Source organism: Lontra canadensis, unplaced genomic scaffold (genome assembly GCF_010015895.1).
Source record: "Lontra canadensis isolate GAN:19392208 unplaced genomic scaffold, GSC_riverotter_1.0 scaffold111, whole genome shotgun sequence".
NCBI lineage: Eukaryota > Metazoa > Chordata > Mammalia > Carnivora > Mustelidae > Lontra > Lontra canadensis.
Genome location: NW_022631105.1, coordinates 5,530,535 through 5,667,060, shown reverse-complemented (window position 1 = coordinate 5,667,060; position 136,526 = coordinate 5,530,535). Strand labels below are relative to the sequence as shown.

General features: G+C 54.6%; 8 protein-coding genes across 16 annotated transcripts in view; 2 read left to right on the top strand and 6 right to left on the bottom strand.

Moving 5' to 3' along the window:
- AGAP3 (ArfGAP with GTPase domain, ankyrin repeat and PH domain 3) overlaps positions 1-6,713 on the top strand; it is a 51,263-nt gene extending 44,550 nt beyond the window's left edge. For 2 of the 4 annotated variants that reach the window (XM_032840140.1, XM_032840143.1), the window contains exons 13-19: positions 1,105-1,218; positions 2,800-2,937; positions 4,600-4,754; positions 4,837-4,927; positions 5,083-5,305; positions 5,962-6,217; positions 6,388-6,713. In XM_032840140.1, the coding sequence (XP_032696031.1) occupies positions 1,105-1,218; positions 2,800-2,937; positions 4,600-4,754; positions 4,837-4,927; positions 5,083-5,305; positions 5,962-6,217; positions 6,388-6,594 (1,184 nt within the window). In that variant the 3' untranslated portion in view covers positions 6,595-6,713. The remainder of the gene's footprint in view (positions 1-1,104; positions 1,219-2,799; positions 2,938-4,599; positions 4,755-4,836; positions 4,928-5,082; positions 5,306-5,961; positions 6,218-6,387) is intronic. The other 2 variants (XM_032840141.1, XM_032840144.1) reach the window with 2 other exon arrangements.
- Positions 6,714-9,984: 3,271 nt separating this feature from the next.
- GBX1 (gastrulation brain homeobox 1) lies at positions 9,985-27,731 on the bottom strand. The gene is made up of 2 exons (XM_032840256.1): positions 27,203-27,731; positions 9,985-10,764 (listed from the first exon to the last, which is right to left on the bottom strand). The coding sequence occupies exons 1-2, from the start codon at positions 27,729-27,731 to the stop codon at positions 10,211-10,213; spliced, it is 1,083 nt and encodes a 360-aa protein (XP_032696147.1). The 3' UTR covers positions 9,985-10,210.
- Positions 27,732-34,844: 7,113 nt separating this feature from the next.
- On the bottom strand, positions 34,845-43,462 carry ASB10 (ankyrin repeat and SOCS box containing 10). Of its 2 annotated transcripts, XM_032840257.1 has the most exons (7): positions 43,144-43,462; positions 42,497-42,586; positions 42,049-42,316; positions 38,178-38,697; positions 35,523-35,636; positions 35,043-35,228; positions 34,845-34,900 (listed from the first exon to the last, which is right to left on the bottom strand). In XM_032840257.1, the coding sequence occupies exons 1-6, from the start codon at positions 43,412-43,414 to the stop codon at positions 35,043-35,045; spliced, it is 1,449 nt and encodes a 482-aa protein (XP_032696148.1). In that variant the 5' UTR covers positions 43,415-43,462; the 3' UTR covers positions 34,845-34,900. The 2 variants fall into 2 exon arrangements, with proteins under 2 accessions (XP_032696148.1, XP_032696150.1); XM_032840259.1 differs by lacking the exon at positions 42,497-42,586.
- A 1,532-nt stretch (positions 43,463-44,994) lies between these two features.
- IQCA1L (IQ motif containing with AAA domain 1 like) lies at positions 44,995-58,338 on the bottom strand. The gene is made up of 19 exons (XM_032840243.1): positions 58,259-58,338; positions 57,313-57,640; positions 56,212-56,331; positions 55,705-55,890; positions 53,455-53,526; positions 52,089-52,297; positions 51,373-51,457; positions 50,827-50,955; positions 50,645-50,720; positions 50,088-50,194; positions 49,251-49,334; positions 49,098-49,156; positions 48,272-48,354; positions 48,009-48,116; positions 47,198-47,397; positions 46,674-46,760; positions 46,230-46,407; positions 45,630-45,868; positions 44,995-45,099 (listed from the first exon to the last, which is right to left on the bottom strand). Exons 1-19 carry the CDS (start codon positions 58,267-58,269, stop codon positions 44,995-44,997), a joined length of 2,466 nt encoding a protein of 821 aa, XP_032696134.1. The 5' UTR covers positions 58,270-58,338.
- A 1,736-nt stretch (positions 58,339-60,074) lies between these two features.
- LOC116856707 (late histone H2B.L4) lies at positions 60,075-63,670 on the bottom strand. The gene is made up of 3 exons (XM_032840242.1): positions 63,642-63,670; positions 62,342-62,553; positions 60,075-60,353 (listed from the first exon to the last, which is right to left on the bottom strand). The coding sequence occupies exons 2-3, from the start codon at positions 62,507-62,509 to the stop codon at positions 60,117-60,119; spliced, it is 405 nt and encodes a 134-aa protein (XP_032696133.1). The 5' UTR covers positions 62,510-62,553; positions 63,642-63,670; the 3' UTR covers positions 60,075-60,116.
- A 2,213-nt stretch (positions 63,671-65,883) lies between these two features.
- On the bottom strand, positions 65,884-79,742 carry LOC116856670 (ATP-binding cassette sub-family F member 2). Its single transcript, XM_032840179.1, has 15 exons — positions 79,641-79,742; positions 78,782-78,980; positions 74,248-74,460; positions 73,569-73,751; positions 73,315-73,486; positions 72,084-72,179; positions 71,154-71,256; positions 69,883-69,978; positions 69,601-69,720; positions 69,424-69,513; positions 68,951-69,061; positions 68,238-68,300; positions 67,907-68,035; positions 67,020-67,223; positions 65,884-66,100 (listed from the first exon to the last, which is right to left on the bottom strand). The coding sequence occupies exons 2-15, from the start codon at positions 78,936-78,938 to the stop codon at positions 65,963-65,965; spliced, it is 1,875 nt and encodes a 624-aa protein (XP_032696070.1). The 5' UTR covers positions 78,939-78,980; positions 79,641-79,742; the 3' UTR covers positions 65,884-65,962.
- Positions 79,743-86,502: 6,760 nt separating this feature from the next.
- Positions 86,503-92,175, top strand: CHPF2 (chondroitin polymerizing factor 2). Of its 3 annotated transcripts, none has more exons than XM_032840277.1 (5): positions 86,503-86,607; positions 87,118-88,308; positions 88,728-89,292; positions 89,879-90,061; positions 90,725-92,175. In XM_032840277.1, the coding sequence occupies exons 2-5, from the start codon at positions 88,028-88,030 to the stop codon at positions 92,030-92,032; spliced, it is 2,337 nt and encodes a 778-aa protein (XP_032696168.1). In that variant the 5' UTR covers positions 86,503-86,607; positions 87,118-88,027; the 3' UTR covers positions 92,033-92,175. The 3 variants fall into 3 exon arrangements, with proteins under 3 accessions (XP_032696168.1, XP_032696170.1, XP_032696169.1); XM_032840278.1 differs by having other exon boundaries at positions 86,576-86,671; XM_032840279.1 differs by lacking the exon at positions 89,879-90,061.
- Positions 92,176-92,306: 131 nt separating this feature from the next.
- SMARCD3 (SWI/SNF related, matrix associated, actin dependent regulator of chromatin, subfamily d, member 3) lies at positions 92,307-121,764 on the bottom strand. Of its 3 annotated transcripts, none has more exons than XM_032840281.1 (14): positions 121,675-121,764; positions 119,689-119,829; positions 98,353-98,564; positions 96,610-96,652; positions 95,671-95,793; positions 95,426-95,548; positions 95,079-95,174; positions 94,824-94,925; positions 94,439-94,600; positions 93,586-93,683; positions 93,334-93,469; positions 92,945-93,067; positions 92,715-92,816; positions 92,307-92,477 (listed from the first exon to the last, which is right to left on the bottom strand). In XM_032840281.1, the coding sequence occupies exons 2-14, from the start codon at positions 119,725-119,727 to the stop codon at positions 92,424-92,426; spliced, it is 1,413 nt and encodes a 470-aa protein (XP_032696172.1). In that variant the 5' UTR covers positions 119,728-119,829; positions 121,675-121,764; the 3' UTR covers positions 92,307-92,423. The 3 variants fall into 3 exon arrangements, with proteins under 3 accessions (XP_032696172.1, XP_032696173.1, XP_032696171.1); XM_032840282.1 differs by having other exon boundaries at positions 119,689-119,798; positions 121,675-121,690; XM_032840280.1 differs by lacking the exons at positions 119,689-119,829; positions 121,675-121,764 and adding an exon at positions 101,479-101,668.
- Positions 121,765-136,526: the final 14,762 nt, after the last annotated feature.

The following is a 136,526-nucleotide window of genomic DNA, read 5'->3' as shown; positions in this document are numbered from 1 at the left end:
ACTGTGGGTCTGGTCCTGGCTGGGGTGCTAGGATGAACACAACAGAAATCCAAAACTTGCCTTCCACCTTTCCGCATCACACGGTCCCCAGAGCATTAGGGATGTCCGGCCTGTTTCTTTACTTTCTAGTGGCTTGAGCCCAGGGCTTCCATTCTTAGACTTCCAGAAACTATACCCGTGTCCTTCTGGCACTGGTTTGAGGCTGAGTTTGCCACCTGCTCTCTCCCACTTTGTCCAGCTCCAGGCCCTGTCTCTGCCTCCTTACTAACCTCCGGCCCCTGGCCTGCTCTCCCGCCTTGCATTCCGAGGTGTGACACCTCGCTTATGGCCCCCCTGTCCTCAGACTCCCCACCACCGCCGCCTTCGGGCCTCGGTCCCCGTCCGTGGTCCTTAGGTGGACTGAGGTGAGAGGGCAGTGGAGGTCCTCGAATTGTCGTGGGCTCCGAGGCCCTGTGGCTCTCCCGTGGTCTCCCTGCAAGGGACTGGGTGCTGAGGGAGGGAGGCGGGACAGCTCGGAGGGCACAGGGGACCCTGCCGGCCCGGGCCTCGGTGCTCCTGGAGACTTTTTTCCCCTTGGCTCTGCCATTCTTCCCTGATGGGAAACGAAAGATTAATTTTCTCCAGCCCAACAGGATAATTACTAATACTAATTAGACATAATTACTTGAATCTGATACACTTATTTCTCGTCAGAATGGCATCAAAGCTGAGGCAGAGCAAATGGCATATGCGGACTAGAACGTGGGGTGCAGGGGCCTGGTCCGGAGGCAGGGGGTGCTGGGGATGATGGCCAGACAAGGAGCACCACAGTGAGAGGGGGTCAGCACCACGTGCCCCCCTCTCCCGGCTCCCAGGAAGGGGACGGAGGTGGCGAGGGGTGTGAGATGCGAGACCAGCTGCCTCCTGAGGTGTCAGGGACCCCAGGCGAGGCCTCTTGTTCTCCAGTAAGCCTGGCCCAGTACCTGGTAAAGCCCCCATTTGGGGTCAGTATTCTGCCAGAACTTCTCAAGTTCTGCCTGTAGCATTACTTTCAGGAAGGTCTGTGTACCCCTCCGCAGCCTCCCTTCCCAGTCTGACCCTTCCCCCTCCCCACCCTGCCCCCAGGTGCCCCCTACTCGGCCAGCAACCCGGCCTGGGCTGGCCCTCGCCCTGAGGGGCTGCACCAGCGCTCCTGCTCCGTGTCCAGCGCCGACCAGTGGAGTGATGCCCTGCCCCCAGGTACGCAGGCCCCGGCCCACAACACACGAGGGCAGGCCAAGGGGAGGGGCCCCTGCCAGAGCTTGTCGCAGGGGGCCACAGGCCCAAGGCGCAGTTCTGAGACACGGACTCCAGCCTCCATCCCTTCTCCATCGGCCCAGGCCAGCTTCCTGCCCCTTTACCCCTTCGCTGGCCCTAGGCCCTGCCAGCGGCTGGCCGGTGCCAGAGACCTTCCCTTCCCTTCCCTCCGCAGCTTTTCTGCCCACCCGCTGCCGTCCCTAGGCAGCGCTGGTGGCGGCTGGTGGCGGCTGGCGGCTCCCGCTTCCCCATCAGCCCCCTGCGCACCAGCTCATCAGCCTCACCGCGGGGGGGACAGGGAAGCGGCTGAGCAGGGAGGTCGGAGGCTGGGGGCTTGAAACACGTTTTGATGGCGGCAACCTGCCCGCCACGGAGAGGGGGCTTCCTGGATGATAGGATCCGGGATCCAGAAAGGTGGTTTTCCTACCCATGCTGCCTCCAGTAGGCTGAGGCCCCATCCCCTCTAGCTGGTCAAAAATTCTCCCTTGTCTCCCAGCCATCCCACCTTCCTCTTAACTTTCCGTGGCTCATCTTACATTTCCTTCCCGTTACGTCCATTTTTGTTCCTTGCTCTCACATCTCCACTCTTCCCATCCCCTTATTTTTAATCCCCCTTTAGCGCACGTGGACACACACGCACACACGCACTGCCCCCACCCCTGCTTCCCCCATCTTACTCCATCCGTCTCCCTTGGCCCCTGTCCCCTCCCGGGCAGGTCTGCTCTGCCCCCTTTGCCTCCACCTGGGCAGTAGTGCCCGGCCAGGCCCGAGGCCCATAGACTCTTCTGCTGGACCTTCCTGGGCCGCGTCCCCCTGGAAGAACGAATCCCAGTCTGAGCCCCGAGTGCAGGAAGGAAGGGGTGCTCTCAGCACAGGGCGGCTCCCCACCTCCTGATCCAAGTCTGAGCCTCCTTGTGGGGAGTGACTGGGGAGCGCTTGAGAAGGGGAGCTGGGGGGCTTCCCAGAGTCACTGTCCTGACTGTGTGGCCTCGATAGGGCCCCTCTGTTGAGTCTGGAAGGAGGAAGGCAGGGAGGGAGGGAGCGTGTCTGCCTCTAATGAAGTTTGACATTTAGTGGTGAGCGCCGGGCGGGGTGTGGGAGACGGGAGCTTGATTAGCGCGCTCTAATTGACAGTAATTAGGCAGCTCCCTGATTGTTTCTAATTCTGCTATTAATTGTGAGGAGCGGGGAGTGTGATTGAGGATAAATTTGGTGCGGAGCTGCTGGGGCTTCAGCTCCCTGTGAGTTCCCTGGGCCGCCTGCCACCCCTCCGGGCTGCCGGAGCCCTAGCCAGCCATTCCGCCTCGCCTCTGTCCTGCTCTGCCTGAGTTCCCCACACTCTCCTCTCTGCCCTTCTCCTCCTCCTCTGGGCTGGGGCTACTCGGGGTTGGTTGGGACTGGCCTGGCCTGGCAGACCCCTCCCTCGGCAGCTCAGGGGGGAGCTCCCAGTGGCACTAGGCAGCTCGCATGCTCTGCCCCCCACCCTCCCCTCTTCCCACACTTCTCCAACTCTCCCCTCACCAGCCAGTGGCCCAGCTGAGGTGCTCAGTTCCAGCCCCAAGCTGGAGCCTCCCCCATCTCCCCACTCCATCCGGAAGAAGCACCGGCGGAAAAAGAGCACCGGGACCCCCCGACCAGATGGCCCCAGCAGTGCTGCTGAAGGTTAGGGGGACCTACAGGGAGCCCGGGGCACAGGAGGCGGGCTGTGGGATTCGGGGACCGTACTCTCAAAGCAACCCCATTTTCTCCGTTTTAAGAGCGAGTGCTTTGTGTAAGTAGCTATAACTGTAGTGCCACTTCTTTTGGTCGTCCGGACTTGGGATCTTAGAAAAGCTCCTCCTTCTGCCTTATTAAAACCCTTTCTACTAAAATGTGAACCTTTTAATCCTTGGAGAAGGTGAAAGACAGCAGGTGGCTACTCCAGTAACTCTTCCAGACTTGCGGGCAGGACCCGTGTTTCCCGTGTTTCCCGTGGCTCTTGTATCACCCACTGAGCTTGATGAGTGCTGGGCATACAATAGGTGCTTAATACGTGTGTAGGAGCTGGCCAGGTCTCTCCTGACTAGTCTTCAGGTTAAGGAATTCCAGCTCCTCAGGGCCTTTCTCATAATCTGGTGTTAATCATAGCACTCCTCTGATTTTCTCCAAAGTCTCTTCAAACGTTCCTCTTCTCCATGGTTGGAGTCTTTCTGCTCCCACCTAAGTCTAAGCTAGACCGATAAGCAGCGTCTCACTTCTCCGATTGCCAGGGCAGGGATGTGGGCAGGAGGGCGGAGATGGCCTCCGTGGGGAAGAGCTACCTCTCCGGCCTACCTGTGGGAGAGTGATGCTTAGTGGTCCTGGCCGGAGCCCAGCTGCACCAGGGAACCGGGCCCCCCACACAGGGCGGCGATTCTGTGGTTCAGAGGCCGTGTGGAGAGCAGGGTGAGGTGGGCTGGTGGAGCCCGGGGAAGGAAGGGGCACCAGCGTCCTTCTAGGAGGCAGTTCCCGTCGAGGGTGCCCTGAGAGCAGGAGCCCAGCAGGAAGACTCCCAGGGACGCTGTGTCCCTGGGTAGAACCTGGGACCCAGGCCTTTGCCTCTGGCTCTGTGTGCCTCCCCGCAGGCCCGAGTTCCCTCCGAAGCCCCCGCGACACGTTCACATCGCTGGTTAGGAGGTGTTCAGCCACAGGGTGGTGGCCGTTGGCATGGGGGTTCACGTGGCTCTCTTTTGCTCTAAGCGGAACGGAGCTTGGGGTCCCAGTGCAGCCCACCGTGCATGTCACTGGCGCTGTCGTCGGGGTCCTGTCTGCTCAGACATCCCAGTTCGTGGGGAAAACGTCTCCTCTCCCCATCCGCTTGTCCTTCCTGTCTGTGCCCGGGGAGTGGGGGAGGGGCCGCTCCCAGGAGCCCCACGCTGACGCCGTCAGGAATATTGGGTTTAATGAGCTGCAAAATGAGGCGCTGCAGCTGACGCGTACGGATGGTGCCCACGCCTGCCTCCCCCACCCGCTCCCAGCATCGCCTCCTAGCGCCCCGCCGCACCCTTCCCCAGACGCTCCCCGCTGCTTTCTCCAGGGAGCGCCCCGCTCCGAATTCCACACCCTCTCCCGCCGGGCAGGGGGGCGGAAGCCCCGCACCCCGCCTCGCCTCCCTGCAGTCGGGCTCCGCAGGTGGTCGGGCGCGGAGGGGGTGAGGACCCCTGCGCAGGGCTGCGAGTGGCCCCAGAGCGCGGCCTCGAGGCCGGGATGCGGGGAGAGGAGACCCCGGCGGGGTGGAGCCGTGGTGGCGGCTGTGGCAGTGGGGCGCCCCGCCCTGACGGCGGCGATCACCCCCGTCTCCCACAGAGGCCGAGGAGTCGTTTGAGTTCGTGGTGGTGTCCCTCACCGGGCAGACGTGGCACTTCGAGGCCTCGACGGCAGAGGAGCGGGAGCTGTGGGTGCAGAGCGTGCAGGCCCAGATCCTCGCCAGCTTGCAGGGCTGCCGCAGCGCCAAGGACAAGGTTGGCACGGGGGCTGCACCGGGGCGGGACCCCAGCCGGCCTCCTGACTGACCGGCCACCCTTTGTCTCTCCCCTGGCGCAGACCCGACTGGGGAACCAGAACGCGGCCCTGGCTGTGCAGGCCGTGCGCACCGTGCGCGGCAACAGCTTCTGCATTGACTGCGACGCCCCCAGTGAGTGCAGAGGCCGGCAGGGCCGGGGTCGGGTGGGGTTCAAGAACCATGGCAGAGAGGCTTGTGGTCCGCCCTGAGAGAAGGCAGGGAGGGGCCTTTCCTGGGGTCTCCATCTGGCTGCCTGTGACCTCACGATGCTTCCTGTCCTCCCCTAGATCCAGACTGGGCCAGCTTGAACCTGGGCGCCCTGATGTGCATTGAGTGCTCGGGGACCCACCGACACCTGGGGGCTCACCTCTCCCGGGTCCGCTCCCTGGACCTTGACGACTGGCCGCCCGAGCTGCTGGCCGTCATGACCGCGATGGGCAACGCCCTGGCCAACAGCGTCTGGGAGGGGGCCCTGGATGGCTATGCCAAGCCCGGGCCTGACGCCTGCAGGTGAGTGGATGGGGGAACAGGGAGCTGGCAGAAAGGGCAGGGGTGTTAGCGCCCCAGATTGGGGCAACGGGGGGTGGCGCGGAGTGGTGACAGTCGTGCTCTAAGGGTTAAAAGTGGCCGTTGCTCTGCTTGGCAGTTGGCCCCTTGGGGTGCCCCTCCCCCTCCCCGCCTGTCACTCAGGCTCCTCACAACAAGAGGCCCTTTCTGAGCCTTATCAGCAGGTCAGGGGCCAGCGGGAGGCGCATGCGCAGGGCCCTATCGCTGGTGGCGTGAAGGCCGGAGCCCGAGCCCGGAGATGGGGAGAATGGGTGGGAGATAGGCTGGTGCGTGGGCCCCGTGGAGGCCCCCCACCCGCTTTGTTCCAGCAGGGCCAGATAAGCCACCAGGGGAGCCCTGCCCGGAATCCTGCTGCCCTCTCAGCCCCCGAGGGGCCTCCCTTCAGTGTTCCTTCCTTTCAGCCGTTTCCACCCGCTCTGCACTGCCCCTGCGCGCCGGCCCCGTCTCGGGCCTGTCTCTTCACTGCTCTGTCCTACGCTTCCTCTGTTCCTTCCGATTCCCCTCCGGGGTGTCGTGTCAGTCCCCGAGCACCCTCCCCAGCCCCCACCCGTTGGCTCGGGCCCTTGCTTGGCTCATGCCCTGGTGGACCTGTGTTGCAGAGAGGAGAAGGAACGCTGGATTCGGGCCAAGTATGAACAGAAGCTCTTCCTGGCCCCACTGCCGAGCTCGGACGTGCCGCTGGGTCAGCAGCTGCTCCGGGCCGTGGTGGAGGACGACCTGCGGCTGCTGGTGATGCTTCTGGCTCATGGGTCCAAGGAGGAGGTGAACGAGACCTACGGGGACGGGGATGGGCGGACGGCTCTCCATCTCTCCAGCGCCATGGCCAACGTTGTCTTCACGCAGCTGCTCATCTGGGTGAGTTGGGGGCTCCCTGTGGGCCTTTCCAGTCCCGCCCTCGAGGGCTCCTCGGACCTGTCTGATCTTTTCGCCCCGGCCCTTTGAAAGCCACCTCTCCTTTTTTCCCCAAGAACCCCCACTGTTCTTGCCACGTCATGCCAACTGTGACATTGTGCTTTCTTCTGCAGTACGGGGTGGATGTGCGGAGCCGGGACGCCCGAGGCCTGACTCCGCTGGCCTACGCGCGTCGGGCCGGCAGCCAGGAGTGCGCAGATATCCTGATCCAGCATGGCTGTCCTGGGGAGGGCTGTGGCTTAGCACCTGCCTCCAACAGAGAGCCTGCCAACGGTACCAGCGCTTCTGCCGAGCTGCACCGAAGTCCTAGCCTTCTGTAAAGCCCGCAGGACTCCGTGGCCTGGGGCCCCTCCTCCCTCCAGGCACTGAGGGGAGCCAAGGCACAGAGACTGAGAAGCGGGGACGTGCGGAAAGGAAGGAGAGGAAATGAAGAGTCGAAGAAGAGCTCGGCGGGAGAGACAAAGGGACCAGAGGCGACATCTGGGATTTGAGCTGCCGCAGAGAGGGAGTGGAGCTACTCTAGCCCTCTACCCTACGGTGCCACTGAAAAGGGACAGGACCCTTTGGAGGTACCTGTGAGGAGAGGGGAGCAGGACCTCTCCCTCCTCCAGATTCCTACCTTCTACTGCCAGCCCCCTACAAGCCTTCATCCTAAAATGGAGCCTGGATGGACAGGGCACAAGTTGGGGGGTGCTGGAGGAAAGAGACGAGGTGGTGATCTGAGAGTCCCGTGTAAATTTGTACATTGGAATATTTATGTTTGTGTACATATCTGGTGTGTGTGTATGATGAGCCAGTAAACCAGACCGTGTGTGGCCTTGTTTTCCCCTCTTCTATCCCCACCCTTCCGCTCTGCCTGTTTCTTTGCTCCTGTCTTCTCCTGCCTGTACTCTGGGATTGCCTTGAGTAGGTCAGTAGCACCGCCACCCCCTGGAGGGCTGCTTTCCCCTCCTCCCACACCCCGCCCCTGCCCTCCGTTACTGCCCCACCACCAGCTGGTGTCCAGTAACCTTGTGCCACACCTGGTGCCAGCCAGAGCTCACCCAGAGAGGGGACAGAAGTGTCATCCCCTTTCCTAAGAGTCTGGGAACTAGCTATACAGCCAGACAGACGTCCAGGCCACAGGACCAGAATTCTGAGGATGCCATAAGGGTAAGTGGCTAGATGTTATCAGGCCAGCCCTTCTCTAGGGACCCACGCCTAGGCTTTGCTTTAGAGGAAAGGGGAGGAGGTAGGTCACTGATGGCAGAATAGCCACTTGGATTCCCAGCAGCACCTTGCCAAGCTGGGGGCAGAACCCTGAGCTCCCGGTTTTCCCTTTGACTAGCCCTGATCCTAGAAAGACCTGAGGGAAACACCTTTATGCCTTTCTTGAAGGATGAGAACTTGCCAGGTTAAGGTCCCTGCTCTCTAAGGAGCTTACCTTCCATTCCTATAACCACTTTGCTGGTGGCCCTTGTTTTCTGCTGCCCTTACTGAGCTGGGTGTGGCGGGGCTGGCGCACTCTGGGGGCACCTGCCTGCCTATAGGGAGATAACCAGGCAAATGCTACACAGAGGAAACCAGACTGTATTTTCTTGATTCACAGCCCCTCTGCAAGGCCAATAAGAGCCTTAAGCAAAAAGAGCAGAATTAAACAGGGCCTTGGGTATATATACGAATGAGTTCCTGGGCTCAGAAATTATTAGCAATAATCACTTCCTTTATTTTACCTAAGGAAAACCAGCCGCTCCAGTGGCTGTATTGTGCCTGGTACAGTTTAGGAGGCTTCATAGGTAAATCCAGAGGAAAACAGTCATCAGGATCTTGGTGTCCCCCTAGCCCCGACCTGCCCTGGGGCAAAGAGCCAGAGAGTATCTGCTGTGGCCCTAGACCTGTAGACATGAATTCCCAACTGCCAAAGTGACAACAGCTCCTGGGATCATCAACCACTGCCTGGCTTTACTCCTAAAAAGAATTGAACCCTGTAGGTTCCTTATCTGGGCAGAGACCACCTTAATCTAGGTCAGGAATGGGGCTGGCCTGGACGGCGTATTTTAGCCTAACGGTCAAGGCTTGCTGAAATTTAGCCAAATAGAGAAGACCTGCCCTGGATCTGTGTGTCCCAGCTAGGGAGCTGTGGCGCGGCGGTGAATAAGCAGTCACAGCCCCAGGCCGCGTTCTGTTGGGTCGCCCAAACCAGGCAGGAGGAAGGGACGGCCACGGAAGGCCTGTCTGCTCCTCCGAGGTGGGCGGCAGATGGCTTGAGTAAGCAGTGGCTGGCAGGCCACTCCTGGAAGCGGGAGCAGCGGCCGTTTTCCGGGGACGGTGAGGAGGCTGGCCAGGTATCTGACCCAGCTTGTGTTTCCCTCCCTGACCTTGACCTGAGTCTCCTTGCCCTGCCCAGAGGATTGCCGGTTTCTCCTCTCGGTGGCTCTGTTCTCTGCCCTAGCTCTCCTCCCAACTCAGCGCAGGCCACGTTTCTCCCCGGGAAGCCCTGCTTACCACACTCCCAGCTGCGGCTGGTTCCTGTATCACTCCTCTTTCCCCCGTGTCTGCAGCCCCGCTCCACGGCTGGCCCAGGAGAGGAGCCCTTCTGCGAAAGTGGGGGAAATGGCAAATGACTTTAGTTACTGTCTTGTTTCCCCTCACAGTATACCCAAGTGCCCCTGAAGACTCCTGACCTCACACTGACTTTGTCCGCTGAGGCGGTCCTTCGTTTGCTCTTAGAATCCCAGCCCCGAAGCCCCCAGGCCCTATCTCTGCGGCTGTCCCCACGGTACACAACCGTCCGGAACATCACACATTCGCGCCTGCCTCATCCCTTCTGCAGTGGGCCCTCTCGACCCATCTCGTTTTATAACCGAGGAGGATTTGGTATCCCAAGCTACATGACCCACGCGATGGGCCCAAGGAGACCCACGATTAATGCAGTAAGAACAGAACTGGAAAGGAGTCTGACTCCAGGCCCTCCCATCTGGAAATTCCACAAGGTTGCTGAGACGGACTCGGCTGCTGTGTCCTCTGCACGGAAGAAGGGGATTGAGCTCACTGGTGGTCAGGGTGAGCCCCCAAGCTGCCCCAGTCACGGACAGGACTGGTCACCTCTACCGAGTTAGAGCCTGGACATCCCTCCGCCAACCCAGGGTCAACCACTTCGTTTCCCCTCGTGATACGAAAGGGAGCAAATCTCTCCTGACGTCTGCCAGCTCTCTCCAAGAGAAGAAAGCAGAGATGAAGAAGCTTGCCTTGTTTAATGGGGAGAGGGAAGCGCTGTGGCGGGACATGGGTCGAGAGGTGTGGACAGTGTGGGCAGCACCCAGACGGGAAGTGGAGGTAGTTGACAAGGGGAGACAGTTATGCTGAGGGGTTCTAAGGAGGTTAGTGACAGTTTCTATTTCTTCGTGTGCCCTGTCCGACAGACAGACAAGATAGGCCCCAGCACGAGGCAGGTAGGTGGACCTGAACCCTGGCTGAAGATGGAGGGGACACAGTCCTTTCCCAGCCTCGGGTTCAGACAGACAGACGGAGACGGGTAGCTCCATATATACAAACTTTACAGAAAATAAATAAGGAGCTGCGATCAGCTTGGCTAGGCTTCATCCTGAATTCTCCCCACCCCTGTGAGAAGTCATTCCTGGGAACCTTCCAGGCCCTCGGCGTGTTAGAACCCACCCCCTCCCCAGGAGTCCTCGATCCCCACAGCAGCTCAGCATCGAGCACCCAAGCCCCTTGCACCCTGAAGCCCCCAGCCTGAGGGGCTCTGGAATAGGCTCAGGGCCCAGTGCCCGAGTCCCCGGTTGCCAGGAGAGCACAGCTAACACTAGAGTCAGTGGCCGCCCGAGCCCCCTCCCAGGGCAGGATCACAGCGGGAGCCCCTTGGGTGCACAGAACCTAACCCGGTCTCCGGGCAGGCCCGGGAACAGATGCTTTGCTTCGGAAATCTTTGGGAGCCCTTCAGGGCCGGGCCCCCTGTTCCATTTGTTGGTGCTGGCTCCGCACGGCAAACCTGTTGACGTGCACAGGAATGGGGACGACAATCTTGGGGTTTCTCACGGGCTCCCCGGAGCGGCTGCTCACGTTGCCGGCTTTGATGCGCTTCCACTTGGCGCGCCGGTTCTGAAACCAGATCTTGACCTGCACCTCGCTGAGCTTGAGCGCGTGCGCGATCTGGGACCGCTCCGTGAGGCTCAGGTATTTCTTGCAATGAAACTCCTTCTCCAGCTCCAAAAGCTGCTCGCTGGTGAAGGCTGTGCGGCGCCTGCGGCTTTTGCCCCCCGGAGCTGTGACTCCTGCGGCCACCGGTGCCCCCTCCTCTGCTCCAGTCCCCAGGCTTCCCTTTAGCTTCGGTTTAGGTCCCAGGAGAGCCGCGGGGCCCCCTGCAGAACTGTCCAGGAAACCGTCGTCTTCGCTGTCACCGCCCGAGCCCTCTTCCTCCTGCTCGCTGCCTGCTGGGTCTCCTGCTCGGGCCTCCGGCTTCTCCTCATCAGAGCTGTACACCTTCCCCTCTGCTGCGGGGAGCGCAAACCAACGGATGGGCAAGGAGCAGGCGAGGAAAAGGCAGCAGGTTGGAGGAGGCACGTGGAACCACGGCCAGGCACGGACAGAACGGCAGCAGGAAGAGACAAGGAAGGGATGCGATGGGGAGGAGGGGAGACGAGGACAGCACATCCAGGATGTGGGGTGGGGAAGAGGTTCAGGGAAGACAAAGAAATGGAAAGAAAGGTATTAACCAGCACAGATTTCACCGTAACAGGCGTGGGGAGGGGGCGGTCAGTGTACATCAAAGGGATGCTACTCCCGGCTTCAACTTCACTGTCACCCACCTCATTTTCCCGACCCACTAGCCTTCCCAGCTTTCTCCAGACCCTGGGCCAAGGGCTTTTCACTCACTTGCCACCCCTCCAAATCCAGACAGCATGGGTGCCAGCGTCAAGCAGTGTGGGCCTGGCTCTCCAGCCTTCCTGCTGCTCTAGGCAGGACGCAGTGCTAACGTGGGGTAGACGGGGAGATCACACTGCCGGCCTGTTACTCTCCTGGGGACCCTCACCTGCCCCGGGCTTGAGCTCTGCTCTGGCTTCTGGCTTCCCACTTCCCCTCTTCCCCTAGATCCAGGATCTCAGAATCTCATTTCCAGATGGAAACTTAAGGGTCCTCTGATTCCCCATTCTCACCGGCCCCGCCACCGCAAGTCTGGGCCCAAGAAATGTTACCAAGGGATTTGGGTGGGTCCTTACCCCTACTTCCCGTTCTCCGTGACCAACCCAGCCAGCGCAGAAGGGCGCGCCCTCCCAGCGCAGAGCTTCTCCCCGGGCCTCAGCTCTCCTAGGCCCCTTGCAGTCTCCCCTCCTCAACCGTCAAATGACATCTGTCTCCCAACCAGGACGCGGGAGCAGCACACACAGCTGCTTTCTGCTCAAGTTCCCAATCCAGAGGCCCCTGAGCTTGATGTCAGCAGGACGAACTGGAGGGAAGGTGGCAGACGATGAAGAACGAGAAGGGCAACAAGGGAAAACGGTAGAAGAAATCTGACTCACTTGGTAGATGACTGATTACAATCATAGCCATAGCCGATGTTTTACATCTATATGTAACTCTAATACTTAATTCAGTCATCAGTTTTAATCTCATCCGCGGACAGTTTTGTCAGAACGGCAAGTGACGGATCGCAAATGTTTTCAGCAGCAGAGTTGTACAGCTGCCTTGTTTTCTGCCCAAAGAGCCAATAAGCAACGAAGAAAAGTCAGAAGGAAACTGGCCAGTAGGGAAGCGAGCAAGAGGAACTAGGCAAGCGGGACACCGACGAGTCCGCTCGCTGCCCCGGAGCTCACGGTGTGAAGGGGCTGGGGTTTCCCCAGGGCGGAGCGCCTCTGTCTGTAACCACCGCGCCTTGCCCGGACCGGGGGCGAGAAACAACCCGAGGTAAAAGAACTTCAGGGAACAGTGAGATGCCCTATAAGAGGAGCAGGCCGTGTGCTCTGAACACCTTCCAGCCCCCTCTCCAAGTGCCTGTGCTCCAGAAGGAGCATCTCGGGGTCTCCAGGACCAGCCCAGGAGCCCTCCCCAACCCAAAGTCCCTTCCCCTTCCCGGACGCCAGCAAGTCATACCTCGTCCTGGTCCTAGAGCCTTGTTCACACCTCCCGAGGGGCCAGACTTCTCAGCCCACGTCCAGGTCGCCCACGTCCCTCTCTCAGCGTCCTTCACACCTCAAGGGTATTTTTATCCCCAGCCCCTGCCTTTTGTTCCTGTAGGGCTTCCTTTATTTAATTTCAAAATCCGTGTGGCGCGCCCTGCGCCCTCCTTTAGGCTCATGCAGCCTACCCATCCCTGCCCTGCCTCCGTGAGTGCTCTCCGCTCCCTCTAGCAGCTTCCTGGGCTTCTCAAGCACCCGCGAGACATATGTCCGTCCGTCCCTTGGTCTATCTGCAGAGGTTGCTTCTTGCCATCCATCCCGCGCTTCCTCCCAGACCTCATTCTACCCAAACCCGTGTTGTTTTCTGCAGGAGTCACATCCTTGGTTCTTTCCCTCATTAACAACTCCTCCCCACGCTATCTTCCATTTTCACAGAACTCAGACTTGACATGTCCCAAACAGAACTCCGGACGTCCTTCCCAGCTTGGTTAGTGGGAATTCCATCCTCCTTGTTCCAAGCAGGCTTCACTCCTCTCTCTCACAGCCCGAGCCCGTCCCCACTCACGGAGTCCCCTGCATCCGACAGTCCCGGTCACCATCATGTCCCGCCTGGTTCATCAGCCTGTTCTCCCAACTGGCTTCCCTGCTCTTGTCCTCCCCTGCCCTCCCCTGCCCCTGCTCCCCTCTCCCCTGCTCTTGTCCTCCCCTGCCCTCCCCTGCCCCTGCTCCCCTCTCCCCTGCTCTTGTCCTCCCCTGCCCTCCCCTGCCCCTGCTCTCCTCTCCCCTGCTCTTTCCCCAGATGATTCTTCTGTTCAGAATACTACACTGCCCACCTAGATTTCTGCATTCGCTCATTCCTTGTCTCCCTCAGGTCTGTACTTCACCAAGAAGATGTTCCCCGATCATCCTCTTAGAATGAAAACCCCCAGTACCTCTATCTTCCTTTTCTGCTTTGTAATGATAGTACACATCACCCACATTATTCATTTATTTAACTGGCTGTCTTTTCCTATTAGAATATGAGCTTCATGAAGGTAGGGAGTTTTAATATATTTCTTCACTGCTGTGTCTTCATCTAGAAAATCATCTGCCCAGAGTAGGCACTCAATATATTGCTGACTTGTTGACTAAATAAAAAACTATTCCCAAACACTCTCTCTCTCCCTTCCTCCTTTTCTCTCCGTCTTCTGTCCCCACCTCTGTTCTTCCTTTCCCAAGCCTCTCCTAAAATAGTCCGCACAGCCTCCGCCCTCCAGCGCCCAGAAGACATTGTCTCCATGAGTATCACTCTACCCACTTTCCAGTATGACCTCTGATCTCACGTTAGCCTGGCAGAAGCCCACATGCAGTGGGGATCTCTAGGATCTTATGCTAAAAGAAAGAAAGGGAAATCCTTCACATCACTGCTAAATCCTCTTTCAATTTTTAAAACCCAGTGCATAACAAAAAAGAAGAAAATCTTGTAAAAACTCAGTCCAGTATTGCATATTCTAAACAGCTGCTAAAAAGGCAGAAACTAGATTTCAGGGCTTGAAGGATGAAACCATTTAGCACAGCTCCGAGCACCCAGGGGGTGTCCAATAAATCTCACCGATGATGACTGAGATGGGGCTCCCAGGCTCCTGGATCCGGCAGGGCCCTCCCGGGATTATACCATTCATCCCTCTGTCTTCAGACAGATTCCATAAAATCAAGCCCACAGAAGCATACCTCCCTCAGCGCTGCTTTCAAAGCCATACAAGGGACACAGGTCCGCAACCTCTCCTGGGTACTTGATCCCAGTGGGAGGCCGAATGGCAGGGGCAAGAGTTTCTCTCTGAGCCTTTATGATCATGACACTGAGGGCTCTGATAAGTAACTCGTGGAAGGAGGTGGGAGTGGGGCGATGCGGGAAAACAACCAGGAGGGAGAAATACAGCTACGCCCTCCAAGGAGAGGGTCTGGGGCAGTGAGGGACACTGAGATGTGGGAAAGAAAGGGCCAAAGCAGGCAGGAAGAGGACTGGGGCAGGAGACAAGTGGTAGGAGAATGAAATGATGAGTCAGAGAAACCGAAGGGGCTGGAAAGTTTAGAGAAGGGCTAGAAAATAGGGGGAAAAGAATCAGAGAAAAAGAGAGCAAAAAGCTTAAAAACAAAACAAGAAAAATCACACCCCCTACCTTCCTTCCACCGAGATGGAGCACTTTAAGCCACAATCGACACCTGAAGAGGACACATGCTCAGCGGAATCAGACGGGCCCTGCAGTAGCCCAGTCCGTAACAATATAGCGATCCTGAAATGGCTTACTGTTTTCTTATGGACTAGCTACAAAATAAATGCAAGCTACTTTCTTTTATCTGAATTGTAATGAATATTAATAGTAAATATAATCAAACAAAATAAAACAAAAATTGCACACAGAAAACTGTTGACTAAAAACTGATGGAAGCAAATCTTTCTGATAAAATTTCTAATTGCAAAATTTGATTTAGAATAATTGGACTTGGTAGATATAATGTCCATAAAAGCAAATTACTAATTGCAGATGCTATAATTGGTTGATATGAGGGGGAAAAAAAAACAAACCTTGATCTGCAAAATGAGGCTTCATTGAAAATTCTACATGGGAAAGGATTCTGATGAGAATAATTTTTAGCAAAAGGAACATTTTAAAATTGGAAACAATTTGACTATGTATATAGGTAGGCCAAACAGATAGGAAGGTTCTGTTCTCTGTGTGTGAAGATGAGGTTATTGGTAATATAAGAAAATGTTGAGTTTTCAGCTTGTTCCTTAGGTGTCTAGAGTCTCAGAGAAGTGTGGTATCTATCCACGGGGAATGAGCGTGGGGGAGACTGTTACCAGGAAACATCTAGTGTTCTTGTGACTTCTCGCAGGGGACGCTATTACCCCGAGAACCAAAAACCACCAGGTCTGCCCCATGGTTGTCAGGTCCTGCCTGGGGCACCTTCCCACGTCCAGAGAGCGGTACTTGGGCTCCAGGGATACACAAGGTGTGGGGCCTTGTTTCCAAGAGGACGGGAAGCAGCACCAGAGAGCTAGAAAAGCCCATCTTGCGAATGGATCTGGTCAGGCTGGGGAAGAAATCAAGGGCCACAGAATCCGTGGTAGGTATTCTCCAGGAGAAACAATAAATAGCACCATATTTGCACCATCTAGAGGGGGAGTCCACAGCTGTGGTCACCAAGAACGGCGGGCCCGGGTTGTGGTGCAGAAAACCACTTTAGACTCCCAGCTTTGGGAACCCACCGAGCCCCTGCACTGCCCCTCATTCATCCTCCCCTGTTTTAGCTTCTATAAAATCAACAGCCTTCACTATCCATGGAAGAGAAGTCTCCCCCTACCCCTGTTACACTTGGTTTTGACTTCTCTTCCCTCTACTTCCAATACGACTTCCCCCTCACCCTCCCCGAACTACTGTTAGGACCATAAGTCTCCCCCTGATCGTCCTGGGCCACCTACTCAGCTTCCTGAATCCAGAACAATTTGGGGGACGTCAAAAGGTAGAAAGAAACCTAAGTCATCCCTCAAAAAAGACGCATGTTTACCACATTCTCATTTCTAAATCTTCATCATAATGCCCAGGACAGAATTATTTCTCTGTTCTTTCTGAGACAGTACTTTCTCCCATCATTTATAACAATTAGTTTACTTCCAATTTGTGTTTCACTCGTTCCCGCTAATTTCATGCTACTCCTCCTCCCTATAACTTCAGATGCAGTAAGGGACATTCATTTTCAACGCACATGGGTGGCTCAGTGGGTCAAGCCTCTGCCTTTGGCTCAGGTCATGATCTCAGGGTCCTGGGATTGAGCCCCGCATCGGGCTCTCTGCTCAGCAGGGAGCCTGTCCCCCCGCCACCGCCTTTCTGCCTACTTGTGATCTCTCTGTCTCTGTCGAATAAATAAATAAAATCTTTAAAAAAAAACAAAACATTCACGTTCACTTTCTCTCTCTCCACTCTTCTGATGACCCTTCCACATTCCTTACTCCAAACTGACATGAAGATTTTCTCTACACCATCGCAATCCAGAACCCCTCCGACCTGGAAGACAGGTTCGGGGCAATTTCCCCACTGCTCAGAGCTCCCTTCATGACGGAGCAGCCCTACCATTGCCAAGGGCACCCTTGTTATCTTTGACATTCCACAACATTTTCACACGTATTATTTACCTTGAAGCAACTCATTGAAACAGAGTAGACCTATTAGTAGCACTAATAGAAGGTTGACAAACTTATTTCAGGTGGAAAACTGAGTTTCCGAAAGATGAAATGATTCTCCTACGTCACACAGCTACAGACAGATTAATGTCTGGAAACTTGGTCCCTGAAATCTCCAACCAATGCTCCTACGACCCCTTCCCCTCCCATTCCAAGTAAATGCCCAGATGCCTCATCAGATATATACCCTCGCTACCAAATCCGGTTTCGGTACAGACCTCCTCCCTTTCACTTTCCACTCCAGAGCCCTAGCCTGATCATTAATGTCTCCCCTTACCACGCTCAGAGGAGGCTCTCACAGTCGACAGAGGAGTGGCCCCACTTACCAAATTCCACCTTTGTCCTTGAATAGGCTATTAGTCCTGTCATTTCCCCAAGACAAAATTCCTACCAGATCTGTTTTTTTCTGCCATTACTGCTTTGTATGATGTAACCCAACCAGTCAGCATTCCTTTTATTTAGAAATTATTTTCTCGTTTAAATATACTATTGCTTGGGACGCCGGGGTGGCTCAGTCAGTTGAGCGTCTGCCTTCGGCTCGGGTAGTGATCCCAGGGTCCTGGAGTCGAGTCCCACATCGGGTTCCCTGCTCAGTGGGGGGCCTGTTTCCCCCTCTGCCTGCCACTTCTCCTACTTGTGCTCTCTGCCAAATAAATTAATTAAAAAAATAAAAATAAAAATACTACTGCCAAGCTACAGAAACGGTTTTGGTTTAATGTCCATCTTTTTTCTAGCTTCTAGTTTACAAATGCATCCCCCCTCCCTCAAGTGCAGCTCTGTCTAACCAGGAATCGGCCTCACTGAGGAACACTTTCCTACCACCCTCATGTCTCCCCACCTTCCTCATTACAGAGCTCCCCTCTCGCTGTCTCTTCCATCACTCCTAGAGCTACTTCTCTAGCTAGGGAGAAGGTTTTTCTCCCTGAGACTGAAAAGGAGTTAAGATACATCCCTGCCTTTCTTTCTGGGGGAGGAGGACATCTGCTTGGGGTCTGTTTTTGTCTGCTCAGCGTCCCTTCGTCCCTTTGTTCACTAATAACACCCCCTTCCTTTGGGCACTGCTTTTCATCAGCTACTTAGTACAGTGGGACCGTCAATCACATCTCCCCACCTTTGTGACAACGTAGGCACATGACTTGGATCTGACCAATCCCAACATCCCATCTCTCCCATCTCCCTGGAGACTGGACTCAAGCTAGTTTATCAGTTACCCCAGAATTTTGTATAAGCCAGAATCCACTGGGATCTCAACCTGGGATTATAAAAATTAGATCTGCTGATGCTTGTGCCTCCTTCCTTCTCTTAAGGAGAGAATGAGGCAAAGAAAGAGAGGGGCCAGGCTGAAAGGGAAGAAAGATCTAATAACACCGTTTGCATTTCTGGATCCACTCAACCCCTGAACTTAGAGTCCTGTGAATCAATCAATGACCATTTCAGCTTAAATTGGAGTTGAGCTACTTTCACTCACAAACCAGAGTTCTCCATGCACTGCTGTAACTGGAAGCGACAAAGTTCACGTGACCCCAGGGAAAGTAACCCTCTCCTCCTCACTCCCACAGCTCTCCCATCCCAAGTAATGTTTCCATGTTACCGGAAATTATTCCTAATAACACCACCTAACATTCCACCAGTTTGAAATTCACTTGGACTTAAAAAAAAAATCTCCCTGGGGCGCTTGGGTGGCTCAGTTGGTTAAGCATCTGACTCTTGATTTTGGCTGAGTTTGTGATCTCGGGGTCGGAAGATCCAGCCCTGCATCAGGGGCCACGCTCAGTGGGGAGTCTGCTTCTCTCCTCCCTCTCCCTCTGCCCCACATCCCACTCTCTCTCTCTAATAAAATCTTTTTAAAAATGTCCTTAGTCCATCTGAGTATGAATTATTTTAATCCAGTAGCTTTGCTCCAGATATCAACCTGAGATCAGTTATATGACAGAATAGGAACTCTGGTGAAGAAAGGAGAGGTAGTTTGTTTTTTGTTTTGTTTTGTTTTAATATATACAATGTAAAGAAAAGAAGAAGAAGGCCCCAGTGGGCAAAAAAGGGTTTTGGGTGGTCTTGGGATCCACAGAGAATGTCCCAAATTGGAGACAGAGAAACCAAAGGAGGGAGAAAGAGCCAAAGGAAAAAGGATGAAATCTACCCTTCTGAGATGCATACATTGGTTCTGTTCTGGCGTTTCCCGCAGAAACAGCTCTCAGAACACAGTGCGGTTTCTGTCATTACTCCCAGCTGTATTTCTCCTTATCAATAGAGAGTGTCGCGTTTCCTAGCCAGTTCTTGGTAAAGAATTCTTCCCCGGGGGCCCCTGGGTGGCTCAGTGGGTTAAGCCTCTGCCTTCGGCTAAGGTCATGATCTCGGGGTCCTGAGCCCCAAGGTCGAGCCCCGCATCAGGCTCTCTGCTCAGCGGGGAGCCTGCTTCTCCCTCTCTCTCTGCCTGCTGCTCTGCCTACTTTGTGATCTCTGTCAAATGAATAAATAAAATCTTAAAAAAAAAAAAAAAGATGGTCGCATCAAGGGCTGTATCCAAAGCCCATGCTTGGTCGCCTGCGCCTCCCCCATCTCTTTCGCAAACACTGAAGTCTCATGTCGCCCATCACAAATATCGTACCAGATGAAGAGATAATAGAGAAGTCCGGGAACTGATTCCACAACTTTTCTTTTCCTCACTCCCCTCCTTCCTCACCAGGTAAAGCCGGGCACAAGAGATCCCCAATCTTTTTGGCCTCAACAAGATTGCTCACCTTCATGAAATGTTTCTCTCTCTCATTTAATAGGACAAACATACACAGCCATAGCTCCAGACACCCTTCCCCAATCCAAAATGACAAAGCCTTTTCCATCCTAAAGCCCAGCCCTGATTCCACCTCAAGATACCCACATCCCAGCCTGCCTTCCTCTTGGGCTACCATAACTCAGCACTGGCAAGGAGAGAATTTTCCTCAACCCCTTTGCTCAGGGTGGTTTTTTTTTTTTTTTTTTAAGGAAACAATGCATTAATAAAGGTATCCTTAAAGAGAAAACAGAATTATAGAGCCGGAAGTGACCTTGGAGGTCATCTGAGTCAAAGCCCTAATTGTACTGATGAGGAAGTGAAGCGACAGAGACACGTGCGGCCAGGGTCCCTGAGTCCCGAGCTCCCAGGAGCTGCGCATCACGTGCAGAAAGTGGTCACCCATTCCAGCACAAAGCGCTTCTTACCTTCGCTCTCGGGATGATTTTGTCTTCCTCCCATCGCTCCCAACGCAGACTTCCACTGTAATACCATTGCCTCCACATTTCAGGCAAGAAATCCGTCTCCCATTACCCCCAGCTCGGAGGGATCTTTCTGTTTCTTCCTTCCTCCATTTTCACACCCTAGTCTCTGTGAGGCCCTGCAGCCCCCTTGCTTTTAACACAGATTTCTAGTTCATCACTCAAAGGTCATTCCTTTCCCTCCCATGGTGGGAAGGGAATGGAGATGTTGCTTCCCAAGGACGTGTGTAACTGCGTTGTCTCTTCCCACTACAACTTAATTCAACTTGTGGGAATCGCTGTTCTATCACACCAGATTCAAGCATCTCTTCTCCCCGAATTCTTTCTCCCAATTAGCACATCAGTATTTCTTCCACATGACTTTAAGCCACCAATTTTCTCCCATATTTCCAGTGAAATGCCCCAACCTCTTCTCCATCGCTCCCAACACAGACCTCTTTGTTTGCCGTCATGGACAGTGTGGCCGTGGGCGCCATCACCTGCATCGAGGGCTCTGTCCTTTCCATTGGTTCGGAACCAGGGCTTCCTCTCTCCTACCCCACCATGGGGCATATTTTTTTTTTGTTCCCTCTAGATAAAAACTCTTTCCCTGTCACCATTCCTATTTCAGTTTCCCTTTTTGTACATTGGCTCCATTATGCTGTCATTTCTATTCCCTAATTCCCACGTCAAGGCAAAGATCCTCCTTTCCCGGTTACTTCTGAGGAAAAATTTCTGCCTGCAGCTTCCCGCCATTACATTAGTTTCACTGCAAAGCACTTGGTTCGCCATACCATGTTCCTCCTTTCAATTAAAGTATTTCCCCCTTTGGGGCACCTGAGTGGCTCAGTGGGTTAAAGCCTCTGCCCTCGGCTCAGGTCATAATCTCAGGGTCCTGGGATCGAGCCCCGCATCCGGCTCTCTGCTCGGCGGGGAGTCTGCTTCCCCCACCCACTGCCTGCCTCTCTGCCTACGTGTGATCTCTCGCTCTGTCAAATAAATAAATAAAATCTTTAAAAAAAAGCATTTCCCCCTCATTATTCCAATTACTGCCTTGCTCCCATTACTCCCAACATAGACCATCTATGCCCATCACTCTGAGTATAGGAATTATCCTCCTAATCATCAACACACACACCCCCACATTTCCATACATCATTGCAGAGATCCCCCTTTTCTACTCGAGCCTCCCAACTCTCACCTTCACTGTGGTATAAGGCACCTCAGTATTCCAAACCTCCAGATAAAATTTTCGCCTTGTCGTTCTGGGATCTCTCAACCAGGGCTTCTTAACCCTATTTGTGCCATGAACTCCTTGGCAGTCTGATACAACCTATGAACCCCTTCTTAGATAATGCTTTTAGGTATATAACATAAAACACATAGGATTACATCAGAAGCTAACTATAGAAAAAGGCAGTTTTCGGATACTTAAAAATGAATTTGTGTTATAATCATATATGTTTCTTTATTAATTCATTAAACAAGACGCCTCCAAAGTCTATACATTTATAAGAAAATACCTGTAAATTCTCCTGGTGACACAAATATCTGTAATTTCTTTCTTTTTTTTTAAGATTTTATTTACTTGACAGAGTGAAACACAGTGAGAGAGGGAAGAGAGCAGGGGGAGTGGGGAGAGGGAAAAGCAGTCTTCCCATCGAGCAGGGAGCCCAATGCGGGGCTCGATCCCAGGACCCTGGGATCATGACCTGAGCAGAAGGCAGACGCTTAATGACTAAGCCACTGTGACCTATAATTTCTGTTGCTGAAACTACTATGGTTTCTGCTCTACACTCGTAGCTAAAGAAAATGCCAAATTTTAGTTAGAAGTTAGTAAAAATAAAGACGTAATTTTTCCTTACCCATAATGAATAGATCTGTTTATAAGACCATGAAATCCATGTTAGAACCCTACTTTAAATATCAAAGCTAGAAAAACAAACTTTTATTTTATGGAATGGACAGAAACATTAAAAATAATCTGAATCAACCTCTATGTTACAGATGAGGAGACTAAAGCCTAGAGATGCTGTATGACTTCGAATCTCCCGCAGTGTCTGGAGTACAGTAAGTCCATCACAGACACACAATAAACGTTCCCTGAATTGAAGGAAGCAATTGGCCACGGTTGTGCAGCTAAGGGACAGAGCTGACACCTGAGCGCAAGTGTCACACCTCCTTGATAAATGTTCTTTCAACCTTATCATTAAGTTAATGCAGTAAGTTAATGCCACATGTGCCTTCCTAGAAATACCAGTGGAACCAACACTCTCACTGTGTGCCTTCCTCAGCATTTCTAGGAAATCATGGGTCTCCATCCATCACTTCCAAGAAAAATTTCCCTCCTGTTTCTAACAACAGAAGTCTCTGATTTCATGTCACATTATTATTTCCCTTTCTCATCAGTAAATATATCTGGACAGTCAAAATGGGCACCTGATCAAAAATTAATCAGTGGGGCATCTAAAATAGTCTCCTGCTATAATCAGGTGCTTTGCTTACAGTAATCAGCCCTCAAATATTGTGCTCCTAGGAAGTTTCCCTAGTCTCCTTGCATGATTTCCATCATTATTGCCAATCACTGCTCAGAAATTAGCCAGTTTTGGGGTGCCTGTGTGACTCAGTTAAGTGTCTGACTCTTGGTTTCAGCTCAGATCATGATCTCAGGGTCCTGGGACTGGGCCCCATGTCAAGCTCTGTGCTCAGCGGGGAGTCTGCTTGAAATTCTCTCCCTTTCCCTCTGCCCCCCTCCCCGGCTCACTTGCTAAGACAAAATAATTAAAAGTTAGCTAATTTTTTTTAGTTTTTAAAATAATGTTCACTACACTGCCATCTCCTGATTTTGTTTGATCATATTCTCTCCTATATCATCTCTATGTTTTATTTCCAAATGTTTTCTTCACCATGCTCAACACGGGCATTATCTTTCATGTCAATCTCACTATATTTTTACCATCCATCTAACAATTATATATGGATTATCTACCATTCTTCACTTTTTAAAAAAAAGATTTTATTTATTTATTTGACAGAGATCACAAGTAGGCAGAGAGGCAGGCAGAGAGAATGAGGAAGGGAGGCTCCCTGCTGAGCAGAGAGCCCAATGCAGGGCTCGATCCCAGGACCGTGGGATCATGACCCAAGTTGAAGGCAGAGGCTTTAACCCACTGAGCCACCCAGGTGCCCCCATTCTTCACTTCTTAAGTCTTTTTCAGGCAATCCAACTCCTGGGATGCCTGGGTGGCTCAGTGGGTTAAGCCTCTCTGCCTTTGCTCAAGTCATGATCTCAGGATCCTGGGATCAAGCCCCGCATCAGGCTCTCTGCTCGGCAGGGAGCCTACTTCCCCTTTCTCTCTCTCTGCCTGCCTCTCTGCCTACTTGTGATCTCTCTGTCAAATAAATAAATAAAATCTTTAAAAAAAGAAAAAAAATTGTTCAAGCAATCCAACTCCTTTCTCCCTGAGTCATGGCTCTAAGCCCCCCAGTTTAAAGTTTCCTCCTGCATTTCTCCAGATGGACAGACCTTCCGTCGTCCCCAGCACAGGATCATCTGCACACAATGCTGCTGAGAGGAGCAAGTGCACATCTGCAAGTCAGTTTTGATGCCTCTCAGCGGAGCTCACATGCACCTTCACATGCAACGGAATCATCACCGCCCGACTCTTTCAAGGCAGAATTCTCTTTTCCTTCTGTCATTTAGAGTTTACTGCTATCTTTTCTCCTTTATTCCTAATACAGCAAAGAGTCTGTTACCACATAACTCAAAGCTCCTTTTCCCTATCACTTTCACATGACTCCGTCCTCACGACTCTCTAGATCTCTTATGTCAGTGAATACACGTCGCAACTGCCCCCGTGAGGCTACCGACCACCGAAACGTGGCTAATCTGAGCTGAGATGCGCTAAAGGTAGAATACACAGGGATTTCAAAGATAACATGGAGGGAGAGTATAAAATATCTCCTTACATTTTTTTATATTGAGTAATGCTAAAATAGTATTGGATATATTGGGCTAAATAAAATGTATTATTAAAATTAATTTCACCTGTTTATTTCTACCTTTCTAAGATGGCTCTTAATGTTTTAATTACATAAACAGCTTGTTAGACAGCACTACTCTGGGCTCTTCTGTTGATTCACACTTTTAAATCTTTTCTATGAATTCAAAATTCTCTCCTCTTTAATCACTTCTGCTAAGACACCTTCCCCAATTATCCTCACTGTCCCCACATTCTAAACCTAGAATTATTTTCAATCTACCATTCTCAATGCCTTTTCTACCCGTTATTTCCATACATGGCATTTCTTTTTGCCTGTTAATATAGTTTCTGCCCCCGCAACCGAATCATAATAAAGTTATTTTCTTCATCAGTTGTAGTAAGGTGGTGTCTCTCTCAACTCGAAGCAAAAAAATTTTTAAAAATAGTATTTCCCAACAGAAGAGCTTCATTCATCATTCTCCAGATTGGCCTATCTTCACTATAATTTCATTTAACAGGGCTAGTAACTGTAAAACACTAAACATATGTCAATTAATAATCTCAGACCCATGTCAGCCATTCACACTAGAACAGCAATTCCTCGTCTGTCATTTTAAAGATAGCATTCTTTCTCCAAACTCTTCTAATGTTGAGGTTTCAGTCTCATTATTCAAGCGAAAACTCTCATTTCACAATAAATAGTTTAATACAATTCCCAAAATAGAGTATTCATTTTCCCACCATTTTCAGCACAGGCCATGTGTCATCACTCCCCAAACTGAATTCATGTCTAACATTTCTGGAATTTCCTCCTCTTTTCTGAACTACTTCATGGGGGAAAATAAATGATGACTGGGCAGGTGGACGTGAGTGGCGTGGTAAGGCAGCGTCAGGAGAGTCTATACTGAGAATGATAAGAAGTGGGGTCACAGATAGATCTCCCAGTCACTATCCTCTTCGAGTGCTTCTTCTGAAATCTCTCCTTCCTGCCCTGTCTCACAAGCCCCACTATAAACCCTTTATGTGTATCTCCTTCCAATATGAGTGATTACCTTCATGCCACCAGCTCTCAGAATTCTTCCCCTGTAAGATCTCCTTCCCATCATTCTAGTCTTTACTCCAAGAACAGGTGTCTTCTGATGACTTCCAATATTTCCCTTAGATTATGATCTCTCCTTCAATCATTCTCTGTATATAAATTCCAGTTCACGATCACTCCCAGTACGGAAAAACATTTTTCAAATAATTACTCCTAGTGTGGACACTTCCCTGTTTCCTACCCGGACATTGAGTTAGCTCCCTCCCAAGCCTCTCAGAACAGAATTCTTTCACACACACATTTCTGGCCCAGACATGCTGTTCCCTCTTCAACTAGCCCAGGCTAGAAATCCCTTATACTTCTCTCTTCCAACAGACAGACGTCTCCTCTCTCATATTCTCTCTCTGAACAATCAGGGGACAGAGTGCATTTGCTGGTCCTTCCTTTCCTCTATTCTTCCTTCCTCAACATTTCTCTTCTGTTCTTTCCCTCTGCTTACTTCTCTCTCTCTCTCTCTCGCTGTCTGGTTTTACAGCCAATATTCTATTTGCTTCAGAAAAAGAGCCTTCATTTGACAAATGGGTCAAAATAAACAACGGAGGGCAGCCCGAAAGAGGAAGACAAGTTCTCCCATGGTTTCGGCATATCCTCCCCAGGTCCCTCTTCCCTTGGTTGTCTGCCTTCCTGCTTCCCGCCCAGCGCATCTCTTCCTCAGGTGTCTGCTTGTTCCTCCAGCCCCTGTTGCCCCCAACGCCATCCTGCTCCGCTTGCTCGTTTCTGCCTTAGGACTATTATTCCGAAAATCCTACTGATCCGTTCTTCCTCGGATCGTCCTGTCAGCTGCTTTTCCCCTCCCCTCCGCTCCGCTCTGGGCCCTTTTATCTTGTGGACATTTCCTCCCACCTTCCAGTTGCTGCTAATTTCCTTTTGATCCCCCTTAGGGGGTGCTGCTCAGACTTCAGTCACTGGATCCCCCTGGCCTAACCAGGTACAAAACAACAGCTGAATCCTCAAAGCCGAAACGCCCAAAGCTAAAGGGGAAAAGGAGGGGAAGACAGGCCCTGTAAGCAGCACTTGGGGTCTGGAAGAGCCGTCAGACTATCGGACAATTTCACGGAAGGGCCCAGGAACCTGTCACCAGGAGCTGTCTTCTCCTGACAAAACACAAAAGGACTCTTGGATCTCCTTCTTGCCTCTGCTACAGTCAGACCCCAGGCCTCCTGGGGTCACTTTTACCCGCTAAGCTGATATAAGGAATAGCTAAGCAGATGTGGATTCATCCTGGTGCTAGAGAAGTTTGAGCTTCAGGAGCCGCACGCTTGTATGCAGCCCGTTTTTCTTAAACAGAGCCCACTACATTGTGTACGCTCTGGATCTCACCACACCTGGATCTGCCCCTGGATAGGGGGAAGCTTTTCCAGCAGCGAGAGGTTGAGGATGGATGAGGAAGGTCAGGAGGACTCCGGGAAGCTTGATTCTAAACAGGGTTCAGTTTAATACACCCTGCCTCTATTGAGAAGGCGTCTTCCCATGCAGAAGCCAGGATTCCTGCATGATCTCTTGGCAGAATCTCCCTGGTTCCAGAATCTCAGCCAGATTCTCCACTCCAGGTGTCTGTGCCACGCCCAAGCCAGCCCTGCCCTTAACTTCCGTCTTGACCTCCCAATCAGTCCTGGTGCGGCAGGTGCTAGGCCCCCTGCTCGCTAATGTCCCCTTAGGTCCCCTACTCAGTCCTCCAAGGCTGATCTCTAAATATGACAATTCAGAAATGACCTCTACTACTCAGGCAAAGACAGGTCACCAGCTGGTCACCAACTGGTCACCATGGCTTTAAGACCCTCCCTTTGCCCCTGCACTCCCAGAGCCCATTTGGGGTCAGCCCAGTCTTCTCCGAAGCCAGAACTGCCGGCCCCTTACTGAACTGCCAGCTGCCCTGGTGCCCCCTCACCGTAGGGTCTTGCTAGTGTCTCCAGGAATCCCACACTTGCAGCTTCTCTCTTCTCCCCAGAGGAGAAAAATGAAGGGATCCCTAAAAAGAGAAGTGGGAGCCAAGTCTGGAAGACTAGAATGCAGGGAGGAAAGGTACTGATTTGAAAGGGAGTACTGGGAGGTCTCGGGTGAGGTTTCAGGCACTCTGGACGACCTAGCAGGGCAGCGGATTCTGGGATCCAGAGGTGCCGCCTTTGGAACAGAACTGGAGGTGGTTCTGCAGAACCCCACATCTGGGGGGTCTGGGAGGCCAGGGCTCCAGGCAGGTGCTGAGATTCTGAGCAAGCTGCTCCCTGGGATTTCCAAGTGAACGAGCCTCCCGCCCGGCGCCCTGGTCGGCCCAGCACTTACCCGGCAGACTTGGGAAAGTCTCTGAGAAGTGCGGAGGCGGGGGCGGTGGGGGCTCTGCCACTTTCTCCCGGGCGGGCAGCAGCTCGTCGGCTTCCAGCCCACCCTCCGGGCGTCGGCCGCCCGGCTCGGGGTTGTTTCGGGCGGCAGTGGCGGCGGCGGCAGCGGCGAGCTCCTGGGGCCCGTAGAAGGCGTCGGGCGGCTCCGCGAAGCTGGGCAGCGCGGTGGTCAGCGCCACCATCGAGGGCACGGCCTGGCCCAGTCCCGCGCAGAAGGTGTTGGTAAGGCGGCCGGCAAAGGAGGCTAGTGGGGCGAGAGGCGGGAGGCCGGCCGGCAGCGGGGCAGGGGCCAGCGCCTGCGGCAGCACCAGCGGCCGGTAGGGCATGAACATGGGATAGCCGGTGTACAGCAAGTGGCCGGAGCGAGGCGGCGGCGGCCCGATCAGGGAGTCGATGGAGAAGGCAGTGCCCGGGCCCCCAGCACTGCCCCCGCCGCTGCCCCCGGGGGCACCCCCGCCTCCAGCTCTCTGCATCGTGCCCGGAGCTGCGGCCGCCCCGGGGCGCTCCCCTCTGGGCGCCGCCGTGCGCCTCGCGGCTCGGGCGCCCCGCGCGGACACGCAGGGCTCGCTCCCAGGCTCCCGGCCGAGGTGGCGGCGGGGCGCGGGCTCGGCGCAGTGTGGCTCCGGCGCCGCGCTCCCTCTCTCTCATAAGGAGGGAGGGGGCGGGCGAGCGGGCGGGCTGGGGGTGTCGCCCTCCGGACTCATCCATCTTCCTCAAATTACGCTTCACTTCCTCCCTCCGCCCGCCGCTGCCGCGCCCGGCTCCGCTCCCTCCGCAGAGCCCGTTCCCAGCGGCCCGGCCGGCCGGCCCGGGACCCCCGCCCGCCCCCCGCGGCCCAACCAACTATTATTAATGGAGATTGATGAGGCCGGACACGCCGCTTTGTGAAAGTTTGCGGCCGACGAGAAGGCGGCGGCAGCTGCTGGGCCGGCGCCCCTCCCTCCCCCCAGCCCGCCCCTGCTCGGCCCACCCTGCCCGGGCGTGGACGTGGCGCGGGCCGCGGGGCAAGGAGGGCGCACCGGGCGGGGCGGGACCACGACGCCCCAGGCCCCCGGGCCGCCGTCCTCCGCCGGACCCTGGGCCAGTCCCCGGCGTCCCTCCCCGCCCCCGACGCCCCTTCCCCGGCCGCCCCGAGAGCAAGCCCCAGCCACGCGGGCGGGACAGGACCTCCGCGCCCCCTCGGGCGGCGAGGCGGGAACGCCAGGGGGCGCGCTCTGCCGCGGGGCGCCGCAGCTCAGAGCTCTTGCAGGGGGCCCCTTTCCCCTCGGTAGTTTCTTCCCGACCCCATTCCCCTCTCCCCGGGTCTCTTTTCTCCTGATACTGGCTCTTCCCCTTCCTCCTCGGTCCCTCCTCCCAAGCGCGGCCTCTGTGGGTAATTTCCTCGAGGACCCACACTATGCCAAGTACTTACCATTCCTCTCACCTTTCCCCCATCCCTTACATGCTTTTCCTTCCTCCACTCTCCCCTTTCCTCCCGTCCTTCCTTCCTATCCCTGTTCCTATTTGATTATTCCTACTTCTCTTTCCCTATCCCCGTTGTCTTACTCTATTTTTTCTCATTTCTCACCTATATCTGTATCTCTTGTCTGTCTGTCTATCTCTGTCTCCCTCCCTCTCTCTCCCTCTCTTCTGCTATTAATTTCCCTGATTGGCTCCCAGGCTCCGGCACCGCTGATGAGCCCTATTCATTCCTGGGCCTGACACTCTCGACCTGCCCTAGCTGATTGCTGGGGGCTGGCCCCAGGAGCACTGATGAGCCCCAAGGGTCAGCAGCGCTAATTATTCGCTAATTGCAGATGACTCTGCTCACCTCCCCCATTCTCAAACACAGAAATGCAAGCGTCTTTTACCACCCCCACCCCCTGTTCCCAGCGGTATAGTTGTCAGTCTAGAGGCAAAAGTCTCGCATACTCTTGCTTGATAGGAGGCCCAGGTCAACGGGCAAAAAAAGACTAACGACAGGCAAGTCAACAGGAGCGCGCCCCGAGTTTCAGCACCCAGAGCGCGCCTAGCTAGCTACAGTAGAGGTCACCTGGCCGCTGGAAAACTGATTCAGGTGGGGCCGGCGAGAGCCAAGCTAATTAAAAGTAACAGCAAAGCTGGGCGGGTTCAGGAACATGCAGCCTAGACTGGGAAAGTTACTTGGCTCAGGTGAGAATGGAAACCTGTGCCTAAGGGTCTTGGTTTTTCTGAGCCAAGGCTGAGCGTGCGGGAACGAACTCTGGATCTCAAGAGACCTATGTCCCAATCAGGAGTGTTGTGATGGCCTAGTGACCACCACTAAAGTCAGGCTGACGATTACAAAACAGCCTCTGGAAAGACACGGTCACCGGGGTGGGACAGAAAAGGGTGAGATCCTAGAGAAGACGTTTCTTTGTTTATGCTGGACAATTTGCCAGACAGGTAAAAGGAGAAATGGGTGGTTTCCATGAAGTCTTGATCTGTCCTGGGCTGTACGTTAAACTCATGAAACCTCGTAGAGACAAGTCTGCTGGGAGAACGTCTGCCACAGGCAACGTAGACGGGGCTCACCTCAGGTCCGGGAACCCTGCCTCACTACTAGGGTTCTAGGATGATCTTTGTACATCCTCAAGATCTTCTTCAGAATCCCTTGTTAAATTAATCAAGCACTTCATGGTCCCAAGAGGGAAGACCAGTCTTCAAAAGTGTACTGTACTTCAAAAATGACAGGTCAGTACTTGGTTTGATGGTTTTACGGTGTGGGATACACAATAGGAGCCTTATGGGCTTGATAAATTATGGAAGGAGCTTTGGGTTACAATCCCTGAAATTAAAGCTATATGAGCAGTAACAACACCAATCAAATAAAGCATGAAGGAAGAGACTTTTTTTTTAAAGGAACTGCATTCATTTATTTTTTTGTTTTTGGTATAGGTGATAAAATTACGTAGTACAAAATTCCAAAAGCTCAAAAGGGCATATATATTAAACATCTCCCTCCCACCAGGAGCGCCCCCCAATAAAAGGCCACTTTTATAAGCCTGTCACTCTCTGGTAGGACAGAATGGGTCATGCACTGTCACAGACTCAAGGTTAAAGACCTTCTGGTCTTGAAGATGTATGTCACCCAGCTCAAGCCAAGAGCTTATTGCCCAGAACCAGACTTAGTAAAGTGAAATCCTCTGCTCAAGCTGGCAGAGGGCTCAGCCTTAAAGCTTGTGCCAACAAATCCCAGCAGGCCACCAACTCTGGAAGGAGGCAAGTGAAACCCCAGGGACTTTGTATTGCCCTGGTGTGCCGCATGTCTGTGAGACACTGTATTTTGTAATCCGTTTATGTCCTCGACCTGTCCCCTGCCATGCTAGGTCATGAAGTGTGACTTCTGCATAGTCCTTGACATTCACTAGCTAACCAGGATAAAAGCCACATACATAGGGGCAGCTGAAGCAGCCCATTCCCCTTCCCTGCCCGTTTGCAGGCTGTGGAACCGAGGCCAATGGTCAACGGAAAAAAGCACGGGCTGGAGTAACAAGACTTGGAGTTAAGTCCCTGTTCCGAGCCTCACAGAGCCAGGTAACCTTGGCCCCTCTGACTCAGCTCCATCTGTGAGAGCAAGTGATTAGGATCTACTCTGCCTAGCCCAGGAGCCAGGGCAAGGATCAAGCGAACATGAAGAAATGCGTTTCGACATCCCTTTCCCTCCTGTACTAAATGGACGAAGGAGAGCACAGTGGTCGGGAAGTCCCTGGACCAGCGGCTCTCCTTCCCTTCCCCATCAGGACCAGGGGAGACGCTGTCACCATCAACTCTGAACACAGCCGGCTCCTCTCTTTCCCAGCAGAAGGCTGTGCTGCTCTAACCGAGCGCCCCCCAGGCCCGCCGCGGGCAAGCTCTCTTCTCACTGTCCACAACAGCCTTCTGCTTCTCGGACTGTCCAGGTACTCAAGGATTTCACCTGCTGGGTCAAGGCCTGTAAGAGGAGTTGAACCTACCCTCTTCTGCTTGTCCCTGTATCGGACCTCCCCATCTATCCTCCCCGTCATGGTTTGGAAGGCAGCCCCTAGGATACGAGGAACTAAGTATTCTAAAGTCAAAGCCGAAGTATCTGTACCTCCGCCTCACTTATTGGCGGGAGAGGGTCCACTCGCGATGGGCGTCGGGCCCTGCCCGCGGATACCCTCTGGTGGCGGCAGCGCGCAACTGCGTCAGCGTGAGCGGAGAGCGGAGTACTGCAGCGCCCCCTGGCGTTAGCCCGGGAGACGTGCGAGGGCATAGGAGCCCGACCAGGTGAACCTTCCTAGGGCGTGCGCCCTGGGCGCCCCTGCCGGATATCAAACTGGGAGCGCGCTGGGTGGGCGGGGGGAATTGTACCCAAGAATCTTAAAGTCTAGTATGCGTGCGTGTAGGTTCATGTATATTCTTCGCGCCCAGTTACTTGAACCCCGTGTATCTGTTGTCTAAATTGCGTGCCGTTTGTGTGTGAGCACGCGTTACACGTGGGTAGGTTGGTGGTGGGGAGGTCCGCGCCTCCAGTGCAGGGCGGAGTCCTCACGGAGGCGTGAAATTGGTTTGGAGCAAACACATTACGGAAAGCAATTACCGGGGAGAGGTTCTGGGCCCGCGGGACCCGCAGCCAGGAGGCTGGGGAGGAAGCTCCCCGGCTTGCAAGAGTGTCTGTTTATGTCTAACCCCAGAAAGGACCTGCCTACCACTTCCTGCTAATGGCAGAACGCGTGAAGTTGGGCAGCAGACCCTCACACTGACCACTCTGCATGGTCTTTCTTCCCTGACTGCTATCCTCCTTAAAAAGGCATCCTTCAGGGGCGCCTGGGTGACTCAGTTGGTTAAGTGTCTGCCTTCAGCTGAGGTCATGATCTCCAGGTTCTGGGGTCCAGCCCTGGATCCAGCTCCCTGCTCGGTGGAGAGCCTGCTTCTCCCTCTCCCTCTGCTGCTCGCCCTGCGTGTGCTTGCTCTGTCAAGTGAATAAATAAAATCTTTTTAAGAAAAAAAAAAAAAAGGCATCCTTCAAAGGATCCAGTACTCTCAGATATGGTCAGAAATCCTTCTCCCTTCTTAACACTTTGGGAGAGGCAACCGCCTCCTGGGAAGTCTTCCCAGGTCCCTGCCCCCTACATGCCCTCAGCCTCTGCTCCCACAAGTCTTGCATTCACTTCACTGCCCCTTGTAGTTGAACTAGTGATTCACACACTTGTTTTTCGGACTAGATGGGAAATTCACTGAGGGCAGGAACCGGTCTCATTCACAGCTGTAGATCGAGGAGGTGCAAAATGAGTGATGTGGGTGGGATTAAGTAAAATTTCCATCAGAGTGCATAAATAACTCTCAGGAAAGTCATCCCCTCGAGAGTCAGGATTCTCTTAGAACAGAGCTTTCAGCATCTTTCTCATGCCAACGGTCCCATTTATATCGCCAGACCTGCCCTTGTCTCCGAATTCCAGATTCCTAGATCTAAATGACCCTGTGACATGGCCTCTTTCAGATGTGTAACAGGCAGCTCCGACTTCCTATGTCCCAGAGTGACTGTCTCATTCCTCCACCGCCTGTCCCTGGCTCAACTTCTCGGCCTTCGGAATTAGCACCACCGCCCACCCAGTTGTTCAGCCGAAACAGAGTCATCCGGGATTACTCTCCTTCAGGCCCCACGTCCAGCCCATCAGCATGTCACCTCGAGTCTCCAAAGGGGGTCCCAAACTGCTTCCCCAGTTCTGGGGTCTCTGGATGTCAGCAGAAGCCCCTAATGGTCTTGGACTCTCCCTGGCCTCTCCCCTAAGCCATTCAGAGAGCTTCTCAAAGCTACATCATTTCATGGCACCCCAAGGCTCGTCCTCATTCCACTCGCGCGCCTGGGCCTCAGGTCAAATGTCACCTCCTCCAAGAGGAGGCTTCCCTGTCCCCCGTCTCCAGTCGCTCCAAGCACGCTGGTAATCGCCGGATGAATCCTCGTGGGGCTCAGCACGGAGGCACCTTGCCGCCGCCCGTTTGCTTAGGGTCCCCGCACTAGAAGGTACTCCGGTGGGGACCGGAGAGCCAGGCCTGTGCGCGCGGCACCTGGGCGCAGGAGCATGTAAGCCCTTGCCTAACAGACGCATGGGCCATGGGCATTCTCCCAGGCCCCCGCCCGACACAAGACGGGCTCTCCCGGAGAGGCCCCCCGCACACACGCACCAGCCCCACCGAAATCGCTGCCCAGCCCCCGTCCCTCATCCCCTCCACCCTGCGCGCCCGGGCCTGCGCGCTCAGGACCCGCCCGGCGTCGCCACAGCTGAGGGGCCGGGGCTCCGTCTGGCGGTCCGGTCCTCCTGTCGCGCCCCACAGCGCGGGTTAGCCCAAGGCCCCTGAGGCCGGGTGGGAGCCCCCGGGCGCACTCACCTCCGCCCCGCTTCTCCCAGGCTTCTCTCTCCACGCCTTCCCCGGCCTCGCCCTCGCGCCCTGCCGGCCCCGCCCCTGCCGCCTGCGTCCTTCAGACCCCGCCCACCGCAGCCTCCGTCCTTCCCGAAGTTGGAAGTTGGCGGGAAAGGTGTGAACTCCTGCGCGTACGCCCTCTGGGGCGCGGTGAAACCTGTCCGGCGACCCGTGACGTCACGGATCACAGTGCACTTGATTGGCTGCTCTGCGTCCCCCGTCAATTCCATCTTCCTTCTGACTCCTGCGTGCTGGCCACTTGCGAGGTCTTAAAATCCTGGGGCTGCAAAGGCCCTCAGGGACTCTCTCCTTTCCTGTCTTACAGCGGTGAGCAACTTGAGCCAGAGAGGGGAAGAAATTTAAGTGCCACTACCGACTGGCAGAGCTGAGACTGGGACCCCCGGCGCGTTAGCTCAGCTCAGCTCCTGCCGCCCCAAAGCTAAATCCGAGAGAGGCAGGAACCAGGTGTGCGCCGGCTGCTCCCTGACCTAGACGACAGGCAGTAGCGAGGGTAGTTTATTCCAAACCTGAATCTTCCACTCTCACCTGAGCCACGGTGACCCTCCCTGATGGCTGACACCTGCACCCTTTTCACTGGCCGCCTTGTTCACCTCAGCGCCCTGCCCCGAGGCCGCCTTTCCCATCCTGTCCCGTCGTCCGCACTGCCTCATCCCTGCAGCAGCTCTTCTCTACCGAAGCCTGTTTGCTCAACCCTCCCCTGGCTGGTTGTCCGGACGCTGTCTCACCTGGTGGCCCTTGTGTCACATCATGAGCCACTGGGCAAGTCTGCCTGGACTGCTCAACAGCTGGTAGATGCCAGAGGGGGACGAGGACACAGCTGGCACCATGGGACAGATGGCGGGGCATAAGTCTGCCCAACCTGAGTCCCCTGAGTAACCAGCTCAGAGGAAGACCTGCTGGACACAGCACCAAACAACGCAGGCGAGCAGATTTTTAATGCTCACACCAGGATCGGGTAGACCGGAGGGGTGCCTCGGGAGACCACCAACAGGAGTGCATCCCTTGCCACGAGTCCCAGCTGTCTCCGTTAGACATCGCCTGGCGGCGTGGTCTGTCTGTGTCTCTCCCCGGTGAGAATGACGGCTCCAACATGTGCCTGGGAAGCTGGACATCCTGCTGACACAGTCACCTCGGGCCTGAATCAGTTCAACTCAGTCCTGGGTTGGGGGTGCTGTGAGCAGCAGACTGGACCCCCCTGGGGCATCTGCTTTCAGGTCTCCCCAAAGGCAGGGGACATCTGGAAACAGAGGTGTGGATTCAGAGAGGTCCATGATCCAGGAGGCTGGCTGGTTCTGGCCAAGGGCCTGCCCTGAATTCTTCTCTTGCTTCAGACCCATCCCTCTAGACGGCTGGGGCCACCCACGGAACCCAGGACTTACCTAGTAGAGCACGTCCTCAAAATCCAGCTGCAGGTAGCGGAGCAGGCGGGATGGCAGGGGAAGGCGGGGCAGGGCTTGGGGCAGGTGGGCTGCCAGGTGAGCACGGAGCACACAGCGGCTGAGATGCTGCAGGGATCTGGGCTGTCTCACCAAGGCGAAAAGGGAGGAATAGAAACGGTGGTGCTTCTGGGGACAGAATGAGGGGCTCAGTGAGGCAGCCTTGGACAAATGGCACCCTTTCCTCCTAGAGCGGGGCAGGGGGAGGCTGGTGGCCAGGAGGTGTCTATGGAAGCCTCCAGAAGTAGTGTTTTGGGTGTTCACCCTGTGGGTCGTCTTCTGCTGGGACGTAAGTGGGTCTCTGGGTCGTTTCTCTGGGGCAGGGTTGGGGGAACGAACGGAGCTTCCCTGGAGGCAGCGGGAGTCCCTTGGGGCCAGGCAGGCTGAGGGTGTGTGTGTGTGTTCCGGGTCCTGGAATCTGACCTGCAGTGTTTCAAGAGGCACCAGGCCCATGGCCTCCTCAGGAAGCTGCATGGTACTGTAGGTGTTCATCAGGACCTCAATGGTCCTCGGAGACTCGCACCAGCGCTCCAGCACCTGGAGGAGGCAGAGATAGCAGTTCTGGTCTTCCCCCCACACTGCAGGTCCCCAGCCAGTCTGCGCAGAATGGCCAGACGGTGATAGAACGGCTGCTGTGGGTTGAATTGTGCCCCCCCCCTGCAAAATGTTGAAGTCCTAATCCCCAGTACATATAAATATGACCTCAAGACATAGGATTTTGCAGTTGTGATCAAGTTAAAGTGAGGCCATTGGGGAGAGGATTCAGAGAGAAGGGACAAGGCCAGAAGAGGCCTGGTGGGATCGAGTTGGAGCCATTTTCATTCTTTTATTTCTTCATTTAGTAAGTATTTACTGAGGGCCACTATGGCCTGAGCTCTGGGGACCCAGCAATGACGATGACAGACAGGTCCTTGTCAGCTGGGAACTTCTATTCCAGTGGGAGGAAACAGTGTAGACACATCAACAACCACGGATAAGCCGTTACAATGAAAACCAGGTAGGCTTGGGACTGAGTGTGTTGGGAGGGTGCTTTGTCCTGTGGTCTAGAAAAGCCTCGCTGCCCCATCCCATCTGCCCAGAGCAGGTCTGGGACTGACTTCTCCTCCATCTCCAAGGCCAGCCCATCCCAAGTCCCCTCCACTCTGGGAAGCCTCTTGCGGTGGTTCAAACTGCATCTCTCTCTCCCCCTACGTTGGGATAATGCCCAGCAGCTTTCCCGCAGGTTGCTTAACTTAGAAGAACATGAGCTAACGAGTTGATCGCTAACTCTAGGTTAGGATCCCATCTCAAGGGCTTGATGTGTATGAGCTCAGTTCTCATACTAACCCTAAGAAGCAGGCGCACTCTTATGTCCCTGTGTTATGCACGAGGAAACTGAGGCCCCAAGAGATTAAGCAACTTGCCAAGGGTCATGAGGCTTGTGCGCCAGGTTCCAGAGCCTGCACTCGTGGTTGTCACTTACTTCCAAGGTATCACACCATAGAATAGTGTCTGGTGGTGGGCAGGGCTGTGCTCCCTCTTACTGTCACCCATGAGGCTCCTGCAGCTTTTCAGCACTGTTCACTAGAGACTGTGTTACATGCAAGGAACACGCATTCAAAGCGTTCCAGTGACTTGCCTATAGTCACAGGAGCAAGCACCAAACCAGACCCTGGCTCCGGGTTTCCTGAGCCCCCAGTGGCTCCTGGAGAGCTGCCTGAGGCCGGCAGTGATCACAGACGACTCCTGGCAGGGAGACGGCACCTCAGCCAAGCATGGAGCTACTCCAGATTGTGGGAGACGGAGGCAGACTCCTTCCTGAACTTTTCGATCACCTGGGATGCGGCACCCAGACGAAGGGGAGGAATGGGGCACTTGGCTGTACCGGCCCCCTTGATCCCTAAGGCCAGGCAGATCGGGGCTGGAGGCGGGGGGCGGGCAGTGGGGTCTCGGGAAACCCTTTCACTGCTCTGCCTCCTCCTCCCACCCTCTTCCCGAAGGGGAAATCATTAGCTGTCAGAGCCACCGTCAGATTACAGGGAATTGCTCGTCTCCTAATTATCTGGTGTTAATAGGAGATTAATTAGTGTTAATTGTTGATTTTCTTGTATTTTCCCAAAGGGGAGACCAATCTGCCGAACTCTCAGGCTGTTTAATTATTTGGTCTTGCTTAGGAATCTAGACAGATGCTTCTAGGTTTGTGAGTGAAGGGGAAAGGCAGGGACAGGAGAGGAGGTTCAGGGCTGGACGGTTCAAGACCCGAGATGGCCCGGAGGGATCTGCCCACAGCTTGCTGCCCTATATCTGTCTGACCCAGCTCCTCAGAGAACACAGTTCCCCAACCCACTCCCAGCACCCTCGGCGACATTATATGGCCCCCTCCAGATATGACACAGTATGGGACAGGGCCCCCTACCACAGCATCTAGGAGCACAGGTCTTCAAGTTGAATCTACTTTGGGAACATTTTATGTTAATAAAATAGGATACAGCCGGGAAATTCATGGCGAAGGGCTTTTTCTCTGGTGCCAGGACAGCGGCTGCTGGTCTGGGGGATGCATGTCCTGCTAAGCTCTCTGAAACAAGGACAGTGTCTGTCTGCACAAGGTCAGGAGGCTTTGAACCTCATGGCCCAGGCTCATCGCTCTGCCCTGGGGGAGCCTCTCCTGTGCACCGAGAGTCTCACTGAACGGATCCCACCGCCAGGCTGAGTTTCCCACGTGCTCCTCTCATCAGCTCACTCCCCTGACGAAGAAAAAACTCCCTGACGCTCACATCAGTCCTGGCTCCTGGCTTTTCAGGTTACGTGATTATCTGCCCTCCTGCCCTGCGTCCACCTTCATCACACACGCACACGCTGGTGCATGCACATGCACGTGCATATGCATGTACGCACACATGTGTTTATGCACGTGTGAGCACATGTGTGGACACACACACACACCCCTCCTGCTGGTCTGCATCCTTGCCTTTGCCCCCTGTTGGGCTTTGTTGACGTGATGAATCAGAGTGTGAGGCTGCATCTAGAGCGAGCGGGAGCAGGTCCCAGGCTCCCCATCTCCTCACCCCCACGGCCCTCCCTCTGGCCCCAGCCCCATACCTTGGGGAGGGCCCCCGGCCAGACGCGGACGGCACCGTGGTTGAGCAGAGCTCGCACCGTGTGCTCTGGGCTCTGGGCCAGGGCTGCAGCTGGGCCCTGCAGAGCACAGTGCAGGGCCGTGTGTCCCCCATAGTCCATGGCGTTAGCGCTGACGCCACAGGAAAGGAGCAGCTCCACGACGGCGGCGTGGCCACGGCGACAGGCCAGGTGCAGAGGCCGCTGCTTGTCCTGGTCCGCGGCATCAGCCTCGGCTCCAGCTGAAAGCAGCAGACGGCACAGCTGGAGGCAGCGGGCGGTGGTGGCCTCCGAGTTGTCGGGGGACGCGCAGCGGACGTCGCAGGCAGCCAGCAGCGGGGTCCAGCCTTCAGCATTACGGGCATTAGGGCACGCCCCCCGTCTCAGAAGCAGGTCTGCCAGCTCCACGTGGCCCAGCCGGGCGGCCACATGCAAAGGGGTCTCCTCGTCCTCCTCAGACCGACCATCCACTTTGGCCCCAAACCTCAGGAGCAGTTCGGCACACCTGAGAAGGGTGAGATGGGGTTGGGGAGGGAAATAGAGTCCTCCACTCCTACCAGTCTGAGCAGAACAAACCCGGAGGGAGTACTTGGGTGACTCCTGCTTCTGTCCCTCCCCTCCTCCTCCATCCCACGGTCACTAGTCATCCCAGCCATGTCCTAGGGCCAGCAAGGCTTCTCTCCAAGCCTGCTTGCCCTCTGCAGGAGTGGTGCCCTAAACTCTTTGTGGGGGTGAGATTCACACAAGCCCTCATGCAGTGAGAACGGGAACCCTTCTGAGGGCTTTACATGAACTAACTTGTTTCTTCCTAGGTCCTGAGGCAGAAACTGAGCCCTGAAGGTGTGAGGACCTGGCCCACGTTTGCACAGCCAGGAAAGAGCGCGGCCGGCATTTGGACCCGGGGCAGCAGGGCAGTTGGAGAGCTGCGCACACTGGGGCTGGTGGAGGAAGGGGGACACGGGACCTGGCCATGCGTGCAGATGGAATTGGGGGCATAGGAAAAAGAACAACAAAACCCAAATTGACCAGCCAGATTTGCTCCAAGACAGCCCTCCCAGAAGGTTGTGCGTGCCTGTAAGACCGTGTACACGGAAATTCAAGGTGAAGAGAACTTAGCCTCTTGGAGCTAGTGTCCTCATCTGTAGAATAGGGACAATTGCTAATACCTAGACTGAATGAAGTTGTGAGCGGCCCAGGAGAAAATGCCTGGAAAGGCCGTGACAGCGGCCCTTGGCAGGGCGAGAGTGTGATGGATCACGGGGCCATCATATTATCCTGCCCACCTTTCTATAGGCTTAAAGTTATCCATAGTAATTTTAAAAATACTTCTGTTTACTCGGGAAAGGGCAGAATGATTCTCAACCAGGTGCGGTCTCCATATGGCTGGGCTAGAACGTGACCAGAGCCAAAAATGTGGGATTGTGTAGAGCTGTGTTGTCTGATTCGGTGATCACCAGGCACACGTGGCTCCTGAGTGCTTGGATTATGACCGTGCCTCATGGAGACATGCCGTGAGTGTAAAACACACACTGATTTCGAAGACTTGGTACAAAAAAAGAGAAAGTAAAAATATCTCATTAGTTCTGTATACTGATTACATGTTGAAGTGACAATGTTTTAGATATACTGGATTAAATAAAATATATTATTAAAATTAATTTCACAGGGGCGCCTGGGTGGCTTAGCGCGTTAAAGCCTCTGCCTTTGGCTCAGGTCATGATCTCAGGGTCCTGGGATCGAGCCCCGCGTCGGGCTCTCTGCCAGCAGGGAGCCTGCTTCCCCCTCTCTCTCTGCCTGCCTGTCTGCCTACTTGTGATCTCTCGCTCTTTGTCAAATAAATAAATAAAATCTTTTTTAAAAAATGAAATTAATTTCACTTGTTTCACAGATATTTGCACACCCACGTTCACAGCAGCACTATTCACGACAGCCAAACTATGAGAGCAGTCTCAGTGCTCACCAGCAGATGCATGGATAGAATGTAGCGTCTTCAGACAATGGGATCTCATTTAGCCTGAAAAAGGGAGGACATCCTGACACCTGCTGCAGCCGGAGTGAACCCTGAGGACATGGTGCTGAGTGCCAGAAGCCATCGCCAAAGGACAAATGCCCTGTAAGTACACTCATACGGGGTACTTAGAATAGTCAAATTCTAGAACCCAGAAGAATGGTGGCTGTCACGGGGTGGAGGGAGAGAGGAATGAGAAGCTGTTGTTTAGTGGGGACAGAATTCCAGGTTGGTTTTTTTGTTTGTTTGTTTTTAAGATTTTGTTTATTTGAGAGAGAGTGTGAGCACAACAAGCAGGGGGAGAGGGAGAGAAGGGGAGAGGCAGAGGGAGAAGCAGACTCCCCATGGAGCAGGGAGCCCCAGGAGTCCCAAGACCCTGAGAAAGGGTCTTGACTGGAAGACAGACACTTAACCAACTGAGCCAACCAGGTGCCCCTGAATTTCAGTTTTATCAGATTAAAAATGTTCATGAGAAGGATGGTGGTGATGGTCACCTGACAGTGTAAACTTTCCTAGTCCCACTGAACTGTGCCCTCAGAAATGGTCAAGGTGGTAAATTTTATGTTACATGTATTTTACCACAATTTAAAAAATTAATTTCATCTTTTTCTGTTTTTTTTTAAAGATTTTATATTTAAAATCATCTCTACACCCAATGTGGGGCTTGAACTCACAAGCCAGAGATCAAGAGTCCCAACTCTACTGACTGAGCCCTATGATTGTTCTTTTATTTTTATAAGGCTACTAGAAAATTTTAAATTACATACGCAGTTCACATTGTGTTTCTATTGCTTCTATTGTGTTTCTATTCTATTCTATAGAGTACATCTTCGACCATGATAAGTCAGTGGAGTCTGCTGAAGGATGATGAGGTTAACAGGAGGTTAAGTAGCTCATGATGGAAGGGATAGAAATTTGGCCCCATTCAGGAGCAAGATGTGAAATTCACCGGGTGTGCGGTCAGTAGAGGGAGGGCCTCTATTGCATGTATAGGTACTTCATGGATTTGCCAAGGCTCCCTTTGCCAGGATTCCATGCTCATCAAAAAATTGACTGAGAGGGCGCCTGGGTGGCTCAGTTGGTTAAGCGTCTGCCTTCGGCTCAGGTCATGATTCCAGGGTCCTGGGATTGAGTCCCGTACTGGGCTCCTTGCTCAGCAGGGAACCTGCCTCTTCCTCTCCCTCTCCCTCTGCCTTCTGCTCTGCCTGCTCATGCCCTCCTCTCTCTCTCTCTCTCTCTGTCAAATAAACAGATAAAATCTTTATTTAAAAAGATGGGTCTATCAGTTTCCTGTGAGTTTAGTTAGCTGAGCTCCGTCCCTAGGCCCATTTATCTGAGGGTTAGCCACCACTAGGGAAATGCCAAGACCTGCCCACAGGGATCAATGCATGCCTTAACCGGGGACTGCTTTCCTTTCCAGACTGTCTGGATCACTGCTGGAGAGTCAGCTCCCTGAGGGCAGGCTTCCGTCTCAGTTACTGTTGTACTTAGCACAGGGCCTGGAGCACAGGATAGGGTCAGAAAAATGAACACTTTACAGTAGTCCTCCTGCTCACAATGGATCCAGACAACTTCCCAGCCCAGGCTCTGCAGCTCGGTCCCTGCCACGCTCCTTTTACACCCCTGGGGAAGCAGAAACCGTCCCAAGTACAGGCCCTTCCGAAGTTCCAGGGCCAAGGCCAATGGCAGGATGGTTTGGGGAGCACCCCCTTCCCGACTCCCAGCCCAGCCGAGCTCAGCCAGCCTGCATGCCCCGACCTGCTTGCTCAACCCCCTGTGGTCTTGGCTCTGACCCCCTCCCTCCTGAGAGGGGGATGGGGATGGGGACGGGGTTGAGGGGTCACTCACTCAAGGGTGCCAGCCCCCTGGCAGAGGTGCAGGGGGAGCTTTCCATCCTGGTCGGGGATGTTGGGGTCCGCTCCTGCCACCAGCAGCACGTGGACACAGGCGGCATGGCTTGCAGCACAGGCTTCGTGCAGGGCGGTGCGGCCCCCGGGGGCGCTGTCAGGCCGTGCCCGCCGCCTCAGCAGCAGCCGCAGGACTTCCGTGTGGCCCCGGCTGGCAGCCACGTGCAGCGGCGTGGTCAGCTCCTCTTCGTATGTCAGAGACCAGAGTCCTAGGGAGAGAGGGCATGGGGACCTCAGACCCTGCAGGGAGGCCGACAGCCGCCATGCAACAGAGGAGGTGGGCGGAGGCTGGCAAGAGAGAGCCCAGAGCTCCAATGCCAGCCTCCCCTCTCCCACTCAGAACCCCCGGCCTCCTCCCCCCACCCCCGCCCCGTGCCCCTGGCCCGTACTCAGAGCGCGGATGTTGTAGCGGAAATCCCTCCATCGCTCTGGGTCGCTGGTATCAAAGATGGAATCCGGGGCCAGGCCAGTGCTGGAATCTGCGAGGATGCGGGAGACCGAGCCCACGTCCCCCGCCAGCACCGCCTGCCAGAAGGCCAGGGCAGGTCCCGAGGCCGTCCGGGTGACGATGGGTCCCGGGGCAGACTCTGGGTTCTCTGCAGACCCTGTGTTGGGCTTCTCCACCAGCCTGGCACAGAGGGCGTGTCTGTCACTGGGGTGTTCTCCCTGCCCCTTGCACTCTTCTGGGGACCAGCTCATGAGGACAGAGTACGTAAGAGCATGTGGGAAGAGGAGTGGGGGAAACTGGGGTTGGGGGTCAGAGGCAGAGGGAGGGAGGAGGAGGAAGGAAACACGGACAGATGGAGGGAGAGGATCTCTGTGTCCCTGAGCTGAGCCTGACCCGGCCATGCAGTTCAGCAGAAGCTATTCTGGGCTCCGCATGACTTCACTCCTGAGCCAAGGCTTAGGCAAGCCTCTGGGTAGGGGAGAAGTAGCCAGGGGCTTCTCCTTTTCCTCAAACACTTGGTAACTCGGCGTTGCATTGGGTCAGTCCAGTCCCCTGCCCCTTAGCCCTCCGCCCCCGGCAGTCCCTCACCCCTCTGGTGGCTGCTCCAGCGAGGCTCGGCGGCCCGGGACTCCAGCAACAGGTCGGCTGTGCTGTGTGGGGGAAACAGCTCCTGCAACCTCGCCAGGTCTCCAGTGTACAGGGCGTTCTGCAAAGCCATGTCACGGCATAGCAGTGGCGACCGCCGGGTTGGTTCCCAGACTGGGCGGGACTGGGACTCCCAGATCCGGCAGGCTGGGGCCGAAGGAAGGCACCCCAGGTGCCCTCCCCAGCGGGGAGGGGAACTCCTTCTCCCAGGCATGGCCAATCTCTGGGAGAGAGGGGCCGAAGAAGTGGGACTCAAGGCGATGTCGCCAGCCGACTGGGCAGGCAAGCACTGGGCCCGAGGCAGGCAGAGGCCTAGTGTGGGAGGAGCAGGGAGCACACGTAGGCCATGCCATAAATAGCCCGGGCTGGCCTTGCTGTCTGTCCCAGGAAGGCGGCCTCAGGCCGGCATGGGCATTAGGGAAGAGCTGGAAAACAGAGTGAGGCTCGAGCCCTCCAACCCTGAGTCCACCCTGGAGCTGATGGCCCGCAGGGTTGAAAAGGGGTCGCCTAGGTCGTGGGAGCCAACCTGCAGTTTCACAGGTAAAGGAACACAGAGCCCAGGTGTGGGAAGTGATCTGCCCAAGGTGTGACCACTTGTGGCAGATCCGGGACTAGAACGGGGGTGGCAGATCTCAAGCTGCCATTTCCTTCTCTCTGTTTTGTCTCATGTGCTTTACCCAGCCAGGCTCCGGCGGCCTGGGCTCTGACACCACGGGGAGGGCCTGTGGGTGCCCGGCGATTTTTCCTGCCCTCCCAAATGCCACTGGTCAACCCTGCACCTTCTGCCTCCCAAACCCAAGGAAAAGGTCCACAGTAGCGGTGAATGGCTAAGGCGGCCCCATTCCACGAGGCTTTCCTTCTAGGTGTTCTCCAGAAGACAGACTTCGGCCTGGGGGAGAGAGGGCTCAGCCCACAAGCAGCCACAGAAACTCCCAGTGCCCACCCCGGGTGCTGACCCCCCCATCTCCCATCCCTACTTGCCAACGTTAGAGGGGTCCCAGTTGGGGAGTGAGGAGGAGGAAGTGGCCCATTCAGGCACATTAGGGTAACGAGACTACTTACATTTGGGGAGATAAGCAGGATAACAAGGAGAAAGAGAACTTAAAACCTGACCCCCCACTGGCCCTTGTGCTGGCCACCTACTACACCCTTCATCTCTAGAACCGTCCTCTACCCTACCCCGCCACTTCCTAAGAGTCCTAACCCTGACACAGTCCTGTAAGGATAATCAAACCCTAGAGTACCAGGGACCTTGGTCCAATCTCTCCTCGCTTTACAAGGAAACTGAGGCCCAGACACAGGAAAGGTCTGTGTGAGATCACACAGGGAGTTAGTGCCGAGGTGGGGTTAACACCAGCGTCTGCTGACTTCCACACTTGCTTTTTTTCTTTTTCCAGACTTACCGTAGACCTTCCTTCTCCCCTCGCTTTTTCCTTCTCTTTCTTTTCCTATTTTTTTTTTCTTTCTTAAAAACCCCAAGGAGGAAGAGAGCTGGGGAGCCAGGACAGGAACGGACAGGAGATGAAGACACCGGCGGGGTCAGAGGACAGGGCTCTGGAGGCCGAGGGTACAGGCTGTGAGTGGGTGAGGACGGAGGGCCAGCAGGGATGGGGCAGGAGGGGGAGTCTGGGCACAGGCAGGGGGCACAGAACAGGTGTGAGGAGCACGGAGATGGATAAAGAGAGCTGCTCCTGAGCTGCGTGGACGTTTATGCCTCTGCCCGTTTATGCCAGGCCCTTCACGTGCGGGGCGCGCCCCAGTCCCCTGCCAAGCTCGAGCACCCGGCCTCAACCATCACTTCCTTTTCTTCTTCTCCTTCACCAGCTTGGCTTCCCCAGCATCCTGGTCCTTGATGAGTTTTACCCTCCTCTTGCCCAGTGGAGTCTTGAAGTACCAGTCCTGATGGGAGGAGGAGGGGGAGAGGGGAGGGCATTGGCTCCACCCCCCACCCCCCACCCTGCTTCTGTTTCCCGAACTTGTCCTCCCCTTTCCACGGCAGCTGGTTCTCCTCTCTTCCCCAGCTCAGGTGTCCTGCTAGGGTCCCGGTTTCCCTTGCTCTCCACCAAATACTTAGGCCATGGGGTCAGCCACTGTCAGGGGGCAAGTCCTCCCTCTGTGGCCATCCTGCCCCCATGGGGCACTGGTGGGTGGTGACTCAGGAGGGGAATTTGGGTGTCCGCTGGTACCGGGACCAACCACAGCTCTTAAAACCCAGGTAGCACTTTTAGGCTCCAGCCCTTGAGGACACCAGGTAAGCTGGTCCTGCCACACGTCCTTCTCCTGGATTTCTCATCCCCTTCCCAGCTGGACTCCACAGGGGAGTAGAGGGAGGTATCTAAGGGGGCCGTAGAGGGCTGACTCCCTGGTTAGTGCTGACCCGTTACCCTCCCTCCTGACCTCCCTCCTCCCCCCACACCCCCAAGCCTCACCTTCAGGGACTCCTCCTCCTCCCTGTACACTGGCTCCAGCTTGGCCAGGTGCCCCAAGAACTCTGAGGCCACCAGGGGCCGCTTGGACAGCTGCAGGACCCGCCGCTCCGTCAACACGGAGCGGATGGCTTGGAGAATGCGGCCGGGTGTGTAGCCATCGGACACCTTGGCCAGGGCACTGATGTCTAGGTTCGGGGTCACCTGGACCCCCTGGGCCTCTATCATCTGCCTCCAGAGCACTGCAGGCAGCGGGGGAGGACCCAGGGCAGGGAGAACCTGCAGTGAGCACCTCGGCCCCTATCAGACATGAGGTCCCTGCGTCTGGAGAGCGGCTCTGTGCTCATCAGTGCCTCCTCTCCCGGGAAGGTGGGAATCATTCTCCCCACGTAACACGAGGAAATGAGACTCAGAGGACTTACGGGGCCTGCCGTGTCCAGGGCCAGGACCCACGCCGCCAGGCTGCTTGTCTAGTTCCCCTTCCCTGCCATGGGAGGCGCCGTCTCGGAGCGGCAGTGGGGAGGGGGAGAAGGGTGAGGAGGCTCGGGCAGGGCCGGTCCCTGGATCCCCGGTCTGGCCCATCCTCACATCGCAGGGTCTTACCGAAGCGAGAAGCGTAATCGGGCCGTGGCATGAAGAGGATCCTTTCGTAGGTCCGGCACAGCCCCTTCATCTCTGCCAGCTGCGGCTGGTCACTCGTCCCTATCAGCATCACGCGGTCTCCTGGGCTCAGCAGTCGCAAGGCCTTGGTGAGATCCTTCTTTATTCGCTTTGGGTCCATCTGCTCTCGGGCAGGGTGGGGGCGGGAACATGGTGACTTGTATGGGCTTCTGCATTCTCTCGGAGCGCGTGTCCACACCCAGCCTCCAGTGGACCCCGGGAGGGATCCAGGGAGGTGGCCAGGAGGCCCCTGTCCTGCTTCCAGGATAAGGCAGCAGGAGAACAGGGAATTTGTCCAAGGCCCCACAGCGGGTGAGGTTTGGAGTTGACTTGAGCAAGCCCACGCCAGACTTGCCCCTGGCTCCGGCGGCTACCCAGGTCCCGCACCTCCTTCTCTTCTTTTGGGACCCTCTTATAGAAATTCTTCTCGGCATTCCCAATCCAGATCACAGAGGGCTGTAAGAGCCGAGCCACCTGCACAGGTCAGAGAATAAAAACCTGACATTGGATGTCCCTGGGCAAGGGTCACCTCCCGCTTCTGGTCCAAGAGCTGACCTTGGAGCTCTGGTCCCCACTTCCCACGCAGCGTCCACCCCACCTCTCAGCCTGCTGCCATCCACCACACCTCCCTGGGAACAGAGTCGCGCCCCCGCCCCGCCACATCGGGACCCTGCGTATTAAACCTCAGAAAACCTATCATGAAAGAAACTGCTCTGCTCCCCACTTCCCGCCATGCTCCCCATCCACAAGGTTTCAGAAATCCACAAGGTTCTCCCAGAGGCTGGTAAGGAGACCTCAGCAGCTCCTGACATCACACCAAATAGGCAGATGAGGGATCTCCTGTGTAAAACGCACCCTGCCCTGTGGGCACAGCCCGAGAACTAGAGGTGCCGAAGTCAGGGGACCCGGACCTTAAAGATGATATGCACGATCATCTGTGTCCCCGTCTTGCCAGGATATTTGCCCTGCAGGTTGCTGGGGGACAGGTCAAAGAAGTTGGCGCCTGTTTCTGTGCACACGGCCTTGACCAGCATCTTCTTCCCCATTCCAGAGGGGCCCACCAGGAGGATGGAGCGGATGAAGGGGGCCATGGAGTGTATATCTGGGGAGCCTGAGAGAGGAAACAGGGGCCAGAGGCAGGCAGTAGGACAGTAGGGGGGCTCGGGTGGAAGCCACAGTGTAAGGTGAGGCCAAAGGCCCAAGGCAGGGTGGGATGAAGTTTGGATCCTAGGTGCCTGCCGACCCACAGTGTGGGGGGCCCCATTCCCAGGCAGGCATGCTGAGAGAGGCAGCCTGGGGGGCTTCCGGGGACTTCCCAGGTACAATTATGAAGAGTTCTCTGCAGGGTCAAGAGGGAGCCTTCTAGCCCCTTCCAATGCCCTTTCTGTTTTCTGTACCATCTCTTTCTACTTCTGGATCATGAAGGAGTAGAATTAAAGGGCCTAGGAACAACCGCTTCAGAAAGATCCTGGTCTTCTGGGAAGGGGACAGACTATGGGATATCACTTGGGGTTGGGAAAGGGGCCAGAAAAGTGGATTCCTTGGTAGGCCAAGAGTCCACGTGATTTCTGGGGTGGCCCAATCTGGGTGTGACCTCTGGCAGGGCCTGGGGAAGACAGGAGGAGTCCAGCAGGGGTCCATGGCATGGGCAACATGCCCACCTCAACCACCCTGACAGGCACCTGCCAGTGTTGGTTCTCCCTGCTCCCCGGGGCATCTCACCAAGGCGAAGGACCCCATACAAGGCCACATTCTGTCTTATGTCAAACAGGGAAGGTGTAGGCAACTTGTTCGCCAGGTTCAGAATGGATCCAAGATAGAGGTAGTCACCTGGGGGCATAAGTGAGTGGCATCCGCTGGGGCAGGGCCAAAAGAGAGCCCCTTGAGGAGAAGGCTCACAGCAGAGGGTGGTAGCTAGCCATGGGAGGGCCGTGGCCAGGGCACCACTCCTCAGCCTGGGAACAGGTGCTGGACAGGGGTCTCACCAATGTAATCTTTCAAGGCCACTGTCTCGCACTTCCTTAGAAAGCCGGAGACAACGAGCTCTTCAAACAGAGAGTCCACGGACCTGCAGAGGACAGCGCAGAGGGGTCCCCAAGGACGAAGGGAAGTGGAGACAGAGATGAGTGACAGGCTTGAGGACAAAAATACCCAGAGTGCCACTGGACAGCCAGCATCAGAAGCCACAGTGCCAACCTGCTGGCCCAGAAGGCTGTCTGCTCACGGTGGGGGGGGGGGCGCTCTGTGGGTTGAGCGGGGTGTGAGGACACGCACCCTCTGTGACCCTCCTTTCATTGGTCTGCTCAGGTCCCCACATTCCGCCATCAGAAATCCAGTCATTTGGCCAACATATGACCGTCTTTCTAGAAATCACACTTGACGTCTAGGCTCCTGGAAGCAGCTGACGTCAGTGTGCTCGAGACTCACTTCGCCAAAGAAGTGAGTAGCCGGGGACCCCTGGCAAGCTCCCCAAGGGCCCAGAGAGGCGTCGGGGGGAGATGGCTTTGGTAGGGACAGAGCTGATTAAGGCAAAAGGCTGGAGGGGGGAGCAGGAGGGAGGGAGCCACGAGGACAAGCCTCCACTCGCATCTGCCTGCCCACCATCATTTTCTAAGCACTTCTTGTGCTTCCGTTTCATCACCAGCTATCTCATGGGCTTGGCAGGGCGGGTGCTTGGTTAACGAGGACGGGGAGTCAGAGAGGTTCAATGACTCTCTCCGGGTCACACAGAATAGAACCAGGACCGGAACTCAGATCGGTTCTGGGCCCAGGTTTGCTCCACCTCCCACGATAAGGTAAAGGGTCTGCTACCTGTCTGGGGTCAGATCTTTTTCCTTCTTCTTCTTCCCGGCTTTCTTCCCAGTCTTTTTCTGGTTGGAAACAAGCACACGGGCCGTCGTCCTCTGGTCCTTGCCTCCCCCGCCGTGTGCGCATCCGTGTCCCGGCCTTCACCCCTCATCTTGCCTTGACACGCTTCAAGGGTCTCCCCTCCTCCCTGTCCACGACCAGGCGCAGGTTCTTCAGCTCTTGGCGCATCAGCTCGTCCACCTGGGGGGACAGCGGGGAGTGCGGAGCAACAGCCACAGGGGCTGGGGAGGACAGCGGGGAGGGGTGAGGACTGGGACGGGGCTGGACAGGAGGGGAGCAGCTTCAGAGAAGAGTGAGACTAGCCCGGGGGAGGCAGCAGGGGTGTCCACCGACAACCTTCCTACACACTCTTCCAGGACCTGCAGGTTTGGCCTTTCTCCCCCTGCCCTGTCCCTGCACCAGTCCACTCCCAATACTAATCCATACTCTGGTCACGCAGGAGCCTTGCCCTCACCTGGTACCAGTGTGGGGAGAAGCTCCCAGATAGAGTCAATGGCTTTGAGCTCAAGCCCCAGACCCACCCTTTAAAGTCTGTGCCACGTGAGCAGCTGCCGGACTTAATCAGCCTGTCGTCTCACATCGGGACAATCATGGCGCCCACCTCAGGGGGTGGAAAGGCCGTATTGGAAAGGTCACATGATCTAATGTTTCCTAGGTACGCCCTGCGGCCACATGGCAGGAGCTCTTGAAGGGTTGATGGGCACGATGGTGGGTGTGACCCCAGCCCAGAGCCCCTCCGCACCCCCAAGGAGAGAGGGACCGGAGAGACGCAGAGGAAGAGGGGGACCGAGATGGATGGAGGTGGAGTTAGAACGACACAGAAGGTAGTGGGTAGAGGTTGCTACAGAAGAGGGGCGGGGGGGGGCTTGAGGGGAAGAGCCGAAGTAGGGGAGGCGGGGAGGGCCGAAGGGGGTCCTGAGCCAGCTCACGCACCTGTATCCGGATCTCCTGCTCTATTTCCTTTCTCTTCTCCACCTGGAGTGTCTCGGGGTCAAAACTCTGTTTGGGGTATATATTCTCATACCGGTTCTTCCACACATCTAACCAGGGACAGACGGACAGAAGAATGAAGTTCAGAGTCCCAGGGCACCCACACACTCACAGAACCCTGGCGGTGGAACCTGACCCAGGCTGGTCCACATGTCTCTTGCTCCGTCTCTGCACCTGTCTGTCTCATACACATGCCTACATGGACCAGGAACCTGACCCAGGCTGGTCCCTTCATCCTCACAGGGCTGTCCAGCATTGCTTCTACCTAGATCATGGAGGCCTGACCCCAAGGCCAAAGGCAAAACTCCCCCCACCCAGGGAATCACATCGCACTCCACACTTGTGTCCTCCTTTGGCATTCTCCTCTCGACCTCCACATCCGCACACCCACACTACCCCTCATGGTCCACAGAGCATGTGTTCACTTTCCTCAGGACCCTGGGTCACCCCAAGGCCCTCACAGGGCCTGGACACTCTTCCCCAGCCCGCTCCCGCCTTACTTATGTACTCCTCATGTCCGGCATTGATGACAGGTATGAACTTGGATGGCCACACTTTCAGCATCGTGTCTGCCTCCTAGAACAGAAACATCCTTTGATCTCAACCCCTCATGGTCCCTGCCCCTTCCTCCCCTCAGACCAGCCTCCCACCGGGAATCTCCTCAGACCAAGAGGAACTTTACCCCCTTCTTGGTCTTGTCTTTCTTCCCTTTCTTCTGCTTCCTCTCTTTTTTCTCCTTTTCTTTTTCCTTATTTTTCTCTTGGTCCTTTCTTTTGCTCTCCTGGATCTCTGCCTCCAGTTCCATTTTTACCTGTGACCAACGATGGAAGACATTTCAGAGAAGACCAGTGGGATTCTACAGGAGCAAAAGAACCCAGGCCTGAGATGGGGGTTGACTGGGGTCACTCGTGGGGTCCAGGGGTCCAGGGGTCCATAGCTGAAAGTTCAGAGACCTCACTGGGGTCCAGGAAGAAAGAGGTGTTCTGATCAGAACGGCTTCTCTTTCTTGGCCCATAGAGATTTGAAGTCACAAAGAATCTCACCAGACATGCTTTCTCTCCATGCCCAAAGATGTTTTCTCCAAACACAGGCAGTCCCTTGCCCCCCCCTGCTGTCTTGCTAGCTACACATATTTCCTCCAGCCACATTTACAGTTTATACTCAGTACTGTTTGTAACCTCAGACCCCACCTACCACAGAAAGTCTCCTGTCTCCACCTATAGGATACCTGTTCTGGAGTCTTGTCTGCAAAGATCAGGTAGGATCCACCTACAGATTCATCTGGATAATCAGGGAATCGACCAGTAAGGGCACTAAGTAAACATAAAATGGTCAGAGAGATACACAGGTGAGTGGATGGACAGATGGATGGGTGGATGGGTGGATGGGTGGTTGGGTGGGTGGATGGATGGGTGGGTGGGTGGATGGGTGGGTGGATGGATTGTGGGTGGGTGGGTGAGTGGGTGGATGGGTGGGTGGGTGGGAGGGTGAGTGGGTGGATAGGTGGGTAGGTAGATAGATGGATGGGTGGGTGGATGGCTGGGAGGGTGGGTGGGTGGGTGGATAGGTGGGTAGAAGAGTGGATGAATGGATAGATAGTTAAACAGAGGGAAGGATGAAGAAAGAACAAGGACTACGGGGATGGAGGATGAAAGGGAAGGAGCAGAGAGTTACAGAGCAAAAAGGAGCAACCCCTCAGGAGGCACCCACAGATGCATTCCCCTTCGAGATTTGGCATTTTCTCTTCCACCCAAGGAAATGAGAAGTCATGTGCAGAGATGGTCCTGGGGTTGGGGGCTCCAGGTTTCAATCAGGGTGTGAGCAGTGAGGGAAGGGGGATGGGAGTGGATGGAGAAAAGGGCCCAGTCCGGACTAGAGAACAGAACAGATGTGGGGACGTGGTGGTGAGGAGGGAAAGATGGGTTGAAGGCTGGGGACACTGACTGGCATTCGATAAACCACTGTCGGATTTGCTCCTTTAACTTCTCCTTCATGTCAGGCCCCTCTGTCTCTTTGATAGAATCATGGGTCTTCTCTATCGCCAACTGGAACTCTTCCTCCTTCTCTGTCTGGCGGACCCTCCGGATATCCTCCCTGAGGCTGGCTTGATACAAGACGCCCGCATTCTCCACCTGGTTCGGTGGCAAGGGGAGCTGGCAAAGAGGAGAAGAGGCCCAGGGCATCAGGAGTAGGAGTGGGGAGGACCCAGCCCCTGGCCTCAGGCACGCACACCTGCCCCCGGCTTCCCCAGCACACCCGCACACGTGGGGCCCCGCACACACGCGCACACGGAACAACGGGCAGGCCTGCATCAGGAGAAATTGTATTTGGAGCTCAAACTCGCCTGTGTAAATTACTCTGATAATGAGTTTGCTAGATACATCTGGGCTGGCCCCCCTGCCCGTTCCCCGCAGCACACCCTCCCCTGTGAGCCTTCGGCCCCAGCCCCCACCCACACCCCGCCCCAGCGGCCCGTGTTGGCAGCCGCTCTCACAGCCACTTTCCCGCCTCATTGGCTCCCAAATGTATTTTAAATATCACTCTGCGCAGAGACAATTACTGAAAACGCTGAGCTCACACTGTCGATGGGCCCGGGCGGCCAGGCTCATTCCTCACCCACCGCCATGCCATGCCGCCCCCCCACCTACCCCCGAGGCCCGACTCTGGCCTCTCTCTGCCTGTCTTGCCTCCTGGGGGTCCAGTTCTCCAACCCTCAAGCCTGACCTCCCCTACGTGCACGCTCGTGCTCATGGACCCCGGTGACACTCAGCTAGACTCCCTGCAGTGCGGAAAAGAAGCCAGTCTGGGCCCCTGAGAGCAAGTGGGGAGACTGCGGCTTGAAAGGCTCCGCTGTGAAAAGGATACATACGCCCTCCATCCCACCCTGGCCCCTGTGGTTCTCCCAGAGGCTGTAAAAGCCCTGGCGGGGAAGCGGGGTGGTCCCACTAGCCTTGGGGCTCCTCCCTGTGCTGGGCACACCCACTCAGCCTCTCCTTCCAGCCAGGGGCATGAACATGAGGTCCAGAATTCTCTGTGCTTTGACCCCTCATCCCGCCCCACATGTGAGATCCTTCCAAGGGTTTTAGAGAGGGAGGGGTACAAAAGGATGGGGCTTGGTGCCGGGTTTCTGGCCCTTCCCATTCTTTCCCAAACCCTGAACCCCAGACCTGCCCCCCTCCACTCTTGCTAAACACAGTCCTGAGTGGTGGGAGGCGTGGGCAGTGCGGGCACAGAGGGACAAAGAAGAGTGGAGGAGACCCCTTGCTCTAGCTCACCCCGAGCCCTTGCCTGAGGTGAGGCGGGGGCTTACCATGCCGATGAACTCCATCTCCGTTCGCCGGTCCTGCTGAGTACGTCTCCTCTGCAGGTAACCTTTCCACACCTGGGGGACACGTGAGCCCAGACACGCCCCACACTGCATTTTTGTAGGGATTCGACTCATGCGATCAGCCCCAGGGAGAAGCACCAGCCCCTCACAAGGAAAGGTCTGGCTAGGGGAGCTTAGGAGCAGGAGGTGGGGGAGGAGAGGACACCTTCCGGGGTAGCTCGTGGACGAGTGACACTCTGAGTGGGAGTAGCCCAGGACAGCATGGGGCCAGTAGGCACACATACGGTCCAGCTCCAAGGCTTTGCTCCCTCAGGGGCCCCTAGGTATTCCCTCCTTCTCATCCCCACCCTCCAATCTGCTTTATCTTTTGAGGCCAAGTTCAAATACCACCTTCTCCCAGAAGCACCCCCACTCTCACGACTCAGAGTTCCTACAGTATTTGGAATACACACTTGACCTCCCCTCCCCCAGCATATAGTCACATAGACACCAGTGCTGTAAGGACTATGGAGCTCCCCTAATGAATTCCTATAGTTTTGACACAAGGAAACTGAGGCAGGAGAGAGGACGTGGCCTCTCCCGGGTCTATGAGCCCATTCGGGCAGAGCTAAGACAGGGCCAGGGTTCCTGACTCCTCTCCCAGTGCTCTTCTCCCAGGCCTCGGGCTGCTCTCAGCCCTGTGGACAGCCTGGTGCCAAGGGGGTGGGGACAGGGCACTGGGCAGGGGGAGGCAGCACCCGGGCCTGGCCAGGTGGGTTCTGTTTCATAACAGAGCCTCAGAGAGCAGCTTCTGTCTGCACTGTTTCCACATTCTCCTTGTCTGGTAACAAGGACAAAATGACTTGCTTTGGCTTTCATGGGAGAAGCGGGGCTCTCTCTCTGGGGCAGACCTTCTTCCTCGAAGGGCTTGCTTTAGTGAGCCCGGGGAACAGGGCCTTCTCATCCCTGGGCCAGCCCGACATTAGGAAGTCAGCCAGAGGCAGGGCACTCAGATGCACATGCTCTGTCCACTGATTAAAAACCTAAAAATCCACAGGTGCCTGCGCGGCTCAGTTGGTGAAGCGTCTGCCTTCGGCTCAGATCATGATCCCGGTGTCCTGGGATCGAGGCCCCTGTTGGGCTCCCTGCTCAGCGGGGAGCCTCCCTCTCCCTCTGCTGTTCCCCTGCTTGTGCACTTTCTCTCTGTGTCAAATAAATAGAATCTTTTTAAAAAACAAAAAAGCGTATCCCAATTTGAGGGCATATATCCTCTTGAGTTATTATTTGTTAGTTGGTTGGTTGGTTGGTTTGCTTCTGGGCTTTGGTGGAAAGGATTCTAAGTTCCCTCTCTCGGGCCAGCAGACAGTTTCTGAAGCACTGGGGCTTGACAGAGAAGCTGGGATATGTTCACTGGAGACAGAAAAACGAGCCCCATGTCCACAGTTCTGGGCCTGCTTCTGGAAATAAAGGTGGCAAGGGACGGCCTACAACGGGACAGGGCAGCGGCCTCAGGGGGGTACAACGCTGTAGGAGCGAAGGGTTCCCTTTCTGCACTGGACTTTTCCTAGGGCCTCTCCAGTCTCCTTAAGCTGGTAACCAGTACCAAACAGAGGAGGCCTGGGTCAGCAGGACTCAGTGAGAGAAGGCGCGCGCGTGCACATACACACACACACACACACGGGGACAGCAAGTGCTGAGAGGTACGGAATGGCCACCCAGAGTAGGAGAGAGGGTGACCACAGGAATGGTAAGAAGGCAGAGACACCTAGGGATGGGGCTGGGTTTTCTGCAGTGGGCAGATGGGCTGCGATTAGGTTATTTCCATGGTAAAGTAAAGGGTGACCCAGATGGCACCAGCCTTGAGGACATCTGGATCACATCAGTTCTCAAACTCTGTTTCATTTGTCACCATTCCTTTTACCTCAGCTGCCAGGAGTCTCGGGATTCATTTTAGTCACTCATCTTTAACAGTCTTCTGAGTTCCTGGAATGATCATCTACTCTGTTCTGCTACCTTATGCTGGATCTTTCTCCTCTAATCTTAATGATCTTTCTGTTTCTGGGGCTTTTATGAGATGTATGTAGCACAAGATAGAAGCTTGTTAACTGCTTAGGTCCTGAGTTAAGGATCTAGTTGTGGGGGCAACAGAATCCAAGCCCCTGCACCTCTGTCCTCAATTGCTAAGCCAGGCAACCTTCCTGGAAGACATGACTCAACCCTGACCTTCCTCCTGGGTGCTGGCGGGGGGGTTACCTTCTGTATGGTCACAGCTGCTTGGTCCTGATCGAACTTGTGCCAACCATCCTCTCGAATCTTCCGGTCCCGCTCCTCCTCTCTCCGTATCTCTCGCATGAAGGCGGCTCGGAGCCGACCTTGTCTGGCCCGCTCAGCCCTTTGCAGCAGGATTATGGCCTCAGTCCGGTGCATTTCTGGAAAACCCTGGCCACCATAGGGGCAAAGGAGCAGGAGAAGATGAAAAGGGGATTATATTTAGGCTAGCAGCTGGGAGACCATCCATCAAAGGACATACTGGGGACATGGTCCTCCCAGAGCATCTCAGTGCCCAAGTCCCGTCCTCTATCTCAGTGTCAGAAGGTTTCAAGGAGCATGAGAGCATCCTTGAAGCAGGCCAGGGATTACCCAAGGAGTACTCTGAGGCAGGTATAGGTAGGACAAGTCCTCTCTGTGTCCTGGAAGATGGCATCTCTGTTCTGGGCGGGGTGTGTGAGAGGAATCTGGGAGGGTGTCTCCCTGACTTACCATCTCAGAGGTCACTGGCTTCATTCTGGACAGGATCTCTGCCAGCATCAGCTCTCGCTCCTTCAGAACGGTGGACTGCTCCAACAGAAAGTATTTGGGGATTGGAACCTCCAGGTCTGCCTTTGGGGCAACACAGGGGAAGGAGGGTCAGGACTCAAAATCCAGGCCATCTGGCTGATACTACCATCTTCTGCTTACAGTGCTTGGTGATGGCTTCCTTCATTCTAGACCCCCAGGACGGGAGATTCATGGGCTATGGGCAGATCCCCTTAAGCTCATCCCTCTATCGCCCTGCCCCACTGTGTAACCGGAGCTGAATTCTGGAGGATCGTGAAATGTAATGGGCAGTGGTTCCAATCCTGACTGTGCATCAAAATGAACGGGGAAGCTCTTAAAATGCAGACTCCTAGGCCCTCCCCAGACTAGCACATCTGAGTGGCAGGGCCTGGAGAATCTGTTTTATCAGTTTGTTTTTTCAAGTCGGCCGCTGAGTTTCTTGAAGCAGTGGGTTCTAGAAACTTTGAGACTGCTTCCGATGAGGAGCAGCGAACCAAGCCCTCTGGAGACTGGCTGCGAGTGCATTCACATCACCCCAGGGGCTTGTTAAAATGCAGAAGCAGATTAGCCCCGTTTGGTCCGAGATTCTGCATTTCTGATAAAGTTCTGGGTGCTGCTGATGGGGCGGGTCCAGGAAGCAGACTTGGAGAAGCAAGCCTGGTGGTGGTGGGGGGGGTGGTCTTCAATCCCTGCCATTGTTGGGCATTCCCAGCCCTGCGGAGCTTCCAGCCTGACTCTCTAGCCATCCTTCAAATGCTTGCTTGCACCCCGTCTTCCAGAGCCCTTCTCCCAATCAAACCCCATTCCCTGATCTGCACCGTCCCCCCTTCCCTTGCAGGGGTCCCAACACCAGGGTTGTCCTGGGGGGATCAGGACCAGCTCCAGCATCTCCGCCACGTCCTGCCCCACGTGGCTCCATGTCCGTGAGAGGTCAAGGTCACCGCTACTCCCCACCTCACGCCCGCCTCCCCCCCCCCCCCCCCCCCCCCCCCCCCCCCCCCCGCCTCCGCTGGAGTGGGCGTGGCTCCGCCGCCGGCAGCGCACCGGGGTGAGCTTGAGGTCCTGCAGCACGCGGTCCAGACAGTGGTATTCGCTGAGGTCGGCGCGCACCAGGTCGTCCTTGAGCTCCAGCACGCGGCCAGCCACGCTGTCCAGCAAGCGCCGCAGCAGCCGCCGCTTCTGCGGCTGCACCATCTGGTCGTAGAGGGTGTCGAACCGGCGCATCAGCCCCAGGTAGCACAGGTAGATGGACGAGAGCCTGTACTGGAACGACTGCCGCTCCCTGGGCGACACAGGTTCCAGCAGGGGCTGCTCCTGGTCCAACAGCTCTTGAAGGGTCACGTGGGAGGAGTCCCAGAGGCGTTGGTAAGCTCTGGAGAAGAGGGGAGAGAGGGCTGCAGGTCTGGGGTGATCTGGGCCTCAGAGGAGTGGGGACAGTTGTGGGGGGGATGGGCTCTGCTGAGCCTTTTGAAGAGTGTGAAGTCGGGGTTCCAGAGGTGTACAGTTAAGGTTACTCATGGTGTCGAGGAGTCCTGAGGGGGAATGAGGTGGTAGTGAGGAGACATGCCCAGGCTTCGAGCAGGTGGGAGACTGGGATCGTTGGGAGGAGGGATCCACTGATGGATTAGCTGGGAGGGTGAAGGCTAAGCATGGCCCTCAGCAGCTCCCTGTAAGGAAGAAGCCTCTTGTGGAGTCCACAGTCGGCCCCTCCAGGGAGAGGGTGCAGCCCTGGGATGCTGCAGGGGTGTAGAATGGTGAGTGGGAAGTGGGGGATGAGGGATGAGGGTAGAGAAGGGTCCCTTCCTCTGATTCTGGAATAAGTAGTTCCAGGAGAGGAAGAGCTGACCCCAGATGGAGCCGCCGGGGCAGCCGCATGAATGCCCCGGGCCCAGCCAGGGCTGGCCCAGCACACAAGGCCCCTCTCCCGGGCATCTCTTCTCCCCACCCACCCACCCCAGCCCTGGGGGCTCCGCTCCTGCCCGTCACTCACCCCTCGGACATGGTGCCCACTTCTCACAGTTCCCTTTGTGAGCTGGTCATACAGTCCGCAGAACCTGCGGCTCGACCTTGACTCCACACCCCGGAAGTCAGAACAGCACAATTTTGAGAGTTCTGTCCCATTGTCTCGATGTTCTAAGGCCATGAGTGGGGGGGGTGAGGGCAGCAGGTACAGGACTGGGGACCCTTATCTCAGAGGATGTTCCGGAAGCAAGCCTTGGAAGGCTGGGGCAGTGTGGGGTCAGCCTCGGCTTCTTTTCAAGTGAGGGTCATATAAAAGAGGAGTTGCTATTTGAAGTCACCCTGGGAGCCGTGAGGCTCGGGGTGAAGGTTAGTCCTAAAGGCATCCATTTTTCCAACACACTTCTCAGCTGGAGGAACCCTCTGCTTCTTGCATTCAGAGCCAGCCTCCTTAGCTCTCAGGACTGTCCTGGGGGCAGGTGTGACGTGAGGGGGAAGGGGCGCTGGAGTTGGGGTCAGAAGGCCTGGGCTCAGGCTTCGAAGTCACGACTTCCCTTGATATGAGCACAATCACGTGTTTCCCTGGAGTCTGATGGCGCTTCCCATGGTCCACGCGAGCTAGGCCTGTGCGAAGAAGGACATTAGAGAGAGTAGCAGATGGGACTCCGTGGTCTTTGGGGCTCGCTCTGGGCCGTCTGTGGGTTACCCCATCGGGGCGACAGGCTCAGGAGACCTTTCTTTGGAAACTACAAAACCTAGCGGCAGCAGCGCCCGGACTCTGGTCAGCTGGGGGTGACTTTTTGATTCCGTGTCAAGTCGGGACGTGTGAATAAGTAAGGCACAGAGCAGAGGAAAGGGAGAGAAAGGGGAGAGCTGCAAAGGGGAGAGAGAGAAGAGGTGTTCCGTGGCTTCCATGTGCGTACGAGTCACCCGAGATCTTGTCCAAAATGCAGATGCTAATTCCACGATCAGACGTGGGTCTCTGAGTCACACTGCAGCAAGGTATGACATTCAGTGGGAGTGGGGAAGGGCCAGGGCTGGGGGGCCCGGTCTCCCAGGCCCTCCCCTTTCTAGCTGCGGAACTAAATTGCGGGTGATTGGTTCTCCTCTCATGGCATCTCCAGGTTAGGGTTTTCCTGAGAGAAAATATGTGTCAAGGGTATGGACGGCATCCAGTGGCCAGCCCCCGTTACAGCCAGCCTGCTCGGTACACAAAGGGGACAAGCTGTGTCTATCCAATGGCAAAGGGAAGAGAAAGGATTTGGGACCTGTTCACTGAGTGCAACCCCCTTCCACCACTGCCTCACAGCTCATCTCATGTGCCTGTAAGATAGTGCAGAGGCCGAATGAGTGAGAAAAAGCAAGTGTGAACAAATGGTAGGTGAACGATATACAGCTCCTCTTGGTACTTTCTTGCGATTTTCCAAAAAGTGAGGAGCCTCAAATATTCCTACCAATTTGTTCTGAAATTAGGGGGAAGAAAATATCAGGGGAAAGTGAACACATCCTATAGATCCCAGCAGCTTACTGAGAACCCCTCCCTTTTGAGTCTGGAAGGATAAGATCTATGTGGTCCCCATGCCCAACACAGGACAAAAATGACAGCTTGCCAGAAAAGGCATCACAAAACCGTGGGCTGAAAGAGTTAACACACAGCGGATCGGGGATTCTAATCCAGATCCCAAGTCCTGCTAAAGTTCAAGTTAGAACTTTGCCCCTGTGCTGCCCAGGGGCCACACTCAGAAAGCAGTATTTAAAAACTATGAGTATTACTCACCCCTGTAGCCATAAAAAGTGACAACACCCTTGCCGCACATCGCACCTCCCCTTTTCAAATCACCACAGTGCACGGGAGCAGTTCACTCTTTATTAAACACTCGGCCCCGGGGTCACTTGGAGCTGGTGTACTTGGTGACGGCCTTGGTGCCCTCGGACACGGCGTGCTTGGCCAGCTCCCCGGGCAGCAGCAGGCGCACGGCCGTCTGGACTTCCCGGGAGGTCAGTGTGGTTCGGCCCGAGTACTGGGCCAGCCGGGCAGCCTCGCCAGCCAGACGTTCGAACACATCATTCACAAACGAGTTCATGATGCTCATGGCCTTGGAGGAGATGCCGATGTCTGGGTGCACCTGGAGAAGCAGCAGAACCGCTTGGTTAAGGAGAAAGCTCTGCCTGATGCCGCGGGCCCCAGCCCCGGCTCCAGCTCGGGACTGCCAGGCCGCCTCACCAGCCTCTCTCCGGAGGCCAAGCCACAGAAACGGGGATGGGTTTTTTACTACTACATCGGAGTTAAAAGTTTTTCCCAACTGCAAAAAGTAATGCTATTAAGTTCCTCCTAGGAGCCACATGTAAGCATCAATCTTTGGGAAATGGAAACAGTAACTCAGCGTTTGCTTTTCTCCTTTAGTATATCTGCAAAGCGTTACCCCCAGAAACGGACTCCTAGCGGCAAAGCTCCCGGAGGTGGAACTGCCACCGCATCCAAGGGTTTATGCACCTAAGTCGGCATTACCAAATAATTGTCCGAGAGCACGCTTATGTGACACGATCCCAGCACCAGACTAGGGGTCAGAACAGCAGGGATCTGTGGCCCTACTGTGAATCACTGCCCAGCCTCCAATGGGGCACTTTCCTGTGGGCCTCAGTTTCCTCCTCTGTCACACAAGCTTTTGAACTAGGTGACCTCCAGTAACCCAAGTGGTAGGGGCCTGATAACAGAACGTGAGAGTGGGCAGACATGAAGTGTTTCCCTCCGAAGGGTGACCTCCGAAGGGAGGGGTGACTGCCAATAGCACACATCAGGCCAGTGGTGGAGACAGAAGTGGAACTCAGACTCTCCCCAGCCTCTGGATGTCAGCGGAAGCAGGGGATCCGAGCCTGAACCCCTCATGTTGTCATCGCATCTTTTTCTCCTTGGGGTTGAGGGGTCACAGTGAGTTTCACAGCCCATGGGTGACTCCCCCAGTAGCTCTCCCTCACCAGTCTAACCCAGGGCCAACCCGCGCCTCACAGTTGTGCCCCAAGGTTAGCAGAGCTCACCAGGGCTCCCTCCCACCCCCACGTTCTGCAGGTTGCTGGAGTCTGTCCTCTGCTGCTTCCCCCAGGCCCGTCTACAAGAGTGCTGGTCCCAACCTCACCCTGACCCCACAAAAGCATTCCCAGAGACCCAAGTTGTCAGGTCACTGAAACTGCTACTGGGACTAAGACTGGAGACAGACTCCACGTCTAGGATCTAGTCTCACAAAGGGGTAAGACTCGGGCAGGTGGCAGAGACGTAAGGCAGCCAAGACCATTGTTCTGCCGGCTCCCAGCGCTGGTTCTCTGAGCGGGGAAGAGGCTGGGAGGCCAGGGTGCCTGGTGCCCTTGACCAGTCGGGTGCCCGCTGATGCCCTCACATATCCGTCAGTGAGCGAGGGCCAGGAGTAGGCGCTTCTCGCAGGTGCTCTGCTAGGCCGGGAACGGAGAGCATCCCCAGCACCCCTGGGTTAAGAGGCAGGACAAGCCGGAAGTAGGTGACCGGCCTGCTCAGAGCCGGGGGGGTGGGGGGCCTGAGCTCTGCAGCTCTCAGGTCACGGGACTCAGTCAATGCACTGAGCCTTTATGGACCTTGTGTTCCAGGTCTGGGCAGTAGACCAATCCCGTAGCTGCTCGGGGCCCGAGTGCTGTGTGGCTGGAAGGCCTTCCCCAGGACTTCCGCTCACATGCGTGGCTCCGTGCTCCGGCCCCTACTGCTAGGACTTCTTGTTTGTACCGTACTGTGTTTGGGATTTGATCACCCTTCAGACCCACACTTTCTTACAGTCCTCCCTGTCTTAATTATGTCCCCCCTAGTCCCACCCATCATCATCTTGTCCGCCCAAAGCTCGGTGAGCTTCTGGGCGGTGGTGGCATGCTTTAAAGGTCTCCTGCCCGTCTCAGGGGCGCGATACATACTGAGAGCTTGTAGGGACCTGAACTGGAGCGAGGCCACGTCGAGACAGGCACGGCGCGCCTGAGGCCACCCACCGCAGTGCCAGGAGTAAGCAGAGTAGGACTCTGTCCAGTGCTCTCTCACGGCTCTCCTGCCAGTGTGCTCCACACACCCCCACGCACGAACTCGTTGGCTCCCCGCTCTCACCTGCTTCAGCACCTTGTAGATATACACTGAGTAGGTTTCCTTGCGCCGGCCTCGCCTTCTGGACTTCTTATCACCACGGCCCCTTCGGCCCCCCGGCTGTGGCTGCTGGCCATGCTCCGAGCTCATCCTGCCGCTCCTCCTAACGCCGCCTCCTGCTCCTTGGGGCATTTTATGGAGTCGGCTGCCCACCAGGTGGGGCTGGGGGCCAGCACCTGGGAGGGAGGGGGTGGGAGGGGAGGAGCCTCGCCCATCCCTATCTAGAACAGGCTCTGGGCTAATCTTGTAAGAGAGGAATGGCTCCCACCTCTCCCCCAAGTGATTTCCTGCCTCTGAATGAGCGGCCCTCCCCCAGCTGACCATCTCCCAGGGGACTACACACTTGGTAGAGTTCCCACACCACCCAGCTGTGCCATGAGATCACTCTGCACCCGCTGTCCTTGTCCTCGACAAGACTTGAAATGCAGGGGTGTGTCAGGAGGAACCCGAGGCACCCCGCCCCCACCCACGGAGCCCTACAATACAGCTGGGAGGGCCGAACTGGCTCACAGCAAAGAGAGGAGTAGAAGCACTAACGAGGGGGCCTAGGGAAGAGAGTTCAGGAAAGAAAAACTGGTGAGGGCTGGGGTGTCTGGGGGGCTCAGTCTGCCTTCGGCTTGAGTCATGATCTCCGGGTCTGGGATCAAGGCTTGTGTTGGGTTCCTTGCTTAGTGGGGAGTCTGCTCCCCTCCCTCTCCCCCTCCCTCTGCCCCTCCCCACTGCCTGTTCTCTCTCAAATAAGTAAAAGAAAATCCTTCGAACAGAAAAGAAAACTAGTGAGGGCTACAGTAGCCAGAGATGGCTTCATGGAAGGAATGGGGATTTGGTGCTGGTCTGGTGGGAGGGACACGGTGTAACTGGGGGGGTGACAGAAGGGCGGTCCGAGGGGAAAGCAGAGTGGAATTGGTGTGTGCTGAGTGCAGTGCGGCTCGGAAGGCAGAAGCGCAGCAGAACCGGGGCCAGGGCCAGGGCCAGAGGCAAGCGGCTTGAGGGCCTGCCGGGGAGGGTGTTGGGGCGGACTGGAGGAGCCAGAGCGGGGCGCACTGGGTGCTGTGGGCTCCTGGGGAAGCTGGTGGCAAAGGGAAGAAGCAGCTGCTGAATGGAGCGGTTCTCGCTTTGCACCTACGTGTGAACGATACTGCGGGTTAAGTGCTGTGACTACGAAAGCTGGAGCAGCACGAGAAGCACGGGCTGGGGGCCGGGTGCGGGGGAGAGGGTTTCCCAGCCAGAAGAGGTGGGTGAGAGGGGTAAAGACGAGCCACACCTGCCAGCTGGGTGAAGGCAAGCCCCAGCCGGCCGTGCCTCGCTCACCTCCAGCCCCTTCCCGCCGTCTGGCTGCATCTTCGTGCCAAGGTTTAAGAGGACCAGGAGGGAATTCTTAAGCCAAATAAATGCACTGCTAATTTTAGGCCTTTGTAGAAATCTATATAGTGGGCTTTTTAAGCATTCCTGAAGTTTTTGAAATTGGCTTTTTTTGGTGGGTTGGCTGGGAGAGGCGAGCTGCGTAGACGACTTTGATTCTCCCAGTTCTGAAGCCCCGCCCAGCACCCCGAGGATTCCACCCGGGACACGAAGGCAACTGGTATAAACACACCCAGGGTCTCCCTTGGCTGAGGCAGCGGGAGCGCTCCTCTGTTCCCATCCTCCCCGAGGCTCATTCTCAAGGCCATTCTCCCCCCTACCGGTCTCTGGATGCTCGGACTGACTGAGGCACAAGGCGACAAAGGCAGCTCCCTTAGCGGTGGAGTCCGAGCCTCACTCCAGCCAAGGGCTCAGCCGCAGCCGCTCACCTGACGTGCCAGCTCAGCGTTCCGCCTGCCCCGGGCAGCTCTTGGACCACAGGGCCATCTGAGTTCCTGCTCATCTTTCTTTCTTCCTTTCCTTTCTTTTTCTTAAGATTTTATTTATTTGACACAGAGAGACACAGGGAGAGAGGGAACACAAGCAGGGGGAGTGGGACAGAGGGAAGCAGGCTTCCCGCCGAGCAGGGAGCCCGATGCGGGGCTCGATCCTAGGACCCTGGGATCATGACCTGAGCCGAAGGCAGATGCCCAATGACTGGGCCACGCAGGCGCCCCCCTCTTCATCTTTCAAGTTAGAACACCAATTCTGTCTTTCTGGATCGCTATCACAAGAACCCCGCCCCTCTCAGTTTTGAATCCTTCTGTGTATCCTAACAAGTCACAACTGAGCATCTTATTTATGCCCTGTCGTGTTCTCTCGTCACTGTTGGTTTCCCCATTAGATCGTGAGCTCCTTGGGGATTTAAGACGCCATCTGGGACTGGTTTTGTTTTACATGGTCTCAGACGTACTGTAACCAGCACTGAAAAGTCACGACTGTGTGTTTCCCCACAGGGACAGCCGCCGAGGTGTGATCAATCCGCACCACTACGGACGGCCACCCGCGTGCCTGGTGGACCAAGGCGGCAAGTGCTAGTCGAGCTCAGATTGATCATGCAGAGCCCTTGGTCGGGAAGTAAATGGGGTCACACTAACAAAAGTGAAGGCCACAGATGGATAAAGTAACGAGACTTCCCACATCCCCTGCCCCCAAGAATGGTGGGTCACAAACGTGTTGAAAATGCAGATTCCTGACCATGTCTGCATCTCTCTCACCGCACCAGATGGAATCAATAGGTCGGGGCCGGGGGATCTGCACTTTAACAAGCCCCACCTGCCCCAAGTATGGGGTACAGGTGGCAGCAAGGGAGCCTCCAACCACTCTGAAAAGCGTGTCCCAGGAGAGAGGGTCTCAAGTTCAGCCCCCAGGTGAGCAGCATCAGCGGCACCTGGGAACTTGCTAGAAATGTTTCATTCCTGGTCTCCCCCCAACCTACTGAACCAGAAACCCTGAGGCCAGACCCAGGTACTGGTGATCTGTTGAGTCTTCCAGATGATTCTGATGTGTGTTGTGAGACCAGGGCCTAAGGCACGATTTCAGATCAAAGGAAAGAGAGTTATTCCAGCTCCTAAAGACTAGTCTTAAGTCTGCCTCCACCCCACCAATCCCCACCCAAGCTCTTGCTGCGGGGAGGGGCGCTGGCACTTCGGGGAGGAGGGAAGTAAAGGGCCCAGAGACCAGAAAAGGAAGGTAGGGACCATGGCTTCTTCTTTCTTTATTGGACACTTTGTAGGTCACGCATGTCTAAAAGTTACACTGTTAAATAATTATTTAAAAACCGACCAGGACTAAAGCCCTGGTCCAGAGCTCCAAACCAGAAGCAGAAAGGAATGGGGGCGGTGGGCTGGGGGGTACTCCTCCAACATCACCAAAACCCAGAAAACGAGGACCCTAAGCTCTTCCACAGGCCAGCCCAGGATGTGGGCCCTTGGGCTAATCCTCAGGTGCCTCTGGCTGCATCACTATCAGGTCAGTAACCAGCAAGGAGCCGGCCGAAAAGCCAGCGGAGTCCAGACATGGACAAAAGTAACTGGAAGGACAGGAAACGGACAGGTACTGTCCAGCTGTAGATAAGATCACGGAGTGCAGCTAAGGCAGGTGGGGGTGGGGGGGCGGTTGGGGAGGGGTATTGCAGCAATGCAGGAGTGTGGCCCCAGAGGCCCAGCCCAGCCCGGCAGGGGCTCACACATTGTGGGTCCTCCTGGTGAGCTGGGGCTCTTCGCCCACCAGCTTGGACTTGAGGTGCTCCTTGTAGGCCAGGATGTCTCCAGGCCACTTGGTGATTGTCTGCTTCTCACAGACCCAGATTTCCTGTGCAACCTAGAAGGCAAATTTTAGGCTTAGTAATCCTGGCCAGCACTCCCTGTCCCCGCCCAGAAGACTACTGTCAGGCGAATCCAGGAAGAGGCGCCCCCCCAACCCAGCCCCATATCTAGCTCAGTTTCACCCTCTTGAGGTGCTTTGTGAGGCCGAACCCAGGGTCCTATAGCTAGCAGGTTCAAAGCCTTCCAAGCCAAGATCTGCTGTGTCTCTTCATCTCCATTCCCCAGCAGGGCTTAGATCCTTTGAGAGGCTTCCCTCCCAGCTCCCTTTTCTCCACCGCACCTTTTCCGAAGCTTCGGGGAAATGACCAGCAGCTTTTCCAGCAGTGACTGGTAGTAACACTTTGACTAATCCAAATACTCCTTAGTATAATACTATTTCTGTGCTGAAGAATCTTGGGGCATGGGGTGGCTGGGTGGCTCGGTGGGTTAAGCCTCTGCCTCGGCTCAGGTCATGATCTCAGGATCCTGGGATCGAGCCCCACATCGGGCACTCTGCTCAGCGGGGAGCCTGCTTCCCCCTCCCTCCCCCCCTGCCTGCCTCTCTGCCTACCTGTGATCTCTCTCTCGCTCTGTCAAATAAATAAATAAAATCTTTAAAAAATAAAAAAATAAAGACTCTTGGGGCAATAGCAAAGCACCCTGCTCTCCACCCAGCTCCCTCACCAGTCCTGGCTAACTGCCAAATGGGCTAACATTCCCAAATCACTACTGAAAAACATGAAGTATTTCCACTAAGAATCTCTTAAGTTTCTCAGCCATAAAATCTGGTCCTCATCACCCTGTTTACACCAAGACCTTTTCCTACATCCAATAAACATGTATTAAGTGCCCCCCCACCCCAGGCCATGACCGTTCTACCCAACCTTCTCCTGGACACCATCTGCTCTGACTCCCGCTCCAGCCAGGGGCCTCACCTGCTGAATGAGCCTGAAATCGTGGCTGACCAGCATCATACCACCCTCAAACTCATTGATGGCATCAGCCAGGGCGTCGATGGTCTCGATATCCAGGTGGTTAGTGGGCTCGTCCAGGAAGAGCATGTGGGGGTTCTGCCAGGCCAGCCAAGCCAAACACACTCGGCACTTCTGCCCATCAGACAGGTTCCGAATTGGGCTCACCTGAGTGGAACCATGACATTCATAGAATTTGCTGTTACTCCCACCACAGGAGCATGAGTCCCCCCCGCCCCCCGCTTCTCCATTAATGTTATCACCATTCTACGAAAAGGGAAGACCCAAGATCACAGAGTGAGATGGTGACACGGCTACCAGTCTCCCAAGGCCTGTAGCGATAAATGTGGAAGCCTGAAGCCCCTGCCATTACTAAGGCCATCCCTCTTGCTCTCTCACCACTTAAACTGTAACTAATTGGAACAATCTGGTGGGTCCTCAATCCAGACCTGAACCCAGGAACTCGTTTTCTAGGTCCAGTTTCGCTTGCCCTCAAGCACTATGGTTTATCTTGTTGGTCTGGGGCCAGGGCATGTCAGAGACTAGCATGCTGTCCCTGCCCCTCCTCCACAAGATGACATGAACACTAAAATACATATGACCTAGGGCAAAGGAAAGCTAGTGGGTTCTCTTGGATGCTGGAATCAAAGGGAGACACTTTTCAGTAAAGTATACAACTTTTGATCTCAGGGTTGTGAGTTCAAGCCCAGCTCTGGGTGTGGAATCTACTTTAAGGGAAGAAAAAAAAAAGGGAAGCGACTTTTGGGATAGCTCCCAACCCCAGGTCACCAGGACAGTGTTCCCTGACCACACAGCCCGATCTCCCAGTCATCTGGGGCTGCCCTGCGGACCTGCTGTTTCCCAGTGAGACCATATCGACCAATGATCTTCCTCATTTCTTCCTTCTCCTTGATCTCAGGGTAACACTTCATCATGTACTCCAAAGGTGAAAGGTCTAAGTCCAGCTGCTCTTGTAAATGCTACAGGAAAAAAGAATCCACTCAGATGTGCTTGGCGTTCCACTTCAAAAGGAACCCTGCTGGGTTAACCGCTGAGTAACTCTGCCTCTGCCCAGGCACCTGTTCAAGATTTCAGGAGAAGCAGGCAAAAGCTGACTCGGTCTCATGCAGCCCCGTTCCCACAGCCTGGACACCACCCCGTACCCCAAGGCTTGGCCTTTACCTGATGGTAACGCCCTATCTTGACATGAGAGTGTTTTCGGATCATCCCGTCTGTGGGTAGTAGCTAGAAAGAAGAGAATTAGGTGGAAAGATAAGCACACAGAAAGGGAAACTCGGTCCGAAGCAGACACGGGCAGAGCAGGAAAATAAGCATATGTTCACTGAAGAAGATGCCTAACTTCCTAAACAGAATCTAGACCCCTCACAGACTGCTAATCTGGCCATGCTAAAAATATTTAGGAAGTTACACTGAAACAGATGTTCTCTAGCGAACCGAAGATACATACCACACAGTCTACTTAGTCATTAAATACCTACTACGGAATGCACCACCTATAAAACAAAGGACTTGGACACACCCACAACATAGGTTTTCCCAAACAAAAACATTATCTCTAAATGCACATGTTCCTCTAAAGGCTCTAACTGAAAAACAGGAAAAATGTTGAGACGCATGTTTTCTCTCAGACGCTCACACTCACACACACGCACAGATCCTCCTTCCTTCCCTCCCTCTGAGAAAACAGCTCCAAACTTCAGCGCTGCCGGTGACAACCACCCCCACCCCGGAAGCCAGCTCACTGGCCGCCAGCGGCTCACTCACCACCGGCGTGCTCAGCCCCTTCACGCGTAATGGCCCCGAACCCCTCCCTCTTCCGCACACACATTAAGTACCTGCTCTTCGAAATCCCACACCCCAACTCGGCACCGTACCTCTCCAGTCAGCAGCTTCAGAAGAGTTGACTTCCCTGCTCCGTTGGGCCCCACCAGAGCCACTCGCGTATCGAGATCGATACCAAATTCTAGATTGTTGTAGATGCAAGGCTGCGGTGGGTGTGAGAGAGAAAGGAACACGAGGCTAGGTTACCCACCCGTCTGGCTGGTAGACCAACCCCGCCACGTCCCAGTCACCGCCAGAGGAGGTAGGCGTGTGGAGGAGGAAGGCAGCTCTCACAGCAGACCCCGGCGCTCCACCCACCACCTCAGCTGAGCAGTTTTCCTCCCAAGTACTTGAAGAGGGGCCGCTGTGAGAGCCTGGATGCGGCGCCTGAGCTACCACACCTGAAACAGCCCGTGACCGCTCGAGTTAGCAGGCGGGTTCGGCAAAGAGCAGCAGACTCTCCCAGCCAGTTGATGCTTATCTTATAAAACGCACCCCAGGCTCCCGACCACACAGGAGTACTCACCCCATCTTTTGTATACTTGAAGCTCACATTCTGCACCATAATGACAGGTGGAGGAATCTTGCCACACGGTGGGAAATAAAACGACAGTGTCTAGAAAGAGGAGATGGTGCTTATCAAGTTAGGTTGTGTCCTATCCGCCACACTGTAGGCCACCAACTTTACCCAAACGGACCCTACCTTGTCACTCACGACCCTCTCTGTCAGTCCCGATGCCATCATCTTCTGTAGTGTTTTCTCCTTGCTCTGGGCCTGCCGGGCCAGCTTGGCACTGCCATGACCAAACCTAGCAATGTAGTTCTGAAAGAGACCAGAAAGGGGGCTTGGAGTACGGGCAGGTGCCAAACAACTCATTTTAAATGTGGGGTAAATACTGATGACAACGTCTTCTGACTTCCCGCTCCCCCAAATTCCCCAGACACCCTCATCCAATTCTCCTGGAGAACATGAGCTCAGCTCTACCTTCATGTGCGCGATCTGGTCTTGCTCCCAGTGAAACCTCTTCATCTGGTTCTCCTCCAGCTCCAGCCGTGTCTTCACATACTGGTCATAATTACCCTGCAGAGAAATGTGCCAGGCAAGGCAGGCAGCTTTAACCTCGCTCCCGGCTCTCAGGGTTTAGGGGGGTACGGGATGGCATTGGACTTGGCCCTGGCTATAAGACCGTGCGGTAGGGAAAGAGGAAGTATGTTAACAGAGCATACCCTAACCCAGAATCTGAGCTCTTTCAAACTGTGTGCCTTTCACTCTTAGCTTAGCCAGAGCAGGACTGCAGAGCAAACCCTCAGGTTAGCCATAAAGACACCCACGGCGCTGGCAGTGGTCCTGACCGTACGGACATCATGAGGCTCACAGCCTTCCAAGAGCACCTCCTACTGCTCCCCACCCTGCTTTGAGGATGAAGCCCTATGTGGGCTACAGAAACTGCACCCAGAAAGGAAGACAGCAGACCAATCAGATTGAGGACCTAGCAAACAGCACAGTTGGACTGTCATGGTTTCTATCTGTAAAAAGTTGGACTCAACCTAACTATTCATCAAAAAGGGCCTGACAAGTAAGCTACTAGATAGCTACACAATGAGATATCATGAGATTACTGAAAAGAATGAGGTTATTCTATACGTATTCATGTGGAAAGGAGTATAAGATATATTAAAATATAAAAGCAACCTGCAAAAGAGAACAACTATTAACATTACAGCTCTGATATGTATATAGGAAATTTTCTAAAATCCTTACAAGTGTACATGGAATCTCTGGCAGGCTATATAAGAAATTATTAATACTCCCACCATGAGTGTAAGTATGAACGCAAAGGACTCCTTTCTTTTTTTGAAATACAGAAAATGAAAAGGAAAGGCAGACAAGTGGGCTATTGAGATCCTGACTCCCATTCTTCACGGAAGGTGGGGTAAAAGTGCTGTCGTGAAGCAAAGTAGTCATTCAAGAAGGCAGGGAGCAACAGGGCCTGCCTGGGCACCATGAGAAGCCAACCTTCTTACCATAAGGCAAACACACACCATGTACACAGGCTGCCAGTCGATGGCCTACAACCTGAGGACAACTACTTTCAGACTAAAATAGAACAGGCTGCAGAACTCCTTGTCCACATCTTTTTATAGCAATAGGTAGAAAAGGGCTACTAAATGTTTTTTTTTTTTTTTTTTTTAAAGGAGAGCTTTAAGGAGCTGATAAGCACAGAGGTTGCTGTGGAGAAGCTGGGGCCTACTCACCGTGTAATACTTCAGCTTCTTGTTGTGCATGTGAATGATGTTGGTACAGACGCCATTCAGAAAGTCCTGGGAATGGGAGACGAGGACCAGGATGCGCTTAAAACTGTAAAGCCAGAGAAAACCAGTCAGGGAGGTGCTCAAAACTGTGCTGGTTCACAACAGCGGAGCAGAGAGACCCAGAAACCCTTCGTCTTTTGCCATCCTTACTCTGGAGCACCCTTTAGATTTTACAGCCCATTCCCGGCTCCCAGCAACCAGCCAGGCCACCAGCGTACAAGCCACTGTCATGACACTTTGATGCCTTTCAGTCTGAGTTTCATCAATCTTCTAATTTTCAGCAGAATGGAGCAGAGATGGTAATTTAACATGATGGTAAAATAAATGTATGTCCACAAACAAATCCGTAAGTGTCTCTAATAGGTGGGTGGGCAGAACTGAACAGGTGCGATAAAAATCACTATACTCTGCTTTTTGAAAGATGATGCCAAGTCATGGCAGAGACCACTAACAGCCTGTCCTCCGAGCTGGGACAATATTCCAATTACTCAGCTCTTTAGCCATATGTCACAGTATTGTGATCTTAAGTGGGAGTCCCCTCTTTACGTGAGGCACAGAAATATGGTTAAGAGGAAAATACTATCTGAAGACATGTCTGAAGTACAAAGGTGTTGTATTTCAAATGCAAAGAACCAAGAAAGTTAAAGAAAAACAACGGGCACATTTCAGACGAAAAACAACCAATCAAACGAAACGGCCTGCACTAAAAGTGCTTACCGTTTTTCCAATCTGGCCTCCAACCGGCCTGGCATCAGTTCCTTTTCCCCTGCTCTCCTATCCCTGCAGTTTCCAGCCATTCATTTCCTTTAGACTCTGCTCACCTCCCCCCTTCCAGAACCTGACCACTCCCAACCCTCAGCCCCAGCCCCTTACGTCTTTAATTCTTCTTCCAACCACACACAGGCATCGAGGTCCAGGTGGTTGGTGGGCTCGTCCAGGAGCAGCATGAAGGGGCGAATGAAGAGGGCTCTGAAGGACAGGAAAGGAGACAGAGTGCCTTCAGTCTGCTGGGGGCTACACAGGAGGACCCTGCCTTGCCTTCTATCTACAACCCTGGTCAGGCCTGACCTCAGTCTGAAACCTCTTCTAGGTTCTCTGCCTTTGAGGAAAGGGGAGAACCAGGAGAGAAACCAGAGCTGAGATGAAAGGGCAGAAAATGGGGCTGAGAAGCCCGAGGATGGCACAGTTTGAGGACAAGGTTGTCAAAGTCCTTACAAGTCTGGAAAGTCTTTTACGCTGAAGTTAACGACCATCGGGAAGACAAAAAGGTAGAGGATATCAATTATTAAGGCAGAAAGTATTCAAGCTAAAGCTATCTGATGGGGTTGCCAGACTTTAGCAAGGAGGCCAGAAAATGTTCTCTTCTTAGGTGCAATCTCAAGTCAGCAAGAGCGAGGGGACAGCACCGCTTCCTAGACCCGCAGTCACCAGAGTGCAGAGCTTTTTAGTAGTAAGATTTCTGGGCACCAAATGCCAGTATTCCAACCGGACAGATGTGAAGAAGAGGCCAGGAAATCTGTACTTCTAAGAGCTCCTCAGGGGATCAGAGGTAGCTAATCCTTGCTCTCACCTGGAACCACAGCTCACATGGATGGCACAGGCAGCCTCGCTAAAGCAGTGCCCCAAACCTCACCAACTCCCCTGGCAAGGAACTGTGGGGTGAGGGAAACACCTATTTAACAGGAGACTTTCTGGGGGAACTGCTGAGGGAATGATGGTCTCTACAAGCTCACTTTGGGTCCAGGTCATAAGAGGTAAGGACCAAGTTCTTAATAACTGCCTAATATTTTATCTCTATATAGAGCAAGGATCAGAAGGACTGAGACACAAAAACGGATGGGAGTCAGGAAGAAAGAAATGGACCTACTTTACCATTTTACCTAGGGTTGATCCTAGGATTCCCAAACACTGCCAGAAACCTAACAAAGATCACTTCAGGCGGGAAGCTCACTCATTAGCCCAAGCATACCACCCCTCTCCATCCCGCTGAAGTCGTGTCTTGTTACTGACCACTGGCCTCTGTTCTCAAGTTCTACCAGAGTAAGCGTTCAACCCTGAGGGAAATGGGGAGCTACGGAGGGTAGAGAAGGAGGAAGGAACACACCTGGCAAGGGCAACCCTCATTCTCCAGCCCCCACTGAAGTCTTTCAGCTTCTTGCGCTGCATGGCAGGAGTGAAACCCAGTCCATGCAAGATCCGCGAGGCCCTCATCTCCGCCTTGTCGGCATCCAGCTCTTCCAGTCGCTCATAGAGCTCCATGAGCTTCTCACATTCCGCTGTGGGCAGTGAACGGCTTGTGAGGCTCCCTGGGCCTTCCCCGGGAGGAGGTCCACCCCCACCCCAGGTCTGGAGCCCTACCATCCTCGTGAGCCAGCCGCTCGGCCTCCCTCTCCAGCATGGCCCGCTCCGTGTCGACTTCCATCACACACTGCAAGGGTGTCTTGTCACTAGGGGGCATCTCCCGAGTCAGATGGTAGATGTCAATGTGCTCAGGGATGGGCACTTCCCGTTTCCCAATAGCAGAGAGCAGCATGGACTTTCCTGAGGAGAGCGGGCAAAGAAGCGGGAGAGGACACTCAGCACAGGTTGGCCCGAGTCCCCTCTATCCGTTCCTCCCCTCCAGCCAAATCATGACCTCGCCATTTTTTTGAGTCTCTTCCTTCCTTCCTTCCTTTCACACATTCAAACCCTACTATTAATCACCCCCGCCCCCGCTGCTTTCTGGGGCTGCCTTTCCGACTCTCCTCCAATGCGTGTCCCACCCCTCCTCCGTGAAGTCGGTTCACCTACGGTGGCCTCACACACTGCCACTGCTGCCCCCCCACCCACTTCTCCAGCACCTACGGTCTGTACCTCCTCCTGTGGTACTTACCACATACTGCTCTGTACTGCTAGTTCCTTTTCCCTGGACATATGTGGTCTCCCACCCATACTGTAAACTCCTTGCTTTGCACATAGCTGGTGCTAAGTAAATACTTGCTGAGTGACAGGCGAGCCAAGGAGAGACACCTCCCACCTTGCCTTCCAAGGGCCTCACCAATTCCATTCAAGCCAATGAGGCCATAACGACGGCCTGAGTTCAATTCCAGTTTGGTGTCACTGAGCAGCTCTTGACCATGAAAGGTGAGGGAGAGGTTGATAATGTGGGCGTCGGTACTGTTGGGGTGAGAGGCAAGGACACCAGTGACAGCTCGAGCAGCAGCTTTCTTCATCTCAAAGTCCTCTAGCTCCTTGGTCAGCAAATCCACTTCTGCAGACAGAAAAGAAGTGTGGGAAAAGGGTAAGACAGACCCCGCCCTTGCACTCAAAGAGCATTCAGACAGCTCAGTTAGTAGAGAATCAAACTTCTGAACTGAGGGTCCAGGGTTCAAGTCCCTGTTTGGGCACTGGTGGTCTCTGCCCCTTACTTAGGTGACCAAATGTTAGCATACGAAGGCCCATAAGGCTGAAAAAGGCACGCCCTGCAGGACCCGGGTTCAAGATCAAGTGGAGCTCACGCATATGTTTCACAAGCTTTACAGAGTGTATACATTGTATATAGATGTATCCTAATACCCTCCTTTCATGGGCTATTTTCTTCCCTCACAACTTGTTCTTTTAATTCTAACACCTCTTGTTAAACAACATAAATGCATGAGGGGAACGGCTAGAACTCCCAATTTTCCTTCATATATATGTGTTAAAAGATTCATTCCTAAAACCCAAAAGAAAGCAGAAACTACAGAAGTACAATTCTCTTATTCCATGACCTAGTGGAATTCCGTATTTCACATATGCTTCTAAGCAGTGGAAAAGGGACCAGTGTGAGAAAACGCATAAAGAGATCAACACACCCAGAGCCAAGGCTGGGATAACCAGATGTTCCCAAATCTGGAGGGTTTCAGAGATGCACACTGACCACGAGCTGTTGTGCCTCTGTGGTTTTTCAGGCACGAGTACATCTTTAGCCTGGGAAGACTGATTAATATTATTGGCTAATCAATGTTGAGTTTACTTTGTGCCCGAGACTGTGCTGTATCATCATTCTCCATATAACTTAATTCTTACAACACATTCTTACAACACAATTACAATTCTTAATTCCTAAGGTATATACTTATAACGTCTCTTTTATAATGAAGAGGTTAAATTACACAGCCAAGGTGAAAAAAATCTAGTTAGTAAAAACAAACAAACAAACAAACAAACAAAAAACCCAAAAAAGACAGTTAGTGACAGAGCCAGAATTTGAACCAGGTGATCTCACCTATGTCACTATAGTACCTTTACAGAAAGGAAAGTGCCCTTGAAGTATTATTTTTTTAAAGATTTTATTTATTGATTGATAGAGTGAGAAAGCATAATCAGACAGAACAGCAGAGGGAGAGGGAGAGACAGGGTCTCTACTGAGCAGGGAGCCCAATGTGGGGCTCGATCCCAGGACCCTGGGATCATGACCTGAGCTGAAAGCAGATGTCCAACCGAATGAGCCACCAGGTGCCTACCTTGAAGTATTACTGAAATGGACAGAAATGGGGGCAGAGGGAGTCCTGGTAAGCTTCTTCCAAAAGAAAATAAGGCTATTTATTTACCTTTTTGGGAAGGAGTCAGGAATTACACATGAGGTACCACTACTATGGGAATTTTCTGATTTTTTTTTTTTTTTTTTAGTCTTTGTTATCCTTACCTATGTTCCCTTAGTGATTTTACAGAATCCCTGAATGCGAAAAGACTATGTGCTTGTCCTCAGGAGGAATAAAGATGGGGTAGAGGGATGGAGAGAGCTCTCTCCTTGGGGACAGCAACTCCAAGAGAGAGGGCGAGTGGTGGTTAGTCTCAGGCCACTATGGATACCCCATCCTGTCAGGTGATTAGTAGTGCTGGTGCCATTATCCACCCTGGGGCTAACCCTGCTCTACCTTCAAGGAGTCAACACTGAGGGCAGAGACTGCTCCTCTAGACACATGGCAGGCACTCCATATCCACCTCAGCTCCCAGCACAGTGTGTTATAAATAAGTGCTTGATGAATACTTTTTGAATGGAGATCAAAGTTTTTGTTTTCACTGAGTGAAGGAACTTTCAGTCTCTTTTCTATGTGGTTGAGTTATCAGGCTTCCCACAACTCCACTTCATGCCAATCCCTATTCTAGATGCTGCGTAAGAAGTTGTTTATGATCTAGATCAGCAGTTAGTGAACTTTTTCTTAAAGGGCCAGATGCTAAATATTTCAGGGTTTACGGGCTAAGTGGCAAAATCAAGACATTTGAAATGTAACCATTTTTTAAAAATGTAAAAAACCATTCTTAGCTTAGGAGGGGGGGTAGCTTAAAAAAAAAAAAAGGCTGGCCAGATTTGGCCAATTGCCTGTTTTTATAAAGTTTTACTGGAACACAGCCACACTCATCATTTGCAGAGTGTCTGTGGCTGCTTTCCACTACAACGGCAGAGCTGAACAGCTGCTAGAGACCATATGGCTCACAAAGCTACAAATATTTACTATCTGCATCTTTACAGAAAAAGGTCGCTGATCCCTGGTCTAGAATTCCATCTGCTCAGGCAAGAGGAAAATCAAAATTAAGGGAAAGCTATATACTCTCTTCTCTTGACCTCTTTTAGTTTACAGCATCTAGGATCTAAGTCACCTTCCAAGCTTCAAAAGTAAGAGACTTAAAACAGACCTCATTTTCCTAGCCTACAGCATCCCAGGAAACACTCGCCACTTAAAGAAAAGTGAAGAGCACTGAAGAGATGGAAAAGGGATTATAGAATAAACTTCATCCAAGAGAATACTGTAGACTTCACAAGAAGTCCCTTTTTACTCACTCCTCAAACAAAAGGACCAGCTGAACTCCAGTGTCTGTTTTGAAGAGTGTCACATTCTAAAGAAGGTTAAGCTGTCAGAGGTCACTTTCTTTGATATTTATTTTGATCCTTCCATACCCTAGTACCTAAGACAGACTATGTGACAGTGGCAATCAGTAAAGGTTGGAGAATGATGACCTGGAACATCAAGTAATCTCAAACTCAGGAGAGAGGACAGTCTTGGGAGAGGGAGCAGAAACGGCATGGGTCCCTGACAATAAGAAATGTTTTAGGAGGAATGGAAAGAAAACCGATGTCACATTTCAGAACAGCAGCTGCCTGAGGAAGCAAGGTGAAAGCCAAAGCTCTCCTATAACTGAGCTGGGGAAACCACAGCTGGGCTCCCTGGAAATCCTATTTTCCTAGGGGCAAAAGTGAACAAGAAATTTGTAACGGGAACCATTCACGACAGTCTCAAGTAGGATTCACTTTGCTACCTTTCCAATTCAGCCAGAGAGAGCTGATGACAGACACTGCTTCACCCTGGTTGCCTGGAGGGGACCCCATCTCTCTATTTTAGAGATCACAACTCCGCCTCCTCATTCACTCCCATCATTTTCAACCTGGCAATCCTCCACTACACTGACTGGGAATAAAACTTCCACGTGGCCTGATCTTACCGCACCAGCTTTCTCCCATAATTCTTATTTTGGACACAATTCCTACCACTCAATTCTGTCTTCTCAGTCACTTTTATCTCTCCCTTTTCTGAATTCCTATCTGTTATGACTTGTATTAGTAATTTTCCTCTCCTCTTCAAACATTTACTTAGTATCTCCATCTGCAAGGTCAGTCCTATAAAAAAGTATTACCCAAGAAACATGATCCCTGCACTCAAAAATCAAATGATTTAGATGAAGAAACAGAAGATACAACATAAAAAGTAATACTATACGACAGCATAGAGGTATAGTGGATGGACTATTTTAAAGGTCAGGTTTGATGGGGAAAGTTCTGCTATCCTGAGCTGGGCCCCGAGAGAATGTCAAATGCAGCCAGCACAAAAATTGTGGTATTAGAACCTTAGTGTATAAGGGCAAAAATGTCATGGCTAGGCAAAGGACAATAATCATCTGGTTGGACCAGGTCTGTTTGGGGAATTTTCAGAGGGGCAGGAAAGAAGGCTGGGATGAGACCTCCCAGGGCCTGGAAAATTCTGTATCACACACTGTTCGTGTCTCCCCAGCTGGGCTGTAAGTTATCAGAGAGCAGACAGTTCCAAGTACATCAGTATGTAGCACGGTGTCTAGCACTCCAGACGTGCTCAATAAATACTTCCCGAAGTATAAGTAACAGAAAAGCATCTTTTCCCAGAAAAAATCCAAAAATGCAATTCATAAGTTTCCTTCTTGGTAAAGTTACTACCCCTGGAACGACAGAGGTATGATGTGGCAAAGAACTGGCACACTGACCACCATGTGTAGAAATGGAAAGTGAGAAAAGGGCAAGGAACTGACCTCCTTTTCAGGCTTGCATGCACAGCACCAAGAGAGCACAACACACATACATGTGTTTGCCACTAGGTAAGTGAGAACCTTATGTTCGGTTTTCCTGATCAAGAACAAGAGGGCACAAGCTCCAACTCTATCAGTCTGGTTCACCAAGAAGAGTTTGGTGGCACCAGATACATTTCTCTCCAGTGCCCGCCGGCATCAGGATTCTGACTCCAGCCTGGGCATCCATTTGGTTGTAGCAACCATCCCAGGAACCCACGTCTCCCTCAATTCACCTGTGGTCTCTCGGCCATTGGCCTCATTTTTCTCCTCTGCCACCTGTGGTTCTGTGACAGTGTCCCCGTTTTCTTCATGTCCCTTTCTGGGCCGCTGTCGTGCTTTGGCAGCTTCCTTCTTTTTGGCTGCCTTCTTCTTGGCCAGGTCAGAGGGCATGGTGATGAACCAGAGGGGCACGAAACTGTTCTTACAGGGAGCCTGAAGAAAGGCAAACACCCCAAAATCCTGAACTTGTGGTAGAATGCCTGGGCCCTGCTCCATCCCGCTCAGGAATTTTCCTATCAAGCCTCGGACACCCTGCTCCGCCCATGCCTAGCCGCTCCAAATTTTGTGAGGGTGTCTCAAGCCAATTCTGGTCCACGGCCGCTCTTCTAATCTTAACATCTCTTTCCTGAGGCTTTGTCCACCAATCCTCACGGACTGCCTCATTCTGGAAACGCTCCTCCTCTCAGGGCCTCCAGTTAGGGACCAGGTTCTGCCCCCTCGGCAGAGGTCCCCGTCTCCGGTTTCCCCACAACTTGGCGCTCGGCGCTCCAGCCGGCCGCCTCGCTTTCCCGGGCTTCCTCCTCCCATCTGCCTCATTCCTCCTCTCCCTTGTCCCGCTCCACACCACCGAGCCGTGGGGCCCAGCTTCTTCCCGGGACGCACTCATCTTCCCCTCGGTGAGTCCCCTCCGGGTCTCCTCACTCGCCACCCCCGGGACTTTCCCCAGCCCCCGCCCGTCAGCGTCTCTCCCTGGGCCCTTTCTTCTCCTCCGCAGCCTCCTCCATCCCGACCCCGTCCCTCCTCCCTCTTCTCTTCTTCCCTCCCCCCTCACCGGCCAGCACCCTCCCCCCGGCGCCCCTTCCCCCAACTCACTGGGCCTCGCCGCTCGGCCTCTGTCGCAACAGAGCTGCTCCTTGGGCTCCTCCGCGTGCGGCCGGCTCACCAGCCAATCACGGCATCGCGCGGCTGTCGGCGCGCCGCCGCGCAGACTCCTGGGAAGTGTTGTCCTCGAGTCGCGGAGGCCGGGGCAGAGCCGTCTTCTCGAGAACTACCGCCTATCGCAGGGACCTCGCGGTTTCGCGTGACGTCATCAGGATGCGCGAGGATGGTGGGATTAGAGTCCAGGAGCCAGCCGCCGACCTGCCCACTTTGGGCCCTGGAAACTGCGACTCCCAGACTGCTCCTTGGATAAGGGGCTGGGCCTTCCAGGCTTTTCCCCGCCTCCCAAAAAATATGTTGAGTTCTGTGCGGATACTGTGTTTATAGGGCCGCCCAGCCGGCTCAAACAGCGGGGCGAGCGACTACACTTCCCAGCATGCGTCGGGCGGGAGTGGGTCGAAACAATGGGGAGAGGAGAGGAGGGAGGCGGAGGGAGGAGGAGGAGGAAAGAGGGGGAAGAGTGAGGCGACTGGGAAGAGAGGGCCGAGGAAGGAGCGTCACGACGGAGGTGATGCGAAGAACAGAATTCCTCTTTAAAAGCAAGACGTCCTCGTTTTATGGAACCGAGATTTTAGATGCCAGTCCAGTGTTAACCACACTTTTAGAGGGTGCCGAACGTTGTCGCCGAACGTTGTCCCCGAACCTTGGCCGCGTAGCCCCCGCACTCCAGGATGGTTAGATTCGGTCAAAGCCGTGTAAGTCTGGCGGTAAGAGCTCTGAAGTTTAAAGAAAAACAAAAACCAACCAAACAAACAAAAACATCTTTCCTGAGTTTAGCTGTATCATCAGGTAGATTTGTAACCTTGCCCTTTTTCTCGAGTCTTACCGTTTAAAATCCCTCACGGACTTCTCATCGCCCACACTGTAAATCCCAAATTTGTAGCCTCAAATACAAGGCAGACCTTTCGTGATCCCTGTTACTTCTCCAGGCTTCTGATTAGCGGAGCCCCACGGTCAGTGACACAGCTAGAGAGAGGCAAATGAAGCTTTTAGGCCCTTTAGAGCACATTCTCCAAAAGTGCCCCCCAACCCCCGCAGTTAAAAAAAAAAAAAAAAAAGCTAACTCTTCTCACCATGGAACTAGTTTTCCTCTTCAAACTTGATGCTCCACTAGACTCTACCTGTATTTCAAGTAAGCCTTGCTATTTCATGCTTTCACACCTTGAAGATAGCTTTTTCTAGAATACCCTCCACTAATTAAGTGGCCATTATATGTCAGGCTCAGAGCTAGATGCTGGAGCTCTAATGTAGACGAGTTATTCCCTGACCTCAGGGAACTCACAATTAAGAAGGAACATTTATTTTTAAAAACTTTTTATTTAAAAAATCTTATTTATTCGTCTGAGAGAGAGCTCCCATGCTCACAAGCAGGGGGAGAGTCAGTCAGAGGGAGAAGCAGACTCCTGGCTGAGCAGAGAGCCCCTGCAGTGGGGCTCAATCCCAGGAACCTGAGATCATGACCTGAGTCTCAACGCAGACCCTTAACCTACTGAGCCGCCCAGGCACCCCTGCAAAACCTTTCTTCATGAAGCAGAGAGGTTATATATGGTTGTGGATTACATAAAATCACTCATCCAAGCACTTAGCCTCTTGGGAGTACTGTCAACAATATGCCTCCCTCTCCCAGCCTCATTAAAATGTGTGGTTACAGACAGATTATGTTAGAGAACTAACTCTCTAAATGTTAGAGAACTAACATTTATTATGCTCTTACATTTATGCTATCCCATTTATCCCACCCCCCAAACTCTGAGGGGGTTATTATTAACATTTTGCATATTAGAAACAAAAGCACAGAGCTGTTAATAAGAACACTTCTGGTAGGAGACAGTGCCAGGATTTGAGGGTGGAATTTTCTGGTCTGTAAAATGGCTTGGCATGGCCTGAGAAAGACAGACCAGCGACTTCTCTGAAGCCACCCACATAGCAACCAATCACATCCATGATTTCCCATGATCAACAGTTGCTGGGCAGAGTCTTCCTCAACAGAGCAAGAGGAGCTTAGAAAAAATTGTTGGCCGGGTAGGAGTTCTGCCATTCTCACCTAGGGTTTTGATCTTTTGCAGGGAACAGACCTGGGTATGAGGGGAGAAAGAATTGGGAAAATGGGCAGGAGAGTGAGAGAGATGTGGGTAGAGAGGAGAAAAAAAGATGTGGGTAGAGAGGAGAAAAAAAGAACTGGTTAAGTTTGAAATACCACAGGTCAGTGCTGGATGAAATAACGTTTGGTCTGGGCACTTTATTTAAAATATACAATTTATTGTATATAAATTGTATATTTTAAAATTGTATATAAAATATACAGTTTTATAAAATTGTATATAAAATATACAATTTTATAAATTGTATATAAAATATACAATTTTATAAATTGTATGTAAAATATACAATTTTATAAATTGTATGTAAAATATACAATTTTATAAATTGTATGTAAAATATACAATTTTATAAATTGTATGTAAAATATACAATTTTATAAATTGTATATAAAATATACAATTCCTGACCTCGGGCTCATGGGTTCAAGCTCTGCATTTGGCGTATAGCCTACTTAAAAAATAATAATAATAAAGTAAAATAGGAAGAAACTGAGACCCAAAGAAGGAAATGTCTCATCCAGAACTACCTAGAAACCTTAGTAACCAAAAAGGGTCTGGAACTCTGTTGTTCAAGGTGATAGTCCCTAGCCACATATGGCCATGGAGCATTTGAAACGTGGCTAGTCTGAATTGAGATGTTCTGTAAGTGTAAAATAACCATCAATTTCAAAGACTGCATGTGGAGACAATGGAGGCAAGAATATGCAATGGGAAAAGACGGTCTCTTTAATAAATGGTGTTGGGAAAAGTGGACAGCCATATGCAAAAAAAAAAAAAAAAGCTGGATCACTTTCCTACACCATACACAAATATAAACACAGCATGGGTTAAAGACATAAATGTAAGACTTGAAAGCATAAAATTCCTAGAGGAAAACATAGGCAGTAATCTCTTTGACATTAGCCGTAACATTTTTCTAGATATGTCTTCTTCAGCAAGAGAAACTAAAGCAAAATTAAACTATTGGGACTACACCAAAATAAAAAAGCTTCTGCACAGCAAAGGAAACCATAAGCAAAACAAAAAGACAACCCACAGAAGATATTTGCAAATGATATATCCAATAAGGGGTTAATAAGTAAGCTATATAAAGAACTTACACAACTCAACACCCCCCAAAATCCAAATAATCTAACTTAAAAGGGGCAGAAGATATGAACAGAACTTTTCCCAAAGAAAATGACCAACTGGTCAATACCTGGAAAGATGCTTCACATCACTAATCTTCAGGGAAATGCAAATCAAAACCACATCCCACTTGTCAGAATGGCTAAAATCAAAAACACAGGAAACAAGTGTTGGTAAGGACGTGGAGAATAAGAAACTCTCGTGGGCTGTCGGTGGGAATGAAAAGTGGTGTAGCCGCTGTGGAAAACAGTGAGAGGTTTCTCAAAATATGCCAAGTAGAATTACGATACAATCCAGTAATTCCAACACTGGGTATTTACCTAAAGAAAACAAAAACCCTAATTCAAAAAGATATATGTGCCTCTATGTTTAGTGCAGCATTATTTACAATAGCCAAGACACAGAAGCAACTCAAGTGTCCCCAGAAAGATGAATGAATAAAGAAAATGTGATACAGATGGACTGTAGAATATTACTCAGCCATAAAAAAGAATGAAATCTTGCCATTTGCAACAGCATGGATGGATCCAAGGGTATAATGCTAACTGAAATAAGTCAATCAGAGAAAGATAATATCATATGATTTCACTCCTATGTGGAATTTAAGAAAAAAATAAATGAACAAAGGAAAAAAGGAGACAAACAAACAAAAACCCAGACTTTTAACTATTGAGAACAAACTGGTGGTTACTAGAGAGGAGGTGGGTGGGGGATGGGTGAGACTGGTGAAAGGGAAGAAGAGTAAACTTATCAGGGGGCACCTGGGTGGCTCAATCGTTAAGAATCTGCCTTTGGCTCAGGTCATGATCCTGGGGTTCTGGGATAGAGCCCTGCATTGAGCCCCTCATCAGGCTCCTTTATCAACAGGAAGCCTGCTTCTCCCTCATCCATGTGTCCCTCTACCCTGCTTATGCTCTCGCTCACTATCTCTCTCTCAAATAAATAGAATCTTAAAAAAAAAAAAAAAAGAGGGGTGCCTGAGTGGCTCAGTGGGCTGGGCCTCTGCCTCCAGCTAAGGTTGTGATCCCCGGGACCTGGGATCAAGCCCCACATTGGGCTCCCTGCTCAGTGCAGGGTCTGTTTCTCCCTCTCTCTCTGCCCCTCCTCCCTGCTTGTGTTCCCTCTCTATCTCTCTCTCTCAAATAAATAAATAATTTTAAAAAAGAAGAGTACACTTATAACAAGCATTGAGTAATGTATGTAATTGTTGAATCACTATATTGTACACCTGAAGCTATATAACCCTATATGTAATACTGGAATTTAAAAATTTTTAAAAAAGCAAAAAATAAAATGTATGTGAGGAAAAATTAAAATATCTCAATTTTTTATATTGATTGCATGTTGAAATTATATTTTGGTATGTTTAATAATGTAATAAACATATTAGTAAAATTAATTTCAACTATTTCTTTTTGCTTTTTTAACAACGTGACTACCAGAAAATTTAAAATTACCTATACAGCTTACATTATATTTCTGTTGGACAATGCTGGTCTGGAACCTGTATCTTCCAGAGTCGAAGTGAGCATCCCTACTCTGCTTCCCAGAGTTAGACTTCCTAGTCTTACAAATCATTCACTTACTACTCTATTATGTGCCATTGCTCAGGGGAAATCAAATTGCAGTCTGAGAATAAGACCAAAACACAGTAAAGGAAAACAAATACTGGTAACTTATATACTTCCTAGAATGGTGGTTCTTAACTCTACCAGCCCCAATGTTCTCTTCTAATAGCAAATTTGTTTTTTTTTTATAACAACCCCTTTACTATTTTGAAATATAACCTAACTACGCACGTAAATTAAAAAAAAAAATATATATATATATAGTGTCTTAACCATAACAGAAGGAGAGCCTTTCCAATAATTGTTATTTTATTATGCTAGAAAACATAATTAGTCATATGTTTGTACCTGTATATAGGATCACCTTGAATATGACTGTATAAATACAGACCGAACACTGGGAGAACACTGTCTGTGATACAGTTCTCCAAAATAGTAACTCTTAGTCTTCCTGAATGAAACAAAGTATCATCTTCCTTCCATTTACATGATAGTTACATTCCTTGGAAATTCAGCACATATTACAACGCTACAAAGTTACTTTGTTTTTTTATATAGAACAAAGGCTCTTGGGGCACCTGCTGGGCTCAGGTCATGATCCTGTGGTCCTGGGATTGAGCTCCACATCAGGCTTTCTGCTCAGCTGAGAGCCTGCTTTTCCCTTTCCCTGCTGTTCCCACTGCTTGTGCTCTCTCTGCCAAATAAATAAAATATTTAAAAAAATAAAACACAGGCTCAAGGATTAGTTGTTTTTTGTTTTTGTTTTTGTTTTTCCACATAACGAAAGTTTAGGAGAACATTTGAAAGCTACATGGGCTGGGTGATTCCTCTTGTGCGACACTGTCTTGCAAAGTGCGGGTGATTCCTCTTGTGCGACACTGTCTTGCAAAGTGCAGGATTTGGAACATTCTGGGCTCTTCCCCTCAACCATAGGACAGGGTCGCCCCCATACACTTGCAAATTGCCTATCAGGGCTGTGCCTTCCCAGCCGAGCCCGCGCTGTGGCCTTTGGAAGGCCCCGCCAGTCCTCGCCTCCGGTTGCGCTGTTTTCTCCTCTGTCATCGGGATTTAGCTGGCCCTGACCCCCTAGTTCTTCTCTGGAGCAGTATCTTTCCTCTCTCAGGGCCTCTGTGCTCTGCTCTTTGCCCAGAAAACTCCTCTCCACTTTTTGCCAAGGTAACTTACCGAATCTTTGATCTTGGCATTCCCAAATTCCCAATCTAATTTAATTCTTCCCGTCCTGTTTTTCCGCTGGGCTCTACTTTCTGCAATGGTACTTATGACAGGCTGTGATTCCATTTCTACCTGTTTATATTTTTGGTATGTCAGTGTGTGTTTACTGTGTCTCCCTCAACCCTCAGCTCCCGGAGGGCAGGGACCATGCCCACCTCACCGACCACTTGTTCACTCAAGTCTCCCTCCCCTCCCCTTTCCTTTCTTTTTAAAGATTTTATTTATTTGGTTGAGAGCACGCACGCACGAGTTGGAGGAGCAGCACGCAGAGGGAGAAGCAGGCTCCCGGCTGTGCAAGGAGCCGGATGCAGGACTCGATCCCACGACCCTGGCAGGCATCACGACCTGAGCCGAAGGCAGACGCTTAAATGACCGAGCCACCCAGGCGTCCCTCACTCAACACTTCGAACGCCGGCCTGCAACTGGGTGGGCAAACAACGTTTCTGAAACACGTCAGGGGACGATGGGGTTCCGAGGCCACTGGGAGAAGTCGTCGAGGAGGCGGAGGCAGAGGCGCGCCCACTGAGGCGAAGGACATTTTATTTCCGAAGAAGACGAAAGTTGAGGCTGGAGATGCTGCCCTCCCTGGGGTCCACGGCTACTAGCGTCAGGGGGGCGCTCGCTCCTTCTTGCGGGCGGGTGCCTGGCGGGGCCGCCACGTCATCCCCCCGGCGGCTGCGCAGTGGGGGAAAGGGGCGGGGAGACCACCCAGCGGGCGGAGGCGGGGCGAGCGGGCGGAGGCGGGGCGAGCGACCGGATGCGGTCCCATAGAGACCCGGGCTGACGGCGAGCGGAAGAGGAAGGCGCGGGCCGGGCTGTGAGGTGGCATCGGCCGCAGCGGCGGAGCCGGCGCCTCGGCCGGGCACTGGGGTCTGTTCCCCCTTCCCCGCCCTTCCCCCCGCAGGGGCGACAGGGGCGCCGCTCGCGTCGGCAGGTGCAGGTCCCACCCCCACGCCCTCGCCCTGCTCCCCAGGACGGCGCTGGCCGCGTCGGCCACACCTGGCTGCCCTTTACCGGTCCACCGCCTCCCCGGCCCTGCTGCAGGGCCTCCTCCCGCTGTGGGACGCGGGAGTGCCTGCTGCCCCTCGCCCGCACGCACAGGCAGGGCCTTTGCCCCGCCGACGGGCCCGGTAACGGGCACTTCGCCTTCCTCCCCGGCCGCGACCTCCATTCCCTCGGCCCGAGCAAACCGAGCCGAGTCCCCCGGCCGCTCCTCGACAGTTCCGTGACGCAGCCGGGTTTACTTCTGTTTTGAGACTAACAGCTAAAATTCCTTCTAGGACTAGAGTTGCTCTTTGATCGCTTGAGAGGTGGGGCAGGGGCGCTGGTCCCGGCCGCGGTGGCGTCCGAAGCCAGCCGAGCCCCCATTTGCTTTCACAGGACCCCGGTGGCGTCTCTGGCTGCTTCTCGCCCTCCCACGGTGGTTTGGCTTGGGCACCTGGGGCCCCGGTAAAACCAGACGCCGAACTGCTCTTACGCAGCCAGAGTTACTGTCGTTCGCTTCCTGTTTCCTCTCAGAAGAAGGTGGACGGCACCAGCCTCTCAGCAGCTGGCGTTCAGAGAAGAACTGCCCCGCAGAATGGTTCCATCAGCCATCGCGCTGCTCTGAGAGGCTCTCAGTGCTGAGTCGCCCTGTCTGTCCACCTCATGTGGGTGGGCAGAGCTGTGCACCATGCCAGCGGCTCCTGACCATTCTGGACTGGGAGGAGGGGTAACTCTAGTAGCTGTGGGTTTTCTCAAGACTCGGGAGTAGAGTAGAGAGAGGCCCCTAGCCCTTCCCCTGTGCTGCCCTTCAATAGCCAGTCAGCAGCCCCTTCAGGAAGCCGAGTGGAAACCTGCCCCCAGCCAGGTGCTCTTGGAAAAGGCCTACGGCTGAAGGCTCTTGTGGTTGGGCCTGTTCTCTTCATGGAGCTTTTGCTTTTCCCCAGCCGTTTCTTTATCAGCTGCTGCTGTGTGGACTTGGATCAGGTCTCCAGATGTGTGTAGATCTTCTCTTTGGGTTAGATTTGGTAGGATTAAGTTTTGTTCCCTCTTTTTGGAAGACAGACCATAATCCCATTAGTGGGTGAAATCGACTCTAATATGTATTGCCCTTTAGACTGAGGGTTAAATTGGGCACCTTGAGGACTGAGGCCCAGCCCCGCGCTTCCTGGGGATGCTGGGCCCGGCAGCAACCACACCTCGCTCTGTCGTTGACTTCACCGATCCCAGGTTTCCTGCTTAAAACTGTAGGCCTGCTATTGGCCTGACGCCCATCGATCCTTGAGGCTGTGCCCCCTGGGGCGTGCATATGGCAGGGCCTCCCACCATGCGACTGAGCTCCCTGTTGGCTCTGCTGCGGCCAGCACTGCCCCTCATCCTAGGGCTGTCTCTGGGATGCAGCCTGAGCCTCTTGCGGGTTTCCTGGATCCAGGGTGAGGGAGAAGATCCTTGTGTGGAAGCTGTGGGGAACCCGGGAGTGCCACATGATCCAGACTCAAGAACTGGACTCGATCAAAGTGATGAAGACTTCAAACCCCGGATTGTCCCCTACTACCGGGATCCCAACAAGCCCTACAAGAAGGTGCTCAGGTGAGAGCTGTGTGTGTCCATGGTCCCCAGACCCCACTGCCACGCCGCTCGAAGGCCTTGCCTCTGCCTTCCCTGATAGTCCGTGTTGGGCTCCTAGAGCAGTTCTTTGCCTTATTACCCATCACGGTCTGTTCCTATTTTTCACTTCTCAGATTTGAGACCGTCTCCCCCGTGGGTGTTAAGTTGGTGTGGATGTTCTTCGGCAGGGCAGGAAATGCATCTGACCATCTAATCATCTAACCCATCCGTAGGAGACCCCTCCCCAAACGAGTTCCAGAGTCCGTGGGTGCTCGCTGTCGCAGCTCATTCATATCGATGAGGAGGTCCCTCCTCTTCATTCCCAGAGCGACGTCTGTGCTGGACAGACTGGGCCCCTAAAGCTTAAGGAGTTGACCCTTGGCGTGTTGGTCCCTCCGCAGGACTCGGTATATCCAGACAGAGCTGGGCTCTCGGGAGCGGTTGCTGGTGGCTGTCCTGACCTCCAGGGCTACCCTGTCCACTCTGGCTGTGGCTGTCAACCGCACGGTGGCCCACCACTTTCCTCGATTACTGTACTTCACGGGGCAGCGAGGGGCGCGGACTCCTGCAGGAATGCAGGTGGTCTCCCACGGGGACGAACGGCCAGCCTGGCTCATGTCAGAGACCCTGCGCCACCTCCACACGCACTTTGGGGCCGACTACGACTGGTTCTTCATCATGCAGGATGACACGTATGTACAGGCCCCCCGCCTGGCCGCCCTCGCTGGCCACCTCAGCATCAACCAAGACCTGTACTTGGGCCGAGCCGAGGAGTTTATTGGCGCAGGCGAGCAGGCCCGGTACTGCCACGGGGGCTTCGGCTACCTGTTGTCACGGAGTCTCCTGCTTCGACTGCGGCCACATTTGGACGGCTGCCGAGGAGACATCCTCAGTGCCCGTCCTGATGAGTGGCTTGGCCGCTGCCTCATCGACTCTCTGGGCATCGGCTGTGTCTCGCAACACCAGGTGACAGCCCGTTCAAGTCAATCTCGGTCCCCAACAATTCGTAGCGCCTGAGCAGTTGGTCTCCAGGGTGGGTGCTGTTGGCTCCTCCCAGCAGCAACTTGGGGTTTTGTCCTTCCGAGCCGCTGACCCTAACTTGGAATCCTCAGGCTGTCAAAAGTGGCAATTTGTCAGGGACCCCCTGGGCAAGATAGGAAAGTGTCCCTACTCGCCAGCTCCTGCCAGCTGTCCCTCCCGCCCGTTGCCCCCTCCTCCTTATGACATGCACAGTCATAATTGATCTGGGAATGTCCTAGAGGTGGCCACTGCCCTGGAGAAGTAAGGTAAACCAGAGTAGTGGGAGCATTTTCTGGCTCATGGGTTTCATTCTCTTGAAACAGTGGGGTTCTTTGGGCAAAGAGGGCATCCTAATGGCCTACTTCACATTCTTTTTTTCCCACATCTGGTGAGAGGCCAAGTTTAAGGGGACCCCGGAGTGAGCTCCGGCTCTCCCCATTTCTGTGGCAGCAACAGGTGTGAATGCTAGTCTGGGTAAGGGTGGTGGGGACAGGCAGGGTGTGATTTTGATTGATCTGATTGGTCCCTTTAGGGGCAGCAGTACCGTTCCTTTGAACTGGCCAAAAATAGGGACCCCGAGAAGGAGGGGAGCTCGGCTTTCCTGAGTGCCTTCGCAGTGCACCCTGTCTCCGAGGGAACCCTCATGTACAGGCTTCACAAGCGCTTCAGCGCTCTGGAGCTGGAGCGGGCGTACAGCGAGATAGAGGAGCTGCAGGTGAGCCCCGGCCCGCTGCTGGCGGTCAAACGGAGCATCCCCTGTCTGGGTGCCCAGCCAGGGGGCGCCCAAGCGAGCTAAGAGGTGGGTGGGGTAGGAGGAGGCTGACCCTACCTCGGTGTACGCATCTCCAAGGAGAGGGGACCCAGGTCAACCATAAGAGAAGCTCCCAGCCCGACCTGGTTGCAGTGAAAAGGGTTTGCAGGCGCACTGTGAGGACGGGGGCTCAGTCCAGCGCTTAGACACGGCTGTTTTAGTGTCCCTCCACTGGAGAAGCAGAAGCCTGGAAGTCCCCGAATTTCTAGCACATGGAAGAACGCTCCAGGGGATCCTAGGGGCTGTGAGGCGGGGAAAGCAAGTGAAAGCGAAGGTTTGGTCTGAAGAGGGTGTTCTGCGGGTGTGGGAGAGCGAGGCTGCGGGGCTTCAACCTCCGCAAAAGCACATTTCCCCCTCTTCTCACACCGGCTGTGTGAGGTGCATGTGGTTCACATGCTTTCTGCATTTTACACGCAGGAACGGAAAAGGGACTAAGTGATTAGCCCAGGGGCACCTCGCTGCGTGTTGACAGAGTCAGGACCGAGCTCAGAACCCAGAACGCTAGAGCCGAGTCGGGCCCCGACTCCCCAGAGGGCACTAACTCTGCGTCCTCCCCATCCCCCCCAGGCTCAGATCCAGAACCTGACCGTGCTGACCCCCGAGGGCGAGGCAGGGCTGAGCTGGCCCATCGGGCTCCCAGCCCCTTTCACACCACACTCCCGATTTGAGGTGCTGGGCTGGGACTACTTCACAGAGCAGCACACCTTCTCCTGTGCAGACGGGTCCCCCAAGTGCCCACTGCAGGGGGCCAGCAGGGCCGATGTGGGCGACGCCGTGGAGACGGCTTTGGAGCAGCTGAACCGCCGCTACCAGCCCCGCCTGCGCTTCCAGAAGCAGCGGCTGCTCAACGGCTACCGGCGCTTCGACCCGGCGCGGGGCATGGAGTACACGCTGGACCTCCTGCTGGAAGCCGTGACGCAGCGCGGCCACCGGCGGGCCCTGGCCCGCAGGGTCAGCCTGCTGCGGCCGCTGAGCCGGGTGGAGATCCTGCCCATGCCCTATGTCACCGAGGCCACCCGCGTGCAGCTGGTGCTGCCGCTCCTGGCGGCCGAAGCCGCCGCGGCCCTGGCTTTCCTCGAGGCCTTTGCGGCCGGAGTCCTGGAGCCACGAGAGCACGCGCTGCTCACCCTGCTGCTGGTCTACGGACCTCGGGAAGGCGGCCGAGGGGCCCCAGACCCGTTCCTGGGGGTGAAGGCGGCGGCGGCTGAGTTAGAGCGGCGGTACCCGGGGACCAGGCTGGCCTGGCTCGCCGTGCGCGCAGAGGCCCCGTCCCAGGTGCGGCTCATGGACGTGGTCTCTAAGAAGCACCCCGTGGACACACTCTTCTTCCTCGCCACTGTGTGGACCAGGCCCGGGCCGGACGTCCTCAACCGCTGCAGAATGAACGCCATCGCGGGATGGCAGGCCTTCTTCCCGGTGCACTTCCAGGAGTTCAACCCTGCCCTGGCGCCACAGAGGCCTGCCCCAGGGCCCCCGGGCGCCGGCCCTGACCCCCCGTCCCCTCCTGGGGCCGACCCCGCCCGGGGCCCCTCCGTTGGAGGCAGGTTTGACCGGCAGGCGTCCGCGGAGGGCTGCTTCTACAATGCGGACTACCTGGCAGCCCGAGCCCGGCTGGCCGGGGAACTGGCAGGCCAGGAAGAGGAGGAAGCCCTGGAGGGGCTGGAGGTGATGGATGTGTTCCTCCGGTTCTCAGGGCTCCACCTCTTCCGGGCCGTGGAGCCAGGGCTGGTGCAGAAGTTCTCGCTGCGGGACTGCAGCCCACGGCTCAGCGAGGAGCTCTACCACCGCTGTCGGCTCAGCAGCCTGGAGGGGCTGGGGGCCCGGGCGCAGCTCGCCATGGCGCTGTTCGAGCCGGAGCAGGCCAACAGCACCTAGGGCGGCCCAGGCCTGCCCCTCCGCGCTTCCCCCTCCCGCCTCAGCCCCGGGAAGGGCGAGGCCAAACGGATGGACAGATGGAGAGCTTGTTGCTGTATTGTTTTTAATAAGAAAAAACGTTATTAAAAGTGTCTTCTGCCAAACTGTTTTTAGGTCTAGGAAAAACGGAGGAAAGAGAAGCATCGGAGGGAGAGGGTGGGGAATTTTCCCCGAGGGACCCACCGCCTTCCCCTGGTCCTTCCTCCCCAGTTGTCAATGACACACAAGGCCGCTCTCAGATGCATGACCTTTAATCGTTCCCCGCCTCACCCGGAGGGTGTCACGGGAGTGACAGCAGAGCCCCCCCGGGGGCCGGGCCGGAGGCCCACAGTGGCGCTCATTCACAGGGCTCCTAGGTGTTGCGTACAACCAGCGACTGCTCCAGCTCCTGCCTGCGCTGCTGGATCTTTAGAGAAATGAGAGCAGTAGCAGGGTCACACTGTTGCTGGTGAGTGCCAGGACAGTCCCCACCGCCCAGCCACCCTGGAAGAGCATCTGGGAACAGGGCTCCCAGGGAGGGCTCCGTGGTGAGGGGCTTGGTGGAGTGTCAAGGGCCACTGGCCCAGGCTGGGAAGGGAGGCTTCTCTTGGAGGGATGGGGGGTGGCGGTTGGGGGGTCTGAGGTCCAGGGGGCCCCTCTGCACCTTGCAGTAGAAATAGCGGCTGACGGCTTCCTGGGACCAGGGCTGGTGGTAAAACTCAGCCCGGCGCTCCTCCTCGGGGTTGCCTGCCACATCTGTCATCACCTGGGAGGGAGCAGCGGGGTCAGCCTCGAGCCTGGACCACCCACCCCCACCCTCACCCTCATATAACAACATTTACTGTCTTCCCAATATGCTTCTCTTCCATCCAGTGCTCCCTGAGTCCCCTTCACCTTGAGGTCCCGGCTCTGGGAGCGGAGCAGGTCTTGGATGTAGCCTTTGGGGTCTCTGGAGAAGCTTAGCATGAAGTCCCTCTGGATCTTGAGCTGGTTTATGGACTCAATCGTCTCATGGATCTACAGGTAGAAAGACAGACGCTTTCACCTGGCCATGGTGATGTGGGAGAGGAGGGGCAGGAGGACGGGGCCGTGGGGGAGAGGGATTTGCTGCTGTTCCTTTGAAGGACGGTCCCTTAGGTCCCTGATGTGGCTTCAGAGAGCTCCAAGGAGCGAGGGAAAGGCCACCTGCCCCCTTCTCTCCACAGGCCTGTACTCCCGTCTCTTGTCTGCATTTTGCCATTTCTGGGTTAATGTCCCACTCCAGCTCTGGGCTCTGGCCCCACCTTACTGTCCAGAGCGCTGATCTCCTGCTGGTTGGCCGTGGACAGGAGAAAGCTGCTCATCTGTCCCTTCAGTGGCTCCTCCACCTCCACGTCAATGTCGTAGCACGCCGTCTTCTTCTGGTCGGACGGGTCCACGCTGCCAGGGAAGTGCAGCCCTCGGTACCCGTGGCAGTTGCAGGGGTGGGGGGTGGGGGAAGAGGGAGGGCAGGACTGCCCTGACTCCCTGGTCTCGGGAGATAGCCGGGGCCTCACCTGATGACGTGGTTGATGACAATGGGGTCGGGGGGCAACAGCAGAGCTGTGAGGCGCTGGGGAATCTCTGAAAACTTGAGCCGCGGGCAATCAAAAATCTGACGTAGGAGAGAAAGAGAGACCAGTCTCATCTGCTTGAGACGAGTGCAACTACAGCCCTGATCCTTCCATTCTGGGACGGCCACAGGAGGCCAGGAGCAAGTCTAAGTCCTCATTGCTGCTGGAGTAGGGATGAGGGTGTCCGCAGGTGGTGGAGCGTGGAGATAGACGTGGGCTGGTGTGGTGCTGCGGTCGAAAGCGTCAGCCTGGGGTCTGTGGCCACCGAGGTGCAAATCCTGCCTCTTCCATTAACCTGGCAACCTCGAGCCAATCCCCTAAGCTCTCGGGCCTCGGCTTCTTCATGTCCAGAGTGGGGATGGTAATGACCAGGGAGGCTGGGAAAACTAAGTGGGTGAGCCCACACCGCCTGCAACAGAGCCTGGCACACGGCAAGCACTCAATAAACATCGACTTATTTTACACCTCAAGCTTATCTGCCGTGTTTGTTTAAAAAGCTTTACAAATAATAATCTCTACTTTGGTAGAGTCTGGATCCAGGACTGGAACCCAGGGATCCCAACTCCCAAGTGCCAAGAATATTATGTTCCCCAAACTGTTGGCCTTTTAAGGTTCCAGAACTTTCTAAACTGGCTTGGCTAAAAGGAACAGGCTGCGGCGTGGAGCAGTAGGGTAGGGTGTGCGCTAGCACCCAGGAATCTAGAAGTGGGGGTGGGGGAGTTGCCTTCATTGAGGCACTTCCCCTATTGGAACCTCTGCCCGCCCCCCACATCCCTGAGATCACGAGAGAGGGTACCTGCTGGAAGTATTTGTCCCCATTGATGTATTCCTTGTCATGTGAGTCCTGCAGCCTGTTGGTCTTCACGTACTGCCACAGGGCCTGCACGATGGCCGAGCGGCTCTGCGTGTGCAAGCCCAGCAGCCGAGCCAGGCGGGGGTCCAGTTTGAATTGGGGAGGCTGGGAAAAGACGGCCACGAAGATAAAAGAGAGGGGAGTGAGAAGAACTCAGGGCCAGGCAGCTGGGGACTGGGGGGAACGTGATAATTGGGCTCCTCGGAAACATGCTTCTAGAGAAGGTGAGGTAGGGAAGAGAATGGGGTCTCCCGGGTATACGCCCTTGAAGCCGAGGTCTACCCTAAGAGAAGGGGTGTGGGGCAGCATCTGGGGGAGGGGCACGGACCTGGTAATCCAGCATGAGGAGCAGTGTGCAGCGGACACTCAGGTCCCCCGGCCTCTTCACCTGGAACCCATCCGTCTCCTGGGTGGTGGGTGTCCGGTGCCACTGCCCAGGGGAGGAGAGCTGGGTCACCTCACAGGCCCATCATGGCTGCTGGGGCCAGGGGCTCTCAGGTGGTCCCTGATCCAGATCCGTGTGGTTGAGGGAACAGTTGTCTGTGGCAGAGTGGCTGTTGCCCGGGCAGAAGTTGGGTCTTACCTCAACGAGGTGGTTGTCGGGGCCATAAAGGTCTTTGTCCAGCTCAATGACCAAACTCTTGAAGAAGGAAGAGAACTTCCGCTTCTGCTTGCTGGGCTGTGGGAGAGGGACAGGGACCGTGGGGGCAGGACAGGGACCGTGGGGGCAGGATGAGCCGGGGGTGGGTGGGGCTGGTCGGGTAGGGCAGCATGGTTAGAAGCAGGCCTCTGCACCCGGACTGTCTCTTCAGGCCGCCCACCCCTCGCCGGGGCTGACTCCCTAACCCATGGTGCAAATATCTCTTTCTGTCCTCAGCTCAGCCCCATACCCACCCCAGGACACCTGGAGAGACCTGGGCCAGGACGTACGTCATCCAGAAGCTTCCCCTCCACCCGCAGCTCCCAGGAGGCAATGCTGCCATCAGAATCTTCAGCATCAGGCTTCGCAGGATTAAAAGTATTGGAGATATAAAGACGCAGCTTCCGCTTTTGCTGTAGAAATAAAGAGCGTAGTATAGAGCCCATACGGCCTGCTCCTGTTCCACGGGGCGATCCCACTGCCCCGTTCCCGGACCACGACCTAGACCCCTCTTCCTGTCCCCAAATCAAGACACCTTCATTGGCCTCTTCAGGGCCTCCTGGATGTCCACCCGCTTCCGCATGATGGTTTGATCCAGCTTCCTCTCAAAAGCCAGGAGGTCCATATAAGCCTGGGACTCCGGGACCAGCTCCCGGATCTGGAAGAGCAGGAGGAAGGCAGGGAACGAGGGGCTCAGCCAGTCTTGTAGGTGGAACGTGCATGTCAGGTGATCCCAGGATACAAAGAGTGTAGAGGGGTGCCGGCCCGGCTCCGGGCATGGAACTTTGAGTGCAAACGGGGACTCCTCCCCAGGACTGCATATCCAGCAGAAAGGACCTCAGCATATAGGGATAAAAAGCTGCTTCTCCCTCGAGAGAGAAGCATTTCATCACTAGGGGAGGCCGCAGCCACGGAGCCCAGCAAGTGGGACTTCACCTCATCTCGTCCTTGCCCTTGTCACATGGCCTCTGGACCTTCCTGGAGTGCCTGAGACAGAGGATGTTGCTGCTTCCCTCTCCACTGGCACCCACCTTGTCGCTCCACTGACATCTCAGCCGTGCTACCCCCTACGCCTCGCTGCACCTGGTTTCACTGATGATGTCCAGGCCTTCTGGCCGGCCTCAGTTCCCTTCACTCCCCTGCCAGCCTTTGGTCCCCTAGCTCTTGTGACCTCTTTGTCCCACACCTTTCTTTCTGTCTGTGGACTGCGGGAGCTCAGTCCACTGCACCCCGGGCCCAGGACCCTACCTCTTACGGCAGCTCTGCTCCTTCCCTCCGCCCCACCCCCTCCCTCTGGCCAGGGAGCCCCACTTCTTAATTAGCTTTTTAAACAAAAAGTGAAAGTGGCTGTGACGCTGAAGCTCTGCTCCTGATGGGGGAGGGGAAGCGGCCCAGGGCGGTGGGGTGGGGGGAGAGGAGGCAGAGCAGCACAGGGTGGGGGGAGGGCCGGGGGGCTGCTGTGAAAGGCACTCACCCTTTGAGGGAGGATTTTGTCAGCCATCTTCCTCCTCTTGGCACTGTACATTTTTTAAAGGAAAAACCAGGTTACCATGGCGACAGATCTGGGAGTAACGAGGCCACCTGCTAAATTATCCCGACATCTCCACCCGCCTGGCTGGGGTTCCCACAGCCCGCTCGTCTGCCCGCCCAAGGGGCTATGGCAGTGGTGTCTGGCATGGCGCTATGTCCTCTTGTGGGCAGCAGACGTGGCCCCGTCCTTTTCTCTAGCCCGGGTGCCCCTTTCCGCCCTACCACATCCTCAGGCCAGAGAAATTTAGACTTAGGAAGGGTTGGGGGAGAAGCTGCAAAAGTGTTTGAGAAAAGCTAGGGAGGGGCAAAACAGAGGAGAGGGAGGAGGGATTCTGAGGAGTCTCCCTTTCTGTTAAGCTGAGGTATATAGTCCAAGGTGGCTTGAGTTCAGAGGCAGAGGAGCAGACGCCCTCTCCCATCCCTGGACCAGGAGGTGATGGGTGAAGCTGGGGAGGTCTTGCAACCCTGGCACCATGGGCTTGGAAGAGGAGGCTGGCAGGCCCTCAGATCACCCTGCCAGCAGGGTCCAGAAACACACCCAGAGAGGTCCAGAGAGAGGCTTCTCCTGTGGGGTGTGACCGCAGGCTGGATTTGGGGTGACAGCTGGGACTTGGGACTCTTCTTGACCTGCTAGCTGCTTCTGATTCCCAAAAAACACCCCCAGAAAATCCATGGCAAATTGAGATTAAAACCCAGCCTGGAGGATGGCTCTGTACCATCCGTGTGTGGTGACAGCCACTGCCCCCTCCTGCCCAAGACCCTATTCTAAGGCCAGGTGAGCCCCTTTCATTAAAGGTCTGATTTGTTTTAAAGAAATTATCTATGTGAAACTCTCCATCTACACAAGACAGATCAGGAACTTGTTTACTGTATGAAAGGATGATTCACTTTGCAAAAGAATTCATCTTGGGAATCCTATAAATGGTGAATTTTCCTTGATGTGTAAAAAAATATTTAATAATGAGGTAAAATCCATATTACTCTTTTTATAGGACTCCATCTGGTGTGCAAAGAGAAGCATGTGTGTTTGGTTAAATAGTGAAACCCAGAGGGGCATCTCTCTTGCCAGACACCAGCAGGGGCTTTCGGGGTGTCACCAGCTGGCTCAGACAGGGGAATGGGCTGGCCTCTCCTGGCTGGGGGGGCAGACCTGGTCCCAAGGACAGATTATGGCAGCTCCCCATCCTCTGCGTGCCTAGGAATCGCCTGAGAGCAGGACTCTGCAGGAGACCACCCACCCACGGGGCAAATCCGCAGGCTCCACCCCCCTGACCAGAGAGTCAGACTGAGACTGTCTGGAGTGGGGCTTTTAAACAGTCAAGCCAGGGAACTGAGGACGGTGCACTGGACAGCCACACTTGGGGAAACCATCCCCAAAGCTCAGCCCTCAGTCCTACCGCCAGCCCCACCCCCACCCCAAAGACAGAAGCGTCTCCTAGAACCTGGGGACAAGGGCTGGAGAGAAGGAGGGGGCAGGTGACAAGGAGAAGGGCGCGACGGCCGCAGCTTCAGCCTCTACGGTGGGCACACAAAGGAACCAGACCGGTGCCCCCTCGGCCCACCTCCCCAGAGGGCATCCCACCCAGGACCGCTCGTTCCTTCTTCCTCGCTCCTTCCAGCCTCGCTCCTCACCCACCCCGTCCCTGGGGTCCCGTGGCCCGCCCCCTCCGCGCTGGGCCCCACTCACCTGCGGCTCCGCGCGGGGGCGGTGGGCACCGGCTGGCCCTGGCTCTGGGCCTGGCTCTGGCCGGGCGGGGGCGCTGCTCGCTTGCGGGCGGGCTCCATGCCCGCGGGGGCCAGGCCGGGTCGCACGGCGGGGCTGCCCATGTACGGGGAGCCCGGGGGGCCCATGGGCGCCCCCTGGTGGGGCATCCGGGCTCCAGACGGCATCCCGGGGCGCTGGGTGGGGGGGGGGGGACGAGGGCGGGGGCGGAGGTGAAGCAGAAACAGGCGCCCGCCGGTCAGACCAGGGCCCCGGTTCCAGGCGCGGTGAGCCGCGTCTCTCCCACCCCAAGCCCCCCGGCCGGTGACCCCGATGCCGCCAGCGTGAGCGAGGGGTGGGAGGGGCAGGGGCGCCGCAACCGCGCGGCTCCGCGGAGGGGGCTCTGCGTCTCGCTGCAGGAAGCTAACTGAAGCCAGGCAGCTGCACCGGGCATCGCCAGCCTCGGGTCTGCGGAAGGTACCGCGAAAATGAATATTAACGGCGCCTTTCAACCTTTTCAAAGGATGTTCACATCCCCAGGTTCCTCCGCAAGACCGACGGAGGGGGTCCTTCCCGCCCCACTTGACAGATGAGGCAACCGTGGCTCAAGGAGAAAAGCGACCTAGCCAAGGTCACGCAGCGCCTCCTGTCAGAGGCAGCACTGAACCGCCGTTTCCTGAGGGGCCCGGACCGTCTGCTCTCTGCAGCTTCACCTGGGTTAGAGGCCCCGCTCTCTGCTAGGAGGACTTCTTCCCCTCTTTCCACTCCTGCCTTCTCAAGTCCACTTCCTGGGCTGGCCTGGCCTGCGCTTGCCCTCCCCACCTTAACCTGCCCTTCTCTCTGGGCCCCTGCTTTTGACCCTTCAGCTCCAACCACACCCCCTCTGGCTGATGCCAAGCCTCCACACCCAGGGGTTTTGACGTCTTAGCGCCCACCCCCCCACACAATATGCCCTTAAGGTGAAGGCTGGAGGCAGCAGGAGCCAGTGAGGTCACACCCTACCAGGATTCCCTGACAGGACCAACCAGAGGCAGCTGGGCTGGAGGTGGGCTGCCCAGAGGCTTGGAGAGCTCAGAGGCAGCAGCATTTCCTCCTCCATCCATCTCTCCCTTCCTGTCCGCCTGCATTACCGGAGATGGTTCCATCCTACAGAACTCCTCCACCTCCCTCCCACCCTGCCCCAGCGAGGTAGGAAGTCAGGGCTCAAAGGGGTGCCATGGAGAGCGAGATGAGGCAGGTGTATTCCCTTGCCACCTCAGATGGGATGTAGATGAGATGCAAATTCATTGAGTGAAATGTTTCACAGACTTCCAAACCCCACTTGTCCAGATCCCAGAAGTGGGATTGGGGAAGGCCCCCGGAGGGGCTGTAAAGTGGAGGGTGGGTGTGAAGGGGACAAAGAGAGCAGGAAGGAGATTAGGGAGCAAGGGACACAGCCCCTGTGCCCCTTTTACCTTTTACAGGCTACCCACTTTGTCTCCCAGAGTGCAGATGGCCCCAGGCACACAGAGGAGCCCTGAGCGGGCGCTGGGTGAATTCCTTCTAACCGCCAACTCTCCCTCCAGTCGCTCTCGCCCTGCGCTAGGTCCCTAACTCCCAGTGGGCCAGCTGTCTCTGTCCATCTCTCCCACAGCAAAAACCACCCGTCCATGTGTCTGCCTCCCCCACCCCACCTGACCCTGTCACTCATATCTCCAGCGTGGTGGCCCAGCATGGAACCTAGGCCCCATTACAGTACAGACTGGGTATGGGGAGTGAAGCGGTGGGACTCACAACCACCCAAGAACTGGAGCTCTAAGTTGGCTAAATTATAAACCAACCAACCAACCCATGTGGATAGCCCCCTTTCTCCCCTGGATGAGCCTTTTTAAAGGGACTTCACCAAGCAGCATGGCTGGGCAGGCAACTTGGCTGACTGACAAGGGCACCCCTGGGAACTTGCCTCAGAAATCTCTGGGACTGGAGGACAAGCTGCCCCAGCGAAGCCCCTTTACCCAGTCAGCTGCTCTCCCATTTTTCAAGGCCATCAATAGTTGCTGATTTGCTGAAGGGGTCCCAAGAGAGAAGTTTCCAGAGCCCCCAGAAGGCTGTGCCAGCTACCTGGACCACCTCAACGAAGGACCAAGATTCTAGGCACTCGGGCCTCCCTCACTGAGAACGTGCCTTCTTTGGGGTCACGACCAAATTTGGCCGTAGTCAACTTGACTGCCTCCTCTGCACCCAGCTCCGAACCCAGTAGCCATTTCAAGTCCCACAGCCCCTGCCTCTCCCATTCCGCTGCCCTTCACGCCTCTCCCGGCCTGGCTCCTGCTGCCTCAGCCTGAGGTCCCATCCCCTCAGGTCACCCTGGGCTCCCTTAGGCTCCCTGTGGGCCTTCCAAGTCTGCTCCTGGCAGGAAGGGGCCACCCTGCCCCTTTGGCTCCTAGGCCTCACGTCCCTGACTCCAGGCCTTCCTTCACACCTTTGAGGATTTAAGGACATCAGCTTCTGGTGGCTGAGTTGGCCAAGGGGATCTTCAGACCCCTTCACTTGGGGCCTGTCCCTAGAGAGGGTCTCTCTCTGACCCTGCTGGCAGAGGCCATCAGCAAGCCCCAGAGCCCTCCTGCCAGGATGCTGAGGCTGTTCAAAGAGCTCCGGCTCGCAGGGTCACCTGCCCCTTGCTCCCGGAGACACAATCAGAGACACTGTCCCAGCGGATGAGCAGCTAACCCAGCCCACCCCGTGCCGTGTCCCCCACCCCCACCCCCAGGACAGGGGAACACCTGGGCCCACGAGGAAGAGAACAGAAGACAACACGTCTGGTACAGAGGGGACGCCCCCCTACACACACACACTTGGCGGGGGGACAGTCCCCAAGTCCCACCCCCAGCCCCTGACAAGGACCCCTGCAGACGCCTCCCGCTCCCCGCCCGGGCACCCATCCCCGGCCCGCCGCCCGACGACGTGTTCGGGTGCCAGGGCGCCGGCACCGTCCTGGGGCTGGGCCGCGGGCCGTGGCGCCCCTGCCAGAGGGTGGGAGAGCGGGAGCCCCCTCCCGGCCCCTCCCGATCATCCCTCCATTCAGCCCGCGCCAGCTCGCTCACCCTCCCCCGCTAACTTTCCCCCACTCACCACCCCATGGACCAGAAACTCAAAAAGTTTGCTTTTCGTGGCTTTGCGCGCCCCTCCGGCAACTTCGTCCGCGGCCATCGGGGTGGGCTCAGCGGCTCCTCTCACTCTCTCTCTCTCTTCCTCTTTCTTTCCCTTTTCTGCCTTTTTTTTCCCTCCAACTCTCCCCTCTGAGTCCTGCTGGGCTCTCTCACACTTCTACTCGAGCGGAGTGGGGAGGGGGCCCCTTCAGGGCTGCCCTGACGGCCCACGGCCCACGCCGCCGCCGCCCGCCCGCCGCCGCCGCCGCCGCCGCCGCCGCCGCCGCCGCCGCGGCTGCCGCATTCCTGCACTGATAAGACAGAAATAGTCCGGCGGCCCGGGGTCTGCCTGTTGACTCGGCGGGGACACAAACGCCTGCCTTTCCAGCCCTCGCTGTCCAAACAGCGCAGATAAGCGGCGAGGCTCGCCGGCAAGCCCGGCTCCGGGGCGCTGGGCAGCGGCGCTGCAGCCCGAGGCCGCCGGAGGGCCGCGGGGAGGCGGCGCGGGGAGGGGACGCGAGGGGAGGCGGCGGGGGGCTCGCCGGCCACCCGGGCTCTCGCCACAAATAGTTTCTCGGTTAGGGAATTCGCCGGCAGGGCCAGGCAGGGAACAGTCAGTTCCAACTGTCCCCCAAGTGGCTCCTGCCGCATTTCTGAGGCCCTTTCCCCTGAGACCGGGCAGGCCAAGTAGGGAAACATTCGCTGGAAGGAATCCGGGGGGAGCGAGCCCGGAGGAGGCCTTCCTCCTGCACCAGGCCGGCCGCGGTGGGTGTGCCTGGGGAGGCGGTGTCCCCTCGCGTCCGCAGATGTGTGCGCCCTTGTCTCGGCCGCCGTGTGGGTTTGCGCCCTTGTGTGGGCACGGCTCGGTGGCCGTGGGTGTGGGTGTTTGTGTGCGTGCACGGACAAACGCCTTCTCTGTGTGCCTCCCTCCACCGGAGCCCCGGTGCGAGTGCGCGCCGGCGAGTGCGTGTGTGGCAGGACACGGCCTGTGTGTGTCTTCCAGCTCCCTGTGAGTCTATTTCTGGGTATGGGAGTCTTTGTTTGTCTCTATGTGAGAAAGTGAGGGCAAGAGGGGAAGTATTTCGGAAAAGAGGCGTGGACCCGACTCCTGAGAACAGGAAGAGAAAATGTGAGGGAAGGCGAGGGGCTAGGGTGGGTGCCTGGGCGGATGGGCAGAGGCAGCGAGGCGGGCAGAGCCTCATGGCTTTGGAACGGGGCATGGGAGGGGTGTGGTAGGGGACCCAGAGGTGCTGGGGCTGCTGGGTACGGGAGGGCCAGCCTCCAGACTCCAAAGAAATCAGGGTTAAGTGTGGGTTTGTGAGGGAGCCCCAGAAGAGGCAGTGTGGAGGGAGCTGGCAGTCCCTGGGGTGAAGGAGGGACAGGAAACAGGAGGGGCAAATCCTGAGATCCCCAGGCTGGGAACCATAGCGCCACCCAGTCCCCCCCGCCCCCCGCACCCCAAGGCCACACCCCTCTCCTCTCTCCTCCTTCTGGAGGAAGAGCCCAAGGGCTTTGGGAAGAGGAGAGTGGGTCAAGTTTTACGTGCCTCCTGGGGTTTCGCTGTCGGCATCCGGGTGAGGGCGGGGCAATGCCTGGGGGAATTTGTTGGAAAACTTATTTGCAGTTACACCTTAAAGACCCAGAATTGCACTGGGGAACCCCTCCAGCATGCCTTCAGAGGGCAGACAAAGAACCAAGGCAGTGTTCTGCCCGGAGAGTCCTTTTGCCTACAGCCTGACTTCCTTGGGCCCTTGCTGTGCTGTCTCCATGCAGGTGGGTGCCCGCTCTCAGTCCTCCGCAAGGCCAGAGTGGCCCAGGATAACCCTCTTTTTCTGCTGGCTTAGCAAGGAACCCAGAGGTCCCCTTTCTACCAGATCTCTACCCAGCTTCCCCCCACATTTCCCCATGCAGAAACTGGGTCCTGGCAGGGTGGGAACGGGTGGGTGGCTGCCATAGGCCATGAAGGTGGCCACTGGTGACCTGGGGGAGGTTACCTCCAGTCTGTCTGCTAACCTCCAAAATCCCTCACTCATTCCCATGTCTAAGCCTCTGCTCCCACTATTCTTGTGCCTGGAATCCCTCTACTACTGCTCATCTGCCTATCCAGATCACATTCATCCTTTAAAGCCTAGTGTGGGCCCCACCGCCTCCAGGAAGCCCTCCCCAATTCCACTCCTGTGCACCAACTTTTTCTCTTCTTTGAATACGCATTGCCATCTACGCCACGAGTTGGCACTTGCCTGACGAGTGTCTGAGATGTTAAGTTTGATTTCCTAAATGTGGCCCCCTGACATCAGGAACTGGTCTTTTAAGCCCCACTGTCCTCCCCACCCCATCCCCCATCCTGGGACACGGGGACTTATGATCAAACGCCACCACCCAAAGCTCAGTGGGCCAGCGGATAGAGCTCATACTCTGCCACTTACCTGAAGGCGTGAGTCGCTATGGGCATCCCCACCCATGGTGGGTGCTTCTAGCATGGACATGTGTGAAACCACGGACCTTATAGGTTCTGGGGGGCTGGGGCAGGGGCAGACACGTTTAGGCTTTGTGTAAAGCTCAGAGTTCTCAATTCTCGAAGAGGCCTTTCGGGTAAAGAAGACAGCAAGTTTGAGGAAGTGCGGTGAAGGGCAGTGGGGATACCGCGAATTCCTGAGGGGCTGGTCCTGGTGGGGAGGAGATTGCAGGAGGTAGTTGGACCAAAGGCTCTGGTGATACCCAGGGAGCTGGTGAGCATCACTCAAGACCACAGCTCACTCCCTCCTGGGCCACCGGAGCCTGAGCCTCGCTCGGAGCCTTGGAGCCTTGGAGCCTGAGCCTGGGGGGCCTCCCCCCACCTCCCAGCCACTTCTCTGGGAGACATCTTTACGGATCCATAATGCACGAATGGCCCTCAGGCACACACACCAGTGCAAAGGCCGGAGGGACAAGGAGCCACAGGGATTTGCATGCACTGGCCCATCCCCACCAGCCCCACATCCCACCCACAATGTGCGACTGACAAGGCACCAGCAGGCACATCTCCTTGTTGCCTCTAAAGGGGCAACCCGACATGTGCAGACACGGGGCGGGAGGGGGGCCTTCAGACCAGAAAGCAGAGGCGCAGGAGTGGGCACCCCGAGCCGGGACTCCCACCTCACAAACACCAGGATCCCCAGTGGCTCAGCCCCAGAAGAGCGCCCGGCAGTGCTGCTGCCACAGGCGCCGGCCCGACCCGGGGTGGGGTGGAGGCCCAGGGAAAGCCCCGCTTCCAGCTGGCGGGGGACCCTCCTCCCAGCCCAGCTGGGCCCTTAGCCCCGGCCGACCTGCCCAGGCCGTGCTCCGGGCAGACCGTGCGCGTGTCCGGGCAGAGGGCGGCCGCCCTGCGGCTCGGAGCCGGAGTCCCCCCTGCCGTCCCCCCATCTCTCCTTCCCTCCGAAGCACCACCAGCACCAAATGGCAAAGCGCCTCTCCCCGCTCAGGGAGAGATGCGCCGCGGCCGGCGGGACGGGCTCGGCGTCCCCCGCGCCCCCCCCCCATCCCCACCACCGCGCGGGAGCGGAGGGCGGCCGGGCGCGAGGGGCACGTCCCGGCCCGCGGCCGCCCTCCCTCGCCCTCGCCCGCCGGGGGCCGGGGCTGCGGCTGGAGCCGGACGGCAGCCGGCCCGGGCATGCGCACTGCGGCCTCCCTCCCGGTGAAGGTCAGCCCTGGGCCTAGCTGCAGGACTCAGTGGCGGCGGGGGAGGCAGAGGAGGGAGGAGGGATGCAGCGGAGAGACTTAACTCCTTCCCTGCGGGAAGATGGCCATCGAGGCTGAGGCCGGAGCCCGCGGTCCCCACCCACCCCCACCTCCCCGCCTTCAGTGGAGGTCCTGTCGCGGGGACCCAGCTCTGGGGGATGGGGGAGGAGGGGCCGGGGAGGGAGAATGGAAGAAGGAGGCTAGAGGAGAGGAGGGAAGCTGGGAAGGGGAGAGGGAGGAAGGCGAGGGAGGAACAAAGGAAACCAGACTGAAGGGAGAGACCTCTTTCCGCTGCCCCCTTTTCCGTATACCCCCAGCAATAAAGCTTTCCTTAGCGAAATGAAATTACCCTCACTGATTGGTGTGTCAGCGTGTGTGTGTGTGTGTGGGTGAGAGAGAGAGAGAGACACAGAGACACAGAGAGACTAGTGAGACCAGCTGGAGCTCTCCGGCTGAGGACCCCTGATTTCCGCCTTCTGGTTCATCGCTGAACTCAGCGCCCAACTTCTCCTCTGGTCACTAAACCCCAAGGCATGCGTGGCAGGGGGTGGGGGTCCCAGAAGCAGTTCTGACTCAGCCTACCCACCTGGCCTAAATCCCAGGCCCCCAGGGAACCCCAGCTAGACCTTGGGGCCAGGCCCAGTCCCCAGAGGTGGGTGGAAGGGAATCCGAACCTTCACTCTCCCCAGCCTCTGGTGAGGGGCTTCCTCCAGGCAGCAGACAGGACACTGGCAGGCCTGGGACATCATGGCACAATCCTCCTCCTCCTGGCTCCCCCCACTACTCTTCCCAGGCCAGAGCAGAGGGGGGTGCCTCCCTTTTTGTGGGAGAATGTTTCTGTACCTGGACACCTTCTGCTACTAGCCGAGGCGGGGGGGGGTCGTCTGTTTTTTTGTGTGACTTCACCTTTCTGTGTCAGTTTTGCAAACACACACAAGAAAGACAAATATGATAGAAAGAAGCAAAACACAAAGATAAACTAGGACATCAAAAATAACTGTGTGACCTTGGGCAAGTCACTGTATGTCCCCGCCCCTTGGCTTTCTCAGGAGTAATGGGAGGGGGATAGCCGGATGATTCCTAGGGCCTTCCTGCCCTGAAATCCAAGGATTCCATGAGACAGAGACAGGAACCAAGGCAGGCGAGATGGGAAGAGAGGGAGACCGAGACATAGAGAGATGGGCCCACACTGTTTAAGGGGTGCTGCCAACCGGAAGTGAAGCCTGGTCCTTGTCACTCGAGCTTCCGGTAAGGCTTCACCACTGTGCAGTCAGCCTCCTGGGAGCAGGGCAAGGCGTTGCCTTGGGGTCCCCAGGGTCCTGCTCAATAAGCACGTGTACGCTAAAGGCTAGTGGAATGAGTTAATCCTTCCTCTCTTGTTCTGGGGGGGAGGCTCTCCAGTCTACGGGGGTGCTCTGTGCCCCCTCCCTGCCCCTCACCACCGGCTCACACGCCCACGATACCTGCAAATGTCAGCTCACCGGGGGCCTGAGCACCCACCAGCCCAGAGGGGAGGCGCATTTTGGATTGGCAGCAGCTCTGCATTCTCCCCTCATGACCATCATTAATGATGGTTCCTTCTAGCAATCCAAGCCCGACAGCTTACAACAAGCCACCTGCTCCCCATTCTGGCTGGGATGGGGTTGGTCAGTGGGGAGGTGTTTATACGGGATCCTGAGGGGTGCTCTCACTGTCCCAGCTCCTGTCCTGCAGCCTAGGGGATGGGACACGGGGCACAGCTCGGCCTGGTGCAGGGGCAGGGAACCATCTTTGTCCACAGAACCATCTGTCCATAGAACCATCTTTGCTCCCCACCCATCTACCTCTGGACCAACACTGGCCTGTCTAGCTAGCTGCAGGGGCAAAAATAAGGGCTCCCTGGTGTCAGCCACCACACACTGTCAAGACCAAGGAAAAGCAAACCTCTCCTTCCCACCGCCTACCTCCCTCTACCAGCCTCCTAGCTGTTCCCCCCCACCCCCCCAAGCCAGGGCCCAGGAAACCCACCCACCCCACAATGCCCTCGGGTCCGGCCTGCACCCCACAGCTCCCAGGCCCTGCCCCTCCTTCTCTCAGCAGAAAGAAGCCCCATCCCAGCGCCTTGGAGGCCCTTCCTCTCCTGTCTCCCCCACAGCTCAGTGCTCCCTCATGGCCAGTGTTGGGACAGTCTCCTGGTGGCTTAATGTCACCCCTGGGAAGCTTCTGAGGCCTCAGCGAGTGCTCTGACTGGGTGGTCAGAGGGATTTCTGCCGACCACTACATTCTGAGGTCTGGGATGTCACCTGAGTGAAGAAAAATGGGCAGGAAAAAAATTCACGTACATCTCCTTGACGAATGTTTCTGGGAAATCAAACCAAATGTCAGCCGGCAGGGAAATGCATAGATAAAGCCTGCCTGGAAGCCCCCCGGGGACCTGTCCTCCAGGTCCCTGCAACTCCCGGTGAGTCAAGGGCCGCTGGCCCCGCCCACAGGGTCTGAGGGTGCTCTTCCGCTGCCTGGGTGGGGGCCAAGAGCGCCCTGCCCCTCCCCTCCTGCTCGACCCTCCACCGGTATCTCCCGTGGTCAGCCTTGAGTGCACCTCCCTCCCTGAATGTGTCCGGCCCTACAGAAGCCCCGGACTCCCCTTAGCTGCATCCCCAGCTCTTAAGCCTCTGTGGGGGTCCCCCTTCTTCTCCCATCTCCCAATCCGAACCCTTCTCCTGTGTGGTCTGTCATAAATAAAATTTCCAATCCGCCTGGCCACCTCTGAGGACGGCCCATTGCCCTCTTGTGAGAGAAGGCCCCTCCAGAAACCACTGACCCCTGGACTGTCACTGGCCGTGGCACTATTTTCCCCAGAGCACCCCTGCCACTGGCCTCGGCACTGATACCCATCTTCTTCTAGCTGCTTTTCGGGATCTTCGTGGATGGCCCTTGCCACACCTCGGGTCTCTGGTTCCTCAGCCACCTCTCCTCTCGACAGCACCCACTTTCCCTTAGCCATTTGCTCCAAGTTATTTCTTGGGCCTTGTCATTCCAGCAGCTGCAGCCCCACACCCCGATATCAGCCTTAAGCACCCCACTCTGACCACCATCTCTTGTCCTTCCAGTGCCCTCGGTCCCGTTCCCTGATCCCCAAAGCCTGTGACTCCCCTGGAACTTTCTGGTCCATTTCTCTGACTCATAGCCCTCATCACAACTACACCATTACATAGGATTCTTTTTTTTTAAATTAGGATAAAACATAACATCAAATTCACCATTTCACCTTCTTTGCATATACTCTTGAGTCTCTTACTTAAGAGTCAAATCCAGCTTCACCAACTCCTGCCCTGTACTTGGCACCTGAATGTGACTGGAGAGACACACATAAGCCCCCTAACGGGGTCTCCCTGTCCAGGAGCACCCAGTTCTACCGGCCTCACCGGCTACATGCTGCCCAGCTGTCCGGCTGTCCCTCCTCCAAGCACACCCTTTCCCGCTGTGCTCCCTACGTGAGTTTCCACATCTGCTGCCCTTCCCCTCTCCCAGATGATACCATTGCTTCTCTCACTGCGCTGAGTTCCAAAGAGCTTACTTAGCCTGGGGAAATCAGAGGACCTGACTTGGCTTAGGAAGGGTAGAGGTGAGCTGAGCCAAAGGCAGAGGGCCCCATCTGTGTGCAGAGGACCGCAGGTTTCTTGGGGGAAACAGGGCCCAAATTGCGTGGCATCAAGAGGAGATGATCTTCGAGGCTGGTCTGTGATCAAGGATCTCACAGTCAAAGCCAGGCTCAGCCTCTCCCGTGTCCCCACACAGCATACCCTTTACTCCTGGGCTCAAAGAGCTGTGGCAATGGCCGAGAAGCCTCATGAAGACTCGTCGGGGAGGAGGCAGTAGGGAGCAGATAGAAGACATGGTCTCGGGACCTGCTGGGTGCATAGCCCCTGGTTCCACAATCTTTTGTAATTAATGCCAGCTGGTGCCCCCCCGATAATGAGTCCCCTCCCAGTAGCCCTTCAGCTAGCCCTGACCCCCTGCCCTTGCTCCCAGATCTGGGGTTTTGCTTTGGCCATTGCAACCTAGTCTGTCTTAGGACAGGGCTGTGACAATGAGGCTTTAATGCCCTAACCATCACTCCAGTTCTTCTGGGGTCCTGTCCTCCCCCAGGTCCTGAACCCTCTGCCCTGGGTAGGGTCTCTACAGGCATCACAGTGTGATGACTCTGAGCTTAGACTCCAGAATAGGACTTCTCAGCCTTAGCACCACTGACATCTGGGGCTGGATAATTCTTTATTGCGGGGGCTGTCTCAGATATCCTGCGATGTCGGTATACCATCCCCAGCCTCTACCCAGGAAATTCGACCAGCACACCCCACCCCCCTCCCCCATCCTCCAGTGTGACCAACAAAAATATCTCCCAGCGCTGTCCTTTGTCCCTGGAGGATGCCATTGCCCTGGGTGGAGGACCACTGATCTAGCGTCTGACGGTCCTGGGTTCACACTCAGCTCCTACCTTGGCACAAGTCCCTTCACCAGTCTGAGCCTCGTCTCCCCTGTTCCTAAGACAGGAAGCCCTACACCTGACTCACAGGTAGATGTGAGGCTTAGCGCGCAGTCGTGCACGTGCAAAGCTGGAGACAGGGCCTGCACCAGAGGAGACACTTAGTCCTCACCACGATTAGTAGCTCCTGGATGCTGAGCCCTTCTGACCCTGCGGGTGTGGCTCTCACTGCCCTGCCTTATCTCTGGGTCTGATCCTACTGCCCAACAGTCCCCACCTAGGAGACAGGTGAAAACAGGGAGCCTTCAGAGGCCCACCACTGCGGGACCATCCCAAATACCACCAGGTACCTCTGAGGGCTCTGCTGGGCAGTTATTCACAGTGGCTAATTCTGGTGACTCTGGGAGCCCATGCAGAGCCTGCGTTCTACCCCAACTCCTGGAAGCTTCCTTGAGCTCAGGAAGTGGCATTGATATGCAGGACGGGTCCTACAGGGGAAGCTCATGTGTCCGGCCCAGAAACGTAGTAAGGACTGCAGGAAAGGTGGGAGGGGGACATTCAGAAGCCACCAAAAGCACCAAGGCCCACAGACTCACACCTAAGGATCCATCAGGGCAACCGCCAGGCCAGGAGAAGCTGAGGTTCAGAAGCTGGGGCTGAGGCATCTGGAGAAGCTGGGCCTCCCCCCCCGCACCTGTCCCCTTCCTCCTCTGCTGTCCTGCCACACGTTTAGTGAGCACCTATTGTGTGACCACTCAGCGCCAAGTGCTGCTGGCTCCGCGCAGCCCCATGTGGGGAAAGCTACAGCCGGGTGAGCGGCTGCTGTTCCAGAGGCCAAGGGAAAGAGAGGACCTCGGTCTTTCCTGCGGTGCGCATGAGCCTGGGTCACCTCCTAGACGTTCTAGTTGCCTAGAGCTTATCTTCTTGCTCCTCCATGAGTCAGGGCTCAGATCCCAAAGGCCACCATCATCGTCCCCCTGGCACACGTGGAATTGTGTCTCCCCCCACCCCCCACTGAACTTGTTTGGTGAAGTCCCAAACCCCCTCCCTCAGAACGTGTTCTTACTTGGAGATGGGGTCTTTACAAAGGTAATGCAGTTAAAAGTAGGGTGACCCTAATCCAATATGACCATTGTCCTAGGACAGGAGAAATTTAGGACACAGGGACAGAGGGAAGATGTGTGACTGGGGGAAGACAGCCATCATCAAGTCAAGGAGCAAGGCCCAGGGCAGATCTGCCTTCACAAGGAACCTCCCAAGGAACCCAGCCCACTGCCGACACCTTATCCTCCAGCAGCCTCCGGAAAATACATTTCCAGGCTTGAAGCCCCCCAGCTGGCTCCTTTGCTAAGGAAGCCCTAGAAGACTCACCCACCTCCCAACACTGCCTTCCCTCCTCCTGTGTTGGTCTTCGTGTAACCAGCCTGCCCGTCCCAGGGCCACCCGCCTGTCCCCTCGCATCCTCCGGTCTGCCTGGGACCACCAAAAGCACGGTGCTGACAACAACGTGCTTATGAGCACAAGGCAGGGCCTGGCTGGGGGCCAGACCTCCTGAGCTTGTATCTTTCTGCCACCACCGACTGACGGGAATACAAAAGGGCCATGTTGTATCAACCCCTCTTCGCCTCAGTCTGTTTATCTGTAAAACGGGTACAGCGCCGCTTCCGCTCTCACCAGCTTATTGTGCACAGCAAAACAGTATGGGGGTGGCATGCAGGAGTTCTCGTTAAGTCCTAAGGGCCCAAATGAAGCCATCGCTTAGTTAGCACGTCGCTCCTGGGCAGACACTCACCCTACTTTGGACTTTGACTGAACTCACCGTCATTTAAAACCTCTATTCCCTCTCTACTCTGACTGTGCCGAGACGTGTCTCCCACCCTCTGCCTATCTGGATGCAAGAACAGGTGACGTATAGTTTTACTCCTGTTGATTTTCATCTTGTAGGAATCAGCCCATTATCCTAGCTTGGGATCCTGGGAGTCTCAGTTCGGCTATCTGATACATTTGCCATCCTTTCCAGCTGTGAGTCATTCATAGATCCATGAGCGCCACCTTCTCCCTTCATCCAGGTTCATGCTGACCGTACCGGAAAAGGACAGACAGACAAAGCCCTCTCTCCAGACAATCTACAACCTTTGGGCTGAGTCTTCAATTGGTAGCAAATTCACTCAATGGTAGTAACAGGCAGTGATGAGCTGGAGTGTCACGTTGGGAGTTTAAAATCAGCCGTGGTAGGAGTATTTATACCAGGGAAATTGGCAAATAATACAAATCAGATTTCAGCTCCCCCTTCCCACCCTGTCAAGAGCCAGTTGTTAAATATTTACCCGCACATTTGCCCACGCTCATGTGTCACGCTCAAGATATTGGGAGAGACTTTGTCAAACACCTCCAAATTCACACATACATCTTCACGGAGCCTTCATAGCCTACCAAACAGTGCAGTATGCATTATTTAATTCAGTTCTTTGAACATCCCAGAAGTTAAAGGGCTGAATATCACTGTACCCACTATACCCATTTTAAAGATGAGGAACACGAGGTTAATGATTGTCTCAGAGCCAGACAGGGAACTAGTGTCAAAGGCGGGGCTCAGACCACCGTGTTTGGATCTCAACTGTCACTGCTATTTTCGGCTTGACAATGAACTGTGCCCCTGCCCCCCCGCACCCACCGCCCAGTCCCCACTGTTGACTGTCACAAGTGCCCTGAATTCCATCACCAGCCACTGTTCTGGGTTTAATACTCAATCTTTGAGGGGGATTCTGCAACTGGGGGTTCTACCTCCAGCCCTTCCTGTTAGTAGCATATCACTGGGATCCCTGTTTCTACCTGGGGGAGGACCCTCAAATTTTTGACAAGACTCTGCGCTCTGTTTAAAGTTCACCGATGACAAGAGATTGCTTAAAGTGACCCCAACTCAATGCAGTCTTTCTCAGCCTGGGCTCCAGTGATACCAGGGACTCTCGAGCTCTCCAGGCTAGCAACGCTGACTTAGGGCTCTGGGCCCCAGGGCTAGAAGAGGAGACCAGTGGGGGGTGACAGCGTGAGAGGAGCCCAAGGAGGAAGCTGCAAAGCCGACAGGTTTGGCGTAGCCCACACAGTGTCTTTCTCAAACACTTTTTTAAAATCCTAAAGGGAGGGGCGCCTGGATGGCTCAGTGGGTTGGGCCTCTGCCTACCGCTCAGGTCATGATCTCAGAGTCCTGGGATTGAGCCCCAAATTGGTCTCTCTGCTCAGCGGGGAGCCTGCTTCCCCCTCTCTCTCTGTCTGCCTCTCTGCCTGCTTGTGATCTCTCTCTCTGTCAAATAAATAAATAAAATCTTTAAAAAAAAAATCCTAAAGGGGCACCTGGGTGGCTCAGTTGTTAAGCATCTGCCTTTGGCTCAGATCATGATCCCTGGGTCTTGGGATCGAGCCCCATAGGGGGAAGCCTGCTTTTCCTCTCCCATTTCCCCTGCTTGTGTTTCCTCTCTCACTGTGTCTCTCTCTGTCAAACAAATAAATAAAATCTTAAAGAAAAAAAAAAAACAAACCCAAAACTTTAAAATCTTAAGAATTGAGAGATTTCACCTAAAAAGCCAGATTTCCAGAATCTCTTAAAAAAACTGGAAATCTGGCAACACAAGCCTATTGATATACTTGGAAACAATCAGATGGAATTGGGGAGGGGCTGTCCCTTTTCAAAGTGGCAGGACTTCTCCAATTTACCGTGCCCACCCCCCATTTTGGGGTTGCAAACTCTAAAGCCCTAGGCACCCAGCAATGAATGTAAATGTAAATGAGTGGTGTGAGCTTTAAGCACCAGGACAACTAGCCTTTGACCTTGGGTCTAGGTGCTGGGGTACCAGGGCTAGCTGCTTTGTCTCTTTGAGGGCCCATCTGGTCTGGGTCGCCGCACACCTCTGGGAGCTGGTTGTGGTACACAGACCCCAAATGGGGTCTTGCATTAACCACTGGGAAGTTACTCAACCTCTCTGTGTTTCAGTTGCTCATCTTGAAAATGATGATGATAATACTAGCATTTCCCTCATCGTCTTGGGATGAGGATAAATCAGCTAAACCATGACAGGTTCTTAAAACAGTTCCTAAAACTTGCAATAAGCTCAGCCAACACTGGTTGCCATCCTTCCACCCAGGGCCTGCTTGGCTCGTCTCCATCCCATGGGAGCTGCTCTGGAGTCTCGGGGGACGGCTGAGGAAGAGAGAGGGCTGGACAGTGGGGGGCTCTACCTAACCACCCAACTCTGCACCTGAGTTCAAGACGTGGGAGCAGGGAGAGTGGGGTTCTCAGCTGAGGGGAGGAACAGCCCAGGGGCTGCTCGCTGACTCCAGGCCTTATGAGCCCACAGTGTAAGGGCGGTGAGAACGGAAGCTGGGCCTGGAACCAGGGAGGACACGGTTACAGGGTCTGCAGATGACGCATGGACGCCGAGCACCACATTTTAACCCACAGGCCAACGAGGGGTGCTCTGGCATTTACCACATGCTGGGTGTGGAGCTGAGTGCTCAGTATTTAGCATCCCTGTGGATCTTTCCAGAAGGGGCATCAAGACCCACCTTACACAGGGGACAATGAGGCTCAGAGAACTACGTGCCTCTTCCCATGTCTGCCTAGCTGTTAAGGGGCACAGCCCACCTTCCAACGGAGCCCGGGGAGCCCCGAAGCCTGTCTGCCGGCACCAGGCAGCCCCACCCCCCTCTGGCTCTCCCAGTGGGCACCAAGGGCAAGAGCAGCCTGCCCAGGCCTCCAGGTGAGGAACGTCTGAGGAAGCCAGACCCAAATGTTCCCGAGAGCAGACCCAGGGAGTGTGGACAACTGCCTCCCAGTGTCTGGAGGCAGTCAGATGTCATGGAAGCAGAAAAGGGTTTATTCTCTAGAACTCCAACGGGCAAGAGCAGGGTCACAGGAAGTTAGACTCCCCTCACCATAAGAACAACTACGGATGGGGCACCCGGGCGGCTCAGCTGGTAAAGCCTCCCACTCTTGATTTCAGCTCAGGTCAAGATCCCAGGGTCAGCGCAGGGAGTAGGGGGGATCGAGCCCCATGTCAGGCTCTGTGCTCGGTGGGGAGTCTGCCCGAGAGTCTCTCTCTCCTGCTGCCCCTCCCGCCTCCCCTCCCCCAGGCATGCTCTCTTTTTCTGCTCTCAAAAATAAATAAATAAATCTTTAAAACAAAACAAAACAAACAACTAAATTTTGTTTAGGAGCGTCTGTGAACAAGGGGAATAGGTCCTTTTGCAAAGGGACTGCTGCCCAGGCATGGGCCAAGGGCAACTCAGGTGTCAGCAGGCCAAGGTGGGTAGGAAAAAAGCCCACCCTTGGGTTGTGGGGTGTAGAGAGGGCAGGTCAACCATACAGAAGGATCTCAGGGTCCTCTTCTTTTTTTTTTTTTTTTTTTTTTTTTTTTTTTTTGGCAGAGAGAGAGAGCACTCAAGCAAGAGAGTAGGGTAGGAGTAGAGAGAGGGAGAGAGAGAATCCTGAGTGGGCTCCACACCCAGCATAGAACCCAACGTGGGGCTTAATCTCACAACCCTGAGATCATGACCCAAAGCAAAATCAAGCGTCAGACTCTTAACTGACTGACCGAGCCACCCAGGTGCCCCTCAGGGTCCTCTTAAGCTCAACTGTCAGAGGCACCTCCTGCCCGCCCCACCCCTTCCTCCTTCATACACGAAATGTTTTTCTGAATTGTGCTGAACAAGACAGATGCTGCCTGTGCCTTTAAGGAGCACTACAATGAAATCTTTACATTTTGGGTACATGCTACAAGCTCTAAGTAGGTGGGACTTCATATCTCATCAGGGTGGGAGAAAGTGTCCCTGGAAGAAGCAGCATTTGAGGGGCGCCTGGGTGGCTCAGTGGGTTAAAGCCTCTGCCTTCAGCTCAGGTCATGATCCCAGGGTCCTGGGATCGAGCCCCGCATCGGGCTCTCTGCTCAGCAGGGAGCCTGCTTCCTCCTCTCTCTCTGCCTGCCTCTCTGCCTCCTTGTGATCTCTGTCTGTCAAATAAATAAATAAAATATTTTAAAAAGAAAAAAAAGAAGCGGCATTTGAGTCGACACTTGAAGGATGGGCAGATTTGGGCAGGTGAAGGGAGCTGGAAGCCTGTTGCAGGCCAAGGGAACAGCATGTGGGAAAGCCCCAAATGAGGACAGGCACTTGAAGCCTGAGAGGAAACGGAAGACAGAAGAGATCAGGTCTGTGTTGCAGGAAGCCTGGTGGGTGGGGGGCGGGGGGCAGTGAGGAGGGGCCCAGACTGAGAGTGGGGCACCACTCAGTGGCCACCTCCGTGGTCCAGGCAGGAGACAACAGCGGCATTACTGAGACTTAAGCAGATGGAACTGAGATGTGTCTAGGAAATCGAGTCAAAGCAAAGGAAGAGGGGATCGTTCCAGTGGAGAGACAAGGATCGGGGAGGGTCAAATGGGCTTGAGCTTCTGCGTGTCTGTCAGCACTGTGGCCAGCCCCGGCCCCACCAGGGAGGGGACCCCATGCTCTTGTCATCATGTGTTCACGGGGAGCCCTCTACTCTGTTCCTCCGGAGAGAAACTCTGGACTAATCCTGCCACCTCGCCCACCCCTTGGGAGGGTCTCTCCGCCTGAGGAAGTGGCGCAGGCGGGGGTGGGGGTCTGACATTTACTGGACAAGTTCCTCTCCTAGTTCGTGGGTAGTGATTTCATGGCTGCCCCCTGCAGCCTGCCCTTTCCTTTGGGTTGCGTCTGTTGGCAGGAGGGAGCCCCTCTCTACCTGATCCCATGCCCCAGACAAGCAAACCCAAGTTAGGGTGTAGGGTCGCCTGCTGCATCCCAGCCTCACGCTCAAGCTTCTTTCTCCAGCCCGGTGGGCCCCGCAGTGAAGCTGGGATGTCCCTGACACGAGGGCCTGCTTCTCAGCAGGCTCCCCCACTAAGGTATAAGGCAAGTGGCCGGACCCGCCCTCTACCCAGACTCGCTGCTGGGCATGGTGCTGGGCGAGGTCTCTACGTTCCTACGAGGATGTTACCCTTCCCCAGGAATGTGACTCTACTTCGTCCCCGATTTTAAACAGACCTTCCTGCCGCCTGATAGTTCTCAAAACTATCGTAAATACTAGCTTGTAGGGCTCTTCCTGAGGCAGTCCGAGTCTTCCTCGAGACCTTCTAACTTACATCTTGGCATTGACCGTGATCAGCAACATTGACAGGGCTGCACACTATCGCGTGGATCTTTCCCTTGGCCTAGGAAACCCGCGCTTAGCTCTGCCGCCCAGTGTCCCCCTCACGTCATCACACAGGAGACACTTCTCGGGGTCACAGGGCCCGAAATCACAGTGTCTCTGAGCAAGCGGTCTGGCGTCCTGGGCAGTGTGAATGACACGTGCGCCCCGTTTTTCTCACTGCAGAAGGGGTCTTGGGACCTCAGGCTTGTGTTTTGTGCACTAATGTGATTCTCGGCTCCCACATATATTCCGTCCCCTTTATTCCCAGTGCCCTGACTTCCTCACTACAGGTGTCTCTGCCAGTGCCTCTGACCCTTTCTGGAGAGAGCTGGAGCCCAGGCATGCTTTCCTGCATCTTCTTGTCTCTGCCTCCTCCCCTCCCCACAGTATGCTGCTCCTTGCTCCAGGCCCCAGAATGTTCTTCGGTCTGGAAAGAAGGCTGACATGGGAGATGATCCAAGTCTGTAAATTCCAGGAAAGGCATGAGCGGGACGCATGCTCCTAAGACACGTGCTCAGATTTCCTGGAAGTTTAGGTAACCAAGAAATTGGTTTCATGGCCTGGGAAGCCGGTCAGGAGGTGGGCCAGGCTGAAGGGAGCAAGTAGTCTCCCGCAGGGTCTTTGCAAGTGACCAGTGCTCTGCGCAGCCCTCGCCAACCGGGACACCGTGGCCACCGCCCCGGCCTCCCCCAGAGTCGCTCAGCCGCGTACCCACCGGCAGCGGGCGGCCACCTCTGGCGCGGTCATCCGCGGGGGCTCAGAATCCAGCGGAAGCTGCGGGCCCTTCACTCCTCCCCCGCGTCCGCAACTCAGCCTTCTCTCGTGACACCTCCTGACACCGCCTCCCGGGACCCCCCTCCTGGTGACACCTTCAGCTCATTACCTCCACCACTTAACGCTCCCTAATAACGAGCTCTCACTCGCAATCACACTGGCAGCGCCCGGGCGAAGACAGCCTCCAGCTGCTGCACGCCTGGGCCCGCGCCCACCGCGCTGTCTAGACGCGAGCACGGGGCCCGTCAGCATCCAAATGACAACACGTGCCCCAGCCGTCAAGCGTCAAAGCCGGCTCCATTCCCGGGGACTGCACACAGTGAATGAAGCCCAATTTCATGTTAATGCGGCTCCAGAACAAAATGCCAGGAGCTTCCTCCAGCACCTTCCCGCTTACCCCCTCACATGGGGAGGCCCCCGGGGGTGTCAGGACCGACCCTCCATTCACCTTGTGACCAACTGTCATCAGGATGTACCCAAAGCCCTCAGAGCCTCCAACCCCCACCACCCCGCCAAGACTCCCCACCCCTGCGGCCCATCCTTTGGGGTGATCACCTTCAGGCATGGTCTGGATCAAACCTGGCCACCGACCTCCTGCTGCTGGGGAGCCGGCTTAGGGCTCAGCTCAATGCACCCCAAATCAGCGGCAACTCACAAGGACTCACCATGCGGGGGAACCCCGGCTCTAGGGTACCCCCTGGGGACCCCCACTGCTCCGCAAGTCTCCACACTGAGACACCGGAGGACTTTTGAGAACTTCCAAGTTGCCCAGAAAGTACACCGGCTTGCACCTTTTGTTTAGGACTCTGTGTTAAAAAACCGACCCCTGCAAGCTGGGGAGCCGGTCCATGCTTAACCTGAGACAGTGGTCAGGTTGTGGGGAAGAGGCAGGACCTTTGTTCACGGGCTTGACTCTGTTCCCCCAGTGGCCAGCATCAGGTGACAGCCCCGGGCTCCCCCAGCTGCCCAGGCAGAAGAGAGTTCCTCTGCTCTTTCTGAGGAAGCAGAAGCCGGGAGAGCCACCGTCATTTGACCCAGCCCCTGCCCCCTGAAAGCCCACTGCAGGCTGCCCCTTTCGGGGCCTTCCTCCTCCTCAGAGCCCTGGGGCCTGAATGGTCCACTGGGGCGCTCCCCACAGGCTTCGGGTCCTGAGGGCAGGGACTAAGTCCCCCCAGCACCCAGCCTGTCACAGGAGACTCCCACTAGTGATGTAGCCAGGATGACACATGGGGCTGGGCAGGCCTCAGACCCGGCTCCTGCCCTTCCCCACAGCCGAACGGGGCTCTGAGGCAGGCAGCCTTTCCACCCAGGTCCTCGGTGCTTCCTTCTGGACCAGGGGCACCGATGTGGTACTAGCCTGGCCACACTCCTTGTACTTTGCCAAGAGGAGGCCCAGGAACATCCAGCTCGCATGTGATGGGCCTGGAGCGCCTCTGAGTCGGAGGCCTGCCTGGGGGCAGCCCCAGGCTGACCCCACCCGAGGCCACGTGACCGGCTGCGGCCACCTCCCCTTCCCGCGGAGAACAAACCCCAGTCTGGGTTCTGGAAGGATTTTAGAAGTTTGCCAAAGCAGGTCTGGGGTTAGGTTTCGGGAACCCAAGTTGTGCTGGGCATCAGCGGGGTCCCCCCAGCCAGCAGCGAGCATGTGTGGACACACGCAGGTGAGGATGGGGGAGGTGTGTGTCTGAGAATGGGAGGAAATGAAATAACCCAGAGCCCCAGGCCCTTTTCACCTGACCCAAAAACTGGTATCAAGCCCACCGGGTTCCTGGCTCAGAACAGCTTTGATGGGCAGGACCCAGGGAGCCAGGAGGAGACGGGCCCTCAGGAGAGGCCGTTCAAGGGTGGAAGATGTCAGTAGGGTCTGGGGTGGCCCCAGTGGTGGGAGGGGATAGGAAGCAGTGTCGTAGGTCTGCCTTGGGCAGGGCAGAAATGCCCAGAGGGGGCCTTTGGGTATGACCAGAGGCCAAGAGCCAGCACCTCTCAGTGGGGTCCCAGGGCTCCTGCTCCTGGATTTGGGGGGGGGGGGCAGCGCCTACCTGTACCACGGCGGGTGGGTGCTGAAGGCCTGGAGTCATAGGTGGCGGGGTCCTGCAGCGGGGGAGTCATCCAGTGCCCCCTCGGTGCCCGGGCCCAGAGCCCACTGCGCCTGCAGCACCAAGGGCCATTGTGAGGAGAATCTGAAAGGAGAGGGCAGTGGGAGGGGAGGGCCAGACCCTGAGGCGCGAAGGCAGAGTCCAAATGGACTTCTGAGGGCTGGGGAGGAAGCCTGAGGGGGTCGGCCGGGTGGACCAAACTCCGTGACAAGGAGGTCTGAGAAAGAAAACAGGAGATGTGTGGAAAGGGACCAGGATGGAGGGGATAGGCAAGGGCCAGAGAGGGCTCCTGGGGAGGTAGGGGCGGGAGCAGTGTGAGAGCAGGAAGCAGTCAGCACAGACCAGGTCTTGAGGGACTGAGCTGGAAGGACAGAGCAGAGAACCCAGGCAAGACCCAGGCCTGGCAGGGGAGGCAAGGTCTGGGGACTTGGCGATACGCGGAGGAAGGGAGGAGCTGGGCCTCAGACGCACTGGGCATGACCATCAGGCCCAGACGGGACCTGGATGGCTCATGGAGCCCAGAAGGGACATCCGAGGGAATCCTGGGGTGGCAGCCACCTGGAGTAGGCCTGTTCTCAATCCACCCACCATGCTCAGCCCCCCTCCCCAACCCCTCGCTGCCCCTCCCTGTAGTTTCAGCCCTCCTGCAGCAGCCACAAGGCCACAGGCTGGCCTCAGGACCCAATTGTGAACTCAAGTCCTTGAGCAGGTGGAGTGTGGGGGATGAGGTAAAGGCGTTGCTACAGGTATGGGGTGGGGGGCGGCTGAGAGTGGTTCAGGGTCACATGTAGGCGTAGGCGGTGTTGGCCAGGAGGCTACTCAGATAAGTGTGAGGGGGCGGGGCCAGCAATGAGAGGAGGAAGACGCTAATGGAGAGAGGTTACCAGCCCACGGGGTGGGGGGTGGGGTGCCCTGCAGGAAGGCTGAGGACAGAGGGACAACCTGAATGGGAGAGAGGTGTCCAGGCAGGGGAGAGGAGGGAAGGTGCCAGGCAGAGGGAAGGAGGGGAGGTGCTAGGCAGGGCAGAGGAGGGGAGGTGCCAGGCAGAGGGAAGGAGGGGAAGTGCCAGGCAGGGGAGTGGGTAGGAGGGAGAGGATGCCAGGCAGGAGCAGGATGGGAACATGCTAGGCAGGGAGGGGTGGCAGGCGAGGGGGAGGAGTAGGTGTAGGCGATCGGGGAGGAGGGAAGGTGCCAGACATGAGGGAGGAGAGGAAGGTACCAGGCGGAGGAGTGCCAGGCAGAAGGAAGGAGGGGAAATGCAGGTGGAGGGAGGACGGGAAGGTACCAGGTAGGGGAAGGAAGGAAAGAGGCCAGGCAGAGAGGAGAAGGGGGAGGTATCAGAGAGGAGGTAAGATGGGAGTTTGGCAGTCATGGAAGGGGTGCAAGAAAGGGGGTAGGGGGAAGCGAGAACCAGGCTGAGGGTGGGGGAGGTGCCAGGCAGGGGGAGGAAGAGAGGGAGGAGAGGGGGAGAGATCAGGAGAGGAGGAGGGGATGGAGATGCCAGGCGCCGGTGGGGGGGGTGCCAGGTAATGGGAAGTGCCAGGTAAGAGGAAGGTGCCAGGAAGGGGTGAGAAGGAAGATGCCAGGCAGGGGGGAGGAGGGATGCCAGGCAGTGGGGAGACCAGAGAGATGCCAGGCAGGGAGGAGAGCCGGGAGAGGCCAGGGGGGGCGGAGGGGGATGTCAGACGGGGGGAGATGCCAGACAGGGGGGAGGAGGATGCCAGGCAGGGAGGAGAAGGGATGCCAGGCAGGCGGGAGCAGAGGAGATACCAGGGAGGGGGGAGGAGGGATGCCAGGCAGGGGAAGGAGGGATGATGCCAACAGAGGCAGGACGGGTACTGCCAGGCAGGGAAGGCGGGGGCGCCGGCGCAGCGCGGCCGGGCGGCGTCTCCGAAAGGGCCTGGGGGCCGCGCAGCGCGGGTCGCTCACCTGCTCCCCCGGGACCCCGGCCCCGGAGCACAGCCGCCCGCTCCCTGCTCGGCGCTCGGCTCGGCCCGGCGCCTGCGCCGCTGCAGCCCGGAGCGGGGGAGGCGCAGGGAGCGTCTGCAAAGAGCGAGGAGCTTAATAATGAGTTAGGGATCAGAGCAGGCAGCGTCGCCCATCCATCCGAATGTGCGATCACCACGTTGGGAGCATTGCCACCCGCCCTGGCCAAGTCCATTGTGATCCTCGGCCCGTACACATATGATGCTCAGGTCTGTAGGGGCCCCTAGGTGCCCACCGATCCACACAGACCGTCGGAGCATCCTAAGTGACCGCAGACCGTACCTGCTCTCGAGACCACACGCGCACACATGCACATTTGCACATACACGGGGGCGGGGGAGGGGGTGACGGTTCCACTCCAGGTTCAGAACCAGGCACTAACTGATGACCCCTCCTCCTACCTTTACGCACTAGCCCTTGCCCCACATCCAGTCACAGGAGTCAACCCTGGTCACTCCATGGGGTATCCCAGGAGTCACTGTCAAAGCACCAGTAGCCGCTAGCACAGGGCCTGGCATTTGGTAGGGGGTCAGCTCTTACCTGCTGAAAAAGATGAGCCTCAGAGAGCCTTAGGCAAGGTCCAGAGCTAGTGGGAGCCCCCGCAGGGAGGAGCCAGCAGGTGAGGACTTTGGGGCAGAGTCCTGGCAGCCCTGAGGTGGAGCTGTGATAGAGACCCAGGTCGGTGGGGTCCTGCCCCCTCAGATTCCGCCTCTGCCCTGGATGCCTGGCCCAGCCCCATCTGGGCCACTCCCTTGCGCTCTGGGCATTTGGGGTTCCTGGGCTCAGGCGCTGTCTGGGCCTCTACTGCTGCCTTGGAGGTTTTTCCACCTCTGCTGTTTTTTTTCCTGGTCATTATGTTTTACTTAATTTTTTTTCTAATTGTGTTAAACTACACAGAACACAAAATTCACCATCTTCACCACTTTTCAGTATACGGGTCAACGCTGTGAAGTGTATTTACCTTGCTGTGCAAACCATCGCCAGAACTCTCTCACCTTGGAAACCTAAAACTCTGCCCATTAAACAATTCTTCTCTCCCCCCAGATCTTGGGCACTGTCGTTCTACTTTCTGTTTCTATGAATTTGATTACTCTTGGTACCTCATATGAATATATTCATATGCATTTGCCCTTTTGTGACTGGTTTATCTCACCGGACAGCATGTCCTCTAGGTTCGTGCACGCCGTCCCCAGTGTCAGCTCTGCCTTCCTCTTCAGGCGGAAGGAGCTTCCATTGCGTGGATGGGTACAACCTATGGATGGGTGTCAACCACATTCCGTTCATCCATTCGTTTCTCCATGGGTAATGTTGCTTACACCCCCTTTAAAACAAGTTGCCATTAAACCGGACAGAAACACACTCCCGCGCAGCCTGGGAAGACATACTCGCCTCCCAGCCCCTTTCAGCACCTGTCATCCTATTTTCAGGACCCTTCCCCAGAGGACAGCAGACCTTTGGCTACTCAGCAGACCCACTGTGGCCTTTCTACCCAAATTTGCTTATGTAATGCGCTAGATCAAATGTATTCGTGTGTTCTTTCTAGTGAAGGGACCCCGGGGTCCCTGCTAACAGTTCCATGCTGTCTTTCCTAGGAACATTTATCTCCTAACAAGGGACTCTTGGAGATGCAGGGAAAGGACAGGTGCAGTCGATATTTTGAGGCGGGGAAGGATTTGCTCAGTGACCTGGGGGGCAGGGAACATGGAAAGTGATGTGGATAATGGGGTCTGAAGGGGCTGGAAAGACCTCCCATGACCCAGACCTTGGTGTTGAGGTTAGTGCTGTAACCTTCACTCCTGTGGGCAGAGGAGTCTGTTCAGAGGTGGAACACACCCTCCTGTCTCTCCCCCCCACCCCGCCCCAAAAGCTCTCTCCCCTCCCACCACGAGTTATTAACCTCGTGCAACAAGCCCTTCTATGGGACAAGTAGTTCGTTCTGAAATGAGGCAACGTGACCGGGTTCCTACACGAGGGTGTGTGTGTTGGGGGGCTGGTCGTCAGAGGAGGCCCCCAAAGGGAGAACAGGCAGGCAGGACACAAGGAGAGGCAGCCTCAAGTGGGCAGGCTGAGTGCTGGCCTAGGCCTGGCCAGAGGGGACAATGCAGACAGCCAGCTGGGCAGTCCTGCCTCTTCTTACCCTGTGCCCACACCCTGCGCCCCCCCTTTTTCCTCCTACTCTCGGTCTGTCCATCAGTGACAAAGTTATCAAAGGTTAAGCCCTTGGCTGTTCTTTACAACTTCCCAGGTAGGTGGGGCTGCATGTTTCTCTCTCAGTATTAATACCTTGTTTGTAGGTCACTGATATCTTGTCCGTCTTTCCTTCCGGACTGGGAGCTCCAGGAGGGTGGGACTGGGGGTTGTCGGGCTAGCACAAGCCTGGTGCAGAGGAAGGCCTAGTAAATGTCTGGAGGCAGCTCTGGCCACAGGAGGGCTGGCAGTGGAGGCCTAGGAAGCCAGGGGTGAGGCTGAGCCAGAGGTGGGGTGGGACAGGGCCGGAAATGAGGGGCAAAATTCAGCCATTCGTGAGACTGGCCACTGTTCCCTGCAGCACTGCTCGACTTGGAAATACCTAAATGTTTGCCAATTGGTGACAGATTAAATAAATTGTGTGACAGGTGTAAACAGGTGATAAGAGACAGGATAAACAGGTGACAAGATAAATACATCCTTCCGTGAATGCTATCAAACAATGCGGAAGCTCTCTACATACTGACAGAGCAGGATCTCGAAGGGGAGTAGAAAAAAGCGAGACCTGCGGAACTGTGTAAAGCAGGCTCGTGTGTGTGTGTGTGTGTGTTGGTGTGTTTGTATGTATATGAACACACAGTCCTCTAGAAGGGTACGAAAGGAGAGGGCCTCTGGTGAGTATCTGGAGTGTGGGATGGGTAGAGTGAGGCTTGGTTTCTACTCTGTGTTCCTTTTTACCTTTTTAATTTAGAAGTAAAAGTTTACAGAAATCACCCATATCATCATTTATACTTTCAAATTACACTGAGCACCCACTGTGTAAGATCAGGCCACAGATCTATGTGTCTTTGATCATGAACCCGTATGGGACTCTTCATCAGTTCATTTTTCTTTCTTTTAAGATTTTATTCATTTGTTTGAGAGAGAGAGATGGTGCATGTGCACAAGCAGGGGGAGAGGCAGGAGGAGATGGAGAAGCAGACTCCCCGCTGAGCATGGAGCCCACATGGCACAATCCCAGGACCCCAAGATCATGGCCTGAGCCAAAGGCAGATGCTTAACCATCTGAGCCTCCCAGGCAAGCCACCCTTCTCTTACTTGTTTTGCATTTCTGCCCCCAGCTTGTCTTATGGTATGTCCAGCACTGGACTAGGCTCTGTGGGCAGGGATGAATGAGACACCTCTTGACTGGATGGGGATTAATGCATGGAAGCAACTCTACCATGCCAGGGAGAAGGGCTGGAGTACAATCACAGAGGCCAGTCCCAATGCTGGAGGGGACAGAAAGTGGAATGGAGCTGGGGCGTAGGGGGATTAGTGCTTCATGGGGACAGAGTTTCTGTCTGGCAAGAAGAGAGTTCTGGAGACGGGTGGTGGAGACGGTTGCACAACAATGTGAATGTATTTAATGCCACTGAACCTCACACTTACACATGGCTAAGACGGTACATTTTAGGTGGTGTGTCTTTCACTATAATTAAAGCACATAAAAATAGGGGTTATCCTGTTTAAGACATTGACTACAGTTAATAATACTGTATCTCATATTTGAAAGTTGTTAAGAGAGTTGATCTTAAAGGCTCTCATCTCAAGAAAAAAGAAATTGGTCACAATGGGAAGTGATCATTAACTAGACCCCTCCATACCCTCCTCCCATGAGGACAGGGAAAGTGCAAAGATTCCAGAAACTGCTCTGAGATTTAGTCAGATTTATTTCTGATTTGGTGTTTTTCTTCTCTTCAAGAGTCCTCCTGCCCTGCCCACCTCAAGATATCCTGTTTAAGCTTTGGGCCCCACAAGACCTCGGTCTGGTCCTGGCTGAGCCGGGTCCTGAACTGGGAGTGCTTTTTCTTTCTCGGACAACTTTTGTTTTCCCTAAAGTTTAGGATTAGCCTTTTTAAAATAAATGACTTTTTAGAGCAATATTAGTTTCATAGTAAAACTGAGTGGAGAGTACAGAGAATTCCCATATACCCCTGCCCCTTCCCCCACCCTTCCCCCACCCCACCCCCCACTACAGAAATGGCACACCACCAGAATGGGACATTTGTTCCAATCAGGGAACCCACACTGACACATTGTTATCACCCAAAGTTCACAGTTGACATTGGAGTTCACTTTCCTTGTTCATTCTACAGATTTGGACAAATGTATAATGATGTACCCACTACCATGGCATCATACAGAATAATTTCACTGCCCTAACAAACTTCTATGCTCTATTCCTCCCTCCCTCCCCACAACCCCTGATCTCCACAGTTTTGTCTTTTCTAGACTCCCACATAGTTGGAAGCATACAGTATGTACCCCTTCAGAGTGGCTTCTTTCCGGAAGTAATATGCATGTAAGTTTCCTCCATTCATATTCTTCTTGTGGCTTGATAGCTCGTTTCTTTTTAGAATAATATGGCAATGGGGCACCTGGGTGGCTCAGTTGTTAATCGTCTGCTCTGCCTTCAGCTCAGGTCATGATCCCAGGGTCCTGGGATCCAGCCGGGCATCAGGCTCCCTGCTCAGTGGGATGCCTGCTTTTCCCTCTCCCTCTGCTGCTCCCCGTACTTGTGATCCTTCTCTCACTTTGTCTCTGTCAAATAAATAAACAAAATCTTTTAAAAATATATAAAAGAGAATATGGCATTGTTAACAGTAACAATTATCTTTTTGAAAAATTGTTTCCTTAGTTTCCTACATACTTATAAAATCAACCCCAAGTCTCTGCTGACGGGCTATCTAAGTCCCCTCAAGGCATTCAGATTCAATAGGCTCTCCTGGAGCCTTCTGACCTATTTCAGTCTGGACCGGTTGCCCACAGCTGTTATCCTGGAATTTCCTTTCAGTATAATCTTGGGAATTCCTCTCCACTCTCTACTGTTCTGTAATCCCCTCATCAGATAGGTACTGAGCGCTTACTGCCCGCCCTCATTTTAGGTACTGGGATACAGCAAAGAACACCACGAAACAAAGGTTTGGAACTTACCTTCAAATGGGAAGGACAAGCAACAGGTAAGAAAAATACGTGGGATGTTCATCCCAGCCCTCTAAGGCTGGTCCGATATTCGATCAATGTAATCTACCATATCAAGAAGCTCTTACAGAAGAAAAATCACATAATCACATCAACTGATGCAGAAAAAGCCTTCCAGAAAATTCAGCAGCGAAAAGGCAATCTGAGGAGTTCCAGGATGACGCAAATGTTCCACACCTTGGTGGTTCCCAAGGATATGTCTGCATCCTAATGCTCGGAACCTGTAAGCGTTAACTTATTTGGAAAAAACGTCTTTGCGGAGGCAATTAGATTAAGGATCTTGAGATGAGGAGATTATCCCGGATTATCCCTGTGGGCTCTAAATGCCATCCCAAGTGGCCTTGTAAGAGAGAGGCCAGACGTTGCACACGCACACACGGAAGGTGATGTGAAGGCGGAGCAGAGAAAGATGGCGCCCACCAGACACCGCAAGCTGGAAAAAGCAAGGAACAAATTCTCCCCTAGAGCCTCTGAAGAGAGTAGGGCTCTGCCTATGCCTGGATTTAGAAATTCTGGCCTCCAGAAATGTGGGAGAATAAATTACTATTGTTGTAAGCCACCCAGTTGGTGATGATTGTCATAGTACCTGCAGGTACCTAATACACCCCTACAGCGATGTCCTAGTTGCGATGTTGTACTATAGTTTTGCGAAATGTTACCACAGGGGGAAACCTGGATGAGGGATACACAGGGCCTCTCTGTATAATGGCTTACCACTTCATGTGAATGCAGAATTATCCCAAAATAAAATGGTTAGGGGTTTCTGACTGGCCTAGTTGGAAGAGCATGAGACTCTTGATCTTGGGGTGGTGAGTTCGTGGCTCATGCCCGGCACAGAGCTTACTTAAAAAAAAATTTTTTTTTTCATTGAAAGCAGCAACCAACAGCTTGGGGCGCCTGGGTGGCTCAGTCGGTTAAGTGCTGCCTTTGCCTCAGGTCATGATCCTGGAGTCCCAGATTGAGCCCCTCATGGGGCTCCCTGCCCAGCGGGAAGCCTGCTTCTCCCTCTCCCACTTCCCCTGTTTGTATTTCCTCCCTCGTGCTGTCAAATAAATAAAATCTTTAAAAAATAAGAAAATAAAGAAATAAAATCTTAAAAAAAAAAAAAAAACCAGCAGCTGAGAAGCGAGATGAGAAGTTTGCCGTGGGGAGAAGGGGGGCCATCAAGGTGCTTAGTCCCTGGATTTATGGGCCTGGTGAGTTAGAGGAGCTGCACTGTAGCGGGAGGCTCCGAGGTCACAGAGGTGATGGCATCTGTGTGTATGGGCGGGGGATGGGGGGCATAAAGGGCCTTGGAGGCTATTTTGGGGACTTTGTGTCTTACTTTGAATGAGATGGGAAACCACTGGAGGATCTGAGCAAAGATGGACACGATGGACCAATATGACTGCCATGCTGAGCAACCACTGTATGGGGAGAACCAAAAGCAGGGGGACCAGCTAAGAGGCTATCTGAGTCATTCAGGTGATGAGCCATGGCAGGTTTGAACAAAAAGTAGTAATCAAGATGGTGAGGAATGGTTGCATTCTGAGTATATTTTGAAAGCAGAGTCAAGGGCATTTGTTCTCAGAATGATCATGGGTAGGAAGGAAGAAAGGAGTCATGATGGGTACAAGGATCGGGCCTGAACCTGGCTGGAAGGCTGGGAAAGGCTGGGAGGAGTGTTGGAGGAAGAGATCGGGAACCCCATTTTGGACATGACCAATTATGCATTCAAGAGAGATGTCAAGGTAGCATTTGGATGTAGGATTCTGGAGTTTAGGCTGGAAATAGACATTTAGGAGTCACCATTTAGGCAGCATTAATGCCGTGAGACGAGTGCCCTAATAGGATGAGGAGATACAAATCCTGAGCCTTGGGTGGGTTCAGTGTTAAGAGCTTGGGTATAATGAGAAGCCAGGAAAAGATGCTGAGATGTATCCATCTCGAATTAGGAGGAAGACAGGAAGAATGTGGTATCCTGGAAGCCAAGTCAAGAAAGGATTCTAGGGGAGAGAGGAGTGAGTTGTGTTAAATATTGCTGATGGCCACTAAAGTTGATGACTGGTCATTGGCCATCAACAATAGCAATGAAGAAGCCATTGGTGAACTTGAGGACAACAGCTTTGGCAGGTCTGTGGGGCAAAATCTGGAAAGCAAATGGGAGAAAAGGAATTACAGACACAGGTACGGACAACCCTTTAGAGAATTCTTGCTGTAACAGAGAGAGAAAAGTGGGGCAGTAGTTGGAGGAAGAAATGGGGTTGAAAAGTTTTCCTTAAATTGGGGAAGTTAATAGCATGTTTGTAGCCAGGAGAGGGGAAAAAATCAATGATGCTGGGAGGAAAAGGACTTCGGGAACACTCTCCTGGAGTAGGTAAAGGGGGAAAGCACGGGCTACTCATCCACAGTAGCAGCTCTCCATGTTGGATGTATGTAAACATTTCAGGAAACACTTCAAGACCCTTATGCCTAGGCTGCAACCAGCAGATTACGTTGGGGTCTCTGGGGTGAGCTGGCAGAGAACTGCAGAGAAAAGCATGCAGACACAGAGGCTGGTAGATGGGACAGGCAGTTGAAGGAACTTATGGGAGCTCCCTGCTGACTGCTGCTATTTCCTCAGTGAAATGAGGGGCATGCTCATCAGCTAATCTTGAGGATGAAGGAGGAGATCCTGGGGGGACAAGGAGAAGATATGGTGACTCAGGCATGGGAAGGTAATAAGGTCTAGGGGTGAGACCATGAAAATGGTCTGGGGGTGGGGTGGGGTGGGGTGGGGTGGAGGACAGAGTCATTTTAGGAGAGGAGTTGATGCAACTGAGGTCAGTGTACTTGGAAGTATCCTGTATATGGATATTCAAGTCATCAGGAATTAAGATGGGAGTGGTGGTAGGAGGATTCTCTCTTGACTTCAGTATAGGTGCACAGCTGGAGTGGGAACATCTCTACCATGACCCTCACCTTGCACGTTATGCTTCAGCAAACCTGAATTACCTAAAGGTCCCTAGTATTGTGCGGCAAGTCCTATTTCTTGCATCTTATGTAATTTTTCCTCCTTAGTTTAATTGTTTGGATGGTACATCCTAGTTTTATTATGTATGTACACATTTATTTTTTAAAAATTCGGTATGTATGTATTATTTTTATAAAAGCTCTACTTAATTGAGAGGGGAGGGAGGGGCAAAGGGAGAGGGACAAGGAGACTCCCCACTGAGTGTGGAGCCCAATGTAGGGCCCAATCCCATGATCCTAGAGATCATGACCGGAGCCAAAACCAAGAGTTGGAAGCCCAACCAACTGAGCCACCCAGGCCCCCGTGTGTATGTGTGTGTGTATACACACACACACATACACACACACACACATACATTTCTTTATTTTGCTAAGACTATTGCAGTAGTCTCCTTACTGGTATTCCTGCCTCTTGTCTTACTCCATTCGGCTTGGTGACTGACAAAGGCTCTGTCTTCTCCACACTTCCTCCAGAACAGCTTTTTGAATCACCAAATCTGACCTGGTTACTTGCTTGCTTAAAACCTTGCAGTGATTCACTGTCCTTAACTATGTTAATCACTTTCTGTGTCACTGTTTTAAACATTTTACAGTCATCCAAAAGATGTGTCCTGTCATTATCCTTATTCTATAGGTGATGAAACAGAGGCACAAAGAGGTTCATTTGCTCAGTGCCACATGAAGCTTACATTACCCCTGTATACAATGCTTGTCATAATTGATCACCCTTCCTGTACAACTTCCTTTCTTACCATTTCCTCTCACCATGAACTTTTTGTTTCAGTGAAGGTGAATTAACTAAAGGTCCCAGGATCAGTGAGGCCACCAGCAGGAAGTATATAGCACAGAAAGAAGGTTTAATTGAAGAAAGTTAATGAAGGGCCTTTAAAAAAAAAAAAAAGATTTTTTTTATTTATTTGACAGACAGAGATCACAAGTAGGCAGAGAGGCAGGCAGAGATCTAGAGAGGAGGAAGCAGGCTCCCTGCTGAGCAGAGAGCCCAATGAGGGGCTCGATCCCAGCACCCTGGGATCATGACCTGAGCTGAAGGCAGAGGCTTTAACCCACTGAGCCACCCAGGCTCCCCAATGAAGGGCCTCTTTATGAGACATGGGGACAGCTAAGGGAAAATAATAAGACACCCAGACACTAGCACCAAAGGGAGACCAAGGCAACACACAGAGGAATGGTGCTATCATAACCATGTGGAAGAGTCAGCCCAGCAGGAGCAGTAGGGGCAAGCAACCAGTCAGAATCGTGATAAATCCCCTCACCTACATTTCCTCCAAACAAACCTACGATCTCCTGCTCGGGTGCCATTTGGTCAAATCCAACTGGAAGCCAGAAGATGAGAAAGCTGGGATGATGCAGTCTGTAGCGGTCAAAGGTAGGCAAGGGAGGGATTAATCAGAGAGCCTTTGTCCTTTATTTAGAGGAAAAAATTCTGTGGCCCCTACCCAGAGTAGATAGCAAGTCTGATCAGGTACTGATTACAGGTTAGACTTTGTGGAAAATCCTCTGGCTCAGATGTGGGCTTCCTTGCCCCCATTTTGTCCTACCCAACCAGTACAGTGAACCCCACTCAATGCTTGCTGGGTCAGCAGCATGAGAAGCCCAAAAGTGGCCAGTCATAAACCTGAGCTTCCAGTTTAATGGGTTCAAGACTGTGTCCTCCAGGGAATGTTCCTTCATGTGCACTAGGACCTCCAAACCTACCGAGTCCAATGTTATGGGGGAAACATGTTCTGTAAGAAGCTTGTTTGGTGAAATCGTGGGAGATTAATTCCCACTCCACCCTGGTCCTTGTACACGTCCACAAACCTAAGTGATCATGTCACATCTTCTCTTCAAATCTCGAACACTTCCGCCCCAGGCTACACTCCAGACCGATTTGTGTCTCTAGGGATACCCTGTCAAAGAAGAGAACCTGTGTAATCTGGCTACGGGGGAAAAAGCACCATACAGATGTGGTTATCTCCTGAAGGAGGTCACTCCAGTTGGTGCCATAACTGAGCCCTCAGCAGGCCACTCCCCGGTCCATTCGAATAGTTGCCCGAGTATCTCAGTAACTATGCACAGACCAGTGAATTCCACGGGCATGAACTCAGCGCCCCAGGCCTTCTGCTATATAATGTGCTCCCTGGTTGGAGATGTTGTATGGGTTACCATGACAATGAATAGGGCTTTCTGAAAACCTTCAAGGGGTGGTGCTGGCAGAAGTATTGCCAAGTGAAGAAAGCAAGTCTGTATCTGGAACAGGACTCCCTTCCTAAGAGAGCAGACTGGTGGTTCTCTCTGTGAAGGAGTAATACAAGTTGTGGGCCTGACCCCCAAGTGGAAGGTGCCAATATAGGAGATTTGGTGGTTGTCTTTGCTAGTAGTTAGCCATCTGGGAACTCAATAGAGATGATATCTCTGTCAGCCCTAGTGAAGGGTACTTACTGAGGATGCACTAGGGTGACAGAGGAAATGGGTTGAGTGACATTCACAGTACAGAGTGACCATTTCAACGGCTTGATTATCAAGCACCTCTGCTTGGGGGCTCTGCAGTGGGTGCCCCAGATGAGAACATCCATGATGCCTTGGTATCTTCACATGAGGTTCATCCTGGGGCTTCCATCCATATACCTCTTTCCCAGACTTTCCTGGTCACAAGCCTTCTGGTCTTGACCATCCAGGTTTTCTGACTAGCCAGTGAATCTATTACCTGTAACTCATTAGGTAGTGTAGACCTCCAAAGCACACAATCAGATTGGCCAAATTGTATCTACTGAGAGGCTTTCCCTTCACCACCGTCTTTCAGGACTATTCCTGAGTCAGACTTACTATAGTAAGTAAGGACCTCTTACAGTAAACATATAAAATATATGAATATATGTTCACATAATACATATATCATGAATATACATACATATCACTATATATTTATTTGTTGTTTTTCTGGAGGACTTGAATACACTCCCCAAAGTTCCCTTGTGTTCCTTGGTAATACATCCCTCTATTCCTTCCCCCATCCCCAGGCAACCACTATCACTACAGATCACTTTAGATCAGTTTTCATTTTTTAGAATTTTACATAAATCAAATCCTATGCTATGCACTCTCCTCTGATCCAGCTTCTTTCACTCAGTGTAGTTATTCCCAGATTTATCTGGGAATAGTTGTTGTTATCAATAGCTTGTTCCTTTGTATTGCCCAGCAGTATCCCAGGAGATACACTTGTTGATGGACATTTGAGTTATTCCACTTTGGGGCTATAAGAAAACAAAAACAAAAACTGCTATGAACATTCTCATATAAGTCTTTTTGTGGACATGTTTTCATTTCTCTTGGGTAAATACCTATATGAGGAGTGGCTGGGCCACACATTTCCCTCTTAAATGAACTACCAGGCTAGGGGTGCCTGGGTGGCTCAGTGGATTAAAGCCTCTGCCTTCAGCTTGGGTCACGATCCCAGGGTCCTGGGATCGATCCCCGCATCGGGCTCTCCACTCGGCATGGAGCCTGCTTCACCCTCTCTCTGCCTACTTGTGATCTCTGTCTGTCAAATAAATAAATAAAATCTTTAAAAAAAATAAAATAAATAAACTACCAGGCTGTATTCTGAAGTGGTTATGTTGCCAGCAGTGCTTGAGTTCCGGTGGCTCCACATCTTTGCCAACACTCAATACCGTCAGTGTTTCTGCTGCAGTCATTTCAGTGGGTGTGTAGCGATACCGCATTTTAATTGACATTTATTTTTCTTAGTGACTCCTGAGGGTGAGCACCTTTGCATGTGCTTATTTGCCATCTGTAGATCTTTGGTCAGGTGTTTGTGCTTTTTTTTTTTTTTTGGAGCCTGTGTCCGGCAATTTTTATTGAGTTTTGGACATTGTATTTGCAAAAGAGGCTGTGGATTTTTTTGTTTCAGTTTTCTGCTGGCAGCCAGGTAGAATATAGGCATATCCCCCTGGTGCAGCCAAGGATGGGCTTCTGGCTTCGAGCAGGCTGGCCTGTGTTTGGTGTGTCGCAACTCCTGCAGCAGAGGCCAGCCCAGGCCTTCTGCACCTTCCACCCTAAGCCTGGGGCATTCTCCATGCTCTCTGCCCAACAGGCATGGAACCCCCTGCTGTGCATCCCCCACACGCTGACTGCTGAAATGAATGAATAGGGCTTTCAAGCTTCCAGACAGACGCTTTCTGTTTAATTTCTCACCCTCTTGTTCCAGAAGCCCAAGGAGACTTGTGGGTGTGGCCACAAGCCAGGGACCCCTGTTAGCTCCAAGTGCATCACAACCTTTCCTCCTGAACCTAGACGCTCTAAAATTTTAGGAGACTTCTGGTGTGTGGAAGCAGCTCCCTCTTCTAACCTTCTAAGGCACCTGTGGAGGGGGGCTGGACCCCACTGGGGTCTCTCTGGCCACAAGAGGTGTGAAATGCAAGTCCTGCCTCTATCAGGGTGTTCCTTGCTCTTCCTACAGAAAGAATCCTCCCAGGAAGGTGCCTGGGAAGGAGAAGCTGGGAAGGAATAGGATGGAATGTGCTTAGGGGTGGGGTGGGATAGTGATGAGGGACTTTACTGCCCTCCCTACCTTTCCAGTCTAGAGCAATCCTCTCCCTACCCCGAACCCAGCTGGCTGGGCCTCTGTAGACCTTGCTGGAGGGGGCGGGGCACGCGTCTCCTAGTGGGCCGGGGACGACGACAACAAGACCGTGCCCTTCATTGTGGGGAGGGGCAGGAGCAGGAATGTTTGAAGAAAAGAACTGAACAAGAAACATCTCCTTTAAGCAGCCCTCGAATGCCCCTGATGCTTTTGTCTTTTTTAAAACCTTTACCTTTTTTGTATCAAAAAAAGAAAAAATTAAGCATATACACAAGTAGACGAAGTGCCTTATGGCAGGGAAGCTTTCTCAGCGTCCCTCAACGCATGCGACCGGCTGGTGACCAGAGCTGAGGACCAGCACGCCATTTTGATGGTGGCGCCTATATCGAAACTTCCAGAGCACCAGGGAATAAGAATGTGTTAAGAGCATGGGTGTTTTCAGTCTGGCGGCCTAGGGTTTAGATATCAGCTTTACCACCTAATCAGCTGTATGACATTGAGCAAGTTACTTATCTCCCCACGGTGGACTGATAATGGCTCCCAAAGATACCAGGTCCTAATGAGTGTAAACTGTAAATGTTATTTTATTTGAAAAAGGGTCTTTGCTGATGTGATTAAATTGGAGATCTTGACAATCCAGAGTCTATCCTGGATATCTGGCCAGCCCTAAACGTAAGCATAGATGTCCTGTAAGAGAGGGGCAGAGAGGCCTGATGTGCCCCAGGGGAGAAGGTACCATGAAGGCAGAGCTCAGAGAGATTTGAAGGTGCCAGCCTTAAAGACTGGAGTGATGTGGCCAACCTCCGAGGACGGCCACCAGAAGCTGGGAGAGGCACGTGGAACAGCTTCTCCACCGCAGCCTCCAGAGGGAGTATGGCTCTGCCTCCCGCAGGGCAGACCCCAGAGAGAAAACATTTGTTGTGCTATGTTTGCCGTGATGTGTTACAGCAGCCGCAGGACACGGATCCACCCTCCCTGTGCCTTGGTTTCCACATCTGTGTTTTATATGGGCCCCCGGGTGGGCTGGGAGGTTGCGAGAAGAGCCGGGCCTGCTGCGCTCACCTTCTCCCTGCATCCTCAGGGCTGGGGGTCCGGCCCTGTGGCCTCTAGTACAACGTACCCCAGCTGGCCACAGCTGACTGGCCGGGGCAGCGGGTGGGAGCTCTGACAGGCTGTCTCCCCAGCTTGCTGGCCTGCAAAGAGCTGCCTCAAGCCCCCAGGACCAGGACCCCATTTTCCACCACCTGAGCTGGTGGAAGAGAGCAGCATGAGACCAGGGGGAGAGCGGGGCAGAGGCAGGGAACAAGCAGGGATACCCTGTCCCCGGAGATGGGGCGTGGGGGGGTAGGAGAGAGCCCATGGGTGCCCCTGGCTGGCCTTGAACGGGTCTGGGAGCTGGCCTCGGGGCCACCCGCCAGCCCATCTCACCCGGGAAAGCCCCGCTCCTCCTGAAGGCTGGGACATCTTTCTCTGCCCGCTGCCAACTCACGCGGCCCTCACTGGCACGCGTCTTCTCAAACCCAGCTGGACGAGCATGGGCATCAGCTCAGTTTTGCTCACTTCGGCTTTCCTAGCACCTAACCTGCAGCAGGTGGTCAACACACGTTTGTGCAGAGGGCTGAAGGAGTGAGCCGAAAGATGCCCGGAGTGAGTGGCCAGTCAGAGAGGGGGTTCCGGGAGAGGCCAGGCATTGCGTTCAGCATTTAGGACTTCCCCTGAAGCTTGAAAGCTATCCCTGGTGCCACTGTCTCCGCCTTGCACCCAGGAAAGGTGAAGTGGACTGCTCAGGGTCAGCCAGCTTGTCGGGCAAAGCCAGGCATCAGCCTGAGGTCTATGAGCCCCGGCGCTGCCTGACAGCTCCATGCAGTGTTCTGGGGCAGACCGGGAAGAAATGCAACGCTTGACAACTGCCTGTGTTTACTGTCACCCCCAGCTGTCTCCTTGGATTGACTGGCCATACAAGGCGGAGAAGTAAAAGGACACAAAGGAGGAGCAGAGTGGGCATGGTCCT

Coding starts and splice junctions, on each gene's coding strand:
- CHPF2 (XM_032840277.1), top strand. CDS start 88,028: ATGGCAGGGCCTCCCACCATGCGACTGAGCTCCCTGTTGGCTCTGCTG. Junction 88,309..88,727: donor CCCTACAAGAAGGTGCTCAG/GTGAGAGCTGTG, acceptor GTCCCTCCGCAG/GACTCGGTATATCCAGACAG. Junction 90,062..90,724: donor GCGAGATAGAGGAGCTGCAG/GTGAGCCCCGGC, acceptor CATCCCCCCCAG/GCTCAGATCCAGAACCTGAC.
- LOC116856670 (XM_032840179.1), bottom strand. CDS start 78,938: ATGCCCTCTGACCTGGCCAAGAAGAAGGCAGCCAAAAAGAAGGAAGCT. Junction 73,487..73,568: donor GCGGCTGGCTCACGAGGATG/GTAGGGCTCCAG, acceptor CACTGCCCACAG/CGGAATGTGAGAAGCTCATG. Junction 72,180..73,314: donor ATGAGGGTTGCCCTTGCCAG/GTGTGTTCCTTC, acceptor CCTGTCCTTCAG/AGCCCTCTTCATTCGCCCCT.
- ASB10 (XM_032840257.1), bottom strand. CDS start 43,414: ATGCCTGGGAGAAGGAGTTCCCCTCCCCGCTGGGGAGGGCACCTGGGG. Junction 38,698..42,048: donor CAGGGGGCTGGCACCCTTGA/GTGAGTGACCCC, acceptor CACCCTTCTCAG/GTGTGCCGAACTGCTCCTGA. Junction 35,637..38,177: donor GGCCGGGGGCCCTCCCCAAG/GTATGGGGCTGG, acceptor TGCCTCCTCCAG/GTGCTGGAGCGCTGGTGCGA.
- IQCA1L (XM_032840243.1), bottom strand. Junction 48,355..49,097: donor AAAGATCTGACCCCAGACAG/GTAGCAGACCCT, acceptor TGTCCTCTGCAG/GTCCGTGGACTCTCTGTTTG. Junction 46,761..47,197: donor TCGTGCATATCATCTTTAAG/GTCCGGGTCCCC, acceptor TGACCTGTGCAG/GTGGCTCGGCTCTTACAGCC.
- LOC116856707 (XM_032840242.1), bottom strand. CDS start 62,509: ATGCCCCAAGGAGCAGGAGGCGGCGTTAGGAGGAGCGGCAGGATGAGC. Junction 60,354..62,341: donor TCTACAAGGTGCTGAAGCAG/GTGAGAGCGGGG, acceptor CTGCTTCTCCAG/GTGCACCCAGACATCGGCAT.
- SMARCD3 (XM_032840280.1), bottom strand. CDS start 101,556: ATGGCCGCGGACGAAGTTGCCGGAGGGGCGCGCAAAGCCACGAAAAGC. Junction 92,817..92,944: donor CCCAGAGCCGGGACCTCAAG/GTGAAGGGGACT, acceptor GCTCCCTCCCAG/GTGATGACAGATGTGGCAGG. Junction 92,478..92,714: donor GCCGCTATTTCTACTGCAAG/GTGCAGAGGGGC, acceptor ATTTCTCTAAAG/ATCCAGCAGCGCAGGCAGGA.
- GBX1 (XM_032840256.1), bottom strand. CDS start 27,731: ATGCAGAGAGCTGGAGGCGGGGGTGCCCCCGGGGGCAGCGGCGGGGGC. Junction 10,765..27,202: donor GACTTTCCCAAGTCTGCCGG/GTAAGTGCTGGG, acceptor CGCTCCCCGCAG/CAGAGGGGAAGGTGTACAGC.